This window comes from Ovis aries, chromosome 5 (assembly GCF_016772045.2).
Source record: "Ovis aries strain OAR_USU_Benz2616 breed Rambouillet chromosome 5, ARS-UI_Ramb_v3.0, whole genome shotgun sequence".
NCBI classification, from domain to species: domain Eukaryota; kingdom Metazoa; phylum Chordata; class Mammalia; order Artiodactyla; family Bovidae; genus Ovis; species Ovis aries.
Genome location: NC_056058.1, coordinates 58,682,711 through 58,826,889, shown reverse-complemented (window position 1 = coordinate 58,826,889; position 144,179 = coordinate 58,682,711). Strand labels below are relative to the sequence as shown.

The 144,179-nt window shown below is 44.0% G+C and overlaps 1 protein-coding gene, 1 long non-coding RNA gene and 1 pseudogene across 2 annotated transcripts in view; all 3 read right to left on the bottom strand.

The window, feature by feature from the left end:
• Window positions 1–52,648, bottom strand: part of LOC132659829 (uncharacterized) — a 59,454-nt gene extending 6,806 nt beyond the window's left edge. Inside the window, exons 1-3 of the long non-coding RNA XR_009600701.1 lie at window positions 51,765–52,648; window positions 31,103–34,010; window positions 1–20,326 (exon numbers count right to left, since the gene is read on the bottom strand). The exon at window positions 1–20,326 is cut by the window's left edge and continues 6,806 nt beyond it. This is a non-coding gene — a long non-coding RNA (uncharacterized LOC132659829). The remainder of the gene's footprint in view (window positions 20,327–31,102; window positions 34,011–51,764) is intronic.
• Window positions 52,649–69,477: 16,829 nt separating this feature from the next.
• Window positions 69,478–124,791, bottom strand: ARHGEF37 (Rho guanine nucleotide exchange factor 37). Its single transcript, XM_004008962.4, has 13 exons — window positions 124,670–124,791; window positions 105,799–105,995; window positions 104,167–104,290; window positions 99,364–99,511; window positions 90,742–90,941; window positions 89,468–89,598; window positions 86,832–86,936; window positions 84,830–84,940; window positions 83,848–84,177; window positions 80,094–80,222; window positions 77,132–77,327; window positions 75,499–75,656; window positions 69,478–72,415 (listed from the first exon to the last, which is right to left on the bottom strand). The coding sequence occupies exons 2-13, from the start codon at window positions 105,982–105,984 to the stop codon at window positions 72,206–72,208; spliced, it is 2,028 nt and encodes a 675-aa protein (XP_004009011.3). The 5' UTR covers window positions 105,985–105,995; window positions 124,670–124,791; the 3' UTR covers window positions 69,478–72,205.
• LOC121819722 (small ribosomal subunit protein eS6-like) lies at window positions 118,704–119,519 on the bottom strand (annotated as a pseudogene).
• Window positions 124,792–144,179: the final 19,388 nt, after the last annotated feature.

Genomic DNA, 144,179 nt, shown 5'->3' with positions numbered 1-144,179 from the left:
TGACAATGTCACTTCACTTCTAGCTCAATTTCTCTACCAACCAGCCAGACACAGTAAGGACAGCTTCAATTCATCCAACAGTTCCCATTATTTTCAATTTCACAAGCAGTACATGTTCCTTAAAGAAAATGTAAAGCATGAATAATCAGAAAGGAAAAATAAATTCCTTAATCTCACCATTCTGACACAAACAGATGTTTTTCTATTTTAATCAAAATGGGACTGCAATTGCACATTCCCTCCTGCACCCAATTATTTTCTTCAACAATACACTGCAAACATCTTTCCATTTCATTACACTTTCCTCCACGTTAGGATACTCAGATGTGACTGGATACCCACGGGTATTCTCCAACTGAGGCCAGTCTCGGTATTTCATTTCACCCTTCAAAATTACATCCAATCCCAAAAGAACCAGCAGGCACTGCATATTTCACTGAAGACTTTGTGGGCCATGGAAAAGAGAGTTGCATTGCTCACCATCCAGCAAGCACTCTCAAACACCCCACTTGGTAGCTCCATTCTCTCTGTAGTCTGACTTTGCTATTCCCCCAACACAGTCTCTCAAAAACCACCACTAGCCCTTCTGGTCTACTTGTATATGCCACGTAGCAAAACAATAGTAAAGGGGCATTCCTCAAGGATGGCCCTGGGAAATTAATTTGACAGTATTATTTATTCATTCATACCAAACACCTTTATATGATGGACAATGTTTTGGGTGCTGAGGGAATTTTCATTCAAGAAGAGGAAAAAAATCTTGTTTCTCATGGGACCTATTATTTTTCAACATTTACACTGCTAAAGAAGAGAGTCTCATAATGTATTTCAAAAGTCAACTCTTTTTGGACTTCAGTGTTATTTCCCGTTCTCCACCTCCTGGTGGTAAACAGTGCCAAAGCGAACATTGCTGAGGCATAGACTCCAGTTTTTTAATTTTTAAAGATCTTTATCTTGTTTTAGTTATAAGAATCTACAGAGGCTTTACTGAAAAGGAAGGTAAGGGCCAAGAGAAAACAAGTCATTTCCCCAGGGTTACATGTTTGGTTATTTGGTGGCAGATTAAACAAACAAACATGAATTCACAACAGTATGAGTCAGATCACAGTGAGTCCTCTCCCCTTGAGCAGCTGGGAGAGGTAGCTGATGTTTACAGAGCACCTACCATAAGCATGACCCCATCACATGTGTGCCAAGTTATTTCAGTCATGTCTGACTCTTTGTGACTCTATGGACTATAGCCCACTAGGTCCCTCTGTCCATGGAATTCTCCAGGCAAGAATACTGGAATGGGCTGCCATGCCCTCCTACAGGGGATCTTCCCGACCCAGGGATCAAACCCATATCTCTTACATCTCCTGTACTGACAGTTGGGTTCTTTACCACCAGCACCACCTGGGAAACCCCAACCTCAACATATACATCTCATTTAATCTTCCTTAAGCTATCAGCCCCATTCCACAGAAGGGCGATGGACAACAAGTGACAGCCAAGTCTTGGACCCAAGCAGGTCTGATACCAAAGCCTGCACTCTGAAGTACTCCTCACTTGGCCTCGCTGCTATGTGTGTCCAATTCCAATCCCAGTAAACTTGTCTTTGAATCTTAAAAAGTGCACAGGAATCTGCTAGTGCTTCTGGCAGATGCCTTTTATAGGCAGGCCAGTCGTCATTAGTCTACATGCTGTTTAGCATCATAATATCTTAAGGATTTTATACATTTTTTTCTTTTTTCTTTTTTTTTACTTTATTTTACTTTACAGTACTGTATTGGTTTTGCCATACATTGACATGAATCGACCACAGGTGTATACAAGCTCCCAATCCTGAATCCCCCTCCCAGCTCCCACCCCATATCATCTCTCTGGATCATCTCCATGCACCAGCCCCAAGCATCCTGTATCCTGTATCAAACATAGACTGGCACTTTGTTTCTTACATGATAGTATACATGTTTTAATGCCATTCTCCCAAATCATCCCACCCTCTCCCTCTCCCTCAGTATACATTATTTTCATTTCCCTGGCAGTTCAATGGTTAAGACTCTGCACGTCCAAGGTGGGGGGCACGGGATCAAGCCTTGACTGGGGAACTAAGATCACACATGCCACATGGCCAAAAAATAAAAAAGTAAAAATAAACACATAAAATAATACATTTTAAAAATCACTCTGTAACAATTTTACATTTTACAGTCTCACATGCCACCATCTCAATTGATCCTTACAACAAATGCTCATTCTCCAAGGCCCAACCAGGCATCTACTTCTCCAGGAAACACTTTTTAATTGCCTCTAGTTGAGAAGTCTCCCCTCTTCAGCCTTACAGGGCACCAGACTGTGATTCTTTCAGGCTGTGTTTATTCTCTGTCCCTGAGAATGGTGACCAAGGCTTTTTCACCCCGAATGTCAGGCAATATGCCTGGTTCACTCTGTAAAAAGTTTGTGAGCACCACTGCTTACACTTGGTTCCTAGGAAGAAAATGAGGATTAGAAATCAGGGTTCTTCACTCCAATTCCTCACTGTAAGATTTTTCCTACTACATTTGCTTTAAGCTCAGACAGTTCAAGTCACTAGAGCCCTGTCTGGTGTTAATGATGCTAAAAATGAGCAGATGAGTGGATAGATGGGAGGAAGGAAGAAAGAAAGGATGGATGGATGGATGGATAGATGGACAGACAGCAGGATGAATGGTTGAATGAAAGAAGAAAGAAAGGATAACTGGATGGATAGATTAAATGAAGGAAAGAAAAAATACAGATACATGATTGGATAGAAAAATGATAATGCAAGTTTGCAACAGTTAGAACTGGACATGGAACAACAGACTGGTTCCAAATAGGAAAAGGAGTACGTCAAGGCTATATATTGTCACCCTGCTTATTTAACTTATATACAGAGTACATCATGAGAAACGCTGGGCTAGAAGAAACACAAGCTGGAATCAAGATTGCTGGGAGAAATATCAAGAACCTCAGATATGCAGATGACACCACCCTTATGGCAGAAAGTGAAGAGGAACTCAAAAGCTTCTTGATGAAAGTGAAAGAGGAGAGTGAAAAAGTTGGCTTAAAGTTCAACATTCAGAAAACGAAGATTATGGCATCCGGTCCCATCACTTCATGGGAAATAGATGGGGAAACAGTGGAAACAGGGTCAGACTTTATTTTTGGGGGGCTCCAAAATCACTGCAGATGGTGATTGCAGCCATGAAATTAAAAGACGCTTACTCCTTGGAAGAAAAGTTATGACCAACCTATATAGTATATTCAAAAGCAGAGACATTACTTTGCCGACTAAGGTCCGTCTAGTCAAGGCTATGGTTTTCCAGCAGTCATGTATGGATGTGAGCGTTGGACTGTGAAGAAGGCTGAGCGCTGAAGAATCGATGCTTTTGAACTGTGGTGTTGGAGAAGACTCTTGAGAGTCCCTTGGACTGCAAGGAGATCCAACCAGTCCATTCTGAAGGAGATCAGCCCTGGGATTTCTTTGGAAGGAATGATGCTAAAGCTGAAACTCCAGTACTTTGGCCACCTCATGCGAAGAGTTGACTCATTGGAAAAGACTCTGATGCTGGGAGGGATTGGGGGCAGGAGGAGAAGGGGATGACAGAGGATGAGATGGCTGGATGGCATCACGGACTCGATGGACCTGAGTCTGAGTGAACTCCAGGAGATGGTGATGGACAGGGAGGCCTGGCGTGCTGCAATTCCTGGGGTCGCAAAGAGTCGGACACGACTGAGCGACTGAACTGAACTGAACTGAACAGAAGTTTGGGAGGAGAAAAAAGGGGAGAAAGAAAAATGGCAGGAGAATGAAGAAAGAGGAAACAGGAGAAAGTAGGGATGGAAGAATAGAAGGTGGGAAGGAGAGAGGAGGAAGGGAACTGCGACTTGGTTGAATAGGAGATTCAGGACTGATTTATTTAGAACCTTGCTCGAAATCACACACCCCTCAGATGATCAAGCATAGAAGACCTTCTCCACTGAGATTTTGCATTCCAGCCAATAACCAATATTTCACATGCTGGATTAACCAAGAGCTCAGAGAAGTGAAAAGTTTATTCTTACAATCAAGAATTAAGTTCATCTAGACAGTCAAACAGGATACTCAGGACTCCAAGGCTAAATCTCTAAAGGACAATAAAATCAATCTTTAAAGAAGCATTTGCTTTCTAATCTATAGAAGAGACAAAGTTATAGGAGGCACAGAAGGTCAGTAAGGAAACAGAAGTCTTTCAATAAGCCAGGTAGACCTAATAAATACTTTGTTATAAACCAACTAGACCTAATAAACACCCATTTGAGTTAAGCAAACAGGATCAATTTTTGTTAAACTTATGTGCTTGGCCTTAGGGACTTTCCCTCCCTGATGCTCTTGAAATGCCTGTACTAGGGCTTCTGAGACTCTTTCTGAGAGAGGAAAACACACTGGGGTGATCACGGTCCAGCCTAGAGCTGCTGCTCAGACCTGGACCATCTGTTTCCTGAATCCCTCTGGGTTTCCCCACCCCTGGGACACAACCTTGGTTGCAAAAGCCCAGAACTGATCAGGCAGTAAGTTCAAATGGAGACTGACTGTCACCAATTTGCAGCTACTGCCTCAGAGGGATGGTTGAGGTGGGGTGGGGCAAAGAAGAGGTCCCCACTATCCTGGAGGCTGTGCAGATGGTAGGGGCCCAGCTCCAGCTCCTGGGCCAGAGGGCCCCCACTGCCCCGAAACAAGCCTTAAGACACAGGAAGCCCTGCCCTGGGTTCTGGGGACACAGAGATGAACCAGATGTGGGACTGCCTTTTCAGAGCTTCTAGACTATTTGGGGAGATGAAGCCAACAAACACTACAGAGTAGTGTGAAAAGTGGCCAGAGCCATGTGAGGGTGTGATGGGGAGGGTCTGTGGGATCTCCAAGGAAAAGGAATTCTTTCTAGCTGGGACTGGGAAAGGGAGTGTCCTAGAGATGGAGACTTGGAGCTAGAACTGGGCCTTAAATGTTTGGAAGGATTTTACCAAGCTAACAGAATAGCAAGAGCAAGGGCACCTGGTCCACAGGCCCATAGCAGAGAATGGATACATGTATATGTATGGCTGAGCACCTTTGCTGTCCACCTGAAACTATCACAACATTGTTAATCGGCTATACTCCAATATAAAATTTGAAAACTTTTTTAAAAGGTCCATAGCAAATTTGGGTGCCAGGAACTTTCCAGAAGGGCTGCAGTGGATGGTGAGTGAGGTGGGAGGAGGGAGATGGGGCTGGCGGGGCAGGAGAACGGAAGTCCAGCATGCCTTACTCAAGAGCTTGGCTTAGGGTGAAGTATGGGAAGACTTTGCAAGCTTTTGAGCAGATATCATCTGCATATATATAATCTCTGTGTTTCCTTTACACACTGGCTTGATGACCAAACTCCTCTGGAGGGCTTGGTAAAATGCAGATCCCCAGACCCAAATGCAGGCAATTTTGATCTAGTCTTTCTGAGAAGTGGGGCTATGGAGAAGGACAAGCATGGTTTTGATTAGTCCCTCAGATCAGAGCTCAGCCTCATGTCTTTCCAAGTCCTCTGTTTATGTTGTGTTAAAAACCTCTAGCCTTCAGTTGTATCAGGAATTGGGGCGGTAGATAAGCAAAGCATGGGGATATTTCCTATGGTGTGATGTGTGGGAGAATCAACAGAGCAATGTCTCCTATCCCAGTGACATCAACCCCAATGAACCTGGCCCAACACTCAGAGCTGCGATCAACCCCTCTAACCCCACACAGCCTCATGGGTGTTGGAGGCAGGCAGCCTGGCCAAACGGCACGAACTTTGGCCTAGTGTTGTTATCACTTTTCCTGAGAAACTCAAAAGTGGCCAAGCAATTCAAAGGTCTGTTATGACCAAGAGGACAAAAGTCAGCTCCAACCATTAGCCATTAATTACTCCTCACCACACCTTGGATGAGATCCTTGTCTCAGTTTTACAGACAGCCTTAGGGTTATTCTAACAGATAGGATGCCAAGATGTCTTACCATACTCCCAGGTAGGCTTGTTCAGAGAGAGAAGGCTTCTAAACTCACAACCACTGAAGTTGTGAGTGCTCAGGTTGGAAGGGGTGCTCAAGGTCTTGACCAGCAAAGGAAAGATTTACACTTAAAACCAAGATCTCCATAACAACAAAATAGTAATTATGTGAGGTGAAGGATATGTTAATTGTGGTATTGTGGTGACATTTCACAATAATTACATGTATCAAGTCATCACATTGTACATGTTAAATTTATGTACATGTTGTTATATGTACATCATGTTATATGTCAATCCTGTGTCAATAAAGCTGGTAATCAATAGTAAATCAAACCAAGATTCTTCCTCTCCTGGCTATAACAATCAATATCAAAAATTTTTTAAAAGCTCTAGATTCTTTGTTTCAGCTATTCCATTTCAGGAGTCTCTCTCAAGGAGTTAATCTTCAGCACAGACAAGCCTTCAGACACAGAGGTGTTCATTGTAGAACTGTTCATGAGAGCCAAAAAACCAGATCAACCATGTCTATGCTGGCTGTAGGTGAATTGTTAACATTTATTGCATTGAGCTGTTGGCAAAGCATTTCACTAGCATTACCTTGCTGGATCCTAGCAGGAACCCTGTAAGGTAAATACTGATATTTAGCCCATTTTGTAGATAAGGAAACTGGGGCACAGAGAGGGTAAGTAACGTACCCAAGGTAACATAGCTAATACCACAGCAGAGCCAGGATATACAGTAACATGAAAAAAATACTTCTTTTGAAATGGGTTTTATTAAACAGGGTCAAAATTGATATATGGAATGATTACAGCTATATAAAATAATAATAATGACTCAGACAGTTATTCCTAAAGACTTCAAAGAAATACTCCAAAATGTCACAGTGATTGCCTTTAAGTATTGGGTGTGCAAATGTTTTGTGGCTTTAGCAGGGGTCGGGGGGTGTCTACTTTTTCCTATTTGACACAGTTGTTTATTTTTATAGTGCAGGGGAGAAAATGAATTTCCTGTTTGTTTTGAAATAGAAATTTAGAAGTGATAATGCAAAGAGGATAGTCCCAAATTGAGCGATTTTAGGCAATGGGGGGTTATCCAGGAGTAATAAGGACCTTGCTGCATCAACTGCCAGAGGACCTTGGAAGTTTCTGACCAGTTCACTTTGATCTGACCTAGCATCACCTCAGAGGTGTGCACAGAACAACAGAGCAGAAAAGTCACGACCAGGAAAGACTCAGAAAACAAATCTCAGAACAAAATTTCTCAACTGTCAGTCCCAGACCATGGCGCAGACCAGGGAGGTTTTCCAACAAGTCTGGAGACAGGGAGTCTGGAGGCGTCTTTGTTTTCCTTTCCCCTCTGCAGGGTGGGGACTGGCAGCCAAACACCGAGTTCTCCCCACTGTCACCATACAGGGGGACAGGGAGGGTGGTCCCAGAGCTGGCTCACTCCTTCATCTCCATCAGTTTCCCCCAATACCTGCATATTCCCTTCTTTAAAATGGACAGTTTAAAAATGGACAATTAATGTTTGCTCAACCTAACAAAGCATGAATAAAAAATTCTTTGGAAAACATTGTTTTTATTTGACTATAGCATACTATTTGTTCTTTAGTCACTAAGTCATGTTTGAGCCTTTGTGACCTCATGGACATGGGATTTCCCAGGCAAGAACACTGGAGTGGGTTGCCATTTCCTTCTCCAGAGGTCTTTCTGACCCAGGGATCTAACCCACCTCTCCTGCATTGCAGGCGGATTCTTTACCACTGAGCCACCAGGGAAGCCCATAGCATACTATTAGCATACTGTCAAAGTAAAAATCTTGTGCTTATTGGACAAACATACCTTCCAAAGAACCCCCACGTTCCTCCTAGAGAGGAATCTGGAAGCTCCTTGCTCTCTGCTGTGCCCTAATTCTACCAGTGAGTGCCAAGGGTTAAGGAGACCTAAGATGGAGACTGGTGAACAGTTTGCCAGGCAGGAAAGGCCATCTGAGGGCAGCGGGAAAGGCCAGACCCAGGGTCTGAGCCAAGGAGGCTGCAGAGAGTGGGGCCAGAGGGAAGTGTCCAAGGGCTGCTCGGAGGTCAAGGTCAGGTCAGCACTGCTTCATCAGCAGCTTGAAACTGGCAGCTTTATGTTGAAAAACTCAGTTAATTACAGACATTTTCCAACATGGAATAATAGATATCATTCTAGAAAATTCAGAGGAAAAAAAAGGAAAAGGGATGTTAAAAAATAAATGACCCTTTCTCTGATGTCTTTGTTTTACTGAAAAATATTTTATTGTAAGTGTATTTTCCCTTTGAAAGTAATCTAGGAGTAGTCTGTGTATACTTTAAAGATTTCTGTGTTGTTTGAAAATTTTTTAAAATATCTGTCTAATTTATGTTAAGTAATACCTGTTAATTTAGTACATATAAAATAGGGCAGAAACTAACGAGTGTTTTTTAACCTAAATATTTTTTTTATTCTATGTTTCAGAAACTTTGTTTTTATGACACAAAGCAGGTATGCAGGAAAAAACCTATATATCTTTGAAAGTCCAGCTACCACATTCAAAATGTACAGAGAGCAATTGTTATTGCTGTTGTTAGTTACTAAGTCGTGTCCAACTCTTTTCTGACCCCATGGACTGTACCCTGCCAGGCTCTCCTCTGTCCGTGGGATATCCACTCCAGGCAAGAATACTGAGTGGGTTGCCATTTCCTTCTCCAGGGGATCTTCCTGACCCAGGGATCAAACCTGCATCTCCTGTACTGGCAGGTGGATTCTCTACCAATAAGCCACCAGGGAAGCCCCAGCTACAGTTAATAACACTGTATTGTATAACCAACAAGGACCTACTGTATAGTATAAGGATCTATACTCAATATCTTGTAATAACCTATAATGGAAAAGAATCTAATATATAACATATTATATGTGTATTTGAAGATATATATAATGTATACAACTGAACCTCTTTGTTGTACACCTGAAAGTAACACCACATTGTAAATTAACTATCATATATTTCAATAAAAAACATTAAAAATAATTCTATATTGCATATTTGAAAGTTGCTAAGAGTGTAGAACCTAGAAGTTCTCAGGACAAGAGAAAAATATTTGTACTATGTATGGTAATGGATGTTAACTAAACTTACTGTGGTGATTACTTCACATTATACACAAATATAAAATCATTATGCTATACACCTGAAATTAATATTATATGTCAATTACATCCCAGTGAAAAATGTTTAGTTTTGTTGAACTTCAATTTATTTTTTCTTTTGTTGCTTGTACTCAAGGTCATGAACACTTACCCCCATGATTTCTTTTTTAGGAGTTTCATAGTTTTAACTCTTATATTTAGATCTTTTTTCCAATTTGAATTAACTTTTGTATATGCTGTGAGGGAGTGGTCCAACTTCATCCTTTGCATGTAGACGTCCAGTTGTCCCAGCATCATTTGCTGAAGAGATTGTTCTTTCCCTCATTGAATGGTCTTAGTACCCTTGTTGAAAACCAACTGAAGATGTATAGATTTATTTCTGGACTCTCAATTCAATTCCATTTATCTAAATGTAGGTAATATTTATGCCAATAACATTGTTTTGATTACTGCCGCTTTGTGGTAAATTTTGAAATCAAGAAGGGTAAGTCTTCATACTTGTTTTTCTTTTCAAGATTGTTTCGGCTTCTTGGAATTCCTTGAAATTTCATATGAACTTCAGAATCAGCTTTTCCACTTCTAAAAACAGAATTTGTGGGATTTGAATTTTTTTTTAGGGATTTCATTGTATCTGTAGATTGCTTTAGGGAGTACTATCATCTTAACAACATTATGTCTTCAATCCACAAACATAGATGTCCATTTATTTAGACTTCCTTTAATTTCTTTCAGCAATATTTTGTAGTTTTATTATACAAGTCTTGCATCTTTGTGGTTAAACTTATTCCTACATATTTTATTCTTTTTTGGTACTACTGCACACAATTTTTTTACAATTATTTTTATTATGGTAAAATACATGTAAACTTATCACCTCATACGTTTAACTGTACAGTTTAGTGGTATTAAATACATTCATAATGTTGTGATACTATCATCACCATCCAATTCCAGAACTCTTTTCATCTTATAAAACTGAAACTATATATTCATTAAATCATAATGCCTCATTCTCCCCTTCCCCACAGCCCCTGGCAGCCACTATCCTGCTTTATAACTGTATAATTTTGATTACTCTAGTTCAGTTCAGTTCAGTCACTCAGTTGTGTCCAACTCTTTGCGACCCCGTGAATTGCAGCATGCCAGGCCTTCCTGTCCATCACCAACTCCCGGAATTCACTCAAACTCATGTCCATCAAGTCGATGATGCCATCCAGCCATCTCATCCTCTCCTTCTCCTCCTTCTCCTCCTGCCCCCAATCCCTCCCAGCATCAGAGTCTTTTCCAATGAGTCAACTCTTCGCATGAGGTGGCCAAAGTATTGGAGTTTCAGCTTTAGCGTCAGTCCTTCCAATGAACACCCAGGACTGATCTCCTTTAGGATGGACTGTTTCTCCTTGCAGTCCAAGGGACTCTCAAGAGTGTGGTGTTCTCCAACACCACAGTTCAAAAGCATCAATTCTTCAGCGCTTAGCTTTCTTCATAGTCCAAATCTCACATCCATACATGACTACTGGAAAAACCATAGCCTTGACTAGACGGACCTTGGTTGACAAAGTAATGTCTCTGCTTTTGAATATGCTATCTAGGTTGGTTATAACTTTTCTTCCAAGGAGTAAGCGTCTTTTAAATTCATGGCTGCAGTCACCATCTGCAATGATTTTGGAGCCCCCCAAAAATAAAGTCTGACACTGTTTCCCCATCTATTTCCCATGAAGTGATGGGACCAGATGCCATGATCTTCATTTTCTGAATGTTGAGCTTTAAGACAACTTTTTCACTCTCCTCTTTCACTTTCATCAAGAGGCTTTTAGCTCCTCTTTACTTTCTGCCCTAAGGGTGGTGTTATCTGCATATCTGAGATTATTGATATTTCTCCCAGCAATCTTGATTCCAGTTTGTGCTTCTTCCAGCCCAGCGTTTCTCATGATGTACTCTGCATATAAGTTAAACAAGCAGGTGACAATATACAGCCTTGACATACTCCTTTTCCTATTTGGAACCAGCCTATTGTTCCATGTCCAGTTCTAACTGCTGCTTCCTGATCTGCATACAGGTTTCTCAAGAGGCAGGTCAGGTGGTCTGGTATTCCCATCTCTTTCAGAATTTTCCAGTTTATTGTGATTCACACAGTCAAAGGCTTTGGCATAGTCAATAAAGCAGAAATAGATGTTTTTCTGGAATGCTCTTGCTTTTTCCATGATCCAGCGGATGTTGGCAATTTGATCTCTGGTTCCTCTGCCTTTTCTAAAACCAGCTTGAACATCTGGAAGTTCACGGTTCATGTACTGCTGAAGCCTGGCTTGGAGGATTTTGAGCATTCCTTTACTAGCATGTGATTACTCTAAGTGACTCATATAAGCAGAATCACACAGTATTTGGTTACTGGCTTATTTCATTTGAGCTTCCCTAGTGGCTCAGATGGTAAAGCATCTGCCTGCAATGTAGAAGACCTGGGTTCAATCCCTGGGAAGGTAAGATCCACTGGAGAAGGGAATGGTTACCCACTCCAGTATTCTTGTGTGGAGAATTCCATGGACAGAGGAGACTAGTAGAGAGTCCATGGGGTCCCAAAGTGTCGGACACTACTGGGCAACTAACCAACACTTTCACTAATTTCATTTAGTGGCATGTCCTTCAGGTTGTTGCATATGTCAGAATTTCTTTCCTTTTCAAGACTAAATAATATCCCTTTTGCTTATCCATTTATCTGTCAACAGACACTTGGGCTGCAGTCATGTGTTATCTGTTGTGAATAATGCTGCTATGAACATGGGTGTACAAATATTTCTTGGAGACCTTGTTTTCAATTCTTTGGGGTATATATCCAAAAGTGAGATTGCTAGATCATATAATAATAGTTCTCTTTTTAACTGTTTAAGGAACTGTCAAACTGTTATCCGTAGTGGCTGCACCATTTTATGTTTCCATCAACAATACACAAACTTCATAATTTCTCTAACACAATTTATTGAATCAAAAAATTTTTAACTTAACATTTGGACCTCTTTTCATGTTAGTGGTATAGAGGACTACCTTATCACTTATGGCACATTATGGATATATAATATGTTTCAATAATCCCTTAATACTGGCTATCTTTTTAAAGCGCTAACGAATGTTGCAAATTGTCCTCCAAAAATCTCAGAACTCTGAACAGCAGTGGGTGAGGAGCCTGTTCCTTACACAAGATCCAGATGATTTTTCCCCAGTGTCACTTCCAGAGGAGCAGAATGGGGACCTTCACATACTCCTTCGCAAGGCAGAAGCCTTGAACACATCAGAAACAGTACCATTCAACAGAAAGGTCTTCCTCTAGACCTAGAAGGGCCCTCAGCACATCTTTATTACAATTTTTATTGTAAAGACAATTTGTCTGGTTTTTGTTTTCATGTTACTTCCTCTAGACTGTAAGCTGCGTGTGGCATGGGACTGTGTCTGGCTTGTTCACTGTGAGTGCCAACGTCTTGCACAGTGCCTGGCACAGGGAAGGTGTCAGAAAAGGTTACTTATTATTAGGATGGGGTAGAACACAGATTACCACAAGCTGAAATTCCCTGAGAACAGGAACGGTGACTATCACTGACTTTCGTGCCTCCGAGGCTGCCACAGCCTCTGGCACAGGGTGGCAAGTTCAGGGGGTATTTGTCAAATGAATAAAAGAAAGTGCCTGGCTCTAGAGTGTCAATGGTAATAGAAGATCTGAAGATTTCCTAACCCAGCATTGTCTGTGCACTCTGCACCCTCTTACTTTTATTTGAATGTTTGTACTGGATTTCTGTCTTTATGGTCCCTTGGTTTCTATGCCTCAGCACAACAGCCATATTTCTGCTGCCAAACAGACAAGCATGGGACATCACCTGTCAGCAGTTCTGAAGTTCCATCTCGCACTCTCAAATGATTTTTCAGTGGTGAGGACCAGGGCGGGAATTTCCCCATGTGTGCCCAGCCCTGGCCCATCTGTGTCCCCTTTGCTTGGATGATGTTCTGCGGGCTGGAGTCAGCATGAAAGCTATTTTTGACTAAGTGGCTACCTAATCTTACATAACCCTCAGCGATTCAGGCCAAGGTCATTCGGCTTAGTACATGAAAGACACATCACAGAGAGTGATTCCCCCTTCCCCAGAACCCCTCCAGAGCTTGGGAGCTGCGAGGGTAGTGCTAGTGGTCCTAGGTCTTCATTGAGAAGCCCAGATAGGACTTCCTGAGCACAGCCCAACTTTGCTAACAATCCAGGGGAAATTTTCCCCAATAACTGGCTTCCTGGTCTCCTTGGCACGTGTGTGGAGTTATAGAACTCAGGATGCAGGAAGTTTGAATACTCCCTCCCCCCCACCTCCCAGTTCCTTCCCTAATGTGGGGATGCCTGAGCTGAAGACAGTTGAGAGGCCCCACGAGTGGGGAAGATCTTTGTCTCACCTAGGGGAGAAGGGATAAATTCACATCCACATTTTCAATTTGTGCTATTGGAAGAGAGATAGAACAACAACATTCAAAGTCCTCCGGAATCTAATCCCAAACAGCTTTTCTATCTCATCAGCAAACCCTTAGCCAGAAGCCTGACCTGTCATAGATGCTCCCTAAATGCTTAGCGAGTGGAATTCACTGGCTGCTCCCTGAGACTTCGTGCTACACCCAATCCCCTGCCTTCTGCAGGTCCTACTGGTGGACTCCGCACTTTGCATGTGCTGTTTCCTTCACCTCATAAGCCCTTTGCTGCATGCTCCACCTTCCTGGCCCAGCACAAAGCCCAGTGCCTCCATACCACCTTCAAGATCTTTTACACAGAATGTGTTGTTCTTTGGTCTATATTTTCCTAGCTTGCCATGGACACTTCTCTTTTAAGCTTCCTATAGCTGGTCAGACATTCATCTGTTTCTTCTGCCAGACTGTGAGCTCCTTGAGGGCAGGGTCTGGTCCTTAGTCATCATGGCATCTCCAGCACATATCGCTGGCTGGCACCCACTGGGCTTCCTGTAAATATTCATTTGTTGGTTGGATGGATGACTGGAGATGTGAATGAGGTCTGCAGTTCACAGAATTCTTTGTTTTTCAAATCCCCATGAGCTGGCTGAAGGAGAGAGCCATAAATGACAACATCCCAAGTCAATGTTCTGCACTCACAGAAAAAATGATAACTTCTCTCTTTTCAAAAAATTAAACATCACAGACGATTGGTGTCCACTGTAGAAAACACAGCACAACTGCAAGAAAATCACTTTTAACATTTTAGAATATCTTTTCAGACATTTTTACTCCTATGTTTTTACAGAAATGGGGCCTCACTGTGCTTACCGTTTTGTTATCCATTTCCATCACCAATAGGTAGAGGATCACTGAGACTGCTGGTCCAGTTCCCTTTCCTGGGAATGATGTTTTTCATTTAATTCAGGAGCTTTCATTATGTCAAAGAGACCCCTCCTCAGTCTTAGCGGATTGGTCCAGAGGCAAGTCTTGATCCAGCTGGGCCAGTCACAGTGCCTAGCTGCCTTGCCCACAATTGATTGGCTGTGATTTGAGCACTTGACCTAAGGTAGCCAATATAGTCTTTGCTTGGGATTCCTGGATTGAAGGTTAGAAACAGCTTCAGGCAGACTCTTGCGTTCCAAACCTTGCTCCCTGCATCTTGTCTGTAGTGAGAAAGTCAGTCTTGTACACAGGGAAAAGCAAACCTGGCAGATGAAGAGTGAGTCCTGGAGCTGAAACTGGATTCCATTGCTTAAGATCTGGCTACACTGTGGTCCTTCCCAAATCTTGAATGCTCAACTCTCCTTTGGATTCCATGGGCCAACAAATCCTCCCTGTGCCTTTCCCATTTTGAGATGGATTTCTATCACTTTCCATTTTTTCACTGTGATAAGTAATGCTATAGTAAACATCTTCATAAATTCATCTTGCTTCCATGCATTATTTTATCAAAATGAGTTCCTCAAGGTGGAATTGCTATAGCAAAATGTTTTCATATTTGTTAAGGCTTTGTGGCACAGCTTTTGAGTCTCTTGACATTTTCTGACCATTGCTTCTTCCAATGACACTGTCCACACCATCATTGGACGCCTTCATGGGATTATATTATCTTGGACTGAGTTGGTCCCAGTGAGTTTGACCTTCAATGCTCATTACAGGGGTGTGGAGGAGGGGGAGAAGGGGTATCCAAGTTTTGGCTCCAATCTGCCTATAAACCATATCCAAGTACTCTGCTGAAAAAGTAGGTGTGGAGTCAGTCAGGGGCTGGAGCAGTTTCAGAGGATTTTGTAAAGAGAAGGACAAGTCCCTGAGGGCACAGTGGACACCTGAGGTGTAGACAAAAGAATGTCCAGCTTCAAAGTCACTGGTTGGGTCCCAAGGGTTTATTCCAGAAGGCCAGGGAAGAACATGGCTGTGAGGATGTCTGGCATCCAATGTCAGGGGGCAGGGCACAGTCCTCAGTCTGGGAGGTCATGGAAGACATCTGTCAGCAGTCCCTGTGCTGACTTCTGGGCTCAAGAGCCAGGTACTCAAGCAGACAGGACCCAAGGCCAGGCTAAATGGCCTGTGCTGAAAACTCTTCCCTGAGTGCAATGGGAGCTTTAGAGGGGACAGCAGGGCAAGATGTGAGTCATTTCCCTCAGGGGGAAGCAGGGACAGGTTGAATGAAGAAGTAACAGAGTGCGTTTCTGCCCCTAGGGCCTGTCCCAGTGGCCCACGCTGGTGGAAACCTTCTCTGCCCATTACAGAGGGGCTTCCAACCCCTGAACTCAGTCCCCTGCAGTGTGAGCCAAATCCAGGACCTCAACCAGTCCTCTCGCTTTGGCTGATGCCCTTGTGTGTCACCCAGGCTCCCGGCCCAGAGCCTCCTCTCTGAGTGGATAAATATAGCATGTTCACGGAACAGCACACGCCTGAGTACATCCCTACTTTCCACATAAAGAAACAACATTCCCCCCCTCGCCCCACCCCCACCTTGCCTCCCATACAGACAGGAATCTTTGTCTTGAAATCAAATGGAATGAGATAATGGAACTGAAAGTGCTTTAAAAGGAAAGAGGACTAGAATGGGGGCTTTCAGTTTTGTTTTGTTATTTTTTTTCCTCTTAAGCAGCAGATTCTTTTTCAAATAAAATCTTACTGTACATCCATTTATCCATCTGCTCCCATGATGCAGGCTTTGGGGATATCTCACATTTCACATGTCCAAAACTACTATCCTCTCTAAATCTGCTCTTCCCCTACCTTCTCATCTTCGTTCTGGTACTTCTTCTCACCCACGTGTTCATGCTGGAAGCTGGGGTGGGGGGCAGCCACGATGCCCCACACACTCTCACAAGCTGCCAGTCCCTCCCTATCATCACCCCTCCTGTGGGCTCTTCCCCAACATGTCCCCAATCCATTCTGAGCTTGCCATCCCTCTGCCATCCCTCTGGACCAACCACTACTTGCCTGGATTCTGGAACAGCTCTACCTTGTCTCCCTCAGACTGCAATGCCCACTTTCTAGTCCAGCCTTCATTGCTCATTACGGGGGTGTGGAGGAGGGGGAGAAGGGGTATCCAAGTTTTGGCCCCAATTTGCCCATAAACCATATCCAAGTACTCTGCTGAAAAAAGTAGGTGTGGAGTCAGTCAGGGGCTGGAGCAGTTTCAGAGGATTTTGTAAAGAGAAGGACAAGTCCCTGAGGGCACAGTGGACACCTGAGGTGTGAACAAAAGAATGTCCAGCTTCAGGATCACTGGTTGGGTCTCAAGGGTTTATTCCAGAAGGCCAGGGAAGAACATGGCTGTGAGGCTGTCTGGCATCCAATGTCAGGGGGCAGGACATACTCACATACTGGCCATAATGGAATATACAGAGAATCATGCATAAATTATAACCGTTAAGTTTGATGAATTTGCCTAAACTGTACACACCTGTGCAGCCAACACCCAGCTCAAGAAACAGAACGTCACCTGTACCCTAGAAGACAGCATATGCACCCCCCCTTCAGTTTAGTTCAGTTCAGTTGCTTAGTCACATCCGACTCTTTGAGACCCCATGGACTGCAGCACGCCAGGCCTCCCTGTCCATCACCAACTCTCAGAGTTCACTCAAACTCATATCCATTGAGTTGGTGATGCCATCCAGCCATCTCATCCTCTATCGTCCCCTTCTCCTCCTGCCTTCAATCTTTCCCAGCGTCAGGGTCTTTTCAAACGAGTCAGCTCTTTGCATCAGGTGGCGAAAGTATTGGAACTTCAGCTTCAACATCAGTCCTTCCAGTGAATATTCAGGACTGATTTCCTTCAGGATTAACTGGTTGGATCTCCTCACAGTCCAAGGGATTCTCAAGAGTCTTCTCCAACATCACAGTTCAAAAGCATCAATTCTTGGGCACTCAGCTTTCTTTATGATCCAACTCTCACATCCATACATGACTACTGGAAAAACCATAGCTTTGACTAGACAGAACTTTGTTGGCAAAGTAATGTCTCTGCTTTTGAATATGCTATCTAGGTTGGTCATAACTTTTCTACCAAGGAATAAGCGTCTTTTAATTTCATGGCTGCAATCACCATCTGCAGTGATTTTGGAGCCCCCCCCCCAAAATAAAGTCTGACACTGTTTCCCCATCTATTTGCCATGAAGTGATGGGACCAGATGCCATGATCTTAGTCTTCTGAACGTTGAGCTTGAAGCCAGCTTTTTCACGCTCCTCTTTCACTTTCATCAAGAGGCTTTTGAGTTCCTCTTCACTTTCTGCCATAAGGGTGGTGTCATCTGCATATGTGAGGTTCTTGATATTTCTCCCAGCAATCTTGATTCCAGCTTGTGCTTCATCCAGCCTTCATGATGTACTCTGTATATAAGTTAAATAAGCAGGGTGACAATATACAGCCTTGACATACTCCTTTTCCTATTTGGAACCAGTCTGTTGTTCCATGTCCAGTTCTAACTGTTGCTTCCTGACCTGCATACAGGTTTCTCAAGAGGCAGGTCAGGTGGTCTGGTATTCCCATCTCTTTCAGATTTTTTTTCCCACAGTTTATTGTGATTCACACAGTCAAAGGCTTTGGCATAGCCAATAAAGAAGAAATAGATGTTTTTCTGGCAATCTCTTGCTTTTTCAATGATCCAATGGATGTTGGCAATTTGATCTCTGGTTCCTCTGCCTTTTCTAAATCCAGCTTGAACATCTGGAAGTTCACAGTTCACATACTGTTGAAGCTTGGCTTGCAGAATTTTGAGCATTACTTTGCTAGTGTGTGAGATGAGTGCAATTGTGCAGTAGTTTGAGCATTCTTTGGCATTGCCTTTCTTTGGGATTGGAATGAAAACTGACCTTTTCCAGTCCCATGGCCACTGCTGAGTTTTCCAAATTTGCTGGCATATTGAGTGCAGCACTTTCACAACATCATCTTTTAGGATTTGAAATAGCTCAACTGGAATTCCATCACCTCCACTAGCTTTGTTTGTAGTGATGCTTCCTAAGGCCCACTTGACTTCACGTTCCAGAATGTCTGGCTCTAGGTGAGTGATCACACCATCATGATTATATCAGTCGTGGTGCCCTGCCCTAGTCACCCCCATTACTCTAGCAGGACAATTACCATCCTTATTTCTAATATCATAGATTCACTTTGCCCCTTTTTGAACTTTATATACAAGAATCAATACAATGTGTATTTTATACCACTGTGTTTGAGCGATCCAGCCTCACTGCTCTCATATAGTTACAGTTTGCTCATGTTCGTTGCTGTATAGTATTCCATTGCCTAAATTATCATTATTTGTTCAGTCAAGCACTGAGAGACGTTTGAGTGGTTTATAGTTTGAGACTTTCACAAAGTGATGCTGTCAATATTTTTGTCTTCGATGTATGTCAGTATGTATTTGTGTTGGGTATCTACTTAGGAGTAGAATTGCCTCATCATAGATTGTATGTATGTTCAAAGAGTGATATCTTTACAGCATAAGCAGATGGCAGCATTCCTTCACTTAAACCCTCCATGGCTTCCCAATGGGTTTAGAATAATGTCCTGACTTTTTATGTCAACTCACTTGGGCTTTGCATGCTCTGCCGCCCGCTCACTTCTGCCTCCCTGCCTCAAACCCTGCTCTTATACAAGGTGTTTTTCCACCAGACAGATGTTCTAGTCCGTTCTTTCACCTTGCCAAGCTTCTTCCTCTGCCAAAGGGCCAACTTGCTTGATGTGCTACAGTTTCCAACTGGTCCGTTCTTACTCATTCTTTATGTTGCTGGTCAGATAGAATATCCTCAGAAAGGCCTCTCCTGATTCGCTAACGTAACTGAGCAATCACTGTTATTGTTTCTCGTTGCCCAGCTCATAATTACCCAGAATTGAATGTGAAATTGTCTCATTGTTAATGACTGCCCCACCCAGCAGACTAGGCAACAAGGGACTGGGACTTTCATGTTCAATGTTAGATCCTCAACACCTGGCACCAGATAGGAACATAGTAAGGGGTCAATAAGTAGCAGGACTATTGGGACTTCCCTGGTGGTCCAGTGGCTAAGGCTCAGTGCTTCCAGTGCAGGGGGCCTGGGTTCAGGCTCTGATGAGGGAACTGGATCCCACATGCAGTAACTAAGGGTTCACGTGCTGCAATGAACACCGAAGATCCCACGTGCAGCAGCTAAGACTCAGCACAGCCAAATAAATAACTATTTTAGAATTAAAAATAAATAGACAGGAGCTTCCTCGCTGGCTCAGTGGTAAAGAATCCACCTGCCAATGCAGGAAACATTGGTCTGATCCCTGATCTGGGAAGACCCTACATGCCTTGGAACAACTAAGCTCATGAACCTCAGTATTGAGCCTGTGCTCTAGAGCCTGGGAGCCACAGCTACTGAGCCCATGTGCTGCAACTGCTGAAGCTCATGCACCCTAGAGCCCAGGCTCCGTAAGTGAGGCCACCGCAGTGAGAAGCCCATGCACTGCAACTAGGGAGGAGCCCCCGCTCTCCATAACTGGAGAAAAGCACATGCAGCAACAAAGCCCCGGGACAGCCAAAAATAAAAATTAATAAATAAATTTTTTTAAATAAATAAATAAATAATAGCAACACTCTTACCTGCTCTGTAGAACTGAGGCCTGGTAGTCACACAGGGACCAGGGTACAAATCTTGGCTCCACTACTCTCTACTGTTGTACTGTTAGGCAAGTTACCTAGGTTCCCTGGGCCTCCATTTTCTCCTCTGGAAAACAGGCATAATCCTGTAGCTTGAGAATGTATGTGAGTACATCACCTAACACAGTGTCAGCCACGTGGTGCTAATGAAACAGCGGCTTTCTATGCACCAGCTCTTTGAAGTCTCACCACAATCCCAGAGGCAGGAACTATTTTAAATCCCCATCTCATAGATGAGGAAACTGAGAAACTAAGGCCCAGGGAGGTTAAATACTTTGTCTAATCATTCTGGCTCCAGGCCCTAAACCCTTCTTCATGACAGTGTGGGTGGTAGCATGTGAAAGATAATAAAAACAGAGGAGAGGGGCAGAGGTGAGCTCCAAATAGCCAACCCCACTCACTCCCACCCCTTTGACATCCATTCATCCCTATGAAACCCAAAGGTTAGGACCATAGCATGGAAACCACTGAGTTACACAAACATCCGTGATTATTAAGAGCTATGAAGGAAAAAATAGAAAGATCTGATTACAGAAAAAAATTCAAAGTTCTATATAACAAAAGACATCACAAAGAAGGTCAAAAGAGAAATGAGCTTGTGGGAGAAAATATCTAAACTTCATACAGCAAAGGTTTACTCTGCCTGTTATGAACATATTCCTGCAAATAAACTGGAAAAATACAAATGATCCAATGGAAAAATAGGCAAAGAATATGAACAGAAGAGGAAATGACAGTGGTCAACAAACAATGTGTAAGCAGAGAAATGAAAATTAAATAATGAGTTCCTGCTTGTCTCCTAATATTAGCAAAAATGAAAAATATTGGTAACATTCATGCTAATGACAGCGTAAGAAAACTAACACTGCAATACCCATCATTCAGCTGTAAAAATATTGGAACTTTTAGGAAACATTTTCTAAAATATTATGAGACAAGTAATATGCAACAACTTTCAGAAATTAAAGCAATAATAGATGGTGATATAAATAGATACAAGAATAGTCATTTCAACATTTCTGTAATAACAAGAACCTAGAAACACCTCAACTGCATCAATGAAGTTATATATTACATAGCTATTAAGTGAGATAGATCCATATGTGCCAACTTAAAATTATCTCTAAAATGAATAAAGTAAAAAAGAATGTCAAGGAATAATATCTATGGCTTTAGTCTGTTTCACAAAAAATGAAAATAAACATAACCAAATCACCCCAAACACTTCTTAAAGCAGTTACTCAGTGCTCTGTGGTGACTTAAATGGGAAGGAAATCCAAGGAAGAGAGGATATATGTAGACATGTAGCTGATTCACTTTGACGGACAGCAGAAATTAACGCAGTATTACAAATCACCTATACTCCAATTTAAAAAAAAATAAGCGCAGAAAAAAGTAGGAAAATAAAATTTCTAATTACAGTTTGTCAAAGGAATCAGACTGGAGAGTTTTTGGCTTAAGACATATCTTTAAGTTTAAATTGTTGCAATGAGCATAAATTTTATTAAAAATTAATTAATAAGCCCTGCTCATTAATAATGACCCAAGAAATACCGCCTGCCTGTCTATTCTTATAAAATCTTTCCTGATTTAACATTTACTTTGCTTCAATTCCTACAAATAAGCTGCTGGATTGGAGAGAAGGTGTTAATTGTCTCTGAACAACTTCCTCTGAATAACCTTTTGGCTTGCTCTGCTGCCCAGCCTCTCAGGAAAAAGAAACCTGATATCATTATTATTCTAAAAAGAAATCTATGTTCTGAACATACAGTACATGCATGCAGTAGAAAATTCAAAATGAACAAAAGAATATATAGTAAAAAATGAGTCTTTTTCTCTCCCTAGTACCCAGCCACCCAGTTCTACACCATTTTCTTACGTATCTTTTCAGAGATATTCTAGGCGTATTCCAGCACGAACATGTATACAGTCTGTTTTTTAGAACACTAATGCTGTACATAATGTCTATATACATGGATACATTTTGTATCCATTCATCCATCCATCAGTCTATCTGCCCATCCACCATTCATCCAATTGCATCCACTGACATCGGTGACCACTCAGTCTGTGCCAGGCACTAGGTTAGAAGCTGGAGATAAAGTGATGAAAAGATAAGGTCCTTGCTTTCACCCAGCTGGCCTTCTGTAAAAGTAACAAATTATGTAGAAGACGACAAAGAATAAAAGAAAACTAACATATTTCAGACAATGAAACATGCCTTGGAGAGACTCATTCTCAGTTAAGAGAGGACAGAAGGAGGAGAGCTAAAAAGGAGAGGGGAGGGAAAAACAGGGCTTATTATAGGTGGATGGCCAGAGAAGATCTCCTTTGTGAGGTGACATTCAAGTTAAGAACTGAGCAACAAGAAGGAGCAAATGTTGCTGGCTTCCCTGCTCGATGACTTTAGAACGAGCGATTCCACGAGCAGAGTTTCAGCCTAATCTGAGTGGTGATGAGGGTGGGCTCTGAAGACCTGATGGCATTCACTTGAACCCCAGCTCTGCCACTGAAAGCCAGGGGAACCTTGGGCAAAATGCTTAAGCTCTCTGTGCCTTAGTTTCCTCACCTGTAATACAAGGTCATATAAAAATAGTACCAGCTTTAAGCTGGATCACAGTGAAAATTAAGCAGGTTAAGCAATGTGGGCTGCCCAGGCTGGCACAAAGAAAGTGATCAAAATATGATAAACTTTTAAAAAATTATGTTAGGTATAGTTCCCAGATGAAAAGTCAAAAGCATGCTCTATAAAAGAAGAAAGTGATAAAAGTTTTTATCAAAATTAGAAATATTTGCTCTATAAAAGACATTGTTAAGAGAATAAACAAAGAAGTTGTGACCTGGGAGAAAATATTTGCAAATCACCTGTTGGACAGAAGGCTTATATCCAGAATATACAAAGAGCTCTCAAAACTTAGTAAGAAAATGATCCAATTAAGAAATGGACCAAAGGCTTGACCAGACACTCCACCAAAGAGGATGCATTATGCAAAAACGCATGAAAAGACATTTAACAGCATTAGCCTTTCTGAAAATGCAAAATAAAACCATGATGAGATACCACTACACACCTATTCGAACGGCTTAAGAAGAAACTGACAGGATTTCCCTGGTAGTCCGGTAAGTAAGACTCTGTGCTCCCAATAAAGGGGGCCTGGATTCGATCCCTACTCAGGGAACTAGATCCCACATACCACAACAAAAGAGCCTGCAAGCTGCAACTAAGACCCAGGTGCAGCCAAATGAAAAAATAAATAGTTGTTGTTTTAAGAATCTGACAATACCAAAATTAACAACAACAAAAAAGAATCTGACAATACCATGTGCTGACAAGATACAGAGAAACTACAATGCTTATGTATTGGTGGTGGGAGTCCACTCTGGGAAAGAGTTTGGCAGTTTCTTATAAAGTTAAGCCTTTACTTTACATATGCTCATTCCTACGTGATTACCCTAGAGAAATGAAAACTTTTGTTCACATACAGACCTATACACAAATAGCAGCTCTATTCATAATCCTCAAAAACTAGGAGTAACCCAAACATCCTTTAAGGGGTGAACAGATAAATATACTGTGGTAAGTCCATACTACTAGAAAGCTAAAAAAAAAAAAAGTACAAACTCCTGATACATGCAGCAGCTGAATGAACAGGAAAGGAGCCAGTCTCACACGGTTACGTACTACGTGATCCCTTTCATATGACATTCTTGAAAAGACAAAGCCACAGCAATGGAGAGCAGATCAGTGTTGTCAGGGGCAGGTGTGGGGAGGAATGTGACTACAGAGGGACAACTCAAGGGGTCTGGGGCTGATGGGACTTACCTGCATCCTGATCACGCTGATGGTTACACAAACTGCATGCACGTCAAAACTCATACAAATATACAAGTCAATTTCATCACACGTTAATTTTTTAAATAAGAAAAATAAAAAACGATTAATGATACTGTCATTCTAACTCAGTCACTCACTTTCAATCTCTCCTCCCTCCTTTCTTCTCATTTTCTGTAGCCAGAAACTTCTTCAGGAAGAGGCACTTCTGCCCTCTAAATATTTTAAGACATCCTTAATAACTTGGGCTTCCCCCTGGTGGCTCAGGTGGTAAAGAATCCGCCTGCAATGCAGAAGACCCAGGTTTGATCCCTGGGTTGGGTAGATCCCCTGGAGAAGGAAATGGCAACCCACTCCAGTATTCTTGCCTGCAGAATCCCATGGACAGAGGAGTCTGCCGGTCTGCAGCCCATGGGGTGGCAAAGAGTTGGACACAAGCAAGCCACTAACGAGAACTTCACTGTGTTTCTCTGCATACAAAGGTAACACATTTTTGTTGGAAAGAAAAGAAAAAGGAAGGGAGAGAGGGAGGGAGTCAGGAAGAATTAAATCATTACAGAAATGTATGACATAGAAAGTAAAAGGCATCAGGAATCCTGCCCTCCGGAATTAACCCCTGGGAGGAGCTTCTGCCAGAACCATTTCAAAGTGATTTTATACGGTTGTTTCCTTACAAGGTTCAGAACCCATATGGTGGGATTTCATTTGATTGATTGTTCAGGGAAACATGGAAGGGCCCTGGGGAGAATGACCTTGAAAGGTCAACATCCAGTCCATTCTCATACCAAGTCAAACCTTTTCACAGCTGGATGAAGTCTAGCGTGATCTAGTTCATTAAAGGTCATCCAGTCCCTTCCTGTCCCTCTCTGCTGTGACCCCTACAAGACTCCATGTCTCTCACGGCAGCCTGCTCCCCTCACCTTGAGCTCTCCCTCTGTGCCCTGACTGCCTCTTCCCTCTCACCCAGCTCCATTTGCAATCACTGTTTGATAAGTCAGCGTGCAACAAATCACTATCTGTTCCTTCCTCCCTTCCTTCAAAGATACTTGCTGAGCGCATGATATGTGTACAGTGCTGAGGCAAAAGGATACCTCAGGAACAAGATCCACACAATTACCACCCTCCCAGAGCCTCCATTCTAGTCAGAGAGACGGCAGCTAATCACAAAATGATTCTAACACATATTCAATAAGACCTGTGCTAAAGCCTGGAAAATGCAATTCCAGCCAGGGCAGGCTTCCCTGAGGAAGGGCAGTTAACTGAGACCTGCAGGAGAAGCAGAAGTTGGCCCGGTTCACAGCAGAGGGAAGGAAATTGCCAATGCAAAAACCCAAGAGGTCAGGGTGACTCCCATGCACCTTGGGGACCAGCAGGTGCTGGGGTCACAGCAGTGGACAGGGCACAGTGATTGCTCTCCAGGGAAATGTTTTGGGGACATTTGCCACTGGCTTTGTGGCCTTCCTTGATCTTTCCTTCCCTTAAAGTCCTGCATCTGAAACAGAACGTTCCCTGTAGGGCTTAGGGCATGGGATTTGGAATCGGGTCTAGGCTCCATCACTCCCTACACATGGACAAACAAGCAACAGCTTACTCTCTGTGAGAGTAAGCTCATTTTCCCCCACCTGTAAAATGTGTATGAAGCTGTAACATGGGAGGACTTAATGAGATAACCCACACAAAGTCACATAAAGTCATGATCACAGTGCTTAGTACCTAGGTTCATAGTGGCTAGTGTTATCATTATATTATTAGAGGCCCTGGCTTCTCTGGTGATTCAGATGGTAAAGACTCCCTCTGCAATGCAAGAAACCCAGGTTTGACCCCTGGCTGGAGAAGCTCCCCTGGAGAAGAGAATAGCCAGCAATCCAAATATTCTTGCCTGGAGAATTCCACTGACAGAGGAGCCTGGGGGGCTACAGTCCGTGGGGTCACAAAGAATCAGACATGACTGAGCACAAACGCTTTCACTTTTCATTAGAGGCCCCATGGTGCCTGACCTTGAAGGTGCAGTCTACATAGTCTAACTCTATTCAACTCTATATAGTCAAATATAGAGTTCATACAGAGCCAGGGAGGGGCTCCCAGCCTCTGGATTCCTACAGAACCAAAGTCCAAGTAATGATCCCTTTGGAATGAAATTCTGTGAATCCATCAAGCAAGTTTTGGGAGTGGACTTGCATTTGGCTGGAGAGTAGAGGACAGGCAAGACCCAGAAATGTTCCTTAGATGACAAATGTGTGCCACCAGTTGACATCAACCCACCCCCTTCTCCTCCTGCCCTGAAGGCTGACCTCTCATCCAAAGGATTCCAACAATGCCACTGGTAATGAGAGCCCCAAGAAGTCCTCTCTGGGCCGAGGAGTCACGGGTTCTGCCTTCCCAGAAAAGCACCTTTGCTCCAGCAGGAGCATGCCTTTGGACTGATAAAGACTCGCCGTGTCCAGTTATGGGTAGGAATATTGCAAGGGGGTGAAGCTATTTTTTGCCACATGCTCTATCTCTCCAGCAGGCATAGTGACATTGCTTGGGATCCAAATATTCTCAGCTGTAGAAGGTCACGGAGCTGAAGGCTAGAAGGTCTGGACTTCAGATAGCCAGGTTGGGGGTGGGCGATTATTTGCATCACTGGTTGGAGGGTCCTAGGACCTTGAGCTGTCATCCTTCCATTCTCTGGCCCAGCCCCAATCACTGCCCACAGGACTTCTGTTGAACCGATTCCCCTGGGCCCAGAGTCTAGTGGCAACTGTTTATTTTTAGCCTGTGATTCCCTGAGAATGCGGGTGGGCCCCTTGGAGCAGGGGGGAGGGAGCAGGGAGGAGAAAGAGTAACTTCAGGGCCTGGAGGGCCAGGGAAGACACAGCCCAGTCCAAGCCCTTAGCTCAGCTCTGTGACCGGCAGTCCTCTCTTGGTCCACCCCAGCTGAGGATCAGGTTGGACTTATGCCCCCGTGTTCCCCTTTTTCTCTTCCCTGAAGGCCCTAGAGACTGTGAGCTTTCCGTTCCTTTTTATAGTCACGCTCCCACACTGCAAGCCCTTGGTCCTTTGGGGTTCCCTTGCTCAACCCCAGTGGGTGTGATCCAAGACTCCTCAACACCTCCCTTCCTCCTGCCTCTGAAGAGAGGTCTCAGGCCCATCTCCTTGGGCCAGCCTGGCATCAGAATCAGTGCTTAATAAATATGGGTAGACTGAAGGATGGGTTTCAGGGCTCCTCCATACAAGCAAAGGCCTGAGTAATAGAAAAACAAATAAGGGGAAGTTATAGGGGTTAGAAACTTACAAAACCCTTAAGTCATTGTCTCTGGCTCTAGTTCCTTTCTCCTTTCTGAGAAGTTCCCTGGAGCCCCTGGGCCCCATCTTTGTCTTGAAACCTAGAGGGAAATGCATCTACCCCTTCTTCCTCTTCACTCTACCTTCAGTCATCCCTGACAAAAGGGAAACTCTTGTGAGCTGACCTCAATCCTGGCACACACTTGCCCTGAGACCCAGGGCAAGAGGCCCTGCCCCCTGCAAGAAACTATAAAGCACTCTTGTGGGACTGTTGTGAGAACTAGTGAGGGTATGTGTGAAACAGCTGGCGTGTAGTTGGTGCTTAATAAATGGTGATTGTTGTTGTATTATCATTAAATAAATGGTGCAGGACACCAAGCCTTTTTTTAAAAAATATCTTCTTTCATGGTATACCTGATCATTCTTCTTTATAGAGTACATTAATATTTTATAAGGCACTTTCACATCCATTAGCTCTTCTGATCCCCCTACAACCCCATGAAAAGGGCCAAGTTATTATTCCATGATTATTATTCCCATTATACAGATAAAACCACTCTCATTCCAGAAAACACAGATGACATCATCGCATTGTCAGTGCCTAATGCAGAGCCTGGCGCAGAGTAGGTTCTCAAAACAAAACAAAGCAAAATCCTTCTGAAGGAATGGCCTATAGAATGTAACCCTATAGGCCATTTGCCTTTCCTCATCTGTAAAATGGGGACTCATGCTGAAGGATAACACAGGAAATTCAAAGTCAATGATTCAGGGACTTCCCTGGTGGTCTAGTGGCCAAGACTCTGCATTCCCATTGCAGGGGTTCTAGGTTCCATCCCTGGTTGGGGAACTAGATTCTGCCTGCCACAAAGATGATCAGAGATCCCACATGCTGCAGCTAAAGACCCAGCGCAGCCAAATAAATAAAAAAATAAATATTTTAAAACAAAACAAAGTCTAGGCTTCAGCTCCCAAGCAGGGCTTGGTCTTTTTAACAGGCAGAAGGGAGTGAGGGATGTGTGGCACGTCTCTCCCAGAGGAGATACTCACTTTTTTAGTTTTGGGAGAATAATTGAGAAGCACCTCGAACAGGGAGATGGTTATAGCTCATTCCTGGGAGAGCATCAGAACAGATTCCCCATGTCCCTGTGTCCTGGGACTTCAGTTTCTCCAGCTGGAAGCTGAATTTTAGAAAGGAGATGGGCCTATGTGCCTATAATCATGGGGAGCAATTATCAGAGGAAGTAGGAAGGATTCTGGGGTAGAAATTAAAATTTCCTCTAACATTGACACCATGGGGAAAAAAGTCTGCCACATTTGGAAGAGATGGGGTGAGGTGGATGAAAACATAGGAGAGAACTTACATATGCAACATTTTAGGTCAAAAATCATTTTGCTAATTTGGGGACCTAAAAATGTATTATGCATAAGTTACTTTTTGCTGCAAAGGATCACAATCAGTATATTACATTTCAAAGTATAATCTTTGTGGTCAGGCAATAATTATAAACCTGTGGCTTATTTTTAATTTATTTAATTAAAAAAATAAATGGATATATAGCTGTTAAATTCTAGGGGATCTCTTCAGTTTGCCCACTGAGGAGAAGCAGAAGTCACTCACACTGAATTTCAAGAAAGCCTCTAATGTGTGGGAGCTTATGGTTTAAAAGAGACCACACAACTTTAAGAAAATTACCAAGACTGTGTAGGAAGAGAAAAACTCAACTCACTGATGACATCACAAGTCTCTTGGAACTGACCTCATCACCATGTGTATATTTTATTTTCTAGTTACTGCAAATCACATTTTTCTTCCCTCAGAATAATTAACAATGCTTTTAGATTCTTGAAATTGGAAATAAAGCTGATGTTTATTGAGCATCTACTATGTAGTAGATAATGTTGTGATGACTTTCCATGCATTAATTCATTTAATCCTTATCACAGCCCTGTGACAGAGGCACTATGATTATCCCCATTTTATAGATGAGAGAAGAAAGTTCAAGGAAGCAAAGTAACTTGTCTTAAGGTCCCATTGCTACCAAGTGGTGGAACAAAGATTTGAACCTAGGTTGGGAGCAAAGTGGCAAATAGATCAGCATGAACATTAGGCCCCAGTCAGCCCTCTTCATTCAATCAAGTTACCTCCTCGCAGTGAACTTGGGCAAACTACCCACCTCTAGCTTCACCATCACATGTAACCACGTGAACACTCTTCTCCCCAGATCCTACCCCAACAGGAACATTTGCGATTTAGAGAGCTGAGGAAAACATACCAATGTTCTTTAAATACTGCCTTTTAATTTTTTTTAAACTCAGAGCAATTTTTAACTCTTTAAATCTTTGTCTTAAAAGGATTATTTCTTTAATCCCTTTTACGAGGTCACATGCGGGCTTAGTTGCTCAGTCATTTGTGACCCCATGGACTACAGGCTCATCTGTCCATGAGGACTCTCCAGGCAAGAATACTGGAGTAGGTTGCCATGCCTTCCTCCCAACCCAGGAATCAAACCCAGTCTCCCACATTGCAGACAGATTCTTTACTGTCTGAGCCACCAGGGAAGCCCTCATGAAGTCGCAAGGATGAGAAAAAGCCTATTTCTAATTCCCTCCCAGCTCCCGACTTCTGTCATGCTCTCATTAATCTGTGTGAGGAAGCAGAAAGTAGGATCCCATTTCTAGTCCTTCGTCCCTCTAACACTTACTGATGGAGCGCTAGCCCCTATCCAAGGTGGGGAAGAACACGGATGGCTCTGCCCTCACCCAGTGAAAACTGGCAGTAAGCAAGGGCACAGAGAGATGGACTAAGTTACAGGGACCGTGTCTGTGCTGTGAAGGAAATATCCTGTGGTTTGGCCTGGCAACATCAGTGCCCAGTCAAGTTCACAGTCAACACCAGGGGATGGGTGGGGGCACGCCCACCACCAAAACTGAAAGTCTCTAAGAGGAAGCCCCAAGCGAGGGGGCACAGACTTCCCTGTCTTGCAACACCAGCAATTTCTGGGTCCCAGAGGAGCCGTTTCCCCTCGTTGACCCACACCCGGGTCACCCTGCCCTCAGTGCCCGAGGACGGCCCAGAGACCACGCCAGATGCAGCTTTCCCTTCAAAACCTCCCTGTGGCTCAAGTTTCAGACATCCCTTCAGGATGGCAAAGTCTACCTGATAGTCTTTGGACAACTAATCCTAAGTGTTTTATTTGGGGGATTTTTTTTTTCCAGATTAGTTTCTTTGAAGAGCCGAAAAGGTCCCTGAAATAAAATGGCATTTAATCGCAGCTCATGCCTCTAACTCCTACCTTCCAGACGAGACCCAGTGGGAGGAACAGGGCGGAGGTCACCACCTTTTCTGAGCCTGATAAGAGGACTGTCCTGAGAGCCAGCCCCCATTGGCTGGCACCGCGGAGTCCTGCAACATTTTTCCTCTGCAAGATGTGATGTCAAGCAACCCACACGACACCTGGGAGGGGGAGGACAGAGGCTCTCATCCCCATTTTCAGGAGCAGAGCAGGTCATTTGCTGACACCTGATTTCATGGTTCTAAACCCAGCACTCTTTTTACCATCACAGTGTTTCCCGACCTCCATCACTCAAGTCCTTCCTCTGACTTTTGCCAAATCCCTATATCACCTGTATACCCTGATTAATACATTTCTCAAAGCTGCCTGCTTTTCCCCTTTGGCTTAAATGCCTTTGTTTGAAAACAAAGCTTGCTATCACTGTTCTAATTGGAAATCTGGTTTCACTTACCGTAAATGGAAGGCAGCCATAAATACAAATGCAAGGAAATGTCAGCAAACCCCAGCTAGACTCTGTGGCCGGCTGAAGGCTCTGAGCCCGAGATCTGCTCTCTGTTTGTAAAACAGGGAGGGCAGAAGTGTCAGAGGTGTTAAAGACAGGCTAGCTCCCAACTGAGGCTTTCTCCTGGAAGGATGAGGGAGAATTGAGAAAGTGATGAACTTTCTCACCATGTGAGCCAACAGACACTAGGCCGTGCCTATCTTGAACGCTGGCCACTGGGAGCACTTGTCTCGCCCCTGGGAAAGCCTGTGGTGCAGCACCCCTTCGTGGGAGAAGAGAAGTGGCTCCCTTGCCTTGGCGCCCCTCAGTTTGTTTCCCCCGAGCGCCACCCCCAGCCACCCTGACCTGTCTGGGAGGCCATCTTTGCAAATCCTTTCATCTCTCTGCCTCCTCAGTGTGAGCTCTGTCCTAGGCCCCATCCCTGCCTACTGTGTCCCAGCACAAAGTCTCTTCTTTCACCCATACCCTCGCCAGGGGCCAGAGCTTGGCAGGAGTGCTGCAACCCCTTTCGAAACACTTCCTTTTGCTTCCCAGACTCTCCACTTCAATGTGCCTGCCAAGCCAGCCTAGGGGCCTTTCTAAAGCTTGGCCAGACCTGCTGTGCTACTTCCCTGCTAAAAGCCACTCTGTGTCTCCCACTACCCTCAGGATCAGGTCCTTCCTCCCTTACTCACTCCTCCCCTCTTCCCTCCCCCAGTTTTAGGAATTCACCATGTTGGACTTCTTCATTTCCTTACCAGTCTCTTCTTTGACTTGGGAATTTCATAAACAACATTCCCTCTGCTTCACCCACACATTCTTCCCATCTCCGATTCAACGTCACTCTCTCAAGGCAGCTGCTCCTGGTCTCCCTCCAGGCAGACCCCGCCCCTTTGATGACCCGTGTTTCTCCCCTGGCTCCCATGAGCTCATACTCTATCGGAATCACCTGTGTCTGTTTGCCTCCCTAGCCCAGAGTCTAGCAAAGGTTCTGAACCATGTGAAGCTGTATAAATGCTTGTTGATTGAATAGAAGGTTATTATTAATTCCCTGCACCTGTCAATCCCCACTCCCACTTTCTCTGCCCTGCCTTTGTCTTCACCTAAGTTCCCCTTCTCCCAGCCTTGATATTCCAGGTCAATTCCCACCTCCCAGGAAGCCACCCTTACTGCTCTAGCCCAGACAAAATTTGCCTACTATAGAACCCTTAGCATTTCCTTTGTTGAATGAATGAATGAGACATATTATAAAAAGGAGCAGTTTGAGAAATGGATGTCATTTAAAACTCACACTCATGGGAATGACTTCTGTTTTTTAAAAGGGAAGGCATAATTTCTATCAGTGGGAGAATAAATTTCTAATGATTTCATTGGAGAGGCTGGTGGGAGACAGAGGCAACAGAGACAACAGGCTCAAATCACAAAGCCTTTTTTGGTTTTTCTTTGCAGTAAAGGTGAATTCTAAGAAGAAAGTCTCGCTCAAAATGTTACTTGGTTTTTTGGAAATAAATAACAATTTGCACATGGTACAAAATTCATGGACGTGAACTTGGGCAAACTCTGGGAGATGGTGAGGGACGAGAAAGCCTGGTGTGCTGCAGTCCATTGGGTCTCAAACAGTCAGATACTACTTGGCGACTGAACAACAACAATAACAAAATTTAAAAAGCAGGTGGCCTTTCCTTAGCATTCCACGTTAATGAATTTGAATGTTCGAGGAGATCAGCATACATAGAGGTAGAGAATCCACTGTTCCTAATGACACAATGATAGAAACTGTACTCCTAGGGGAGCCCCAACAGGTGGAAAAGTGGACTCTAAGGGCAAGGGACCAAGAATGCAAATGTGGTTCTAGGGTCTGTGAATGGGGGTGGCCAGAGAGGAGATCTCAGGGTGGGTGGCCTAAGGGCCTTCAGGCCCAGGGCTGGCCAGCGGTTAAGTCACCCTTGCTGCCTTATCGGCTACCAGACCTTCGGCCCTCAGATCCCTGGAGGGACAGTTCAGGGGGCAAACAAGAAAAGATGGGTCCAATCACCCTGAAATCAAACAGGCTCAGAGAGAGCAGGAACCCAGGAAAGACAACTACCCTGGGGACTTGCGGAAAGCTTAGGAGGGCATCAGCCTTCCCACTAGGGAGGAATAGGGCTCCAGTCAATGGTTATTTTATCTCAAAGGACACATGACCTCAGCTCACACTGGAGTTATAAGCAGCCTTACTTTATATTATTATCTTTCTTGTTTATTGACACCAGGATCTCTGAGGCCAGGGAATGGGTCTCTTTTCCTCTGGTTTCAAGCCCCACTCCCCTGGCCAATAAGAGTGAGCCCAGCACTGAATCCATTTTTGTGGCCACCTGTGACATTCTCATTGAGAGAGGACTGTGATTGTAATTCATATCAACCCCCAAACATACACACACACAGCACCTGGAAACAGCACAGGGGAGGGCAGAGGCACTGCTGGGCTGCCAGGAGCCCTGGGCCCTAGCCTGGCCCCTAGCCTGGCCCCCACTACCCGTGTGCCACTTTGGGCAGTCTCAGGGCAAAGCCCAGGACTAATCAGCTCTTGTTGTTCACACCCTCCAATCAACAGCTCAAGGAAACACAAAGCCATTCTTACGGCTGCTGTTCTGGCTGGACTGTAGGAAGGGCAAATAAGGCCATTTCTAAAGAATTCCCAACCTGTTCAGATATGAAGGTTATAACAACCAGTGATTGGCATGAGCAGGGAAGTCCAGGAAAAGCCAGATTGCCAGGGTTCTTTGTAACTGCTTCTGCGGCTGTACTGATCAGGAACCAGCTCCAAGTCAAACATGTGTACAAAGAGGACGCTCGAACCGCTTCTCTCAGCCCAGGCCCGGCCGTCTTGCTGCCTCCACTGGAGAGATAAGAAAGCAAAGACTAGGAAAGTTAACACAGTCATGTGAACATCAACAGGGTAGTCAAGAATTAACTCCATTAGGCCAATACTCATTCCAGACTTCTGAAAGACTCTAGGTGACTGAATTTCTGCCAAACTGAGGTTGTCATTACTTTCCAGGGACAAACATTCTCCAAGTGATGTCAGCATTATAATAATAGTGTGTGAAGGTTGGGGGCTTATGGGCAGATGAGCTAGCCATCAGCTTGGGGTTCTAAATTCTTGACATGGCTCAATTCAAAGTTTTGGTTTTAATTATTTTGAAGTGAGCCAGAATGTTCATGGCATGCACTGGTGTCATTTTGTTGTGCCCAATTTAAATCATAGTTCCAGGAGGCCGGTGTCCTGGAAATATGAACAATAAGTAAGCCCAGCCTGCTGCCCAGAGGCTACATTTCAACATTGCTTTGTTGTTGTCACATGTCATATACCCTGGAGTTCTCAGGAGGTTATATTAAAAAAAAAACAAAAAACAAACTTTTGACTTTTTATAAAATGTGGTTTCTTGAAAAATAAGCCAAAATGTCTTGGTGATAGAACGGAGGATTAAAAAAAGTAAATATTCTTATTGTTTCTTAAGCCAGAAAGCAGAAGTTTTGGCTAAATTCAGAATAGGAGATTAGAACCAGTGGAAGTTCAGATCCTAAAACTGACAAATTCACCTTTTTCTCTAAACAGTAATTTTAAAAAAAAAAAGCAGTTTATAAAACCATTTCAAGTGATCAGTGGCAATAGCAACAGCAACAAAAAAACAACTCTTTGATGAGCAAAAGAAGAAACTTCTGAGAAGTTGAAAAGCATTTAATGTGTAGCATGGCAATGTAACCCTTCCCACAGAAGGCTCTGCACCCCAGAACTGTCCTGTCTTGTTTAAATGGAAGATCAAAGACTTCCCTAGTGGTACAGTGGATGGGAATCCATCTGCCAGTGCAGAGGACACAGGTTTGATCCCTGGTCCGGGAGGATTCCACATACTGAGGAGCACTAAGCCCATGCACCACAAGCACTGAGTCCTGAGAGTCCTGGGGCCTGTGAGCCACAACTACTGAAGTCCGTGCGCCCATAGCCCCTGTTCCACAACAAGAGGAGTCACCACGATGAGAAGCCCTCACACCACACAAACAGTAGTCCCTGCTCCCCGCAACTAGAGAAAGCTCAAGCAGCAACATATGTTTAATTATCAAAGTAAATAAATAAAAACAGAGGAGAACTAATCTTCCACGCACACACACACACACAAAAACATGTAACCCTTGTTGGAAATGGGATTCTACAGGAAGGCAATGACCCAAGCAAAGTTTTCCAAACACACAGGTTTAGGGCTCATGAAGGTCTCCAGGTCTTAGTCTGGAGAAGACTGGAAGCCACTGGGGAGTCTTGCCTCACCATCAACTTGCTCATTCTTCCATTTTACCCCCACTCCCAACCCATTTCAATCAGGATGTCACAGTGGCATGTCATCTAGTGGTTGAAATGATCACTGCAAGTAACTGCCTCAGGCTTCCCATTTCGATTTCATTACACCTTATTTATTTATTTAACGGATCGTTATGGGGTGCCAAATGCTGAGACTATAATAGAGAATACAGACATGGGCTTTCCTTCAGGAACCTTATAGTCTCCTGAGGGATCAGACACATAAAATAAAATATGAAGATAGGATCATGATATATGATAGGGAGCTACAGAACACTGAGGATGGGACACCTAAATCAGATCTACCTCCCAAAGGAAGTATCATCAACACTGGGACCTAAAGAATGAGTAGGAATTCATTAAACAAAAGAGGAGAAGGGAAGAGCCTTCCAGGCAGAGGGAACAATTCGCCTAAAACCCAAGTGTCAAGAGTTCAGTTTCAGTTCAGTAGCTCAGTCGTGTCCGACTCTTTGCGACCCCAGGAATTGCAGCACACCAGGCCTCCCTGTCCATCACCAACTCCCGGAGTTCACTCAAACTCATGTTCATAGAGTCGCTGATGCCATCCAGCCATCTCATCCTCCATCGACCCCTTCTCCTCCTGCCCCCAATCCCTCCCAGCATCAGAGTCTTTTCCAATGAGTCAACTCTTCGCATGAGGGGACCAAAGTATTGGAGTTTCAGCCTCAGCATCAGTCCTTCCAATGAACAACCAGCACTGATCTCCTTTAGGATGGACTGGTTGGATCTCCTTGCAGTCCAAGGGACTCTCAAGAGTCTTCTCCAACACCACAGTTCAAAAGCATCAATTCTTCAGCACTCAGCTTTCTTCACAGTCCAACTCTCACATCCATACATGACCACTGGAAAAACCATAGCCTTGACTAGATGGACATTTGTTGGCAAAGTAATGTCTCTGCTTTTGAATATGCTATCTAGGTTGGTCATAACGTTCCTTCCAAGGAGTAAGCCTCTTTTAATTTCATGACTGCAATCACCATCTGCAGTGATTTTGGAGCCCCCCAAAATAAAGTCTGAAACTGTTTCCACTGTTTCCCCATGAAGTGATAGGACCAGATGCCATGATCTTCATTTTCTGAATATTGAGCTTTAAGCCAACTTTTTCACTCCCCTCTTTCACTTTCATCAAGAGGCTTTTTAGCTCCTCTTCACTTTCTGCCATAAGGGTGGTGTCATCTGCATATCTGAGGTTATTGATATTTCTCCTGGCAATCTTGATTCCAGCTTGTGCTTCTTCCAGCCCAGCGTGGTTGCCATTTCCTTCTCCAATGCATTAAAGTGAAAAGTGAAAGTGAAGTCGCTCAGTCATTTCCGACTCTTAGCGACCCCATGGACTGCAGCCCACCAGGCTTCTCCATCCATGGGATTTTCCAGGCAAGAGTACTGGAGTGGGATGCCATTGCCTTCTCCACCTCATGATGTACTCTGCGTATAAGTTAAATAAGCAGGGTGACAATATACAGCATGGATGTACTCCTTTTCCTATTTGGAACCAGTCTGTTGTTCCATGTCCAGTTCTAACTGTTGCTTCCTGACCTGCATACAGGTTTCTCAAGAAGCAGGTCAGGTGGTCTGGTATTCCCATCTCTTTCAGAATTTTCCACAGCTTATTGTGATCCACACAAAGACTTTGGCATAGTCAATAAAGCAGAAGTAGATGTTTTTCTGGAACTCTCTTCCTTTTTCCAGATCCAGGAGATGTTGGCAATTTGATCTCTGGTTCCTCTGCCTTTTCTAAAACCAGCTTGAACATCTGGAAGTTCACAGTTCATACACTCTTGAAGCCTGACTTGGAGAATTTTTAGCATTACTTTGCTAGCATGTGAGATGAGTGCAGTTGTGCGGTAGTTTGAACATTCTTGGCTTGCCTTTCTTTGGGATTGGAATGAAAACACTTTTCCAGTCCTGTGGCCACTGCTGAGTTTTCCAAATTTGCTGGCATATTGAGTGCAGTGCTTTCACAGCATCATCTTTTAGGATTTGAAATAGCTCACCTGGAATTCCACTAGCTTTGTTTGAAGCTTCCTAAGGCCCACTTGACTTCGCATTCCAGGATGTCTGGCTTTAGGTGACTAATCACACCATCATGGTTATCTGGGTCATGAAGATCTTTTTTGTATAGTTCTTCTGTGTGTTCTTGCCACCTCTTCTTAATATTTTCTGCTTCTGTTAGGTCCATACCATTTCTGTCCTTTATTGAGCCCATCTTTACATGAAATGTTACCTTGGTATCTCCAATCTTCTTGAAGAGATCTCTATTTCCCATTCTATTGTTTTCCTCTCTTTCTTTGCACTGATCACTGAGGAAGGCTTTCTTGTCTCTCTTTGCTGTTCTTTGGAACTCTGCATTCAAATAGGTAGATCTTTCCTTTTCTCCTTTGCCTTTTACTTCTCTTCTTTTCACAGCTATTTGTAAGGCCTCCTCAGACAGCCATTTTGCCTTTTTGCATTTGTTTTTCTTGGGGATGGTCTTGATCCCTATCTCCTGTACAATGTCATGAACCTCCATCCATAGTTCTTCAGGCACTCTGTCTATCAGATCTAATCCCTTGAATCTATTTGTCACTTCCACTGTACAATCATAAGGGATTTGATTTAGGTCATACCTGAATGGTTTAATGGTTTTCCCTACCTTCTTTAATTTAAGTCTGAATTTGGCAATAAGGTGTTCATGATCTGAGCCACAGTCAGCTTCTGGTCTTGTTTTTGCTGACTGTATAGAGCTTCTCCATCTTTGGCTACAAAGACTATAATCAATCTGATTTTGGTATTGACCATCTGGTGATGTCCATGTATAGAGTCTTCTCTTGTGTTGTTGGAAGAGGGTGTTTGCTATGACCAGTACGTTCTCTTGGCAAAACTCTATTAGCCCTTGCCCTGCTTCATTCTGTATACTCCAAGGCCAAATTTGCCTGTTACTCCAGGTATTTCTTGACTTCCTACTTTTGCATTCAAGTCCCCTATAATGAAACACCCATCTTTTGGGGGTGTTAGTTCTAGAAGATCTTGTAGGTCTTCATAGAACCATTCAACTTCAGCTCCTTCAGCATTACTGGTGGGGCATAGACTTGGATTACTGTGATATTGAATGGTTTGCCTTGGAAACGAACAGAGATCATTCTGTCGTTTTTGAGATTGCATCTAAGTACTGCATTTTGGACTCTTCTGTTGACTATAATGGCTACTCCATTTCTTCTAAGGGATTCTTGCCCATGATAGTAGCTATAATGGTCATCTGAGTTAAATTCACCCATTCCAGTCCATTTTAGTTGCCTGATTCCTAATGTGTTGATGTTCACCCTTGCCATCTCTTGTTTGACCACTTCCAATTTGCCTTGATTCATGGACCTAACATTCCAGGTTCCTATGCAATATTGCTCTTTATAGCATCGGACCTTGCTTCCATCCCCAGTCACATCCACAACTGGATGTTGTTTTTGCTTTGGCCCCATCTCTTCATTCTTTCTGGAGTTATTTCTCCAGTGATCTCCAGTAGCATATTGGGTGCCTACAAAGCTGGGGATTTCATCTTTCAGTGTCCTATCTTTTTGCCTTTTCATACTGTTCATGGGGTTCTCAAGGCAAGAATACTGAAGTGGTTTGCCATTCCCTTCTCCAGTGGACCACGTTTTGTCTGAACTCTCCACCATGACCCATCCATCTTGGGTGGCCCTACATGGCATGGCTCATAGTTTCATTGAGTTAGACAAGGCTGTAGTCCATGTGATCAGACTGGTTAGTTTTCTGTGATTGTGGTTTTCATGCTTTCTGCCCTCTGATGGAGAAGGATAAGAGGCTTATGGAAGCTTCTTGATGGGAGAGACTGACTAAGGGGGAAACTAGGTCTTGCTCTGATGGGTGGGGCCATGCTCAGTAAATCTTTAATCCAGTTTTCTGTTGTGTTCCCTCCCTGTTATTTGACCTGAGGCCAAACTATGGTGGAGGGAATGAAGATAATGGCAACCTCCTTCAAAGGGTTCCATGCAAGCACCGCTGCACGCAGCGCCCCCAGCCTGCAGCAGGCCACCGCCAACCCGCGCCTCCACCGGAGACTCCTGCCCTCACCCTAACCCCTCGTCTCAACCCCAAAGAGTGCCGTGAGGTTATTCTTTACTTTTTTTTCTTCCCAGGCATGAGTTGCTCATCTCACATGACCTTGAGGTCTCTTTTCCTTCTGTCAGCAAAGAAGTTTGTTTTGCATTGTAATCATTCTTAAGCCAGGGAAGAACTTCAGATCCTGCACAAATAGCTCTGGGAATGCCAAACTCCTTTCTAAGCACAAAGTCCTTGATGAGGAATCATGGCCACTCTGAGGGTGAGGTCCTGGGAAACTGTGCATCTGCAGCCTCTGGGCATTTGCCGAAGAGGTAGCTTCCCAGATCCCTCCTCAGGCCTGCTCAGTCCTCACTCGGAAGAGGCCGGCCGTGGAATGGTCACCGGTACCCCATGTGACCCACTTCCCTACCTATTCAGGTAGGAAGCACAGGTACAGGGATCAAGTGCACAAACCTTGGGGTTAGTTCCCTCCATGGTTCAGTCTCAGTTCTGCCTCAACCTGCAAGTGGCTCAGCTGTTTGACCTTAGGCCAACAACTTCATCTCCCCAAACACTGCATCCTCTTCTTCAAAAGGAGAATAAAAATCACAAAACCTACCTGATAGAGTTATGGAGAGAAGTAGATGAGGTTGTAGATACATGTAATTCACTTGGCGCAGGGGCTGGCATACAAGAAGCACTCAGTAAAGATTAAAGAACAAAGACGGTCATGTCTTAGACCCCATTTCAGTCATAACTGAGCAAAGGGCTTAAGGCAGCAGGCTTGGATAATCAGGAACTGGAATCTAGGATTAAACACACCCAGAGGAGTGGGCTGGTGCTGAGAACAAAGCAAGGGCCTCATCGCATCAGACATGTGACTCTGAGAGGAGGGTGAGAGCCAGCAGTCCAGATGGGTAGTCCTCCTCTGGGCAGCTGAGAAAGGGCTAAGACAGGGGCCCAAGTGCACAGCAAACAGGGTAGAAATGAAATCTCTATGGAATAGCCAGAGAATCTGATAGTCTGATAGGAGGTTTGGCTCTGCCATTTCTGAGTAGGAGTCACAATTCTTGCCACTACAAACCAGCATAAGCTCATTTAACCTTGGGGTAGCTGAATCTAGTTTAAACAAAGTCATCAACCAGTCTCCAGTTCTCAGCTCTACTTCCTTCTATGTTAGCTTTGTTGTCAAGCAGGCTTGCTCTTTAGGGTTTCCCAGGTAGCACAGTGGTAGAGAATCCACCTGCCAATGCAGGAGATCCAAGAGACACGAGTTTGATATCTGGGTTGGGAAGATTGCCTGCAGTAGGAAGTGGCAACCCACTCCAGTATTCTTCCCTGGAGAATCTTATGGACAGAGGAGCCTGGCAGGCTACAGTCCATGGAGCCGCAAGGAGCCAGAGAAGACTGAACTCATGAGCATCTTAGGCTTGCTCTTTATCTTCACTAAAAGTCAACCAGCAGTTCCAAATGTATCTCTGCATGCAACTCCAGCAGAGAGACAACACCTCTTCTGCCATAATTCCAGCAAAAATCAAGGGTGACATTCATTAGCTTGACCTGGGTCACATGCCCATCTCTGAACCAATCGCCATAAGTAGGAAAAAGGAGTATTCTGATTGGCCAAGCATGAATCATACATTCAATCTGGAACCCAAACTACTGATACATGAACTGAACATAAAGAAGGATTCCCTAAAAAAAAAAACAGGGGCCTTGATTCTGGCAGAAGGTGTCAACCTAAAAACAAAACCATGAAAGTTTAGTTCAGAGACAAGGTATTTAATTAGGGCCAAAGAACTGCAATTCAGAATACACAGATTTAGATAGAAAAAAAATTGGTGTCCTCATGATAGGAAAGGGTCTCACGATGTTTATGGGGAAAAAGAGAGGGAGATGAGGTAAGCTGTTTTTTAAGAAGAGCTCACTGGTGCAAGTCAAGGTAATTCATCTGGTGAAGTGTTCATTGATAAAAGATGAGGTAAATCCAGATTTGTATTAATACTTCGCTGGTCAGGTGAAGCAGTCACTAGGTGAAAGTTCACTGATGGGTCGTTTCAACAGGACATTCTGGTTTTTCTGCTGATTTGGAATGTTGGTGGTTTTGTCCAGTTCAGAAGTACAGAAAACAGGACATGAAAGGCAGTTCCTCTGGAATGACTGCTTCAGCTTTATTTTATATGGCTCCAACTCATGTCATCTTTCAGAGAGGAATGAGGACAAGAGGTGACCTTGTTTTGTCCCTGTGTGAGACATCCCAGTGGCCAGATGTCCCTGGAACTAAGGTACTTGGTCCCCTGAGCATCTGTCCAGTTCTGCAGCAGCCCCGGCAGCTTGGTCCTCGGGCAGAGGATTCCAGCAGTGCTGGACAGCAGGTGGGAAGAGTCTCTCCCCCCAGAGAGCTGTGACACCGCAGATGGCACTTGCTGAGAAAGCAGTGCTGGGGAGAATCAGGCACAGCTGGTTTGCACAAGCCCCCAGCTAGATCCCCCTAGCGTCCTTTAGGAGAGTCTGTAAAGGACAAAAAATGGGGGATCTTATTGGGGGAGGGAAGTGGGGAGATGCTAAAATGCCTCTAGCACTCCAGAAAGCTAGGACTTCTCAACCACAGTGCCCAAAGCCCCCGGGTTGCTGGCAGCCTTGGACTGGGAGGGCATTAGGGACGGTGCTCCTGCTCAGACACTCTTGCTCTTCTCACTCCCTTCTTCCCCAGCTATCCTCCGCCCATACCCCAGTACCTTATGAACTACGCAGGCCTGTGAGGGCACTCTTTCTCTCCTGACACTCGTCTCCTGGGCCCTTGTATTCATTAGGCGGCTCAGCACCCATTATGGGCCACATTCTGCACCAACTGCTGCAGAGAGTCCCTAGATATAGCCCACAACTTCTAGGAACACACAGTTCTAGAAAGTGTGCATTCTTTACTTTTAATTGCACAACTAACATGACTCCTGACTTGACTCTTGACTCCACTTTCCTCAGCCACTTGTCTCCACTCTCCGCAGCCAGTCACTCCCTCCGAGAAGCCTCAGTTATACATTTGATGTTTATATGTTGAAACATTTTTCTGCCTATGTACATCATAATATGTTCACTTGTAGAAGCATAAGCTAAGCCAGAAGTTAGTTTTTTTTGTTTTGGTGACTGTTGAAAATTAGGTTCAGGGATGTCCCTGGTGGTCCAGTGGCTAAGACTCCACACTCCCAATGCAGGGGACCTGGGTTCAATCCCTGGTCAGGGAACTAGATTCCACACGCCACATCTAAGAGTTTGCATGCTGCAACTAAAATCCCCCACAAAACGAAGCTCAAAGACCCCAAGCGTCACAGCTAAAAGAAAAAAGGCTTTGGCGAAGCCAAAGAAATAAATATTAGGGGGGAGAAAAGGGTTAAAAGGGTTTACCATGAGAAGTCTCCCTCCAACCCCATCCCCCAGCCAGGGATGAGCAATTCCCTTTCAGAGCAGCCAGCCAGGTCATTGGTTTCCAGTGCTTCCTTCCAAATAAGCTAGGCCGGAAGTTGACAAATCTTGTCTGGAAAGGACCAGTTCAGTTCAGTTCAGTCGCTCAGTCGTGTCTGATTCTTTGCAACCCCATGAATCGCAGCACGCCAGGCCTCCCTGTCCATCACCATCTCCTGGACCAGATGATAAATATTTTAGGTTTGGTGAGCTTATGGTCTCTGTCATAACTACCCAACTCTGCCAGTGTATTGAGAAAACAACCATAGACAATACACTAATTCATGAGCACGGCCATGTGCCAATCAAGCTTTGCTTGTGAACATTGAAACTTGAATTTCATATCTTTTTTGTGTATGGTGAAATAATATTCTTCTTTTGATTGTTTTTCAACTGTTGAAAAATCTAAACATCATTCTTAGCTGGGCTGTACCAAGGTAGGCAGCAGGCTGGATTTGGCCTGTGGACTATAGTTTGCTAACCCTGGTCTATTCACACAAAAAAACACCAGTACCCGTAAACATTCTTTCTCCTCTTTTTTCCGTAAGGGGACATGCTATACACACTGTTCCGTACACTGATTTTCTCACTTGGTGATACATCATTTTTTAAAAAACAATTTTATTTATTCGTTTTTCGGCTGCTGGGCCTTTGTTGCTGTGAGGGCTCCTCTCTAGTTACAGTCCATAGTCTCATTGCAGTGGCTTCTCTTTCTGTGGAGCACAGGCTCAGCAGCTATGGCATGTGGGACCTTCCCGTATCAGGGGTCAAACCCATGGCTCCTGCACTGGCAGGCAGATTCTTTACCACTGCACTAAAGAGAAGTCCCATTATGCATCTTAAAGATCATGCCATGTCAGTGCATATGAAAGTGAAGGTGAAGTCGCTCAGTCGTGTCCGACTCTTTGCGACCATATGGACTACAGCCTACTAGGCTCCTCCATCCATGGGATTTTCCAAGCAAGAGTACTGGAGCGGGTTGCCATTTCCTTTACCTTTGGCATAGTATTACATTTTGTTCCATGGTGGTACATTTACAGTAATTTACTTATTGATGCATATTTAGGTTGTTTTCTTTTGCTATTTTAGACAAAATTTCATTGAAAAAATTTGTATTTATTTGTATGTGTGGGCATTTTGAGCTTTATTGAGATACAATCCACACATCATACAACTCATCCGTTTTAAGCGTACAAGTAAATGGCTTTTAGTATATTTACAGAGCTGTGCACACAGCAGTGCATTCAATTTTAGAACCTTGCCATTACCCCCAAATAAATCCCTTACTCTTTAGCTGTCATCCCCTACAAAGTCCTAGGCAACCACTTAGCTACTTTCTGTCTCTCTGGATTTGCCTATTTGGACTATTTATATGGAATCATAAAATATTGATCTTTTGCAACTTAGCACAAAGTTTTCAAGGTTAATCCATGTTTTAGCATGTTATTGGTATTTCATTGCTATTTATGGCAGAATAATATTCTATTGTATGGCTATACCATATTTTACTTATCCATTCATCAGCTTTCGAGTATCTCAATTGTTTCCACTTTGGGACTATTATGAATAATGATTCTATGAACATTTGTGTACACATTTTTTTGTGAACATTTGCTTCCATTTGGGCCTCCCAGGTAGTGCTAGTGGTAAAAAACCACCTGCCAATGCAGGAGATGCTAGAGACATGGGTTCGATCCCTGGGTCAGGAAGATCCCCTGGAGAAGGAAATGGCAACCCACTCCAGGACACGTGCCTGGAAAATTCCATGGACAGAGGAGCCTGGTGGGCTGCCGTCCATAGGAGCACCATTTTATATTCCTACCAGCAGCACCTGAAGATTTCAATTTCTCCACAGTCTTGCCAACACTTTCCATTATCTGTCTTTTTTATTATAGCCATCCCAGTGGATATGAAGCAGTATCTCATTGTATTGCATACATTTTTTGAAGCCAAGTATATTGTTCTGAGATTTTAAAAATGTATTTCTATATCTTGGGCTTTCACACACACACACACACACACACACACACACACACATATACATGTAGATCTTCTTTCTGGTTGTTAAATGCTAGGTAGTATGCCAGAGAAAAACTGGAGCCCAGTTCAGTCATTCCCTCCTGATGGCTATCTAGGCTGTTTCCAACTTTTTATCAGTACAAACAGCATAGCGATGCACATTCTTGTTTACATCCTTGTGCAGAGAGTAAGCATTTCCTGAGGACAGTCTTTGAAGTGGAATTGCTGGATGAAGAAGTATGCACATGTGAATTTTTTTAAATGTTACAAACTATCCTCTGGAAAAACTCTACCAATTAGCCTTCTACCAATAGTGTATGAGAGTGTTCGTTTCACTACACCCATGCCAGCCCTGGATATTACCCCTTTCATGGTGCTGCATCTAGTTTTAATTTGCATTTCCCTCATCAATGTGAGGTTGACTACAAGGCCATATCCCAGCTGTGGTTCTCCTCCTCTTTGGCACCAGAGTGCTGCCCGTTCATCTCTGTCTTCCATACTGCCAGCCCAGAGGTGAATGCAGCACCTACTGATAAATGCTGGAGTCAGGCACTGTGACTTTCGCAGTCCTATCTGACAAAAATGTGTTCTGAGACCATACAAAATTTTACAGTGTTTTGGTTCTCCAAGATTTCATTGCAGATGTTAGAGCTTCTATCTGAGCTGTGCTGTCTTCTAAGCCTTAAAGAAATCAGGAATCCTTGACTCCTGGTCTAGAGTGCAATTTTTTAGTGAACAGCAGAACAACTTGAATACCTGGTCAGGCTGGAACACGGGAGTATTTCAAAACAGGTCCTAGGATCCTGAGGAACAAGAAAACTCTTTGGCTAGAAACCTCCTGATACCATCATTCAAATGGAATGCAAAAAAACCTTAGGGGTCATTTAAAGCTATCTTCTTTGTACAAATCAGGAGACCTAGGCCCCAGCTAGAGAAGTGATTTGCTGCAGGTCACATAACTAGTCAAGAACAGAGCTGTGAGTGCAGCCGAGATTCTGATTCCAGGCCAGGGCTCTTTCCTCAAAACACGTGGAGTCAGAGAATTCACATCTAAACCCCTTCCAAAGCTCCTCTGCTCCTAATTGGAGAGTATGACCTTTCTCAAAGCAGCACAGAGTGGGGATTAAGGGCCCTGTTTTTTGAACCAGACAGTTATAGATATAAATCCCAGCACAGCCACCAAGGTCTAGTAACTTTGCTCTTTGATCCTTAGTGTCTTCTTCTTTAACAGTTAATACTACTTACTTCAAGGATTATATTTGTAGTTATTATTATCTATCTTACAGGACTATATCAGATTTTGTTTTTCCGTCTCTCAGTTATGTCTGACTCTACAGACTGCAGCATGCCAGGCTTCCCTGCCCTTCTCCAACTCCCAGAGGTTGCTCAAACTCATGTCCATAGTGTCAGTGATGTCATCCAACCATCTCATCCTCTGTCGTCCCCTTCTCCTACCTTCAATCTTTCCCAGCTTTTTCTAATGAGTCAGCTCTTTGCATCACGTGGCCAAAGTATTGGCGCTTCAGCTTCAGCATCAGTCCTTCCAATGAATATTCAGGACTAATTTCCTTTAGGATTGACTAGTTTGATCTCCTTGCAGTCCAAGGGACTCTCAAGAGTCTTCTCCAATACCACAACTCAAAAGCATCATTTCTTCGACACTCAGCTTTCTTTATGATCCAACTCTCACATCCCTACATGACTTCTGGAAAAACCAAAGCTTTGACTAGACAGACCTTTGTTGGCAAAGTAATGTCTTAGCTTTTTAATAAACTGTCTAGGTTGGTCATAGCTTTTCTTCCAAGGAGCAAGCATCTTTTAATTTCATGGCTGCAGTCACCATCTGCAGTGATTTTGGAGCCCTCCAAAATAAAGTCTGTCACTGTTTCCATTGTTTCCCCATCTATTTGCCATGGAGTGATGTGACCGGATGCCATGATCTTAATTTTTTGAATGTTGAGTTTTAAGCCAGCTTTTTCATTCTCCTCTTTCACCTTCATCAAGAAGCTCTTTAGTTCTTCTTCACTTTCTGCCATAAGGGTGGTGTCATCTGCATATCTGAGGTTATTGATATTTCTCCCAGCAATCTTAATTCCAGCTTGTGCTTCCTCCAGCCCAGCATTTTGCATGATGTACTCTGCATATAAGTTAAATAAGCAGGGTGACAATATACAGCCTTGATGTACTCCTTTCCAAATTTGGAACCAATCCATTGTTCCATGTCCGGTTCTAACTATTGCTTCTTGACTTACATACAGGTTTCTCAGGAGGCAAGTAAGGTGGTCTGGTATTCCCATCTCTTTAATAATTTTCCACAGCTTGCTGTGATCCACACAGTCAAAGGCTTTGGCATAGTCGATAAAGCAGAAGTAGATGTTTTTTCTGGAATTATCTTGCCTTTTCTATGATCCAGCGGATGTTGGCAATTTGATCTCTGGTTCCTTTGCCTTTTCTAAATCCAGTTTGAACATCTGGAAGTTCTCGGCTCACATACTGTTGAAGAATTTTGACTTGGAGAATTTTGGCTTGGAGAATTTTGAGCATTACTTTGCTAGCATGTGAAATGAGTGCAATTTAAATGAGCCTAATTCAGTAAGCACTCATTAAACTGTGCCTTTAATTTTCCCCCTCTAACTGCCTCTTCTCTTGGGTGATTTGGCTATGAGGATATAAAGATTAATTTATCATAGCATAAGGAATTCCTGGTTCAGACTGCAGGAAGTTGGGTGGATCATGTGTCCCCCACTTTGTTATTTCATCTGGGTTGGCTTGAGTTGCCACCCCCCTAGTCATTCTTTTATTAAACCAACATTCACAGCAGAGGGACTGTCCACATCCTTGTTTATCTCCACTGTATAAATTAGAAAGAGCTGAGAACAGTGGTTTGGTTTGGTTTTGATCTCAGTGGTTCTGTCAACCTTCACTGCCGTTAGAATCATTTGGGAGCATTACAAAAACACCAGAGATGGACCCCATTCCTTCACTTACCCCTTATCCTGATCAGATTGGGAGTAGGACCCAGGAGGCTTAAAAGTTCCCCTGATGATTCTTACTGAAGTCAGGCTGGAGAGCTACTGTTCTACATGAGTGCTTCTCAACTTTACCATCCATCTGAGTCACCTATAGAGCTGGGCCCCTTCCAGTCAGTAGGTCTGGAGTGGAGTCTATGAATTTGCAGTTCTTACAAGTTTCCACGTAATGTGGATGCTACCAATCTGGGGAACAGTGCTCTTCATTTTTTGTTAATTCTTTGTTCATTTTTGGCTGTGCTCGGTCTTCACTGCTGCAAGGGCTTTCCTCTGGTTGTGGTGAGCAGGGGCTGCTCTTCGTTGCAGAGCATGGGCTTCTCATTGCAGCGGCTCTTGTTATAGAGCGCTGGCTCTAGTGTGTGCAGGCTTTGGTAGATGTGGCCCACGGGCTCAGTAGTTGTGGTTCTCGGGCTCTAGAGCACACGTCCAATAGTTGTGTGGTGCACAAGCTCAGTTGCTCCACAGCATGTCTGATTTTCCCAGACCAGGGACTGAACCCATGTCTCCTGCATTGGCGAGTGGATTCTTCACCACGGAGCCACCAGGGAGGCCCTGGGGAACGCTCTTCAATAACCGCTGATCTAGATGAACCTGAGTGGACCTTTGGGTTTCTTTTCTTCCCAGCATCATTTTCCACTTTGGTAAGAGCTCGTGACTTGCCTTTAGTGAACTACCCATCCTCATATCTTAGGCCATAGATGTAAGTGGCCTCCCAACTTTGGAGGTAAGAACATGACCAAGCCTGGCCAGTAAACAGACTCTACACCCTGGCTCCAGTGAGTGATTGGTTCAGCAATGGGCATGTCACTTAACAGTCAAGTGAGAATCAGCCCTGGTACTTTTGCTGGAACTCTTGGGATGAAGTGCTAAGCTGGTAAGATGGACGCCTAGGGCTGCTTGGGAAGAACCTGCCCAAGGATGAAGCAGGCAAAGGAGAGCAGAAGAGCCGAGAAGAGACCAAGTCCTGGATGATAACCTTCTTATCTCCTGGATCCAGCCAAGCCTGAATTCAGACCTAAATATTTCAGTTATCTGGGTCAATAAATTCCCTTTTGGTACATCACAGGGAATATAACCAATATTTTATAATAACTTTCAGTGGAGTATAATATATAAAAATATCAAATCACTATGTTGTGTATCTGAAATGAATATAACATTGTAAATCAACTACATTTCAATAAATAAATTCTCTTTTTAGCTTAGGCCAGTTTGAGGTGTGTTTTTTCATGTGCAGTTCAAGAAGTGCTGGGAATTACATGGTGGTCCAGTGGTTAGGAGTCTGTGCTTTCACTGCCAAGGGCCTGGTTTTGATGCCTGGTTGGGGAACTAAGATCCAAAAGCCATGCCACTTAGCCAAAAAAACAAAAAAAAGTGCTGCCTACATGGAATATCTAAAGTGCCTTCCTACCCAGAGACTGGATGGGACTCCAGGTTCTATCCTGGTTGCTGCTCCTGCTAGGCAATGATCTTCCAAAAGCCCCCAGAACGGAGCAGCAGAGCTCCTAGAGGTCATCTAGTGCCACTCTCCTCCTTGTTTCTGTGGGGAGACCTGAGGCACAAGGAGGGGTGAGGTCATGTCCTGAGTCATGCACACAACAAAGCTGAAAGGATATCAGATCTTGGCTCTGTCAATAAATCCACCCAAACCAGTGGGTGATAACAGCCACCACTTCGATGCCCAAACACTGACAAGTCTCCTTCTCAAGGACACCCACACAGGGACTGAGGCTCCCTCCTTCAGCATGAGAAGCAGCGTTACTGTGTCTCAGTTTCTCTAATTGCAATTGAACAAACACAGAGGTAAATTCTATTGTTCTTAATAAAGTGGAGTTTATGGAAATAGGGAAAAATTTTTTCAGGGGACAAATATGAGCAAAAAGAGGAAAATAAAACCCCCAGTAGTCTCACCACTTGGCTAACATTGACAACATTTGGGGAGCGTGTTCCTTTGTGTTTGTTTGCTTTATCTATAAAGATTTACATCAGGTAAGGTGGAGACTGGCCCTGAGAGACCCAAACTACCTTCAATCAGGAATGAATTGGGGTGAGTCTTAGAAGTGAAAGAGGAGGAGATTTCTTCCAGTCTTGGGGGTTGTATCAGATAGGGTTCTTTGTGTAAGCACCAGAAATGAGAGAGGAGGGGATTCTTTTGGAAGACCAATGAGAGCTTACATAATTGATAAAAGACTAGAAGAGCACACTTGGGTCAGCAGGAGTTAAGGAAACTCTGAGGGTCAAGAAGAAGAAAGTAGGAAAACCATCAGTCACTTGATAGGGACATAGGTCAGGATGCTATCAGTGATCCACAATGGCTATTGCCACAAAGAGAATGACCAGAAACCATTCCTCTGTCCTTGCCAGAGTCAGAGTCCTGAGGAAAGACCATTTGGGACCACATGTTCCCCACTAGTTCATCCAGGTAGAAAGAGGAGGGACCTGATCTCTTTGACTTCAACTGGAGGAGGCCAGCAGCAGAAGGAAGGATTCAAGAAGTACTGCTCCCTCAAAATAGTCAGGGACGGACAATTTTCCTTAATGAAAGGAGGGTGCCCTTAGGAGGGGGTGGTGTACAGCTTCAAACCAAGAGTTACCCACTAGAGAGCTAGAGGGGGCAAGAGCTTCGAGGTTGCTGCTTCTAGGACCAGTTTATCACTGATGCTGCAAATCAGTCCCAAGCCACTACCCCAGCACACTGTTGGCGTACCTGGGAAATAGAGCAACCATGTTTGAGTGTAGGTAGAAATAAAGAGCCACAACATTGGGTGTCCAGGCTATAGGTCATGGAGTGTGTGCAAGAAAAGTTTCTTCCTTTTCCCAAATCCCCGTGGGAAGCACCTGCAGGACCAGCGAGATGGAATTTGCCTCCATCAATGAAGTGGTTTCCTTAGAGGGCAGGGGCTGTACCTGGCGCTGGGTATTGTTGACTGTGTGTCTCCAGGCTCTGGAGATGTGTTAGAGGAGCACTGACTGTAGGCAACCCAGCCGCCCGGTTTTAACAGTGTCCCCATGTGGCAGAATTCAGCAACTGCAGGATACACAACCGTCAGGCTTCCAGGTTTTTCTCCTTCAGGAGATGACAACGAGAACTGCCCCTTTGGACTAAGTAACTGCTCTGAGAGTTATCCTGGAAGGGAGGACCCCATGCTGGGGAGAGTCATTCTCAGAAGAGAAGAGATGGGAACTCAAGTCATTCAATTTTAGTAATAAAAATCACATGACATAGCATCCTCTTCCACAAAACCCAATTCACCAAGATCCTTCTGGTACTGATATCCTACTGGCTACAATCTATCCAGCTCTCCTTGAATCTGTCTCACAGTTTTCCATCATACATAACCATGGGGATAGCATGCATCTGCTTGTCCATTGTCTTGCTCAAGTTCAGACATATGTGCTAACTTGCTTCAGTCATGTCCAACTCTTTGCAACCCCATGGACAATAGCCTGCCAGGCTCCTCTGTCTATGGCATTCTCCAGGCAAGAATACTGGAGTGGGTTGCCATTTCCTTCCCCAGGGGATTTTCCCAACCCAGGAATCAAACCTGCATCTCGTATGTCTCCTGCATTGGCAGGCAGGTTCTTTACCACTAGTGACACCTGAGAAACCTATGTTGCTATCATTTCCTTGTCAAAGAGGGACTTAAGGGGCTTACTGAAGGGAAGTGAAGGTACTGAATCCCTGACATTCAATGTCCCCTTTATTTCTGTGGGTGGTTTGTTGGAGACTCACATTGTACTGGAAGTTTGGAGTCTTGATCCTCGTTTCGAGTTTGACCATTAACTTGCTGTGTGATCCTGAGCAAGTTGCTGGAGCTTTCTGAACTCTACATCCTTCCTCAAGCAAGTAGCTTCCACATTGCCCACTTCAGGGGCTGTTCATTGGTTTGAAAGAAGTTAACGTTGCAGAAACCTAGAAAAGACAAAACAAATAATTATTAACAACAAGTAATATGGGGAGATTATCTGCTGCAGTACTGGCTTTTCTGTGTCTGCAGAGCTAAGGAAACAGGAAATAGGGTTTTGGTTCAGAAAAACAGCTGTTAAGGGATATTTCTGTGTGTTGGTGTACATGCGTTTGAATCTCTCTCTGATTCATATTTCTCTCCGGGTGTTCCTCTGTCTCTCTATCTCTCCCCTTCCCCTACTCCTTCTGGACCTTTTCCCAGTCTTACCCTGGCCAGAGCTGAAGTGTTATCATGAGTGATAGTCCCCTTAAATCAGGTCTGTCCTGCCCTAATGGTTGCAGTAGGCAATATCAGGCCAAGTCAAAACAGTCTCTGGGCTTTTCTGGCTCCAGACTTGAAAGACAGAGCTTTTCAGTCTCTTGCAAGTCCTAGGACCTCAGTGGCAGATCAGGGCCAAGGGACTCCAGGCTGCTATACTAGGCTCCTGGGGATTGGGGTGAAGAGACAGGAGGGGGAGGGGAATTCGCCAGCACTTGGAGACTGACAGCTTCAGGCCAACGCAGGCAGCACTGATGTCACCAGCTCAGCCCTGCCTCTTGCCCACCCACTGGCCTCTGCCTGCTTTCTGCCTCTAGAGCCTCTGGGATCAAGACAAACCTGGGTGCAAATCCTGACTTCCCCCACCTACTCAGTGTGTAACCTTGGGCAAGTCATCATTAACTTGATGAACTGGGTTTCTTTGTCTGGAAAATGAAGATGAAAAGAGGTAGGGTGTAAGGACCAGGTTGAACAACAGTATAGCATAGAGCAGGAGTCAGCCAGTCATGGGCAGCCTACGAAATCTGGCGCACTCTCTATTTTTGTATGACCCTGCAAGCTAAGAATTTGTGTTTGTGTGTGCCCAGTCATTTCAGCAGTGTCCTACTCTTTGTGACCCTGTGAACTATAGCCCTCCAGGCTCCTTTGTCCATGGGATTATCCAGGTAAGAATACTGGAGTGGGTTGCCATGGTTTCTAAATGACTGGGGGGAGTGGGACAAAAGAAAACGTAATATTTCCTGACATTGAACATGATATGAAATTCAAACTTCAGTGTCTCTAAAGAAAGTTTTATTGGCACACAGTCACACCCATTTATTTATGAGCTGTCTAGGACAACAGAACTGAGTCATTGGAACAGGGACTGTATGTGATACTCAATACCTAAAGTACTATCTGGCCCTTTACAGAAGAAGTGTGCCTACCCTTGGCACAGGTTAAAGAGTACAAACCACCTGGGTTCAAATTTCTGTTCTGTCACTTCCTAATTTTGTAACTCTGGGAAGGTCACTTAATTCATATGTGCACAACTTTTTCTTCTGTAAAATGCAACTAACAAGTGTGATTAGAGGTTGTTTTCAGGATGAAATGAGTTAATATTTGTAAAGCACGAGGACCAATGTCTACATGCAGTAATATGTAAGCAAACAAACAAGATCATGTGTTTTGGATTTGGTTGGAAGGAAAATCAGAAACAATGGTGGCTTTATTCTTGATATCGTCCTGGGCAACCGTTTTTTTGGGTCAGAAACCTCAATGAAGAGGTGAGACAGTAGAATGCATGGACGGTATGGTTGGGAGTGACTGGGGGAGGATGGAATTGGACTCCTAGAGACCCTGTCAGGAACAAATGTATGGACTATACAGATAACAATTTGGAGGGCAAAAGCCATGTGTGGCTGATTACAGAGATACTAATGTGTGTTTTGTCATTTTATTTCTGTGAGGGGGTGGTTTTGCTGCTATTGAATATTAAAAAGAATGAGAGCTAGTTTCTTATCTCCTCCTTGATCACCTCACCTCTTCAAGAGCACAAGACTTTTGATTAATGTAGTCTTAAAAAGAAATTGAATGGTGGAGGCAGTTCTGCCAAGGTGGGAGAGGGTTTGGAAGACTTGAGGTGACTGAGGAGACATGACCTGGTAGCCGCACATATAATATCCATTTTAATACAAAGCAAAATGTGCTACACCAAAGTGAGTACAATGTCAGGCCACATTAATAGAAGTAGATATGGTAGAAAGAGGGAAGTTATGTCTTTCCACCTACTCTGGGCAGCCCATTTCCTACCCTGGGCAATTTAAGAGAGATTAGAATAGATGGGAATCCACCTGCCAAAGCAGGAGACACTGGTTCGATCCCTGGTCCGGGAAGATTCCACATGTCACGAGGCAACTAAGGCTGTGCACCACAGATACTGAGCTCATGCTCTAGGGCCCTTGAGCCACAACTACTGAGCCCGAGTGCCGCCACTACTAAAGCCCGTGTGCCTGGAGCCAGTGCTCCAGCGCTCCACAACAAGGGAAGCCACCACAATGCAAAGACCGTGCGCCGCGGCAAAGAGTAGCCCCTACTCACCACTGGAGAAACCTTGCGTGCAGCAATGGGAGAAGACGCAGCACAGCCGAAAATAAATAAATGAATAAATTTTTAAAAGAGCTGTCTACATTTGCTGTTATCCCCCACCTTCTTGTCAGCTGCACTGGGCTCCTCCCCACCCTCATCATTCCTGGTGCATAGGAGCCGTTGGTAAATGCCAGTGGCTCCCATCTTCCAAACATTCTCAGTTATGCGGAACTCACCCACTCTTTCCTGTGGAAGGCGGGCCTGGAGGATGAATCCCACTGCAGATCAAGAATTCTACTTTATCAGCAGCTACAAAGACATTAACCTGATCCCCGGGCGCAGGGGTGGCAGGGGCGGGGGGTGGGGGGGGCGGGGGGGGGGGGGGGGGTTGGTCAAAGTTTAGCTTGTTTTGGCAACTCTCTGGCCTCAGGAACTCCTGAGCTCCCTAGTGGTCTCAGAGCCTGAGTGGCCCACCTCAAAGTCTTCAGTGGCCTCTGCCATGTGTCTGTAGCCTGATTTCCCAGCTTTATCTCCCATTACTCCCCTCTATACTTGCATGACTCAGCCAAAGGAGAGCACAGTTCAGCTTTTTCAAAAGCACATGCTATATTAGTTGCTTTTTGGTTGCGAGGGGCAGAACGCCAGCTCAGACTGGGTTGACCAAGAAAGGAAGATTCATTGGCTCATGTGACCAAGATGTACAGAGCTGTCTGGCATCAGGCCCAGTTGGATCCAGCACCTTAAGATCTCTCTATCTCATTCTCTCGGCTCAGTGTGAGCTTTATTTGCATACCAACTTTCCCTTAGGAAGTTGTAAAATGGTTACTGAAAGCTCCAGGCTCAAATCTGGAACTCAACAACCCTAGTATAAATAGAATTTCACTCCCCCAAGAGTTTAAGCTCAAGGCTCAGGAAGTGGCTCTCAGAAAACAGACTGGGGTTATTGTCCATTCCAAATCAAGTCCTGTGGCAAAAGGCATTGAACAGTGACTGAACAGGCTCAAGTCACATGTCCCAGGATGCAAGGGAAGAGACCCTGTTAACAGTTGGGAGTGGACTTCCCTCAGATGGTAAAGCATCTTCCTGCAATGAGGGAGACCTGGGTTCGATCCCTGGGTCAGGAAAATCCCCTGGAGAAGGAAATGGCAACCTACTCTAGTACTCTTGCCTGGAGAAGTCCATGGACTGAGGAGCCTGGTAGGCTACAGTCCATGGGGTTGCAAAGAGTCAGACATGACTGAGTGACTTCACTTTCACTTTTCCAATACAAGGATTACAGGTTCAATCCCTGGTCAGGGAGCAATGTTCCCACATACCTCTCAGCCAAAAAAAAAAAAAAAAGAAAAGAGTTAGGGGTACAGTGAGAGTCAGTGTTGCTTACACACATGATCTGAGAGTGGGAAAAGGTGACCCTTAGAGACAGTGTGCATTCTGTGCTTCAGAGAAGGGGAAATGGGTGATGGGCACGCAGTGACACAGGCCCACAACCCACATGCTGTACCACTCCTCCCGGCAACCTAGTGAGCTAGCATTAGTCTGACAGAGAGCAAGGGAAGTAAAGCCAGGAGAAGCACCTCTGGATGTTGGCGGGAAAGTCCTGTGTTTCTTTAGGACACCTTGCTAGCTATGGGAGGGGAATGGAGGGGAGGATGAGGAAGCCATGGGGAGGACTTTGAAATCTGAAAGTCGACCTTCCTGCAAAGACCATGACTAATGAAAAGAAGGATGCCTCTGGAGCCTGGGCCCAGAATCAGGGAGGAAAATCCAGGGAATTGGGGAGGAATTGTGGAGCAGATACTACCCAACACACTTCCACCTCTTCCATCCTTCTTGAAGAGCCCTCTACTGTTCAGGTGTCCACTCAGCCCAGACTCACAGTGCATTGTGATTGGTCCAAGCTTATCACAATGCCCCTCCCTACTTGCCAACAACTGAACTAAGTCTGAATGTGTGATGTAATTCTGACCAATGACCAATGGCTTTTCAGAACCAGTTTCTTTACAGACAAAAAGAAACACATAGGAAGACTCAGACCATCTCCCTGTGCTGGACATTGTCATGTTTGGAAGTGCAGCAGCTATCTTGTAGCCAAGGAGAGTCAGACTGAAGGCCTTGTGACTCCTGAAGAAGACAGACAAGAAAAAGTGAAAGAACCTGAACCTTTGCTTATGACACTGAGCCCCCAAATTAATCAGTCCTGGAATCATCCTACTGTGGGCTTCTTAGAGTGTAGTATAATACATCATCCTTGTTGCTCAGGCCCATCACATTGGAGTCCTCTCTTACTGTGGCCACAAGACACTAGGTGACTCAGATAGGCTCTGCTTATTGAAAGAGCTTCTGAAGAGAGAGGACATTTCCAACACTGGGTGTGGAGGCTCTAAGCATGTTGCACAGCCCCTCTGGAACACGTAGAGTAGTAGAAAAAGGATGTACTTCAGAGACTCCTATGCCTAGATCTGTCGCTTACTAGCTGTGTGCCCTTGAATACATTCATTCACCACGTCTCTAGGCCTCAGTGTTCTCATCTGTAAAACAGGAAGAATAACCTGTACTTCATCAAGCTGTTGTGAGGGTCAAGACCATGTACCGAGTTCTGACATATAATTATAATGGCCACATATGGAAGGATCACTTTTGAATGTACATCATTGGACAAGGATCTCAATGATGTCCACACATGATTGATAAAGTAGCGACCCTTTATCAGAACCTCCTCAGAAGCTTCTTAAAGAATCCAGATTCCTGGACTCCATCAATGGGAATCAAGAGTCAATAGATCTGAGGTGGGGTCTGTGTATTAGTCTGGACTCTTTCAGTCACAAATTGCAAAAACCCAACTCAAAGTGACTAAAGCAAAAGCAAAAAAAAAAAAAAAGAAGGAGAAAGAAAACAAAAAAAGAAAAGAGTAATTTACTGGCTTAGTTTAGTTTATTGACTATGCCAAAGCCTTTGACTGTGTGGATCACAATAAACTGTGGAAAATCTGAAAGAGATGGGTATACCAGACCATCTAACCTGCCTCTTGAGAAATCTGTATGCAGGTCAGGAAGTAACAGTTAGAACTGGACATGGAACAACAGACTGGTTCCAAATAGGAAAAGGAGTACATCAAGGCTGTATATTGTCACCCTGCTTATTTAACTTATATGCAGAGTACATCATGAGAAAGGCTGGGCTGGAAGAAACACAAGCTGGAATCAAGATTGCTGGGAGAAATATCAATAATGTCAGATATGCAGATGACACCACCCTTATGGCAGAAAGTGAAGAGGAGCTAAAAGCCTCTTGATGAAAGTGGAAGAGGAGAGTGAAAAAGTTGGCTTCAAGCTCAACGTTCAGAAAACGAAGATCATGGCATCTGGTCCCATCACTTCATGGGAAATAGATGGGAAACAGTAGAAACAGTGTCAGACTGTATTTTGGGGGGCTCCAAAATCACTTTAGATTGTGACTGCAGCCATGAAATTAAAAGACACTTACTCCTTGGAAGAAAAGTTATGACCAACCTAGGTAGCATATTCAAAAGCAGAGACATTATTTTGCCGACTAAGGTCCGTCTAGTCAAGACTATGGTTTTTCCTGTGGTCATGTATGGATGTGAGAGTTGGACTGTGAAGAAGGCTGAGCACCGAAGAATTGATGCTTTTGAACTGTGGTGTTGGAGAAGACTCTTGAAAGAGTCCCTTGGACTGCAAGAAGATCCAACCAGACCATTCTGAAGGAGATCAACCCTGGGATTTCTTTGGAAGGACTGATGCTAAAGCTGAAGCTCCAGTACTTTGTCCCCCTCATGCGAAGAGTTGACTCATTGGAAAAGACTCATGCTGGGAGAGATTGGGGGCAGGAGGAGAAGGGGTCGACGGAGGATGAGATGGCTGGATGGTATCACTGACTCGATGGATGTGAGTCTGAGTGAACTCCAGCAGATGGTGATGGACAGGGAGGCCTGGTGTGCTGCGATTCATGGGGTCACCAAGAGTCGGACACGACTGAGCGACTGAACCTAACTGAATTTATTGGCTCATGCATTTGAATAGCCCAGAGGAGTAAACTTCTGGAGTAAACTAGCTGGATCTAGGCGCTCATAACATGCTATGAGCTCTCTCTCTCTCTTTTGTCATTCCTTGTCACAATTTACCTCTGTGTTGATTTCATTGTTAGCCAGCAGTTCCAGTCTGACAGCTACCAGCCTCTGAAAAAGAGAGCACCTTTTCCCCTACAGCTCTGCCAAAATCCTGCAGCTGCCCATTCCAGCCTAGTTTAGACCCCTAGGCAGATTACTCTGTGACTGGCCCAGCCTGGGTAACATGCTCACCCCTGGAGATCACCCAAACTCTGTGGGGCTATGTGAGGCAACCATAGCTCTCTAAAATAGGGGCTCTTTTCAGAAGAATAGGAAATGGGTGTTGAGCAGATGAACACGCTACAGATCTCACAATCTTTTTCACCAAGTCGCCTGGTTGATTCTGATGCACAGGCAGGTTTGGGAATGACTGCTGGACAGATCACTGGTTTTAGGACTCACTAGAGCCATGGACGGCATGAAGGCAGGAGGAGAAGGGGATGACAGAGGACGAGATGGTTGGATGGCATCACTGATTCAATGGACATGAGTTTGAGCAAACTCTGGGAAATAGTGAAGAACTGGACAGCCTGGCGTGCTGCAGTCCGCGGGGTCAGAAAGAGTCAGACACAACTGAGCAGCTGAACAACAGAGCCACGGAATCCCTCTCTTACTAGAAAATCTTAAACAGAAGCAAATAAACAAAATAGACCCCAAAGTGGTCCTTTGGGGTGGAAAAGTGTCCTGGTGGAAGGACAGGTTTGGGGGCCTTCTATCATTTCCCAAGCAGCCCCTAAAGCCCCCTAAAAGCTCCCTGCTTTCATTTTTTGCTGAGGTCCCTTTCGCTCTTATTCTCCAGTCCTGCATTTGGTGCAGTGGACCGGATGGGGTGGGGTGAAATCTCAAAGAGCTCACCTAATGCTGTCCCCGCTTCCAGCCCCCACCCGAGCCTCGGCAGTCAGTGCCAGAGGAGTAAATAGGGCCAGGAGGGGCCAGCGGCTGACTTAGGAGGTGCGTCAGACATGCCACATCGGATGCTTCTAGCTTTGAAAGCCCATCCTGGCCCGAGGCCAGATGGCTTCCAGGGCTCTGCAGAGCGCTGGGCCCTGGGGCTGCGTGGGCGTTGATGACCTGCCTGTCTGCCGGTGACAGAGGGGATGGCAGCAGCACTGTGTCCACAGTGGCAGGAGGAGACGCTGCAGGGACACACTGGCTGGGGAGACGTGGCGGGGGGTGAAGTCAATTTCACACTTTATTAGTCAGTCTGGGGCCAACTGAGGCCATCCTGAAACTGGGCTGAGGCACCGATTGTCCCTCCTCCCTTAGCCAGCAAGAAAGGCCTTTATCGCCTGAAACTCTTCTTGTTGAAGGAGCAGTATTTTCTTTTCTCCTCAAAACCCCACAGCATTCAAACAAGGAGCTGGAATCCCTTTTGTTCTGCAAGAGACCAAGGCAGAGGGGTGAACAAATCCAGTGTGTGTGTGTGTGTGTGTGTGTGGGTGGGTGTGAGAGAGAGAGAGAGAGGAGAGAGAGATGTGAGGCAGGGGATGTTGAACCATGTTGTTTGTTTATTCATGCAGTCATCCATTATCTATTCAACAGATTTGCATTGAGAGCCTACTATGGGCCAGCAAACTGAGGCCAGTACAATGAAACATAGAAGGGAACCCTCATTCATTACCCAGATTTCACTGAACACCAACCAGGTACCTGACCCCAGGCCAAGCTCTGGGGATGCAGTGTGAATAGGCAGACATAGCCCTGCCCTCTTGGAGCAAAGGAGAGGCCCTCAGGTAAAAGGCAATTTCAATAGATAGGGATAAGGACCCAATGCTACTGCTACTGCTAAGTCACTTCAGTCTGTGCGACTCTGTGCAACCCCATAGACGGAAGCCCACCAGGCTCCCCCGTCCCTGGGATTCTCCAGGCAAGAACACTGGAGTGGGTTGCCATTCCCTTCTCCAGTGCATGAAAGTGAAAAGTGAAAGTGAAGTCGCTCAGTCGTGTCCGACCCTCAGCGACCCCATGGACTGCAGCCTTCCAGGCTCCTCCGTCCATGGGATTTTCCAGGCAAGAGTGCTGCAGTGGAGTGCCATTGCCTTCTCCGAGGACCCAATAGAGGCCTACAAAGGAAGAGCACTTGAACCAAGAAAGGAAGGCTTCCTGGAAGAACTGACGTGCCACTGAGATTTGAAAGATGATTTGGTAGGAGGAGAGGGAAATGGGAAAGGGTGTACCACCCAGGTGAAGGAGTGAGTGCAAAGGGGACCAGAGAGAGCAATGTAGATTGAACTCAGCCAGAGCACAGAGTTCAAGGAGGAGAAGGAATGAGCAGGGGCCAGACCATGAAGCTGACTCTGGTGGTGGCTTTGTGAAGGAGGTCCCAGCCTGGGGGTTTGCTAGCAGTGGGGATTGTCAGAAGTGGGTGTCTTTGGGAGGTCTGAGGGACATCATGCTCTGGAGGGGGCATTCTCTACAGAGATCAGAGTTTGAGTACAGGGGACAAAGACTGCACTGGCAGTCAGATGAAGCCAAGTTCAGAACCTGTTCCTAACACCTGTGACCTTCAGCAAGTACCTGTGCCTCCTTCATAAAATGGGACTCCATACCCATCTAATGAGATATGGTGCATGAAAAGGCAAGTACACAGGGTATCTGTAACGGACATGAAGGAGCTTATGAAGAGAATGGGAAGAACTCAGAAGTCAATCCACACAAAGACATCTCAATGCAAGCCTGTCTGCTTTCTGCCTTCTTCAAAGCAATCACAGATCCAATGTTCTTTCTTTATAAACCAGGGTTGAGCTCCTAGCTCTGGACCTCTCTCTGTGGCTTTTCTTATAGCTTCAGTTTCCTTGTCTGTAAAATGGGGATGACAATATCAACTTAGTAGGCTGTTGTGGGAATGGCCTGAAAAGATGTATGTAAGTTGCTTAGCACAATGCTTGGTACATAGTAGGTGCTGAATAAACAGTCATTAGGGTTCTCATTAATATTCTTCATTCTTATCATCACTCACACAGGAACCATGAGGACTTCCTTTGTACCAGATCCTATGTTGGGCATCAGAGATGAGCTGAAAATAATAAAGATGTCTGTAAATATTTATTAAATGCTTATCTGATCTAATGACTTATTATGTGTGTGTGTAGAGACATTAATTAATTAAGTCCCCATATCACCCCTATGCTGTAGCTACTATTACTGTCAATACCATTTTACAGAAGGGGAAACTGAGCTCAGGGTAATTGGGGAACTTTTCCCAAAGTCACACCATGGGTGAGGAAAGTTGGATTTGAGCCTGTCTAGTTTGGCTCCTGAATCCACACATGATGCCAACTTGCCCCTTGAGGGTCAGCAGTCCAGTGAGCCACTCAGAGCCCCCTTGATTATGAGTGACAGCTGCTCCACGTAGTGGTCCAGCTCTGCCTGGATTTGAAGCCCAGAGTCTGCGTGAACATGAGCACATTATTTAACTTCTCTGTTCCTCTGTAGAGCAAGCGACAGTAACACCCTCATAGAACCGTGTGAGGTGACAGCCTAAAAGAGATAGTGCCTCTAAAGAGCTTGGCCCAGTGCCTGGCGCACACAAGTGCTCGAGAATGTTGGCTGTTATTTTGAAGCGAAAGGGGAACTTATGGGTACCTGTAAACAAACAAGCGACAGAAAAGATGGAGTGGCCCTGACTCTGGGTGGGTCACTGTGAGACACGAACCCCATCAGAGGGTGCCTACTGATCTACCTGTGACTTTTGTCTTTCTCGCTCACTCATTCTCTATTGCTGTCCTGTTCTGTCTTTGTCTGTCTCTCTCCCTCTCCCCCACCCTCTCTCCTGTCTCATTTTCTCCCTTATCTTCACATACCGGTTTCATTCTGTTGGGACCATATTCCCAAGATGTGGGACCATGAGTCTCAAGCAGGGTTGCCAGTTAAATTCAGGGCACCTAGTTAAATCTGAATTTCAGATAAACTATGAATAATTTTTTTAGTACAAGCATGCTCCATTTGGGACATACCAAAGACTATTTGGATTTAGGACTAAATAAGATGGATAAAAGGGCCTCCCAGGTACCTCAGAGGTAAAGAATCTGCTACCAATGCAAGAAACATAGGAGATGTGGGTTCAGTCCCTGGGTCAAGAAGATCCCCTGGAGAAGGAAATGGCAACCCACTCCACCATTCTTGTCTGAACAATCCTATGGACAGAGGAGCCTGGCGGGCCACTGTTCATGGAGTCAGACATGACTGAGCAACTGAGCATGCACACATGCAAGATGGATAAAATCCTTACCTTTGGGAAGCTTCCTTTCTAATGAGGAAAGCAAGCAACAAACAGATAAACAAGAAAAAAAGAGAGAGGGGCACGAACTATTATGACAGGAAGACAGGGTGATGAATAGTGAGTGTTGGGGTCAGGGTGCAGAAGGTTGGAGACTACCCAGATGGAGTGGTCAGTGAAGGCATTGCTGAGAAGCTGACCTGTGTGGCAAGAAGCCAGCAAAGGGCAGATCTAGGACAAGAGTGTCCCAGGGAAGGAAAAGGCCAGTGCAGAGTCCCTGAGTCAGAAAGGAGCTTAGAGTAATTGAGGAATAGAAGGAAGAAAGCAAGTGTTGGCCGAATTACAGTGATCAAGGTGGAGGGTGGTACGTGATGCCATGGGAGGGAGGCAGGGTCCGTTATGCAGGCCCGGTTAGGTCTGAGTAAGGAGTCTGGGTCTCGTTCGAATTTAAGCACAGGCGTGACGTTCTCTAATTTAGTTTTCCGAAGGATCACTTCGTTCTGTGGAGAGTGGGTGAGGGGAAAACACAGGGGTGGGGATCGAGAGAGTGTCAGGGGGCTCCTTCAGGAGCTCGGGCGGGACAGGAGGGGTGGAGGGAGTGGAGAGGGGAAAAGTGGACCAGCTGGGAAGGTTCTGGAAGTAAAGTTGACAGGCCTTGCTGAAGGACTGAATATAGAGGGCTGAGAGGAAGAGAGGAAGTGGAATGAATCCTGGGGTTTTGGCATGAACAACGGAGAGAAGACTGCAGGAAGAGTGTTTCTGGGCTCATGGTGGCAGATTAGGTATTTGTTGGCACTGTCCCTTACAGGCGCCTAGGGAAGTGTGACAGGCTCTTAGGAGAGAAAGAGATACAATTCAAATTCCATAGTCAATTTTATTAAACATAATATATCACGTGCATATTGTAATACACGAAGAAAGACAAAAGGCACGTGCGAAAAGTGCCTTTTCACAAAACTGAAAAGCAAATCTGGACCAAGTGCTTTTGGTGGAAAATCCCACGGACAGAGGAGCCTGGCAGGCTACAGTCCCATGGGGTCGCAAAGAGTCAGACACGACTGAGCGATTTCACTTTGTGCTTTTTCAGGTGGGGATGGGGACACATGACTCCTAAGGGGAAGTGCCATGCCTTGGAATCTCTGGCTTGGGAGGGGGCGTGGGGGGCGGGGTAGTGTAAAGGGGAAGAAGGTAGATGTTAAGATTTTTCCAGTTGTGTACATGCCTCTGCCTCATGTCAGAGGGGTGGGAGAAGGGTGAAAAAGAATTGGAGAAAAAAACATTTAGAAACATGGCAGGGAACAAACATCAGGAGAAAGAATATCCACAAAGGCGTATCAGCAAGGCTATCTCCACTGCTCTGCCTGGGCTCTGAGGGAGCTTCCTGACAGGGTGAAGTAATCCAAGATGGCGAGCTCTAATCACCACGGAGTATCCGAGGACATGGTCACGTTATGTTCCCAGGGGGACAACCTTTGGCCTCTTAAGACATCCACTTGCTTTCAGTTGGGAAAGCGCCTACGCAGTGAAGGGGTATTTTTTAGAGCCTGAGGTGGTGAAGGGTCAGAAACACAGATGTTAGAGCAAAGGCTGAATGTACTCAGAGCGTCAGCCCAGAGAAGACTCGGGTGGGGGTCACGGTGGGCAAACCTGGGGAAGAATCCTTTGGAGGGGGTGGGAGCCAGAAAAACTGGCGGTGTCTTTGAGGAGCATTCAAGCAGCGTTCCTACGTCACAGACACAGGGCTAACGCCTCCATGACACAGTGCTAACGCCTCCGTGAAAGATCCCGTCTCGACATTCCAACAGCCCTTTGAGGTAGGACTGTTTCCTGGCTTACCCACAAAGAGGAAAGTGAGGTTTTAGGGAGATGAAGTAACTTGTTCGATGAGGTCACACAGCTGGTAGGTGTGGAGTCGGGATTTGAATTTGGATGCTTTGCAGTGGGAAGTCTGGGCTCCTGACCCCCACAGCCTCTTCATCCCATACCCTCTCCATCCCAGCCCCTCACCTACAGGCAACCCATCTTGTTCCTTAGGTTCAATCCTGTCCTCAGATAGGAGAGTTTCCAGCAGCTCTGGCCCCTAGGGCTCCAAATGAAGTTCCTCGTGCCCAGTGCTGAATCCTGCCTCCTGCCAGTTTCTGATTTTAGTGGACCTGATTGCTAAGTCCCCAGGGCCTAGTACTTGAACTTCAACCCAAAGACTGGTACCCACTCTCTGACCTGGCCTTGATATCTTTCCTGTCTGAACATGAGGTGATACTTGTCCTTAAGTGCCCCATTGCAGTTCTGGACACCTACTATCTGTCCCCATATCTCTGGGGCGTGTGTCCTGGGATCACAGTGATCTCCCAACCTCACAACTTGTCACCTGACTTGACCCTCTTCCTGGCCCTGGCAGCTGGGACTATGTTGCCAGCCCCAGCCCCGCTCCAGGGGAGAGGCCTGGGTTTCACTGCAAACTAGACACCAGCCTATTCCATGAAATGCCTATAGAATAAGGTCCACAGAGGCTGGTTGCTGTTGAGATTTGTAGGGGTTATTTTTTTGTTTTTATTTTTCTTTAGCTTGCAGATCTTGAGAGCTTCCTATGTGCCAGCACTGGATTAATCAGGTAAAGTGGATTCCCTCACATCACCCTCAAACAGCCCTCTGAGATATGAACAGAAGCTGCGGTGATTGCTATTACTGCACTGGCCTTTTCCCAGACCAGAGACTCTGCTGATGTGCCCAGAATCACTGAGACCCCAGAATCAAGACAAGCAGGCTCTTCCCTGGCCAGAAGCCCCACCTCCAGTTCCTATCTCACTGCCCCTCCCGAGCCTGGGCCAGACTCGAGGCCCTATGGCTAGAAGGAGGTGATCCCCTCCTCCCGCATGCAGCCTGGCTCTGCTCTCACACAGTGATCTGTGGGTCTCCTCTGGGTCTGCTTCTCCGGACCCTGTAGGAACAGCTTCAGCTGCCCCAAACAAGGGTTGATCTGCAGATTCTCACAGCCACTGACCCCGAGCCTGACCCACTCAGCTGCTGTCTACAGCTGAACACTCTTTCAAGAGCTCTGGGTGGGGAGGGCCCGACTGTTCCCTGACCCAGGGAAGGTGTAGCAGACTTGGTGATGCTCCCAGTCTCCTCTGAAGGCTGGGCAGCCCAAGGGGCAGAGGCATCTGGAGCTCCAGCTCCACTATCCACCACCTCCCTGTTCCCTTAGCCACTAAGCCACATAAGAGTCACTGTCCAGTCAGAAAGAGAACCACTCTATGACTTGTGAACAGAGAGACATGGGGAGGGAGTTACACAGGTTAAAGAAGACCCTGGAAGCACCACAGGGATTAACAATAGCAAAAAGACACTCTAGTCTCTAGGTTGGAGGAACGCAGGGAAGCGGCAGTGTTACTAATGCCGGTATCTGACGCTATCTGACAGAAACTGGAAGCACAGCCAGGCCTTCCCAAGGCCAAGAGGCAAGGAACCTGGAACCATGGAGGAGACCAGCCAAGGCAGAGATACAGCCTGAAACTGAGAGAGGGAGAAATATCTAGAGTTCTCCTCTCCTCCTTCCTGCCAGTGTCTCCCACTGGCCAAACATACCAGAAAATCAGAGGTCAGAGGAGCTTGGGAAATGTAGTTCTCTCTAGTACACAGCAGAGCTGGTCAGGGAATGAATGTGAGAGTGAGCAAGCAAATGACTAACCTCTGGAAATGAGAGCTGCTCAGAAGGGGTGGATGCAACTCCTACACCCGCTCTGGCCTCAATTTTTCTGAGGCTCAAGGCTGTTCCAAACCTTCAGCCACTGAACTCCCTTCCTACGCATAGGCCTCAAGGCTGCCCAGACCCCTGATGCATGGGTCCAAGGCAGGGAACCCAGAACCACCACCCTGAGGTGCCTGGAAGCATGGGAGCTGCCTGAGTCCTAACGGAACAGCACTCACTAGTGCTCCTGAGCTCAGCATAAATCAGAGCCCGCAAGGACAAATCTAATCTCCCCCTCTCTTTGTTCCTGAATCTGCTACTGGAACCTCCAGCAAGGAGCTTTGGTCCCCAAAGCTGCTGGGTCTCCTGGGAACACCCTGAGAAGATGCTTCTGGATGCAAAGGGCCCTAAGCCTATGAGCAGAGTCCTGCTTCAGTGCGCCTGCATGCCTGATTATCGCCTGAATCCCTGAATCGCTGCCTGACTTGTCCTGAGGCAGTGAACTGCAGAAAGTCCTATCACTGGGGAGAGGCAGGAGAATCTAGGACACTCCTGCCCATGACTGAGATTGTCCTGGATGGGAATGCTGCCCACCCTGACCCAGATGCAGCAGCAGGGATCCAGACCAGGGGAAGTCCCAAGAATCCCTTTGGGGTGTAACAGCAGCCTCTGAGGGAAAGGCTGGAACTAGTTTCCACGAGGCCCTCACAAGCCAGGGGGGCTTCATCTACATAAGGGAGTGGCCAGGCCTTGTCACCAGCCCCTATACTGAGAGAAAGACAGGCCCTGCAAACCTTCCTCCAAATGTCATGTCATCTCCCCTCACGTCCCCATAATAATGATAAGTATGTTTATTGAGTGCTAATGAGTCAGGTCCTGGCTCATTTATTCCTCAAAAGAACCTTGTGAAACAGGTCCTATGGAGATCCTCATGGATGGTCAGAAAATATGGCTCACAACCTAACAGAAGTTTGATGACAACAATAGTCACAATAGCATAAAAGAGAACGGTGCTCCCCAGAGATCCAAGGAAGGAAAATTAATGTCTGATGAAGTAGTGAGTGAAGTGGAGACACACGTAGGGCTTTCACAGGACATAGACATGAAGCTAATTCTTCAGAGGAGATTCTCCACCAGGGCAGCCAACCCACACTCTGGCAGAAGATGTACTAGGGGGGGATCTTCTGTGACCTGCACAATCTCCACACAGAAGAGTTCACATCAAAAAACAAAACAAAACCCTGGTATTTGATTTCTCTCAAAAAATCAGAATGCCTGGCACCACTTGGCCCTCATTCTGATGTGGCAACACTGACCGAAGCCGAGCAGCTGTAAGCTCCTGCAGCTGGAGTGTGTTCCTGCTGGTCCATAACAGCCCCTGCCACTCCCTAGGGTCTTTCACCTGGCCCTTCCTCCCATCTGCACCACCTGCCTGGCAGCCTCTGTATTCAATTTGACTGGGGGCTCTTCCAGGCCCAATCTCAGCTGATAGAGCCCTGCTGCCACCTAGTGGTCCAAGTTCACAAGTTCCCTCACTACACAGCAGTGACGCTCCCGTTGTGATCAACCACCGTTCACAAGCGTTTCCTTCAATCCTCTCACTTGCCCTGCGAGAAGAGGAATTGCACACACTTTACAGAAGAGAAAAACATCTGGGACACTCCAGCCCATGTCTTGGATTGCCCTCAATGGGAAAGGTGCCCACCCTGACTCAGAAAAAGGAAGTTCAAAAATTACTGATAAGAAAAACAGAAGACCAAGGGGCAGGCTGGGGACCCTCATCAAGCTTGTTCACATGCACAAACTTGTAGTAGATAAGTTTGCTACTTGCCTGTGGCCAGGTAGGCCCTTACCCTTGTAAGGCCTACACATGTTAAGGCCAAGTGCTAGACACTTACACCACGATGCTGCTTTCCAGGGCCTGAGAAGTCTTCCCTTTCCCCTTCCCCAATCCTGTGTGCTTAGTCACTTAGTTGTGTCCGACTCTTTGAGACCCTATAGACTGTAACCTGCCAGGATCCTCTGTCCATGGAATTCTCCAGGCAAGAACACTGGCATGGGTAGCCATGCCCTTCTCCAGGGGATCTTCCAACCCAGGAATCGAACCCAGGTCTCCCCACATTGCAGGCAGATTCTTTACCACTGAGGTACCGGGGAAGCCTGGTGGCTCAGTCAGCTCCCCAATCCTACCTATCCACAAACCCAGCACCAGCCCCACTTCCTCCAGAAAGCCTCCCTGATCCCCTCAGCATCCCCAAAGCTCCTCCTTGTCTGAACATCTAGAAGCCTGGGCCATAACAACTTCTGGGGCTGACAGCATTCTGCCCTGTGGTACCAGGTAACTGCTTGATGCTCATATGTCCTTTATAGCTGGATGGGAGATACTTGGAGGCAGGCTTTGGTGTCCCAATCCCATCTGGGTGTTACCTGAGCAATGTGTATTGAACATCTATAACTTGAGGCATGTGACAGATGCTTAGGGAGATCCAGGGATGAACTAGAACTTGCATCCTAAACCACAATCCCGGGTGTCACTCTTCTGCTTGAAACCCTTTAGTGCCCCCTGACTGCCTTCACAATAAACCCCAAAGCTCCTTACCATGCACAGCTCACTAAGCCATCTCCCACCGCACCCACCACCCCTACACACAGCATGTGTTTCAGCCTTACAGCATTTCAGTTCCCAGATGAGCCATGCTTGCTCTTATCTCTGCCTTTGCACATGCCCTCCCTCCCACCTTCATCTATTCCATTTCCCATCAGCTTGGATATCACTTCTTTCAGGAAGCCCTCCTGAGCCACCAAGTCTAAGTCAGCGGCTGGCCTCCCCCTGGGCTCTGGTGGCACCTGTTATCTAAGCTGTTATCAACAACTAACACGGTGTGTAACTGTTGCCTTGCCTGCCTCCTTCATCAGTATAAGCTTTGGGAGGGCAGGGCCCCGATCTTAGACTTCTCACTGCATCCCCAACAGCCAAGGCCAACTCCTGGAGACACTGAAGATATGCAGTAGACACTCATTAAATGAACACATGAATAAATGAGGTGCCATTTTTATATACAGCAAGTGTCTAGTGAGCAAAGGTCCAATGGTTAGAGTCACACAAATTTCAGCAACATATCATCTTTAAGACCTTTATTCCCAGTAGTTGACATCAGTTATTCACCAAGCTAGAACTCAGCACATTAACCAAGAATTTGCTCATCTTTTTGAGCACGGAGATATTGTTGTAATCTGGTTCCCATGTCTAAAACTAGGTTGGAGCCCAAAAGGTTAAACTCCATTGCAGGGAGCAAGAGGCACCCTCATGAATCAGTCTTCAACTCTTGGAAGTGTTGTTCTAGTCATAGGCAAATACCTTTGCGAGTCTAATATGTGATGGCCCAGCATTGAAATAAATAAGACAGTGCAACGGTTCTAGGCATCTGGAGGGGAAAGGTACGTTACACCGAGTCCTCTGGAGAAAATTCAGGCCATTCTCCATATTCTCAGTTGTGCATTTCCTTACCCTTCAGTGACTTTTAATCTCATTCCCTGGTATGAAAAACCACAACCCATGTGTTACTGAACACATTTTTATTTTCCTTTCGTGAGATAGACTTGGTACCAAGTATATTTCAGTTTTCTCCCTTCTGCCTACAAGAACATCCAGTTTTGTTCAGGTCCCTTTTAATGGCACTTAATAAATATACATTCTAGGACCTGAAAGAACAGGCTGTCCTGTTTCAAACCTCCTCTCACGCTGCCTGTTTAAAGCATCTCAGCAAGTACAAAGTTCAGATGGGGCACATCCTAGGTTAGAGCCTGTGACCATTTCTGACCCCAGGTCTATCTCGACCAGCACTGTGTCCAGGGCAGAGATCTCCAACCCTGGCCACACACTGGAAGTACTTGAGGAGCTCTCTGATTTCCTGAGGCTGGGCCACACTCCAGACAAATTGCATCAGCATCTCTGAGTGGGAACCTCGCTTCAGTCATAGTTGAAAGCTGCCCCAGTGCCAACAGTAGGCTCTCAAAAGTACTGTAGAACCACACTGGTTCTACCACAGCTGCATTTCCTATTTTATTACCTGTTCTCCTGTGCTACTTGTTTGCATCAGAAAGCTGAGCAGGGAAGAGAAAGGAAAATGAGTCGTGAGCATCTTAGAGTCAATTTTGTGCTGGGTGAAAGGTTGTGGGGACTGAGTTTCTCCTGCATTATGTATGCAGCCTTCATGCTTTCACAAGCCCAGAGGAGGTAAGTTACAGACTGTCTGACACGGACATGTATAAACTTATTAAAGGCTCTCCAAAAACCAGAGCTAACAATTTTAGGCACTACAGTTATAATACAGAGGTATTCTTGGAATTAAGTCTAAACTGCCACCTGTTTTTACACATAATCTAATGTGGATTTGTTCTGAAATTTGTCATTTGTTTTAAAAGGTACACTGAATCACCTTTTCTCTCTCCTGTGAATCTTACAACTTATCTAAGCCCAAAGCAACAACTTAGAAATGATGATCCACAGCTGCTGCACCCAAATTTGCCCTGGTAGTCAGTCTCCCTTGAATAGGAACTCTTTTGAGAGACTTCAATTTCTAGGTTCTAGAAAGGGATGACAATTAATGTGATCTCACCAAGTTCAAAAGTTTGGTTACCTAGAATGCAGCAATGGGAGGGATCCTGGGCTTAAAGGAAAGGATGGCACACTGATTATTAATGTTGGTCATGGCCATGGGCATGGACAGTGGCCAGTTGATGCCTGGGGCCATCCTGAGACCACTTCCTGCACAACCTGCAGTTTTACATTTATGTCACACTTCATGATTCACAAGGAACTTCCACAACTTTGGCATCTCCTCATTCTCATCACAAGCCTGAGTTAGGTCTTAATAGATGTGAAAACCGAGGTTGTGCTCTATGTCTGAGGTTCCACAGCCAACTGACATCACCTCCACTGTAGCCTCCAGGCCCTCAGCACCCTCCTGAAACCACTGGGGGTTCCCCTGGCTCCCCTTCTTCCAGAAATAGGCAACTAAGTCATTACCCACCCACCAGGTCTTTAGTTACCTGCTTCACAGTTTCCTCTGTGATTTGCATGGCCCTTTGTCCCCTAGTCCAGAGAACACAGCAGCAGTGTACAACTGCTGCCAACCTAATACATACCTCAACTGTACAACTTCACACACCCCACCTAACACACCCTCAAAAACCCCTCTCCTCTGGAGCAGCCTCTGCATTTGCCTACACACATTCCAGAATTGTGACTTGCTCACACCCATTCCAGGCCCAGCCAAAAGACTCCTGGGAACCTTTCTACTGCCCTGACAAGCCCTCGTTCCCTGCTAGAGAGGGCTCCTGTGTGTTCACTGCCTGAGGTAATTCAGCTCCCACTTTAGAGAAATAAAAGCCGACTGGTCAGCTATGGTGTCTCTATATCACAGAAAGGAAGTGAGCTGCCAGGCCAGGCAGTTCTGGACTCTCTAGGGGCCCTCCATGCAACCACACAGCACACAGGTAATGCTCATCTAGGTGACCCACTCCCGTGGACAGGCTGGGGCAGGAGCACAGGTAAGACTGGCCACAAGCAAGTCCTGGCGCATCAGCTGGGACCTGCCATCCAGGGTGCTGTGACTCAGGTTGGAACGCCCTCTCCAGGCAGATATAATAAGCTGCCCTGGTTGGGGCCTTTCGTGCCCACCCACACCAGGCGTTCCGCAAGGCTCATCTTCTGGTTACCTTCTCCGTGCCCTTCACCCCACCCTGACCTGATCTCCTCATTCACCCCCACCTTCTCTTTGCTTCTTTTCCTTCCCAGGGTCACAGCCTCCAACCCTCCTGGAACATGGACTTCAAGGAGGGCACCCTAAGAAGGCAAACTCCAGCCCCACGGAGCTGGACTTGGGGCCCTGGCCAGGAAGCTGGAAGGCACGTAGCCCCTCTGTCCGTTTACTTCAACAAGGCTCCATTCTGGGTTCCCCTTCTTGTCGTGGGCCTCCAGCACAGTCACCCGCTGGCCTGCCTGCAGACTCACTTCATGGCTGCTTCTGGCCACAAAGGGGTACACGGCCACCACCTGAAAGACATGGGGAATGATACAGAAGTGGTCAGGGTGAGAGGACGGACAAACCCAACCCAGAGAAGCTGTTTCCCCTCTTCTCTGCCACCCGACTCAGTGGCTGGGCAGTCACTGCCTCCCAAATGCGTCCTTTGTCCAAAGATGTCAGCTACTTCCACTCTGCTAATACCTACTGGATGGCAGGCTCTTTGCCTGGTTTTTATTTTCACAGTTCTATAATTCTATTTCCTCCTTTTTTCAGATAAGAAAATTGAAACTCAGAGACGTCAAGGAACTAATTCAAAATCACATAGCAGTGGAGCTGACCTGTCTGACCTCAGGAGGGGTGCTCTCAGCCCACTGCTGCTATCCTACTGAGCAGAAGACTCAGAGTCCCTTCCTCACTACCCTTCTCAGATCCAAGGGTGTCATCGGTCCAGACCAATTTCCCAGCTTGGTGTAGAGACAGGAGGGATGACTAGACAACTTTATTACTTTTTAGGTAAAGGATCCCCCAAAAAAGACAATAATGGAGGGGAGAGCACTTAGGATAATATTTTACCTCCTTGGGCCTCAGTTTCATCATCTGTAACATGGAAGTATGATATTCTTCCCTCCAGGTAATTGTGGGAACTTAATGAATGAATGCCTGTGCCTGGTACATAGTAACGGCTCAACAAATGCAGGCTGCTTTGACTTCCCTGGTGGCTCAGATGGTAAAAGCATCGGCCTACAAAGCGGGAGATCCAGGTTTGATCCCTGGGTTGGGAAGACCCTCTGGAGAAGGAAATGGCAACCCACTCCAGTATTCTTGCCTGGAAAATCCCATGGACGGAGGAGCCTGGGCAGGCTACAGTCCGTGGGGTTGCAAAAAGTCGGACACGACTGAGCAACTTCACAACAACTATTATTATTATTATTTTGGCCATTCCATGCAGCTTGAGGGATCTCAGTTCCCTGACGAGAGATGGAACCCAGGCCTCATGAGTGAAAGTGCCGAGTTCTAACTACTGGATGACCAGGGAATTCCCTGCTTTGGTTGTTTCTATCATGACTTTTATTTTTTTTGACTGTGCTGGGTCTTTGTTGCTGTGGCTTTCTCTAGTTGCTCTGCTCCTCTAGTTGTGGGGTGTGGACTTCTCATGGAGGTGGCTTCTCTTGTTGCAGGGCACCGTCTCTAGGATGTGCAGGCTTCAGTGGTTGTGGCGCCCAAGCTCCAGAGCACAGGCCCAAAGGTTGTGGTGCATGGGCTCAGTTACCTCACGGCATGCGGCATCTTCCCGGATCGGGGGTCAGACCCGTGTCTCCTGCATTGGCAGGAGGATTCTTTACCACTGAGCCACTAGGGAAGCCCCTACCATGACTTTTATTACTATGGGCCAGGAACAGTCAGAGGCAACAAGGGACTGGAATGACCCTATGTGAGTCCCACTGAGCAGACCCACAAACAAAGAGGAAGCAGCTCATGTCTCTGGGCTGATGGACAGCTGAGCTCTCCATATGAGCCCCTAGGTAGGGGTTCTGGGGACACCATCCACATTGGCTGGCGATGGTGCTGAGTTGGGTGGCCAGCCTCCCTTGTGGGTCCTTTGCCAATGGGTGGGTGTGTCCAGCTGGAGGCAACCCTGATGTAGCAAATCTAGCTAATTCTCCTGGCACTGGCCTGAGAACCTTCTCAAAACGTGCCAGAGCTGTACATCACAGCTTCCACAGGCTTCTATGCAGCCCTCCCTCAGCCCACTCCAGGCTCCCCGGCTATTCACTGCAAGCCTCTGGGCCCCTGCCCCTGGGCCTGGGTCCTTTCTGCTGCTCATTCATCACCTGTGAAGTTCCTCCTCCATAACCGTGCGTGCTGCCTCCATTTACTGACGCTCCCATGTGCCAGCAGCTAACTACCTCAATCAACCCTCATAGCGACTCCACTGACCTTCCCCCTAGGATTTGGCTCTGCAAAGCCTTCCCATCACTTTTTGCTTTGAGATATAATTCACATACATACACTCCACCCTTTCAAAGTGTACAATTCAGTAGTTTTTAGTATGTTCTCAAGGTTGTGCCATCACCATCACTATCTAATTCCAGAACATCTTCATCATCCCAAAAAGAGGCCCTACTCCCCTTGCCCTGAGCCCCTGACAACCACTGGTCTACTTTCTGTCCCAACGTAACTGTCTATCCTACACATTCTGAATAGAGAATCACAAGTTACATGGTCTTCTGTATCCAGCTACGTGTGGTAGCATGTATCAGAACGTCATACTTTCTCTTGGCTGAATAATATTTGAAATTGCATGGATATGCCAGATTTTGTTTATTCTTTCATCAGTTGATAGACATAGGTTGTTTCCACTTAGGGGCTGATATGAATAATGCTGCGATGAACATGCATGTACAAGTTTCCCATGGCTTTTTATGAGAAAGACCAACACCCTTGCCAAGGCCACAGGCCCCAATGGCTGGCCCCACCGCCCCTTTTCAACAGCACCTCACTGCCTCTACCTTGCTGGCTCCCCTCAGTTCCTTACTGACCATGTCCTCCCCAGCCCTGGGCCTTTGCATTTGCTGGGTATGTTTTCAGGGAAGCTCTTCCCATTCACACCCCTTTATCCAATTACTTCCTATTCATCCTTCAAATCTGAGCAAAAGCATGATTCTTTTCAGAAAAACCTTCCCTAATCCTCTCCCTCACTTAAGGCTCTGGCTCCTATCACTAATAGAACTTTAAGATCATTTATATAATTATTTTATTAATCACTGTTTCCCCCACCTCCTAGATTGTAAATTTGAGGAAGTCAAGGGCCAAGGTTGACCTCTGCTCATCACTGTATCTCTCATCTAACACAGTGCCTGGCGTATACTGAATAATTAATGCATGACAATGAATGAATGAAATAATCCCACTTGCTGTGCTTTCTGGAGAGTAAAGGATTAGCTCTCTGCTCTTGACATGGCAGGGATGAGAGTCTGCTTTCTCCAGGTACACGGAAACTGGTGTGGCCACTGACCAAGGCCCTGGCCCCTCCACAGGGTAGTAACTCCTCCTGACCAGATGAAAATCAAAGTCCCGCTCCAGATGGCCCCCACCCCTCTTCTAGGCTCACCTGGGTCACAGTTGGGACAGAGGGGACCGGGGCCGAGGTGGGCTCTGGTGTCTGATGTTGGGAGTCTTTGTGAGGCCTCGCCTGCCCTCTGAGCTCCTCCTCAGTGGGGACCACATGGTACACCTCCAGTTTTCCAGCTGGCACGTACCCTCGATGTCCTGCAGGACATACAGAACGTTATCTGGATGTGGATCACCCTTTTCAGTGGTAGAGGAAGTCACCGCCATTCATGAATGCGACTGTGTCCAATACAGCTTCTCAGCACTACAGTGGACCTTGAAAAGTCATCTCAGAACCTCACAAAACCACTCACCCTACCCTGCGTGCACTCTTTCTAGCTTCCGCTTGTTTACCCCAGTGACAGGGAGCCCATTGCCCACCGAGGCAACCCAGTTCATTTGGAACAGCTCTGGAGAGACAAAAAGTTCTTCCTTGGACTGGAATGAAAACTGTTTTCCTGGTGCTGGCACCTCTGGTCCCTTGTCCAAGCAAGGCTAATCCTCCCTGCAGGACTGTCTTCCCAGGAGGCAGAAATTGCCTTTCCCTTCCCCAAGTGCCCCCAGTCCCTTCTTGTAACAGCTACCCCAGGGGTGTTCTGGCTGCAGTTAATGTGAATGGCCGTCACCTTCTGAGAGCTTGCCTCGTGCTGAACCGCACTGGACCACCTCAAGGTCAGTATTGTTATTTTCATTTTACTGCTGAATCAACGGGGATCAGAGAGGCTCCATAACTCCTCTGGGATCATGCAGTTAGTAAAGTGCTGAGTTGGGATCCAAACCTGGCCTTCTTGACTCCAGGGGCCTTGTTTTAATCTTCATTTAGCTCAAGTTTTTCAACTTGAGTCCAGAGTTTCCCCTTTTATGATTTTTGCCAGATCTGTACCATCTTAATTTTTTAATAAACTCACTTTTTAAAACAGTGTTGTACTATACATTGATAACAATGAATAAAATCATGGGTTTCTGTACTAATTATATTTTTTCTAATATACATTAAAATACTGAATTAAAATAAAGTATCTGAAGTGGGGAAAAACTGTCTGCAGATCCCCTCCCAAAAGTCCTGTGTAACCGTCATCTGTGGATCGCATGTCCCCCTGTGGAAGACACTGGAGATGCTGGGGCATCTCGTCCTGGGTTCATGGTGCCCCTTGTTTCCTGCCCTGCTGCCTCCTGGAACCCCCATGTCTGAGCAGCACACCCAGGGACCTGACCAGAGCAGAGGGAGCAGGATAACATCAACTTCATTCTTGATGTCAGACTTCTGTCCCCACAGTTGGGATCCAAGTGTTCCTTCTCCACGTATTGCCATTCTTCAAGGTGATCCACAGAACTGCGTCTACACCAGTGACTTGTGAGGTCCCCAAGGCAGAGTCCTCGTGAGTCCTTGCCTTCCTTACACATAGTAGGTGCTTGATACGGATGTTGCAACATAAGACAACTTCTCTTTTTGGCATCTCATACACCACACTAAGCTGACTATATCCCCAAGCCCTCCATGTTCACCTGTGTTCATTCCCATCCTGGATCTGCATAGCCAGACCCCACCCACAAGAGCACCCGTGTCTCCCCACTGGCTCTCGTTGGGTGGTTTTCCCAAAGGGCGGGGAAGTGCCCCCTGAAGTCCCACGTACCTCCAGTGTCCACCAGCCATCGGCTGCTGTTGCCTTTGGTGTCCTTGTTTTGAAGGAGGGCTACGATGTGGCCCCGCGGCAGGGTCAGGTCCAGAGTCCCAGCCCCGCTGATGTTGCTGGTCACCTGGTACAGCTTTCCCGGGCCATACCTGCTCAGGAGTGCCTGCACCTGGCGTTCAGCCCCTGGAAGGAGTGGCTGGGAGAGGGAGAGAGACAGACACCAGTGCTGGAGCTGGAGGGTTAAAGCTAACACCAGTGCTGGCCGACATGTGGACAGCCAGGAATCCTGGGCCAAGTCCACCTCTGCTCCCCATAGACCCATCCCAGTCAGGGCAACAGCCTCCTCAATAACAAATGGATGGATCAGATGAGAAACACATGCTGTTCGTATCCAAAGGCATTTCAGAAGAAATGAATTCAGAAGAAAGGCATTTTAGAAGAAGCTTCTAAAATCCTTCTCTGGTGTAAATTTCTTGGGATTTCTAACATCCTAAGTCAGTTTCTGAATCTCCCAGTTACAGAACTCCAGGACTGGGCCCTTAATTCTGACCATAGTATTAAGCTAAGCTGTCCCACAGGAAAATGCCTTACACACATCTTCCAGCACCAATGAGCAAGACTACGAGTGTCATGTCAGCATCACCCCTTACTCACCTGGGATCTTAAATAGCCAGCACAGGGCTGACACACGTAGACCCCTCACACACGGGTGAACAAAGGAAATTCAGTGTTTTGTTCCATGGGTTTTGAGTCCACAAGCCTTTATTGAGCCCCCTCCCATTTACAAGGTATGGTAAGCCTTGTGAGTGACAACAGAGTTTTTCCTTAATGGAAATTGACATCTAGCTAAGGAGAATGATTCAGTGCACTTTCAGAGCATCTAGAAATTTGGCACTGTCTTTGTTTTTTCATTCACTGCTTCCAACTAAAGTATTAACAAGAAGGGACTTCAGGAGGTTGTCCCCTTTTGTAAAACAAAGAAACTAAAAATATTGAATATAGATTTATTATATATTCTCTATATATAGATATATATGGGTGGACATATATTCACTATATTCTATATGCTATTTCCAGATGGAGAGGTGCTAGGTGTAGGGAAGTAGGCAGAGATGCCCTTCAGGCATGAACTCTGCCATCTCCCTTACTTCCAACAGGTTCCTGAATCAGGATCAAGAACCAGGAGAATCCCAGGTTTCTACACAGTCCCTCAAACAAAAGTGTAGAGACAGAGTAGCTCTTTTTCAGAATGGTGGTGTTAACGCAAGTATAGGGTAACAAAGGTTTGTCTTCTTTCTCAAGTCTCTGCCCCTCTGTGTGAAGAACAGCAGCACCCCCTGGAGGCACTGGGGAGGCCTGCAAAGATTACACTGGTACTCTCATGTCCTGGGGGGTGACCCCATTCCTCTGGGATATGTACTTGTAGCCAAATGAGTCAGGAATTTATAGGAAGGTGTGTGTCTATGTATCTGTGTGTGTCTTGCAGGGGTACATGAGAGGAGAGATGGGGAAGCTGGGGGTGGGGCTGGGGTCATGGCAGTCCCTTCTCTTCCTACCAATTTGCAACACACCAGGACTATGATGTTCCCATTTCTTTCTATTTTTATGTATCGTCTCTTCTTTTTCCTGCAATCACCATGGCTTGATTTTCCAATAAGAAAAAATGTTATTTTGTCTTAAGTAGAAAAAGATAGACGTTTCCATAGCTCATCTGAGTGGCCGCTCTGTTCTTGATTTCCTTCACCCTTCCTTCCCTTGGGTCGCAGAGCCCATGTAACAGCCCCAGTGAGTCCTCTGCTGGGCGTCTCAGGGTGGGCAATGAAGTGGGGACAGCTCACTCCCAGGAGGAGGCCACCCCACCTGAAGTGCACATACCCCTCTGAGGCTCTTTGATGTCCTCTACATTCTGGTCAAGTGCAAAGGCCACCTGTCTCTGCCCAGTTCTTTTGGGCTCCTTTAATGTTCTCCCATGTCTCTTGGGCCTCCTTCTCCCTTTGGGGGAACCTTGGACCTGTCTCCTGACCCTCACTTCACATCTCACATGTGACTGAATATAGTTTCAGTTTTCTCAAACCCAGGTTTCATCATACTGAGAGCACCTTTGCCCTTCAGCTACATCAGTTACTAAAACATGCATAATATTTTATATATTCTTTTAAAATTTTTTTAAGTTTATATATCTTTTCAAAATTATTAGGCTGATTTTACTCTTTTTTATGGTTTTGTCTTTTGTTTAATTGGAAGATAATTGCTTGATAATATTGTATGGATTTTTGCCATACAACAATGTGTATCAGCTGTAAGTATACATATATGCCCTCTCTCTTGCATCTCCCTCCCACCCCGCCCATCCTACTCCATTATTTTATATATTCTTGAAGAATTCTTCAAGTGGACTACAAGTTACCCTTTCCTTATATTTTAGAGGAAAATCATTTTACCCCCAAAAAAAGCTTTTGGCTAGCCAAAGTTCTGTTAACCACAATGCAGCTGAAACACTTGTCTTTTGCAATTAAAAATTACATAGCAAAAAGAAAATCTGAATTACTTCTAGTTCAAACATTTTATTTGTCCTGAATACTCATATTTGAAGCAAGTGCTATGGGAAAGTGATGAGGAAACAAGGTTAATTTTGCTGAAAAATCTGAAGAAGTTGCAGGTTTCAGGGTGTTAATGCCACTTGTCTATTGTGATGTCATTAAGAGCAAAATGTTTAGGTTATCTTCTTAACTTGCTTTTATACTTATCAACCATGAAGAGAATGTGTGTGTGTGTGAGAGAGAGAGATTTCCACCCCACCGCCACCCCCAGGTCACAGAAAAGAGAGAGGGAAAGGCAACGTGTTTCTGGGGTAACAGGGAACAACTGGGAAGACAAAAGGGGAAGGAAACGGGGAGCTGACTTCACCCCACTGGCAGGTGAAGGACTGGATAGTCTTTGAGGGGGAAGGAGGGACACTTACTTGTGTGGTGGGAGGTGGCAGCACTTTTTCAAAGTTCTCTTGAAAGGCGTGAAGCTGGTGACTGGTCTGGCCTAGTGCATCCTCCACCAGCTTCCTGAAGGCCGGCTCAGACAGGTGGTGGTGGGGGAGCTGAGGGGCACAGACACTGTCATCAGAGCCCTCCTTGGCAGAGAGGAGACCTGACAGCCACACTCCAGCCCCAGCTGTGTTAGGATGGGCCTTTATGTCTTTGTCTTGGTTTGGCCTGGGTACTGCCCCACCGTCCTTTAAGAAAGCATCCCTCTATGGGGGTCCAGGAGTATTGTCCCTCCTGGTGCCTGGCCACAAGACTAGCAGTCACAGCATCCCTTTTCTTATCTACCATGATTGGTCAAGGAGTGGACAATGGACTAGAGCAAGGCCAATCGGAATCTGGAATCTTCCCATCAGATTTAGTACATGAAGGCTGAGAATGACAGGCTGATTCTTCTTTTAGATCCTGAGATGTTAAGGTAAACACTTGAGAGCCACTCTCTCCCACCTTGCAGAAAATGCCTGCTTGACAATAAAGTCAGCCCAGAGAGGGAAACAGCCAGGAGATGCAGTGAAAGCCAGAGCCTCAACAACATTGTCTGTTGTCTCTCTCAGTTACACAATTGTATAATATGTTCTTTATGCCTAAGCTGGTTTGGAGCCCAGGGAGTTTCTGAATAATGCTTCATCCTGGGAATGTGGCCCTGCTGGGCAACTCCTGCATTTTCATCAGACAGTCTAGAAGTGACCAAGGCCCCACAGCTAACAGAGACATGTGCTCTTGCTGGTCACCAAAACCACCAGGGCCTTTCCTCTGCCCCCAGGATGCAGAGAGATTGAGGTTCTACCATGTGAGCCTTTCCCAGGTTCCAGAAGACTGTCCAGGAGAATGGGACATGGGACACAGACAGAAAGCTGTATTCAATCATTAACAGGCCCTAAGATTCTATATTACAAGATCAATCAAGAAATGCCCTCTTCCTGGGACTTCCATGGTGGTGGTCCAATGGTTAAGACTCAGTGCTCCCAATACAGGGGACACAAGTCCAATCTCTGGTTGGGGAACCCAATGCCACATAGCACAGTCAAAAAAAGAAAAAAAGGAATGCCTTCTTTCTGCTCTTATGAAGTTGACCTCCCTACTACGTATCCTAGAATACTCCCCAGCCCTGCATAGCCCAGTGTAAACACAAGAGGGTCTGGCTGCCCTAGATAGAAGAGACTAGAAGGTGAGAAGAGAATGAGAAGATTATCTGATCAGATTTACCCTCTGCCTTCAGGAAAGAGAAAAGCTTCTTTTTGCAGATGGTTTGGGCTTAATTCAAAAACAGTGTCTGAGGACAGAACTCTGTACTAAATGCTGTGAGGGCCAAAAAGAAGAGAAGCTTAATGAGGGGAAACAGCTCCATCCATCACCCCAGCAGGATGCAGGCTCTGATAAGCGCTTAGGAGAAGCACATCCTGAGGGCTGCTGGAGTAGAGGATGGGGAGATGAGTTCTCCCTGCTGGAGAAAGAGGATTCTGAGAGCTTCGTGGAGAGATTCATTTGTCCCTTATTTGTGGAGGTCACTGTGTCAGGCACTGTGAAAAGTATGGGGGAGTCGGGGAAGGACATTCCAGGCTGAAGAAGGAGTCAGTGCAAAGTGGCTGTGATCATACTCAGAAGTGGTGGGAGGCTACAGCTGCAGAGTGAGACTATGAGCTGGGAAGGTAGTGGTAAGAGTTCAGTTCAGCTCAGCTCAGTTGCTCAGTCATGTCCGACTCTTTGTGACCCCATGGACTGCAGCACGCAAGGATTCCCTGTCCATCACCAACTCATGGAGCTTGCTCAAACCTGTCCATTGAGTTGGTGATGCCATCCAACCATCTCATCCTCTGTCATCCCCTTCTCCTGCTACCTGCAATCTTTCCCAGCATCAGGGTCTTTTCCAGTGAGTCAGTTCTTTGCATCAGGTGGCCAAAGTATTGGAGTTTCAGCTTCAGCATCAGTCCTTCCAACAAATATTCAGGGTTGATTTCCTTTAGGATGGACTGGTTCGATCTCTTTGCAGTCCAAGGGACTCTCAAGAGTCTTCTCCAACACCACAGTTCAAAAGCATCAATTCTTGGGCACTCAGCTTTCTTTATAGTCCAACTCTCACATCCATACATGACTACTGGAAAAACCATAGCCTTCACTAGACAGACCTTTGTCGGCAAAGTAATGTCTCTGCTTTTTAATATGCTGTCTATGTTGGTCATAGTTTTTCTTCCAAGGAGCAAGCGTCTTTTAATTTCATCTTTTAATTAATGGCTGCAGTCACCATCTGCACTGATTTTGGAGCCCAAGAAAATAAAGTCTGTCCCTGTTTCCATTGTTTCCCCATCTATTTGCCATGAAGTGATGGAACAATGATGCCATGATCTTAGTTTTCTGAATGTTGAGTTTTAAGCCAACTTTTTCACTCTCTTTCCCTTTCATCAAAAGGCTCCTCAGTTCCTCTTCACTTTCTGCCATAAGGGTGGTGTCATCTGCATATCTGAGGTTATTGATATTTCTCCTGGAAGTCTTGATTCCAGCTTGTGCTTCATCCAGTCCAGCATTTCACATGATGTATTCTGCATATAAGTTAAATAAGCAGGCTGACAATATATAGCCTTTACATACTCCTTTCCCAATTTGGAACCAGTCCATTGTTCCATGTTCGACTTGAACTGTTGTTGCTTCTTGACAGATTTCTCAGGAGGCAGGTAAGGTTGTCTGGTATTCCCATCTCTTTAAGAATTTTCCACAGTTTGTTGTGATCCACACAGTCAAAGTGGTATCACACAGTGATAAGGGTGGGGGGTGGAAAATTTCAATGGGATTTTTATGCAATAAACTGGATGGAGAAAGCTGAGCTGGGGCACGTGAGGCACAGGAAGCACCATGTGGAACAAGCAACACTGACATTTCTGCAGAGCTTAGACCCACAGGCCACCTAGCTCTGATGTTGATATCAGAGAGAGACTGAAGAACAGTTGAGTGTTCTTTCCTATACCAACCCATCTTCAAAATTCTAAAATCAAAGTTTACACTTGGAAATGTGTTTAAGCCTCTCTGTGCCCTATTTATGCTTTCAGAGATGGCTGTTTTTAACAGGGTGTTGAGCATTGTGGTTCAGGCTCTAGAGTTCACCTGCCAGGATTTAAATTTAGCCATGAGCTATACGGCTTGGGCAAGCTGCTTAACATCTGTGGTCCCGGCTTCCTTTTGAAATGAGAGTAATAACACTACCTACTCTGTGGGGTTATAGTGAGGATTGAGACAATATATGGAAAGTGTTTCAAACGCAGTGCACAGTAAAGGCTCACAGGGAGGCAGCTGCTAGAAGTAGTAGCAGGGGCAGGAACACCAGCTTAAAGCATTTACTCCTGACTAATATAGAAAGGGCCCTGTCTCTTGTCACCTGTTTCTAATACACTCCAGGCAATGGCCCTAAGGCCTCTTATTTTCCCAGGCGAGCCTCCTGTGTTTCTGAGTCCCAGAGCCTGCAAGCGGCCTAGAGTCCTTACTACCCTTGCTTCCACGGTCTGACTCTATTAAAGGAGGTAGAACAGGCATGTGAGAGATCCAGAAGGTCCCCATGGCCTCCTCCTGAGCACCTGGTAGCCTGTTTGGGAGGCCCAACTTCACTCCACCTCAGCCCCTTTAAACAACCCGCTGAAGGGCTGAGGAAGCCCATCCAATTTACCAGACTCACCCCAGTCCCAGAGGCCTTACCTGGGCCAAGCTGTCCTCTGCCCTCTGCAGCACTTGCTTTGCAAGGTCCCTCTGGAGAGTCACAAATGCGCACAGAATCTGGCTGAGCCACCGCATGGCCAGCTGGTTAAACTGTGGGAGTTCAGCCACTAGCAGGGAGTTGAGTGCCTGATACGTGTGCCGCGCTGCCTCCTCCTCGTAGGTCATGCTGCCCACCTCCAACAGCTTCTCTTCCACCCTCTCAAAGTCCAGTAATTTGTCCAGACGCTTCTTGATCAGGTTCTGAGGGCCTGCCAAGGCTTTGGCCAGGCTGCACAATGGCTGCCACACCTGCGCTTCCAGTTGCTGCTTCTGTGGGGAGAGGTGAGCTTGGGAGTTGAAGAAAGAAGTGGCAGCGGGTGGCCACAGGAAGAAGGAGCTTTGGAGAGAGGCTCCAGTGCCACTCTTACTGAACAGCTGTGACCTCTAGCATGATATTTAACCTTTCAGGGCCTCAAGGTACCCATCTGAGAAATGGGGACAATGCATGTAACAAGCTTAGCAGAGTGCACAGAATAAGTATTCAATATATGTCATTTCCTAATATGGTTACTATGCAGAGATGTTGAAAAAATTTTGTATAGGATGGTGATCAAAACCATAGTCCTTGGGGCTAAGATCCTAGCTTGCCATTGATCATCTAAATAACCTGGGAAGTCACCCTCTCTGAGCCTCATCTCCAGAATGGAGTTATTAACAGTATTTACTCTGTAGGCTATGTTGTGAGGATTAAATGAGTAAAGAATGTAAAGACTTTAGCACAGTGCCAGGCAGCTAACATGGCTCAACTAAACATTAGCTGGCCCTATTTTTATCAGGAAAAGGCACTAATAATAACCTTCACCCTGCTGACTACCCAGGACAGTTATGGATGTAACCATTGAGGAAAGGGCCTCACTTCTAAATATTATTCTTATAGACTCTGCCACCTGCCTGGAAAAAAGAAGGGAGAAGTTCTACTCACAAACTCTGGGAAGGCCTGGAGCTGCAGGTCTCTTGCCAGGTAACAGTACTGTACCACAGGCCCCCCGGGGATTTCCAGATTGTAGTCCTGGGGCCGGAAGCGGAGGAAAGCCTAGATGGGGGGCAAAGGAGAGCCAATCACAGCCCACTGAGACCATCTCACACCTGAAAGCCCTTCCATGATATCCTGGAAAAGGTTGCCCAGGCTCTCTGCACACCCTCCAAGTGTCTGCACACAGCTAATCTATCCTTGCACAACTCAGGTGATTAGAATCTTCTTTCTCTAAGCCCACATCTTTCTCCCTATTCTAGTGTTGCCTCCAATACATACACTTCTCATCACCTTTATGAATTTTTTTTTCTGCCATGTCTGCTCCTCATGTTCTAATAATACTTTTCCTTAAATCAACCTAGCATCCCTATTTAAATCAGTGCATTAAAACAAACCAAAAACAACAACAAAAAACACCTTATGGGGAATTCCCTGGCATTCTAGTGGTTAGGAGTCCGTGCTTTCAGTGCCGAGGGCCTGGGTTCAGTCCTTGGTCAGGAAACTAAGATCCCACAAGCTGCATGGCATGGCCAAAAAAAAAAAAAAAACCACCCACCTTATGATACTTCCATAAAGGAAAAGCCAGTAATAATTGCCATAAATAAGCACGTTAGAAATAACTGCTATAAAAACAGCGCTATTAAATTCTGTCTGGGTGTCATGGCCAGCTGAAGGCTTCCAGCCTGAGACTGGTTCTGCTGGTTTATTTACACGCCAGCAATAGAGGCTTTTCCTGGACTCTGAGGATTAAAAGAGAGAGTCAGTTTCTTGCTATGGGATTTCATGTCAACACTATATCTGTCATGTAAATCCTGCATTCAGGGCAACGCAGCCTTAATGCTTTTAAGTATCTGTTCTTCTCTGCAAAGCCAGACGTGTCTGTTGGGGGCTTCTGGTTTCTCTCTCTCAAGGCCCCTCCATTCTTTCCCTGAAGGCCTTCCCCTTCTCACTCACTGTGCTGTTATCTTTCTGTGTGGGCTGGGGCAAGATGGAGCAGGAATAAGCAGGGGTGTGCCCCACACACAAAAGCATAGAGCTACAACCTCTCTCCTTGTACACACTTCCAATAATGCCACCCCAAATCCTATTATCCAAAGAGCCTGTTCTCATCTGACTGAACTGGTCTGTGCAAATGGATGTGACTGAGAACAAAACCATGCAAAAGGGACAGAGTGGATGGAATGAGTCAGCAGCGATGACAAGAACGAAGTGGGAATTTGGGCACAAGGAAAGTAATGTGCTGGTTGGGGATGCAAACTGGTGTCCCTGTGCACTAAATCTGGCTTGCAAAAATGTATTTTGTTGGGCCCACATAACATTTAGATTCTTATTTAATTAGACGCTCACATGGGCACATCATGAGATTTCACCTAAAGGTCTCAATCTTCAGTTTTCTTCTTCCTTAAAATCAGAAGAACTGGCAGCATTGGGTCCACACTCCCATGCAGCAACAACTCCCGTGAGACAGGACATTTAATTTTATTTTATTCATTTATGCATTTATTCAGTCATTCAAACTCCAAATATTACTACATATTGAACTCTACCATAAAGTCTCATAAATAGACAATAGGCCTATACACCTACACACTTCAGTCAATAATATTACCTGCCTGGTTCCTTTGAGCACCTGTTTGTTACTCCTGCTCTAGAGCCGGTCTGGCAGGGTACTTCCAGATGATTCTGCTTCCAGTGAATTTGACTCTGCCCAGTGGGAACCCCAGTCCCTGAACACTCAATGAACTCAGAAGTTGCCCCAGCCAGATAACCTCTAGAATAAGGAGTGCTTGCCCATGGCCCTTCTCTGGCCTCCAACCAGCAACTGTTATGATCTCTCCCAATTGGTTCCTGAAGCTAGTGCCTTTGTCAGGAGCTTGTTCCAGGCCCTACGTACCTGCCCAGGTATCCCAGCCCCACTCCCCACTCCCATTATTTACCACAGGGCCCTCACCTCCAAATTATCCAGGTAAGCAGCCACGTTGCTCTTCAGCTCAGTCACACACAGCGACACCCAGTGGAACTTCTCTTCTAAGTCATCAAATTCCTTGTCTTCCGTCTGAGAGTAAAGTTACGCTTATGAGGGCCGAGAACATCCACATGGGGGCAGTGTACACCTCTGTCCCAAGTCCTTGCTGGGAACCCCACACACACACCTTTCCACAGACCCGGACATCAGAGCCATTCCTCCAGTCCCCAAACTGAGTGGGATGGTTAGAGACAGTGAGTGCAGCTTAGTGGTTTTGTATTCAGACCATGAAATCAGACACATGAGCCCTGGTTCACTTGCTTCCTGTCTGTGTGAACTCAGGCAATTGTTTTGCCCTCTTGGAGCCTGTTTCTGCATCTGCAACATGGGGATATGAACATTTACTTCACTGTATGGAACCACTAATGCCTGGTTCAGAGTAAGTACTCAGTCAACCTAAGTTTCTACGAGTAGCTATTTAAGGCTGGTTCCTTGCCCAGGCCCAGACATAAGTTTTCCTATCTGCATCAAGAGGCTTTGCTGGTGGCTCAGAGGTAAAGAATCTGCCTGCAGGGCAGGAGACACAGGAGATTCAGGTTTGATTCCTGGGTCAGGAAGATCCCCTGGAAAAGGAAATGGCAACCCATTCTATTATTCTTGCCTGGAGAATCCCACTGACAGAGAAGCCTGGTGGGCTACAGTCCATGAGGTTGAAAAGACACAACTGAGTGACTGAAAACACACACACACCTGTATCAAGAGGCCCCGGAGAAAGAGCAGCACAAGGCACAGAGGAGAAACCCCACCCTGGCTATTCAGAATCAAGTGGAGGAACTTTCCTAACTTCCAGTGCAGGGGTGTGGCTTTGATTCCTGGTTAGGAAGCATCACTATGAACAAAGCTAGTGGAGGTGATGGAATTCCAGCTGAGCTATTTCAAATCCTGAAAGATGATGCGGTGAAAGTGCTGCTCTCAATATGCCAGTAAATTTGGAAAACTCAGCAGTGGCCATAGGACTGGAAAAGGTCAGTTTTCATTCCAATCCCAAGGAAAGGCAATGCCAAAGAATGTTCAAACTACCACACAATTGCACTCATCTCACAGGCTAGCAAAGTAACGCTCAAAATTCTCCAAGCCAGGCTTCAACAGTACATGAAGTGTGAACTTCCAGATGTTCAAGCCAGATTTAGAAAAGGCAGAGGAACCAGAGATCAAATTGCCAACATCTGCTGGATCATGGAAAAAGCAAGAGAGCTCCAGAAAAACATCTACTTCTGCTTTATTGACTACGCCAAAGCCTTCAACTGTGTGGATCATAACAAACTGTGGAAAATTCTTATAGAGAAAGGAATACCAGACCACTTGACCTGCCTCCTGAGTAATCTGTATGTAGGTAAAGAAGCAACAGTTAGAACTGGACATGGAACAACAGACTGGTTCCAAATAGGAAAAGGAGTATGTCAAGGCTGTATATTGTCACCCTGCTTATTTAACTTATATGCAGAGTACATCATGAGAAATGCTGGGATGGATGAAGCACAAGCTAGAATCAAGACTGTCGGGAGAAATATCAATAACCTCAGATATGCAGATGACACCACCCTTACGGCAGAAAGTGAAGAGGAACTAAAGAGCTCTCAAAGAGAAAGAGGAGAGTGAAAAAGTTGGCTTAAAACTCAACATTCAGAAAACTAAGATCATGGCATCTGGTCCCATCACTTCATGGCAAATAGATGGGGAAACAATGGAAACAGGGACAGACTATTTTTGGGGCTCCAAAATCACGGCAGATGGTGATTACAGTCAGGAAATTAAAAGATGCTTACTCTTTGCAAGAAAAGTTATGACCAACATAGACAGCATATTAAAAAGCAGAGACATTATTTTGCCAACAAAAGTCCATCTAGTCAAAGCTATGATGTTTCCAGTAGTCATGTATGGATGTGAGAATTGGACTATAAAGAAAGCTGAGCACCGAAGAATTTATGCTTTTGAACTGTGTGGTGTTGGAGAAGACTCTTAAGAGTCCCTTGAACTGTAAGGAGATCCAACCAGTCCATCCTAAAGGAGATCAGTCCTGGGTGTTCATTGGAAGGACTGATGTTGAAGCTGAAACTCCAATACTTTGGCCACCTGATGCAAAGAACTGACTCATTTGAAAAGACCCTGATGCTGCGAAGGATTGAAAGTGGGAGGAGAAAAGGATGACAGAGGATGAGATGGTTGGATAGCATCACTGACTCAATGGACGTGAGTTTAAGTAAACTCCAGAATTTGGTGATGGACAGGAAGGCCTGGTGTGCTGCAGTCCATGCAGTTGCAGAGTCAGACACAACTGAGCAGGAAGCTAAGATCCCACATGCCTTGTGGCCAAAACGCCAGGACATAAAACAGAAGCAATATTGAAATAAATTCAAAGACTTTAAAAATGGTCCACAGCAAAAAATCTATAAAGAACCAGCAAACTTTAAACAAAAGAATCAAGTGAGGGTGCCTACTCTGCCCCTTCCTGGCCTCAGTCTCCTCATCTCTGAAAGCAGTCTAAGACTCCGCCTCACCACTGCACCGTCTTGCCCCTTGGGATGGCTGGCATGCAACCCTTCCTCCAGTCCATTGCTCACCCTGGGAACGAGCCCCGCCTCCTGCTTCAGCAGCTGGCTCAGCCGGGTGGTCTTCTTGGAGAGGGTGTGTGTATTGATGCGAGCCAGTCGCTCCCGGAGGCTCAGCGGCTCCACCTTGGTGTACTTGGAGGCTGCACCAACAGAGGAAAAGGAAGGCACAGGGACCAGAGCTGACCCGGGAAAGTAAGAGACCCTGACATCCCAGCTGGGCACCTCTTAGGCCCTCTTCTCAAACGTCAGGGCCACACGCATTAGAATGGCAAATCTTGGAGGTAAAACACAGGGCTCAGAGTCCTCACTGCCTGAAGAAGTTCATACCAGCTTGATTTCTTGCGCTTCAGTTTCCTCATCTGTAAATGAGGCCAACCACTTCCCAGGATTGCTGGGAGATCACATAAGTTGATGGAAATGAAGCAAATGACTGAAGTTCTCATTTTACCCAACTGTGAAATGAGACTAACAGTGCCAACCTCAGGACTATCGTAAGGATCAAACAAAATAAGTGAAAAAAACAAGTCATAGCTACCTCTTAGTAAAGATTAGCTAAATTATCATTACTATACTGTCTTAGTTTTGTAAGTTTTTCCTCTACCTAGGACACTGTGACACTCTGCAGACCTTTCTGTTTTAGCAACTTGAGAGGCAACAGTCTCCCCATTTTCTCCTCCTACCCTCATCCCTGATACATACACAGCTCTTTGCCTCCCAGTATTCATTTCTCCTTAGTGTAGCAGCCATGTGGTTTGGATAAGAATGATTTCACTTTAGTTCAGGGAGTGGTTGCTGACTGTTATAAGCCAATTCACACAATCCTCACTCCTCTACCACAGTGACAGGTTCAAAGAGAGGCTTACAACCCAGGCATAAGCCAAACAGTTCATGGCATACCCCTAACCATGGCAATTGGTTCAAATAAATCCTACTAGAATAAAGTTTCAATTTAGTGTTTACAGCTAAGTGGAGAAAGGGTCCATGTTCTCCCGGAAGGTGTAGTGTTCAGACTTGAGTCTTAGGACAGCAATAGCCACTTATTGTTATGAGGGAGGCCAGTTTGAAGAGGCAAGTGACACATAGTGAAGGTCAGAGACAAGAGAATTATAGGGAAATGACACCAGCTCCCAGATTAAATCCTACTTAAAGCCCACGTTACCTCTGGACTTGTAGGTTACATAAGTGACTGTCTTCCCTTTACTAGTGAAGCCAGTTTGAGGTGAGTTTTTTGTTAACTAGAAGCATTCTCACTAATGTATCACCTAAATGCCCCAAGTCCTTACCCACTTCTTTGCGCCTCTTGTACTCATTGATGTTGGTGACCACATCTTGGAGGGCAGAGGTAGCCCTCTGAAGGACAGCATAGGCACTGGCATCAGGGAGTGTGTTTTCCAGAATTTTCTGCAGCAGCAATGGGTATTTGGTAATCCTCTGCAGAGGAATTACCAGCAAGAAACTGAGGCCTGAAGGTCCAGCTTGCGGCCTGAGGGAGAAGGCTGGTGTTAAGTAGGTCAAGTCCACCCTTGGGGGCACCAAAGGGCCTGGGGTCTAGTCCTAGCTCTGCTATTTAACACTCTGTGTGATCTCAGGCAAGTCGCCCTCCTTCGGGAGTCCTCAATTTCCTCATTGGGTACTACTAGTCCTCACTTTACCCTTTTCTGGACCTCGGTTCCCCATATGTACTAAATCCGAAGGTCAGTTCTCTGTCCTCAGTTTATTCTGTCTCTCAATAGCAGACACAGCAGACCATTCCCTATTTCTCAAAACACTTGCTTCAAAAATTTTGGCCCCAGAGATGCCCTTTGTCCTGTTTCTCTCACTCCATGGGCCACTTTCCTGGCTTCTCTCCAATGCTGGAGTGCCCTGGGGCCTCCTCTCTCCACTCACTCTCTTCCTGAGCTCCTTTAGTCCTACGGCTTTAAACACAAGGCAAACCCAGATCTCCACTTCTTACTTCTGCCCAGAGCTCCAGACTCACATGGTCAACTAGCCTACTTGAGATCTCCACTTGGGTATGTCTCAAGCACAACTCCATCTGCTGGACACGCACATGGTATTTCATTTTAAAAAATGGTCCTGCTGCTTCAAAAAAGAAGCGCTTTTAAAATCACAAGAACTTGGGAAATCCCTGGTGGGTGGTTTGATGGTTAGGATTCAGTGCTTCCACTGTGGTAGGCCCAGGTTTAATCCCCAGTGAAGGAACTAAGATCTTACAAGCCTTGGGGCACAGGCCCCTCCAAACTTTTTTTTTTTAATCATAGGAATTTAATGTTTAGAGAGGCATGTAAAGTATTTAAGGGTAAAAACTCATAGTATCTGTAATTTCCTTTAAAATACTTAGTATAAAGCTAGATGCAGCAAACAGAAGGCATTTATACTTGCTCATTTCAGGTGATGGGTGTGTGTGTTCATTACATTATTCTATTTTTCTATAGGGTTGAAAATTTTAATTTGAAAAAGGAAAATACAAAACACAGGAACTAATAGTGTCAAGGTCCCTTACAGATGTATCATTTGATGCATAAATGATTATTTCCAGCCCCCTTCCTGATGATGTCTGGAATTTGCAGAAAGAGTGCCCAAGTCAATGGCATCTGGGACAAGGCTCCAACAGTCTTTCTTTGATCATGACCAGTAGCCCTCAGACCCACCTTCTGAGAAACAAACATCAATGTCTAAGCATGCCTCCTTCACGAAGACTCACAAATACCTCTCATGACTATTATCTGGCCTCCTCTCTACAGTACCTTTGCCTCTTGCTCTTCTTCCTATGGAAAAAACCTCCAGACCAAATGTCCAGGAAAGATCAGCCATAAGGCCTAGAACAGACAGAACAGGTAGGAACTACCCCCTCCCTCCCATTAACTGCAGGAGTTGGAATGCAGGGGTTGAACTACCTGTCAGGTTATGCCTGTGCTGACCATCTGCTCTCACCAAGGGTTTCCTAGCGCCTGGCTGACTGTGGGCAGGAGAGGTGGAAACAGTGGTCAGATATTTGCAAAACTCTGTCCTCTGGGCTTACTTTTGATAGGAAAAGGACAACTGCCTCATGGGGACAACTATTGCCTCACAAATCAGAGACGACAGAGAGCAGGGAGCCTTCAAAGAGATGATTACATCTCTTCTCCACAATCATCAAGAACTACAGAATTACAGCAACCTCTTTCTTTATAGCCTTCCTAAAGTAATTTGGAAAAAGTTCTTTATGTAGCCTATCAGATGGGCAATAAAAATTAAAAGACTTGGGACTTCCCTAGTAGTTTAGTGGTTAAGACTCTGTGTTCCCAATGCAAGGGGTATGGGTGCAATCCTGACTGAAGAACTAAGATCTCCCATGCCACATGGTGTGGCCAAAAAAAAAAAAAAAATTGAAAGACTCACCCAGAGTTGTATGAATATGGGGAAACCAGTCCTCTTACATTCTCTTGGTGAGAGTATCAGTAGGTGGGATCTTTTTAGAGAGTAATTTAGCAATTTGTGAAATATACAATTCCCTCAATCCTACTACAGAAATCTACCCACAGAAATATTAATTCAAGTGAGCATGGGTAAAGGTTGAAGTTATTCAGCAACTCTGTGACAGTAACATTTGGGAAACAACTCAAATATCCATCAACAGGGGATGAGTTGACTATAAGCTGCCCTGGAAAAGAACCCTATGTAGCCATTAAAGAAGAACATGGTTTAAAAAAAAAAAAAAGGAACTTGGTAAAATAATTCATGGCTATGGTTAAGTGAAAAAACAAGTCCTAGAATGTAGAGTGCTGCTGCCGCTGCTAAGTTGCTTCAGTTGTGTCCGACTCTGTGCGATCCCGTAGACGGCAGCCCACCAGGCTCCCCCGTCCCTGGGATTCTCTAGGCAAGAACACTGGAGTGGAGTGCCATTTCCTTCTTCAATGCATGAAAGTGAAAAGTGAAAGTGAAGTCGCTCAGTTGTGTCTGACTCTTAGCGACCCCATGGACTGCAGCCTAACAGGCTCCACCATCCATGGGATTTTCCAGGCAAGAGTGCTGCAGTGGGGTGCCATTGCCTCCTCCAGAATGTAGAGCAGGAGTCTCTTAAAAATTCATTAATTCATTCATTCTATTTATCTATCTATCCATCCAACATCTAGATTTTCCCATGGAAAGTCTATTTCTTACCTGTCTGTAAATACACAGAATCAAATTTGGATGAACATGTTAACTACTAGGGGGAGGCATGGGAAACAGGAAACCAAGGGGGAATGGACTTATACTTTTTACTTAACATAATCTGTGTATTGTTCGAAATTTCCTTTTTTCAATAAGTATGTTACTTTCATACTTAAACAAAAAACCGCCAATAAAGGAAAACAGATTATGTGTCTTCTCCCAACACTCTGCCTAAGTTGTTGTGGAACTCCGGGTGCTTTGTGTTAGACTGATCTACCTCTCCTCCTCCCTGAAAGCTGTACCATTAGACTGGTCTCCCTAAAGCAAAGCTTCCTGTGGCTGCAAGGACAAGCCTCTGATTCCACTGGCCACCAGGTGGGAAGCGCTGCCTTAAGAGCTGCTGCTGCTGCTGCTGCTAGGTCACTTCAGTCGTGTCCGACTCTGTGCGACCCCACAGATGGCAGCCCACCGGCCTCCTCTGTCCATGGGATTTTCCAGGCAAGAGTACTGGAGCGGGGTGCAATTGCCTTCTCCGGCCTTAAGAGCTAGGATAAACTAAACACCTCACCAACTCACCCACCCAAATAAAAAGTGGGAGGCAGCATATATTTTGGAATCACAAAGATCTATTAAAATAGTGCCATTTATCATCTCTGGATATCCAGCTGGTATGATCCTAGTCAGCCAGGTTCCAGAAAGAGCCCCATGATCATTAGCACAGAAAGCCGGGATGACTGTTTCAGGAGGGAGGTGATTAATAGTTCTAGAGCAGCATACATAGTAGGAGCCCCTTAAAATTCATTCTATCTACCCATCCATCCATCCACCCACCATCCAATGTCTATACTTTCCCGTAGGAAGTCTATTTTCTGTCTTCCTGGAAATACACAGAGTAAAATTGGGATGACTGAAAGGATGTCCTTCCTGCTGCAACATTAGACCAGAGGATTTCATTGAGGGCAATCTTAAAACTGCAGGCTCTGGGGTGCTGCAGGCATTTAGTGGACAGGGTCCCAGGGAAGCAGAATATCCTTCAAGGACAGTCTTGCATTATGGAGAATTGTTCTACGCTTCATATGCCCCTCTCAACATTCAGAGACTGAATGAATGCCTTGAAATGGACTACAATTTCAAGAACTGAGATATTTTTGTGACATCTGGACTTCCAGTCACATATCTTCACACTGGGAATTACTATGGTACTACCTTTTGTAAATACGACACAGGCCATCTGTAAGAATATCATTCCTCATTTTCTCTGCCTCCCAGTATATAATATTATCCCTACTTCAATTATGTTGTTTCCTTCTTTCTCTTACCATACACAAGGAAGTCAAGTTTGTGTCATTCCAGGGTACACATATTATCTGCTCTTTTGGTTTTCTGTACTCTGTGTACAGAATGGCTTCTGATTCTTTTTCACTTTTAACCATGTGATTGCTAGTGTAGTGGTGCCCAAGCAATTTGCATACATCACATTATACATATTATATATTACATATGTAATACATATTACATTATTAAAAGTTATTTTCCTTTTATTTCTCTTTTAATTATAGCTAAGCCATTATGTTTATTTTTTTCAATTATGTATATGGGCAGGAGAATTTTTTTCAGAATGTAACTCAGGATAATAAATTTGTTATAACAACAAAGGAAAATATAAGCAAGGTGAAAAGACAGCCTTCTGAATGGGAGAAAATAATAGCAAATGAAGCAACTGACAAACAACTAATCTCAAAAATATACAAGCAACTTATGCAGCTCAATTCCAGAAAAATAAATGACCCAATCAAAAAATGGGCCAAAGAACTAAATAGACATTTCTCCAAAGAAGACATATGGATGGCTAACAAACACATGAAAAGATGCTCAACATCACTCATTATTAGAGAAATGCAAATCAAAACCACAATGAGGTACCACTTCACACCAGTCAGAATGTCTGCGATCCAAAAATCTGCAAGCAATAAATGCTGGAGAGGTTGTGGAGAAAGGGGAACCCTCCTACACTGTTGGCGGGAATGCAAACTAGTACAGCCACTTTGGAGAACAGTGTGGAGATTCCTTAAAAAATTGCAAATAGAACTACCTTATGACCCAGCAATCCCACCGCTGGGCATACACACCGAGGAAACCAAAATTGAAAGAGACACATGTACCCCAATGTTCATCGCAGCACTGTTTATAATAGCCAGGACATGGAAACAACCTAGATGTCCATCAGCAGATGAATGGATAAGAAAGCTGTGGTACATATACACAATGGAGTATTACTCAGCCATTAAAAAGAATTCATTTGAATCAGTTCTGATGAGATGGATGAAACTGGAGCCGATTATACAGAGTGAAGTAAGCCAGAAAGGAAAACATCAATACAGTATACTAACACATATATATGGAATTTAGAAAGATGGCAATGACGACCTTGTATGCAAGACAGCAAAAGAGACACAGATGTGTATAACGGACTTTTGGACTCTGAGGGAGAAGGAGAGGGTGGGATGATTTGGGAGAATGGCATTGTAACATGTATACTATCATGTAAGAATCAAATCGCCAGTCTATGTCTGACGCAGGATACAGCATGCTTGGGGCTGGTACATGGTGATGACCCAGAGAGATGTTATGGGGAGGGAGGTGGGAGGGGGGTTCATGTTTGGGAAAGCATATACACCCGTGCTGGATTCATGTCAATGTATAGCAAAACCTATACAGTATTGTAAAGTAAAATAAAGTAAAAATAAAAATAAAAATAAAATAAATAAAAAGTATTAAAAATAAATAAATTTGTTATAAAAAGGGAGCACTGGGACTGAAGGAGCAGAGAACCACAGTGTGGTCTCAGGGAAGCATAATCCCTTCCTAACCAAGATAACCACCATAGCTATGGTATTACTAGGGAATTACTGAGTATTACCTGTATGCAGTGAGTCTACATCCCCATGAGCTGTTGCTTTTACTCCCACTCTACATATAGGGAAACTAGGTTCTGAGACACTAAATGGCTCCTGCCAAGGTGAATAAAGAGCAGAGAGCTCAATTCATTGCCAGGCTGCCTGGCGCCAAAGCCCATGAGAAATGTCTGGCCCAGTTGGGAAAGACCGGAGTGCAGAAGATGTGACAAAGAGCAGCCTCTGTGCCAACTAGGGCCCCCCACACAGTGCTTCCAACATGTCTGAACTAGATGCCAATATTTAACACTGCGGAGACTTACATCAAAGCTTCTGGTTTCTCTTGAAAGATCAGAGGATCTGGCCACAGTGGAATCATATTTCTACACAGCAACTGAGGTAGGTGGTTTACCAAAAAATGGCTGCAATTACTTTACTCTCTGTATCTATACCCTTTGAATATGACCTTGAAGCTTCTCCCACCAAGAAGTGGGGACTATTTTTCCACCTCCCAAGCCTGGCACAGTATGCCAGTTCTAAGCCAAGATCTCAAAAGGCAGAGCTGAGTCAGCTCGTGTGTCCCACGTTCATAGGAAAGTCTAGCCAACATCAGCAAAACTGACCTATGGTTGATCACAGACATGTGAGGGAGTTCAGCCAGGACTAGAAAAATCATTTACTGAGTCCAGCTAAATGGCTAACATGCACAAATGTGACCTTGAGAAATATTTGCTTTAAACAAATTTTGCAAATGATTTCTATTTTAAACCACTATATTTGGGGTGATATGCTATAGCAAAAGCTACTTGATATAACAGTGATCAGCTGAGGCTGGGCTGCAGCTGCACGCTATACAGGGACTGCTGGCTCTGATTTGCCACAGTCTCCATTACTCCCTTTTGTCTCACAGCTGGCATCCTGCTTCCCTCATTTCTGTTGCTTGCCTCACTTCTGTAGAAATGTATTTAGTGACCCTTACAAAAGCCTAAGTTTGTAAGATCCATGAAGGGATCAAAGGAATCAAAGAAAATGAAAGTAGGCTTTTTTGAAGGCTGGGAGGGGCTAGGACATGGCTACTTCAAAAGAAGGCTTCAGGGGGCACAGGGGTTAAGGATATGATAAGGGAGAGAAGAAAGAGAGGTAGCAGGTGGCTCCACATGAGATATTGCTAGCTTTAAAGACCAAAATCTATACTCTCTTGGGTGTAAACAGGAAATGCCTAAGTAAGATGAAATAACAATGATAACCTCTGTTCCTCCTACACTATTCTGATTTCCAGAAGATGGCCTTCATCTGTCTTCACTTGGTAAGCTTGGGGAAGATATAAGCTTTTTTTTTTTTTTTTGACCATGCAGCATCTTAATTCTCCAACCAGGGATTGAACCTGTGCCCTATGCACTGGGAACACGAAGTCTTAACCACCAGACCGCCAAGGAAGTCCTAATGTAAGTCTTTTTAAATATATGATGATGCACTTTACTCATAAGAAGATAAATACAAAATGAAACATTGAGATGCCATTTTTCACCTATCTCAGTGGTAAAAACTCTGAAGTTTCACAATGTACTCTGCTGGTGAGGCTGAGGGGAAACACCCTTACATTTGTTCATGGGAATATCAACTGGTATTACCTTTACAGTGAGAAATTTTGCAATAGTATCAAAATTATTAACATATACTTCCTTTAATCTAGCAATTTCACATCTGGAAATTTAACTTATAGCTACTTTTATTTGCACCTTAGTAAAATAACATATGTTCGTGAATAATCACATAGCTTTATCTATAATGCTACAAAGAATAGAAACAAACCAATATCCATCAATAGAGAGCAGTTAAATAAACTGTGGAACAACCACATGGTAGAAAAATACATAGCCATCCAAAGGGTCATACGTATATGTATTGAATCGGAAAGACCTCCAAGATATAAGTGAAAAAAATTATAAACTTTTATAAGAAGATGGGAAAATAAGAGTATATTTAGATTTACTTGTATAGGTATACAGGAACTCTACAAAGATCCACAAGGAATTTAAAAGTGGTTACCTTGACTTTGCAGGTAGTTGCAACAGTTGGATGGATGAAGGGACAGGGTGGGGGAGATCTTTCACTTTCACTGTTTAAATTCAGATGTTTTAAAGCTTTTAAACTGTGTTAAGTGCTACCTGTTCAAAATTTTAATTTAAAAAATTTATTCTCTACGTATCTCTACCCCGAGCTCCCACTCACTGGTGCCAGCTCTGGGCTGCGAGGCCTCCCAAGGCAGTTCTGATCCTTTTCTGTGGGGCAGGACTCCAGGCATCTGTAGAGAAGTCTCCTCAGGTGGTGCAAGCCTGCTTCCTGCCACTGCTGCTTACAGCACATGGTTCCTACCATCTCACTGCCCTCCCTGTGGTGCGCACAAGTGATGTTCACCAAATGTTTCTGTTTTTCCACCTCTGAACACATGGCTGGAAGGCATGCCCTGGCCTCCTGGTACTGGATGAAGTCAGGTGATTAGTTCTGTACTCTGAATTATGAGAAGCAATGGATGTGACTTCTGGCCTGGAACATTTAGTAACCAGTGTGAGACCCTCCAGAGTTCTTTGTTCCTTGCCAAGTCACCGGCCATGTTCCAGACAGTGGCTGGTGTCAGCTTGAATTCCAGAGTGAGCATGACACTGGGTAGAGCCCCAAGTTAACCCATATTGGAGCATAAGGAAGGTGGAAACCTCATTGGCTGAAACCACTAAAAGAGTTGGGCGTTGTTTGTCTCTGCAACATAGCCTAGCCTAGCCTGACTAGGACACTCCTGAAACAGTGTGAGCAGCCCCAAGCTAGGGTGAGACTTTAACAGCCCCTGACCCCAGCATCCGTAGGGATCATTCTACTCACAGCACTGCCTCAATGATGCCCTGGATCTCCCGCTGCAGCTCTGGCTCCTTCCGGTAGGTCTCTACCAGCAGCAAGGCCTGTTCGTAGCTGGCACAGTACACCTTATAGACTTGCTCCAACTCCTCTTGGAATTCCAGGAATGTGTTACCTGACAGTGAAAAAGCAACAAGTTCTCAAAAGCGTTTCTGCATGTCCTCTTGCTTAGAACAGGGAGGCTGTGAGCGACACAGCTAAGCACTTTAGCTCTGACGTAAGACTGCCTGGCTTAACCAGCATTGTAACCTTGGGCAAGTCACCTCATCTTCCTCAGCTCCCATGTTTTCATCTCACTTTCAAAAGGCTGCTGTAGGATTAAGTGACACAATGATAAACAGTATCTATAATTACAGTAATAATACTGATAATTGTCACATTTGGACGATGCTTTATAGTTTACAAAACACATTCATGTTATACCTTTATAATTACCATGTATGGTAAGTACAATTCCAAACCCTGTTTACAAAGACATTCTACAGCACAGCATGGATAGTCACAAATGTGGGCTTTGAAGTCAGAGAGAAGTAAAGCCAGATCTCCAGCCAACCCTTTCCCAGTAGTACAGTCTAGGGTGAGTATCTGATCCCTCTGACCCTCCATATTTTCATCTATAGATGGGAATACAGATAGTACTCACCTCCAAGTGTTCACTGGAATGATTAATTTTAAAAATGTATATAAAGCACCTGATACAAACTTCATTTCTCAAAAACTTACCAACTACTTTTGTGCTGACTGTGTATGAGGCACTCTTCTAAGTTCTTTGAATGAAATAATGACCCTGCCTCATGGGGCTGATATTCTCATGGGGAAGACAGACAATAATATATTTATTTATATATTACATATGCAAGGCGATCCAACCAGTCTATCCTAAAGGAGATCCATCCTGGGTGTTCATTGGAAGGACTGATGTTGAAGCTGAAACGCCAATACTTTGGCCACCTGATGTGCAGAGCTGACTCATTTGAAAAGACCCTGATGCTGGGAAAGATTGCGGGCAGGAGGAGAAGGGGATGACTGAGAATGAGATGGTTGGACGGCATCACCGACTCAATGGACATGAGTTTGGGTAAACTCTGGGAGTTGGTGATGGACAGGGAGGCCTGGTGTGCTGCGGTTCATGGGGTCGCAAAGAGTCGGACACGACTGAGCAACTGAACTAAACTGATGCCAGGTAGTGATGAGTACCACAGATTTAAACAAAGCCAGATAAAGAGTTAGAGGTGTCACTGTGGTCAAGAATCTGCCTGCCAATGCAGGACACACAAGAGACATGGGTTCGATCCCTGGGTTGGGAAGATCCCTTGGAGTAGGAAATGGCAACCCACTCCAGTTTATTCTTGCCTGGAAAATTCCATGGGATAGAGGAGACTGGCAGGCTACAGTCCATGAAGTCGCAAAGAGTCAGACATGACTAAGCAACTAAGCACATACACACAGGAGATCTATTTAGGAAAGACCTCCATAAAGATGCGGATGTTCATCATAGTGCAAAAGAATCCATCCATCCCTGAGAAAGTCTGAGGGAAGAGCAGTGCCAGGCTTACGGAAGGATAAACACAAAGGCCTTCAGGCAAGTGAATGCTTGGACATGCAGATGACACAAGAAGGCAGGTATGGCTGGAACACAGTGAGCAAGGGCACAAAGTAGAGAAAATAAACAGAAAACTGAAGCCAGATTATGTAGGGCCTTGAAGTAAGTAAATATGGTGTAGTAAGGTGTTCAGGCTTTATTCTAATGGTGGCAGGAAGCAACTAGGTTTTGAGCAGGGGTGACAATGATCTAGTTTTTGTTTTAAAAGGATCACGCTCATGCTCAATTTCAATAGCACTTACCCTAAAGTTACAACAATACAAGAAAGACTGGCCGTCCCCTGCACACGAATGACATGCCAAGTTGTGACATTCTACATCAAAAAAAAAAAAAACCCAGAAACTTATGAGATTAGTTACTTACTGGGGAGACAGAATGGGATGGAAAGAACAGGGAATGGGATAGGACAGTAGGGATGAGAGGGGAACAATGCTTTACTGAATATACCTTCTTATACAGCTCTGATCTTGGAACCATGGTAATATTTTACATACTCCCAAAATAAATATACAGCTAAGGCCAACCAGGATGTGGAAGGAGAACCCCAAATAAAATACAAGCAATAAGGAATGAACCTAATTCTATTACAAATGAATAACATAATCACACTGAAGGGTGTATGAAAAAATTAACATAAGTATTTTTCACAAAGGTACAGGCTAGAATTTTTGATTAAAATATAACATAACCAAAAAAAAAAAAAACCACTCTAAGTGACTACTAACTTCGAACAAATAAGTAAATACACTGTAGATAATGGCAACCATTTCTACCTGTCACAGAAAGATGCTGCAAATAAGAAAAGCTGAAAGATCAGAATGAACCCTGAGATACTGGACTGGAATTGGAGGTCTTAGTAGGAACTCATGGTTTTATGTATTTTAAATATATAAATATAGATGAGCTTCCCTGGTGGCTCAGTGGTAAAGAATCCAACTGCCATTGCAGGAGGTGCGGGTGTGATCCCTGAGTCGGGAAGATCCCCTGGAGAAGGAAGGAAATGGCAACACACTCCAGTATTCTTGCCTGGGAAATCCCATGGACAGAGGAGCCTGGCAGGCTATAGTCTATGGAGTCGCAAAAATTTGGACATGACTTGGCAACTAAACAACAACATAGATGGATAGATATAGAAAGAAATGTAGATATGTGTACATGCATGTGTTGGTTTATATACATATATTTCCTAAATATCAGCTAAGAGGGCCTAGAAGCAATGACATCCCAGGACAATGTCAAGCAACGACATTGAAAGGACACAGGTGTCAACTTGAAAGAGCTCCTATGGCCAAAGCTGATAAAATTTGAGCAAGAAAATGAATAATAATAGTACTGGATTCTGATTCATGGAATAAACCAAATATCCATGAGTTTATACTTAAAAATCTATACTATAACCTTTAAAAATTATGAACCAGTGCCACAACTACTGAAGCCCACACGTCTAGAGCCCATGCTCTACAATAAAAGAAACCACTGCAATGAGAAGCCTGAGCATAACTAGACAGTAGCCACCAATCACCTCAACTGGAGAAGGCCTGCGTAAAGCAATGATGATCAAACACAGCCATAAATACAATAAATAAATAATAAAAATTGTGAATCACTATGCTGTATAATTAAAACATATAACACTATAAATCAACTATACCTAAAAATTTGACAACTAAAAATAACTTTTAAAAAATGAATGGAAGGGACATTTCTTGCTTATAGAATAAGAATTAATAAATGTAGGTGGAAAGGGGAATTGGGGGCAGGCCAAAGCCTTTGACTGTGTGGATCACAATAAACTGTGGAAAATTCTGAAAGAGATGGGAATACCAAACCACCTGACCTGCCTCTTGAGAAACCTATATGCAGGTCTGGAAGCAACAGTTAGAACTGGACATGGAACAACAGACTGGTTCCAAATAGGAAAAGGAGTACATCAAGGCTGTATACTGTCACCCTGTTTGTTTAACTTATATGCAGAGTACATAATGAGAAATGCTGGGCTGGAAGAAACACAAGCTGGAATCAAGATTGTTGGGAGAAATATCAGATATGCAGATGACACCACCCTTATGACAGAAAGTGAAGAGGAACTAAAAAGCCTCTTGATGAAAGTGAAAGAGGAGAGTGAAAAAGTTGGCTTAAAGCTCAACATTCAGAAAACGAAGATCATGGCATCTGGTCCCATCACTTCATGGGAAATAGATGGGGAAACAGTATCAGACTTTATTCTGGGGGGCTCCAAAATCACTGCAGATGGTGACTGCAGCCATGAAATTAAAAGACGCTTACTCCTTGGAAGGAAAGTTATGACCAACCTAGATAGCATATTCAAAAGCAGAGACATTATTTTGCCAACAAAGGTCCGTCTAGTCAAGGCTATGGCTTTTCCAGTAGTCATGTATGGATGTGAGAGTTGGACTGTGAAAAAAGCTGAGTGCCGAAGAATTGATACTTTTGAACTGTGGTGTTGGAGAAGACTCTTGAGAGTCCCTTGGACTGCAAGAAGATCCAACCAGTCCATTCTAAAGGAGATCAGTCCTGGGTGTTCTTTGGAAAGACTGATGCTGAAGCTGAAACTCCAGTACTTTGGCCACCTCATGCAAAGAGTTGACTCATTGGAAAAGACTCTGATTCTGGGAGGGACTGGGGGCAGGAGGAGAAGGGGACGACCGAGGATGAGATGGCTGGATGGCATCACCAACTCCATGGACTTGAGTCTGAGTGAACTCTGGGAGTTGGTGATGGACAGGGAGGCCTGGCGTGCTGCAATTCATGGGGTCGCAAAGAGTCGGAAACGACTGAGTGACTGAACTAAACTGATCTGAAAACAGTTAATGGCACACTGCAGGTGATCACTAAGCACCTACTGAGTGAATGACTGTGAAAAAACCCTGGGATAGAGTCTCAGCCACACCACTAACTAATTATGTGTCCATCAGTAGGTCCTCTTTGTCTTGAGGCCTCAGTCTCTTCATCTATAGTGATGGGGTTGGGCTGGATATCATTTGAGAGTTCTGCCAGCTCTGACATGCTGTATTTCAGGGACTCCCAAAACAGCCTCTCATTGAGCTGCATCTCCCTGGAATGCTGGGGAATGTACAGCAATGACCACATGCCTAGAACAATTCCACAGGAATCTCAGGCTGCCAACTGCCTGGTTTTTTGCTCACCGATCAGCTGCACTTGTTCCTCTTCCCTGGAGGCTGTCTCCTGCAGATCATGAAGCAGTCTGCTGTTCACCTTGATGATGTCATCAATGTTTGAGAACAGGACATCCAGATCTCCCTGCGGCAGCTAAAAGGAACAAAGACTCCATGGAAGGTCGGTCAGGAGTTCCGTAAAAGTGATTTTTTGGTAGGTTTCGGACAGTAGTCCAGAATAGTCACACCATCGGAGTTCCGTCTCTCTTGGGAAGACCGTTCCAGAGGAATGTTTGAAAAGACTTTGAAATTTTATAAGTTAGGTATTTTTATTACTCTAAGAGATGAGAGGAAGAGATGGAGTACTCAGCATGAAAGGAAAGCTGAACTGCGTTATCCTAGGTCTGCTGCCAACTATAATTTTTCTTCTCTCATTTCCCCAGCTGCCATATAAATGTGGGAAGTTGGACTTCTTTCCAGCTCTGACACACTTGGCACCTACCACTATTACCTTTAGATATATTCTGAACTCCAGCCCCTATGAACTAAACTACACCATTGTTAAAAGGATGCAGGATATTTACATATGTTGACTGTGCTCAGCTGCTTCAGTCATGTCCGATTCTTTGCAACTCTATGGACTGTATCCTGCCAGGCTCTTTTGTCCATAGGATTTTTTAGACAGGAATACTGGAGTGGGTTGCCATGCCCTCCTCCAGGGGATCTTCCTAACCCAGGGACTGAACCCACATCTCCTGTGTCTCCTGCACTGCAGGCAGATTCTTTACTGCTGAGCTGCCAGGGAAGCCCTATATAGAATATATATAAAGACAGAAGCCCTGGATGCGCAATCAAGTGGGAGAAGCTAACTGTAGAAAAATATCTAGAGTCTGCTTTATTTTTGCTAAAATAAGTAACAATCTATATTTGTTTGTTTAATGCCTCCAGAGGAAAAATCCCAATTTCGGAGGGTAAAATAAGGGAGGATTTTCATCTACATTATCTGCTTATTTCATTTATTCAATAAATACTAATTGGAGTCCATTATTTATATGTCAAGAACTGGAATACACTGAACTATTAATAAACAGCCTTTTCCCTTATGGACCTTACATGCTAGAGGATGGTTGAAACTTTAGAAAGAGAGCCTGTGTTATTTTTGAAACTGGGGCAAAAAAAGATGTAAAAAATGAATACTAAACTAGAAACCCATGTAATGATTACTTTTTCATGTTCAGTTCAGTTCAGTCGCTCAGTCGTGTCCGAATGTTGAGCTTTAAGCTTTAAGCTTTTTCACTTTCCACTTTCACTTACCACCCTCTAAATGAGACAATTACAAATAGGTCACTTAAAACAATCTGTTCTAAACTTAATAAAGGGCTATCTTATCCATTAGCTCATTTAATTCTCTGAGGTGATTCTTCTCTGCTCATTTAGCAGAAGAATATACTAAGACTGAGCAACTAACACTTTTTATACTAAGGCTCCAAGGTGTCAAAAGCCTTGCTGAAGGTTGCAGGGCCAGTAGTAGAAGTACCATGACTTTACATTCACCACTTTCCCCTCCATCAAGCCTGCCCCAGGAACAGATGTGAGGTCTCAGAAGCCGGGACCCATGTCTGCCTTTCTAAAGACAGGCCGAGTGTGGCCCCACCCAGGTACCTGCTGCAGGCGGCTCCTAATGTCAGAGGCACAGAGCTGGAGCACGTGCAAGTAGGAGACCTCGGTGTCGAGGAGCTCCCTGACGGCCAGCCTCTGCTGGAGCAGGGATCTGTCCTCAGAGAGTCGGTCATCCCCACCTGGAGCACCAGTTCTAGAGGACAGCGCATCGTCCCCATGACTCGTCATGTCAGCAGGTTCTGGAAAGACAGACACATCCAGATTCACTTCTGGGAGCTCTACTGGCACATGCTGCCTTTAGTCCAGAGACAACTATTCACCGAGTGGCCTAAAAACATCTTTAGCTGCCTACAGAGTCAAAATGAACTATTTACTAGTATCTGAACAAATCTTAAAAGGTAGAACGCAGCTCAGATAATTGTTGACATTTTTAATTCATCTCCCAGGATTCAGACAATGTGCTTACTTGGCTTTTTCTTCCTTTCCCCACCCCCAGCTCTCAACCCAGATTTCTTTATCTGGTTCACTGACTCTCTCTCACCCTCTTTCTCCCAACGGTTCCCTCATTTTCACCTGCCACTACCCCATTCAGGCCACACTACCTATCACCTTGACTATTTCTACAGCCTCCAGAATCATTTTTTCAAATCCAAGCCCCTCTCCCACCTGCTGCCACCCACACCCATTCATCTTGGATATGCTTCCAGTTTAAACTTCCTGAAACAAAGCTTGTGATCTGGTATCCTCTGCCTCTGGGCTCATTTTTCCTCTTCCCTGACACTCCAGCGAAAGAAAGTCACGTGCTTTTCTCCATTCCTGCATAGTCATTTCCTGCCTCTGTGCTTTTGCACCTGCTGTGACCCCTCCCATGCCTCTAGGCTCTTGCATCCATCTCTAAGGCCTTTCCTGATCCTCCCAGCCAGATGTTCTTTTCTCTTCCATCTCTAAGTTTAAAAAGTACAAATGGCAATACTATGGACAAGAAAAATCTCCCTACTACAAAACACCTAGAAATGCAAGATCAGCTTTAACAAACTTCCTTTTCCCTGGATGGCAAGTATTACAAGAAAGTAAAGGAAATCAGTAGGGATCCCCAACCAGAGGGAATGGAAAACCAGAGCAGGAACAACTAAGCTGATGCTGCTGTAGTCAAAGTGGACAGGGTGGGCAAAGAAGAGAGCACTGCCCAGCTCACTGATTCAGAGACTTGGGCATTAGTGCCCACGGAGAATCAGGAAACAAGCTCCTTTCCTCAAGCACGCTAGAGAAATGGGGGAGTAGAAAAGAAATGCCCCCCTACCTACACAGAAAATGACAAAGATGTTTCTTCATCTTGATTTGGGTCCTGAATAAAGGAAAAGTCCTTTCTGAAAACTCGTAACAGGCCTGCTTTCACTGGATCGCAGGTTCAAATGTATACTACACATGTGTTCCAAGGAACTCAATGCTGAGAAATATGCCACAACAAAAAAGCAGTCTTGAACTAATGCTAGTATTAATATCCACAGAAAAAATAAAATGTCTCCAGGAGGACACATTCTTAATCTAGGCTACATGGTACTCCAAGAGATAACCCTGTCCTGAAGATGAGCTTAAAATCCAAAATTATAAGAACTCCAGTGTAATGAGCATCATCAGAGACAGCAAGAGCAGGATTAGATCCCCAGAACATCAGACAATCAAACTGTTGGACAGAAACTATAAAACAAGCAGGAGAAGAAAAGACATACAAAAAATAAAGACCTGTACGATTTTTTAAAGCACCAAGCAGAACTTACAGATGTTAAAAATTTAGTCTTTGAAATTAAAAACTAAATGGACACTTTAAATATTTAGGAAAGAGAAATAGGAAAGGAGCAGATAGATATGAAGAAATTATACAGACTGCTAAAAAGAAAGTGAAAATCATGCAAAATACGAAAGAGAATTAAGGAATCTGGATACTGAAATAAGGTCATGTACCAACTCTGTGTTCCAGAGGACAAGAATAAAGAGAGTGAGAAGAGGCAATATATGAAGAAATGAGACTAATAACTGTCCAGAATTTATAAAAGATATTATTGCTTAGATCTAGGAAGTACAAGTCCCAAGCAGGATAAGTTTTTTTAAAAAATCAAATCTAAACACACTAGGAGGAAATTTCAGAATCCTGAAGACCTGGAGAATTTACCTTATAGTTTCCTTGTCAGGAAACTGTTTGACCAAAATAAAGAAATAAATCACACACAAAAAGACACTAGATACAGGAAACTGGTAACCTGATATGTGAGAGGCCAAGGAAATTCCCAAGATAGATAAAAGGAAATCCTAAGTTTGACTGTTGGTGACAGACAGCAGTCTGGGCTAGATACTAGAATGTCTTGAGGACAAATTTACTGAAACAGCAGAGAATAGGGTCCTTATTTAGGCAATTACACAGACAATACATGTGAAACTAAGAAATAAACCAACAAACAAAAAAAATTGTTATAACAATTTTTATAACAAGATTGTGTAGAAAAGGTAAAAGTAATTATGCGTCACTACCTGATTCAACTATAAATAGATTCTACACAGGTAATAATGCAAGTGATCTAATTCATATTATGTACTGAGAGGACAGGGTGTGGGAGAAGGCGTCAAAAAGAGCTAACACCTAATCCTCCATAGTGGAAATCAAAGAACAATGCCTAAATTGTGCTGCTCAAGAAGGAATAGCAGATGTGTGCAATCAGCTAAAATCAGCAGAAGGAACTGCCTGGTAGTGCCTGGAGAAGAGAAGAGGACAGGGTGCTTTTTATAACAAATACTGTACAACAGAATTATCTGTTTTTCCTTCTCATCACAAATGTAGAACTATCCATCTCTTTAAATTATATGCTTTCATAGCTTTGAAGGGGCTTCCCAGGTGATGCTAGTGGAAAGGAATCCGTCTGCCAATGCAGGAGACAAAAGTGATGTGGGTTAGATCGCTGGGTTTGCAAGAGCTGCTATAGTAGGAAACGACATCACACACACACACAATGCTGTGAAGTGAACTAAAAATTAAATAATGAAGGACAGAGTGGTATGCACCTAACAGAAGAAGGAAAGTTATGACCAACCTAGGCAGCGTATTAAAAAGCAGAGACGAAAAAAAATAATTAATTAAAAATTAAAAGCAGAGACGTTACTTTGCCAACAAAGGTCCGTCTAGTCAAAGCTATGGTTTTTCCAGTAATCATGTATGGATATGAGAGTTGGACTATAAAGAAAGCTGAGCGCTGAAGAATTGATGCTTTTGAACTGTGGTGTTGGAAAAGACTCTTGAGAGTCCCTTGGACTGCAAGGAGATCCAACCAGTCCATCCTAAAGGAGTTCAGCCCTGAATATTCATTGGAAGGACTGATGCTGAAGTTGAAACTCCAATACTTTGGCCACCTGATGCAAAGAACTGACTCACTGGAAAAGACCCTAATGCTGGGAAAGATTGAAGGCAGGAGGAGAAGGGGATGACAGAGGATGAGATAGTTGTTGGATGCCATCTCTGACTCAATGGACATGAGTTTGAGTAAGCTCTGGGAGTTGGTGATAGACAGGGAAGCCTGGCATGCTGCAGTCCACGGGGTTGCAAAGAGTCAGACACGACTGAGCAACTGAACTGAACTAAACTGAATAATTAAATGTAAGAAAAAGTGAGAATTTCTCAATTTTGCTGGAGATCAATATTCCAAAATAAATTCTATTTCTGTGCAAACCAACAACAATTTTCAAGAGTTCATTTAAGGAAAAATAGCACAATAAGAATAAAAAGATTCAATAATAACGTGTTATTTATTCCTTCCTAAATATCTTAATTTAACAAAAGATGGGGAATTCCCTGACGTCCTAGTGCTTAGGATTCCAGGTTTTCACTAACATGGCCTGAATTCAGTCCTCGGTTGGAGAACTGAGATCTCAAAAGCCACACATACAATTTAAAAAAATAATAATAGGTGTATAAAATCTTTATGGAGAAAATGATAAAGCTTTATCTAAATATATTTAAGAACTAACTAGGAATTCCCTGGGGGTTCAGCAGCTAGGACTCTGAGCTTCCACTGCTGAGGGCCTGGGTTCAATCCTTGGTTAGGGAACTAAGATCCCACAAGCCATGCAGTGCAGCCAAAAAAAAAAAAAATCAAGCAAACAGAAACATAATGAGATACCATTCCATGTTGAAGAGATCAGCAAAATATGAAAATAAAACGTTGGTATGACACTGTATGAATGGGAAATCTCATATACTGATATGATGATAAAAATTGTTGCAACCACCCTAAAGAGCAACTTGGCAATATTTAGAAAAGTTGAAAATTCACACACTATCAGGCCAAGGAGTGCTACTCCTGGATATAGCTCCACCTCTGAGAAACTTCTCCATATACACACAAGAAATATAGATGGGAATGTTCACTGCAGTACTGATGAAATAACAAAAAATCAGAAAAAACATAAGTGTCTCAATGCAAGTGAATAAATAACTTGTGGTATAATCATATAATAGAATTCTGAACAGTTTAAAAAAAACTATAGATTCATGTATCAACATGGATATCCTCATAGATGTTGTAAACAGGAAAAATATATATATAAGCAAGTCCCAGAAGGATATACAGTGTATGTGTTAGTTGCTCAGTCATGTCTGACTCTTTGCAACCCTATGGACTATAGCCTGGCACTCCTCTGTATATGAGATTTCCCAGGCAAGAATATTGAAGTAAAAAAAAAAAAAAAAGAATACTGGAGTAGATTGCCATTCTCTTTTCCAGGGGACCTTCCTGACCCAGGAATCTAACCTGGGTCTCCTGCACTGTGGGCAGATTCTTCACCCTCTTTACCTGGGAAGCCAGTATGATACTATTTCTTAACAGTTTAAAATGTAAAAGGAAAAAAAAATTAAAAAGTTTTTAGAAGTTTAAAATATGTGAAATAATGCTAGATTTTGTTTAGGGACAAATACATGTAGCATAGGTATTAAATATTTTGTAGATGTAATTAGCAATGCTGTTGCTGCTGCTAAGTCGCTTCAGTTGTGTCCGACTCTGTGCAATCCCATAGATGGAAGCCAACCAGGCTCCCCTGTTCCTGGGATTCTCCAGGCAAGAGTACTGGAGTGGGTTGCCATTTCCTTCTCCAATGCATGAAAGTGAAAAGTGAAAGTGAAGTCACTCAGCCGTGTCCAACTCTTCGCGACCCCATGGACTTGCAGCCCACCAGGCTCCTCCACCCATGGGATTTTCCAGGCAAGAGTACTGGAGTGGGGTGTCATTGCCCTCTCCGGTAATTAGCAATAGAACCAGGTAATTGAGGAAATTTTCACATATTGAGGTATAGGGAACTCACTCTGGCTTATACATGATTTAACTTGATTTTCTGCTACCTAAAATGGGCTGTTTGTGACTTATCAGACATACACTGTCATATCTGCTTTAATTATTAAAGAAAATGGCACAGTGACCACAAGGAAAGAATGTCTATGTTAAGGACTAAATGTCTCCTTTTCTGGAATACCAATGTCGGTATGCCTTCGATGATAAGACTCCCTCCCCTGAGGTCATACTGACTTACTGTGAACATGCTGATCTGCTGGACTGTTTTCTTTAATAACTTATTTATTTCTTACTGTGCCGGGTCTTCACTGCAGGGGCATTTCTCTAGCTGTGGCAAGTGGGGGCTACTCTCTAGATGTAGTGCTCTGGCCTCTCACTGCAGTAGCTTGTCTTGTTGCAGAGCACGGGCCCTGGGGCACGTGGGCCTCACTAGTTGCGGTACCCAGGCTCTAAAGCACAAGCTCAGTAGTTACAGCGCACAGGCTTAGTTGCTCTGCAGCATGTGGGATCTTCCCGGATCAGGGATCAAACCTGTGTCTCCTGCACTGGCAGTTGGATTCCTTACCACTGAGCCACCAGGGAAGCCCCTGATCTGTTTTTTTCTGTTACCTTGAAACAGTATATTCCTGATCTCTTTGATGTTCTTTATTCTGACATAATAATGTAAAACTGTGCTGCAAACCATGCTTCTCTGCAGCAGTTCCTCGGAGTTATCTGAGGGGCTGTCTCCTAGGGTGAAGTCCTCAGTTTGGCTCAAATAAAACTTATTATTCCTATTATATTTTGTTGACTGATTTATTTCCATCAACACAGGATAAAAGTAACCTCTGGAAAGGGAGCTAGAGCAATAGAATTGGGAAGAGTATCAAAGAGGACTTAATAGTATCTGAGGGGCTTTTTAAGTTAAAGTTTTAATTTTGAGATAATCAGAGATTCACACACAGTTGTAAGAAATAATGCAGAGGTTCTATGTACCTTAAACCAACTTCACCAATGACATCATCAGGGAAAACTACAGTACATTGTGACACCAATATAGCCAAGATGCAGAACAGTTCCTTCTTAAGGATCCTTCCTTCATGTTGCCTTTTTAGCCACTTGGTTGCAGCCTCATCTCATCCTTAATACCCAGCAAATAAGAATCTGTTCTCCATTTCTGTACTCTCATCAGTTCAAGAATGTATGCAATGTTGATGTATAGCAAAATTATCACAATATTGTAAAGTAATTATCCTCCAATTAAAATAAATAAAATTTTTAAATAAACAAAAAATAAAGAATGTATGTAAGGAGTTCCCTGGTGATCTAGTAACCACTAGGAACTGGTGCTTTCACTGCCTGGTAGGAGTTTAATCCCTGGGTCCAGTTCCAGTTCCAGTTCAGTCACTCAGTCATGTCCGACTCTTTGCAACCCCATGAATCGCAGCACGCCAGGCCTCCCTGTCCATCACCAACTCCCGGAGTTCACTCAGACTCACGTCCATCGAGTCCGTGATGCCATCCAGCCATCTCATCCTCTGTCGTCCCCTTCTCCTCCTGCCCCCAGTCCCTCCCAGCATCAGAGTCCTTTCCAATGAGTCAACTCCTCGCATGAGGTGGCCAAAGTACTGGAGCTTCAGCTTCAGCATCATTCCTTCCAAAGAAATCCCAGGGCTGATTTCCTTCAGAATAGACTGGTTGGATCTCCTTGCAGTCCAAGGGACTCTCAAGAGTCTTCTCCAACACCACAGTTCAAAAGCATCAATTCTTCGGCCCTCAGCCTTCTTCACAGTCCAACTCTCACATCCATACATGACCACTGGATAAACCACAGCCTTGACTAGACGGACCTTAGTCGGCAAAGTAATGTCTCTGCTTCTGAATATACTATCTAGGTTGGTCATCACTTTCCTTCTGAGGAGTAAGCGTCTTTTAATTTCATGGCTGCAATCACCATCTGCAGTGATTTCGGAGCCCCAAAAATAAAGTCTGACACTGTTTCTACTGTTTCCCCATCTATTTCCCATGAAGTGATGGGACCGGATGCCATGATCTTCGTTTTCTGAATGTTGAGCTTTAAGTCAACTTTTTCGCTCTCCTCTTTCACTTTCATCAAGAGGCTTTTTAGTTCCTCTTCACTTTCTGCCATAAGGGTGGTGTCATCTGCATATCTGAGGTTATTGATATTTCTCCCAGCAATCTTGATTGCAGCTTGTGTTTCTTCCAGTCCAGTGTTTCCCATGAGGTACTCTGCATTTAAGTTAAATAAGCAGGGTGACAATATATAGCCTTGACGTACTCCTTTTTCTATTTGGAACCAGTCTGTTGTTCCATGTCCAGTTCTAACTATCGCTTCCTGACCTGCATACAGATTTCTCAAGAGGCAGGTCAGGTGGTCTGGTATTCCCATCTCTTTCAGAATTTTCCACAGTTTATTGTGATCCACACAGTCAAAGGCTTTGGCATAGTCAATAAAGCAGAAATAGATGTTTTCTGGAACTCTCTTGCTTTTTCAATGATCCAGCAGATGTTGGCAATTTGATCTCTGGTTCCTCTGCCTTTTCTAAATCCAGCTTGAACATCAGGGAATTTACGGTTCACGTATTGCTGAAGCCTGGCTTGGAGAATTTTGAGCATTACTTCACTAGCATGTGAGATGAGTGCAGTTGTGCAGTAGTTTGAGCATTCTTTGGCATTGCCTTTCTTGGGGATTGGAATGAAAACTGACCTTTTCCAGTCCTGTGGCCACTGCTGAGTTTTCCAAATTTACTGGCATATTGAGTGCAGCACTTTCACAGCCTCATCTTTCAGGATTTGAAATAGCTCAACTGGAATTCCATCACCTCTACTAGCTTTGTTCGTAGTGAGGCTTTCTAAGGCCCACTTAACTTCACATTCCAAGATGTCTGGCTCTAGATTAGTGATCACATCGTCATGATTATCTGGGTCATGAAGATCTTTTTTGTACAGTTCTTCTGTGTATTCTTGCCACCTCTTCTTAATATCTTCTGCTTCTGTTAGGTCCATACCATTTCCATCCTTTATCGAGCCCATCTTTGCATGAAATGTTCCCTTGGTATCTCTGATTTTCTTGAAGAGATCTCTAGTCTTTCCCATTCTGTTGTTTTCCTCTATTTCTTTGCATTGATCACTGAAGAAGGCTTTCTTATCTCTTCTTGCTATTCTTTGGAACTCTGCATTCAGATGCTTATATCTTTCCTTTTCCCCTTGGCTTTTCGCCTCTTTTCTTTTCACAGCTATCTGGAAGGCCTCTCCAGACAGCCATTTTGCTTTTTTGCATCTTTTCCTTGGGGATGGTCTTGATCCCTGTCTCCTGTACAATGTCACGAACCTCATTCCATAGTTCATCAGGCACTCTGTCTATCAGATCTAGACCCTTAAATCTGTTTCTCACTTCCACTGTATAATCATAAGGAATTTGATTTAGGTCATACCTGAATGGTCTAGCGGTTTTCTCTACTTTCTTCAATTTGAGTCTGAATTTGGTAATAAGGAGTTCATGATCTGAGCCACAGTCAGCTCCTGGTCTTATTTTTGTTGACTGTATAGAGCTTCTCCATATTTGGCTACAAAGAATATAATCAATCTGATTTTGGTGTTGACCATCTGGTGATGTCCATGTGTAGAGTCTTCTCTTGTGTTGTTGAAAAGGGTGTTTGCTATGACCAGTGCATTTTCTTAGCAAAACTCTATTAGTCTTTGCCCTGCTTCATTCCATATTCCAAGGCCAAATTTGCCTGTTACTCTAGGTGTTTCCTGACTTCCTACTTTTGCATTCCAGTCCCCTATAATGAAAAGGACATCTTTTTTGGGTGTTAGTTCTGAAAGGTCTTGTAGGTCTTCATAAAACCGTTCAACTTCAGTTTCTTCAGCGTTACTGGGGGAACTGAAATCCCACAAGCTGTGCAGTGTGGCCAAAATAAATAAATAAAATTTCATTAAAGAAAAGAATCTATATAAACCACACAGTATCTATATGTGAATTATATAATATATAACCTTTTGGGACTCACTTTATTCACTCAGCATAATTCCCTGGAGACTGATGTAAGCTGTTGTATGTTATTAATAGGTCCTTCCTTTTCACTGCTGAATATCTAAGATGTTCTATTAAAAAAAAAAAAAAACTAAAACAGATATGACAAAAACGCCAAAATTAAACAAAGCTAGGTAGTAAGAACATGGGCATTTGTTATTTTGTTCTCTGCTGTTTTCTGAACAGATGGAATAGTTCCTAATATTTAAAGTGGCATGCGTCCCATTCAGCCTTGTACTCAGGTTACCTAGGGCTGGCTATGCCTCATCTTCCTGTCTAGACACTAAGCTCTTAGAGACAAGATGAGCACCCATTTATTGTGTCTTCCTGTCTCACAACGCTGATACATATATAAATATGTATTTGCATACATGAATGCTCCTTTTCATGTATTAGTAGCAGAAGTTTCTGTCCTGACACTGACACATGGATTAGATAACTTATACAAGGTGCTTGGCAAGAGCAAGGTTGTTCAGAAGGCAGAAGGCCCAGAAAGAGCCTGGAACATACCTGTCTGATGCATAGCTCTAGTCCAGCTCCTGAATGCTGCCTGTGGCCCGCTGACCCGTCCCTGGCCTGAATCACTGACATTTATCACCCAGAGCATTGCTTCTCTAGAAAGATTCCGACAGGATTTCAGGAGAGCTATTAAGGCTACTCTGAACTGTTGCTAAATTAACAAAAGCCATAAGTAATACTTCACAGAGAACTGCTCAATATTTAAAATAGCACTTACAGTAACTGCAATCTAGACCTCCCACCAGGCCTGGGAAACTCTCTCAGAGCAACATTTTGTTGTTCTCTCAGTTTATATCCCATGTAATGGAAAGAAGCACATTTTTATTTCTTTAAAAATATTATATATTATTTGGCAATGAAAAGGAATGATGTACTAATGTGTGCTATAACTACAATAAATGAATCTTAAAGACATTATGCTAAATGAAAGAAGTTAGTCACAAAGGACCACATATTTGATTATTCTGTTTCTATGAAATGTCCAGAATAGGCAGATCTATAGACATGGAAAATGGATTAGTAGCTTACAGGGCTGAAAGGATAATGATTTGGAGTGTAGTTTGGCTGGATTTCTTCTGGGGATGGTGAAATGTTCTAAATTTATTAGTGGAGATGGTTGCACAACTCGGCAAATATACTAAAAATCATTGATTTGTATACTTTAAATGGGTGAATTATATGATGTGAATTATAACTCCATAAAGCTGTTACCTACCCCATCAAATTAGGAAACACTGGCAAGGATGTGGAGAAACTGCATCTCTCATACGTTGCTGATGGGATATAAAATGGTGCAGCTACTTTGGAAAATAGTTTGTCTGTTTCTTTAAAAACTAAAACATACACTTAATAGCAGTCGCACCCAGGGCATCTATTCCAGAGGATGAAAACTTACGCCTATACAAAAACCTGTCTACAAGTGCTTGAGGAAGTTTTATTTGCAAAAGCTAAGAACAAAACAATCAAAATGTTGCTTTAATAGGGGGATTTTATAGGTGGATAGCTTAAAAAAAAAAAAAAGGTGGTATATCCCGTATCACAGAATACTCAGAAATAAAAAGGGATAAACTACTGATAGACTGCAACAACTGGATGGTTCTTAAGGGTATCATGCTGCCTGAAAAGAACCAACCTGAAAAGCTTACTGTGTGATTTCATTTATAAAACATCTAAAATGATAGAGAGAACAGAGTAGAGATCAGCTGGTTAGGGATGTTGGTGAAGGGGAGGTGGGTGTGCCTATAAAGACTAGCACAGGGAGAATTTCCTGGTGATAGAATAGAGCTGTATTATTGGAGTAATGGTTACAGAAATCTACAGGTGACAAAAGGACATCTAAAATCAAACACATGAATTATATCAGAGCCAACTTCCTGGTTTTGACATTATGTTACATTGAAATAAGATGTAACCATTGGAGGAACCTGGTGAAGATATACTTAACCTCCATACTATCCTTGGAACTTCACTCTTGACCTATAATTATGTCAAAATAAAAAGTTAAATAAACAAGGTATTAGATAGCTTAAGTTATCCACTATCTTTGCAAATGCAGCTTAAAAGCCTGGGAGAGCAGGATGGGTGCCTCTGTTCTACTTCTTGGTCTGGTCTGATAAAGAGGCTTGTCCTGGAGAATACATGTGGGAAAATATGCCTTTCAATAGAGTCTAGTCTATGCTCAGTTCTGAGATCTCCTTGATGTCCTGTGATAGACAATTAAGAACTAAAGATAAAATCACTTCACCTACATGAAGTAAAGTGAAGTGAAAGTCGCTCAGTCATGCCTGACTCTTTGTCCATGGAATTCTCCAGTCCAGAATACTGGAGTGGGTAGCCTTTCCCTTCTCCAGTGGATCTTCCCAACACAGGAATCAAACTGAGGTCTTCAGCATTGTAGGCGGATTCTTTACCAATTGAGCTATGAGGGAAGCGCCAATCTAGCACACAGTAGGTACCAAAAGAAAAATGTTTGTTGAATGTTATGCAGTGACGGCATCTGAGTCTAGGATAGGATAACACAGTTAATTCTCTTCTCTTCTCTCCTCTGTACACACTGGCACAGAAAATTTGGGCATTCACACATTCATTCAACAAATATTTGGAGCAGCTATTTCCAAAAATCCTATTGTTAAGGATTTTTCTGGGTTATGAGGATACAAGTAAAGGGGGGAAAGGAGGTTCTACAATAAGGGTAGGGCATTTAAAATATCTGGTTATTTGTTCCAAGTTTCATTCCTCTAAAAGCAGAGGGACTGAGTAAATGGACATCTTGGTCATTTCCTCCTTTAAAGACAGAAGTACCAGGGGAAATGAGGGACTTCACTTGCGGTCCAGCAGTTGGACTCCAGGCTTTTATTGCAAGGGGCCCAGGTTCAATCCCTGGCCAGGGAACTAGATCCCACATGCCATAACTAAGTTCGCATGCTGCGACTAAGACCCAGCACAGCCAAATAAATAAATATTAAAACAAAACAAACCAAACAAGGGAAATGATACTCTGAACCTAATTCTGACCAGTCAGAAGTGAATGGAGAAATGGAAGTAAGCGGTCCCAGAAGAAAGTTCACCTTAAAAGTTCCTTCAGAAGGTAAGAATGTCACGGCAGGAAAAGATGACCATCCATCAGCCTTCCACCTCAAGTTATAGAGGGAGGTCAATTTAAACATTCAATGGGGGAAAAATAGATATAAAACCTCTAGGGATTAGGGCTCATGGGCAGACTGTCAAAGATGAAGTTAAACACCACACTAACAAAAGACTGTTGAAGAATAAAGGGAGGAAATACCTATAGAAATGAGAATGGCAACAAAGGGATCCTGGCTAACGAGCCTCGTTTATACAAGAGTCAGAGTGGAGGGTCCTGTACAAAGAACTTCCAAAACTCTAAAACCCAGAAGGATCTGGGATTGACAAGACTAATTCTGTAATGCCAAAGTTCTGCCCCTACTATGACTGCCAACTAAATTTTAACATTCATGTTCAGAAAAAGTAAAAACTAGGCACATTGTTTAATGACTTTGTTTTCCTCTTCTTAGCCCTAAAGAATAACTGCATGGGTCACTCTTTTTTTTTTTTTTTTTTGGTGTCTGGTCTGCTTTATTTGTCCCTCTCAGAACACCTCATTTTTGAGTGGACTCAGACTTGGAAGTAGAAGCTCTCAGGGAGGACAGCCTCCGTCTCTTGGCGATCTGCTCCTGCCGTTTTTCTTTGGCCTCCTTCATTCTCTTGGCCAAAAGTTTAGCATATTCTGCAGCCTCTTCTTTATTTTTCTTAGTACGCTGTTTCTTCAGAGCAATACGCCGGCGTTTGTGTTGCAGAACTCGGGGAGTCACGAGACGCTGAATCTTGGGTGCTTTAGTCCTAGGTTTCTTACCGTCTTTGTTTAGGGGCTTTCACACAACATATTGGCGGACATCATCTTCTTTAGAGAGACTGAAAAGTTTGCGGATTCTGCTCGCTCTTTTGGGACCCAGGCGACAAGGCACTGTAGTATCAGTGAGTCCGGGAATATCCTTCTCCCTTTTTTTCACGATGACCAAATTGAGAACACTCAGATTGGCATCCACAATGCAACCCCGCACAGATTTGCGCTTTCTCTCTCCAGTCCTCCTTGGTCTGTAACAGGAATGCCCCTTACTCAGAAGCAGGCGAACTCGGCCATGGGTCAAGACACCCTGCTTCATGGGGAAACCCTGCTTGTCGTTCCCGCCACTGATTCGGACCACATAACCCTTCCATTCTTCACCCAAGGCGTCAGCAGCAACTTCTGTGGCCATACGCTTCTCGTAGAAGGTACGAAGTTTTCGTTCATCGTCCACTTCAATGAGCTTCTGGCAGCCAGTGGCCGGGAAAGAGATGTTCAGCTTCATTCTGAAGCCGCATGGGTCACTCTTTTAAGATTAGGAGCCCAGACCCTGGAGCTAAAAAACCTGATTTCAAATTCTGATTCTGTGATCAATCAGCTGGCCTTCCTAGGATAACTATATAACCTTCTTTATAGGGTTGTTATAAGATTTCATAAGAATCCACGTAAAGTGTTTAGCAGAGTGCCTGTTAAAGCTTTCAATAACAGTAGCTGTTGTTTTTGTTACTAGGAAAGAGTAGAATGACCGTGGATCAAAGGAATGACGTCTAAGGACACTTGGCTGATCACACTGAAGCAGATGGTGAAAACACCTAATCATGATGATTATAATAAGTAATAAGAACTACATAGCAGAGTATGACTGACAATGCAGCTAATACCAATGAAACGGAGCTGTGAGATGGAGAGACCATGAGACTAAGCCCTGAAAGCATTGCTTAATCCAACCATGATGGAGAATGATTCCCTTTGGGTTTTTTTTTTTTTATATGAGCTAACACATTTTCATTCCCCACCCTACTTTGGCCTAAGCCACTCTGAGTTGGGTTTCTGCCACTCAAATAAAACAGACAGTCTATCAGCCCTTGGAAAGGGAAACAGAGATCACTTGGAGCCACCACAGGTTAACAGAAAAAAGACAAACAGGTCATGCCAGACTATCCTCATTCCTTTCATGAAAGTCGACTAGACCAGTAGAGCAAAGGAATACCATAAGCTAATGTAACTGGACTAGGAAGTTACTGCTGATCTCTGATGAAAGCCTTACAAATAAGGAATAAGATGAGATAATGGAATAAGATGTGGTGATGGTGGCTGGGGGAGAGGGGGAGGCAATAGGACAGTAATATGGACTAAAAACTGATAAAATACCCAATTCAAAGAGTATTGATCAGTGTCAACCTCTGCGATCTTCCTTGCTTTATTAAGGATATCTATTATTTCTTTTAGTGCTTCGCATCTCTGAGACCACCTGAATCTAAACCTCCACCACCTTTCTCCTGAATCAGTACAACAGCCTCCTGACCAATGCATAGCACCAGAGTGCAGTGGTCATTCTTTATGTTTTTCATAAAAGTGACTGCTTTACTTCTCTATTGAAACCAAGACAAGTCCTCTCTGACTCCCATCTCCCTTCCAAGGAACCACTCCCTTCCCCAGTAGATGCTCTAGATGCTCAATTAATTGAATTAATGAATGAATGACCTGGATGAACACTGGCAGAACAGTGATCAAATTGCCAGTGACACTGTTACAAGTGAAATTAGACACACAACTCTTAGAAACCACCACAAAGTTTGAGGTAAGATAGAAGAACTCCCCTTGAATTTTATATTGTAATTATATGATACATATGCTTTTTTTTTCTGGCTTTTTCCCTTCAGCAAAATTATTTTTACATCCATCCATGTTACTTTCTCCTGCAAGTAGTATAACATTATATAAATATACCATAGTTATCTATGCACTGAATAAAAAATTGGTTGCTTCTTGTTTCTCTATTACAATAAAGCTGGACATAGGAATGCAACATTTATTTTTCACTTTTTTTTTTTAGGAATGCAATGTTTAGATCACAAGATAGGTGTATTTTTTTTAATATTTATTTTATTTATTCAGCTGTGCCAGGTCTTAGTTGTGGCAGGTGGGATCTAGCTCCCTGACCAGGGACTGAACCCTGGCCCCCTGAATTAAAAGCATGGAGTCTTAGCCCCTGGACCACCAGGGAAGTCCTGATGTGTATTTTTAAAACATGTCATACTTTTTAAAAAGTGGTTGTACTATTTTATATTCCCACCAGCAGTGTATGAGTTCTATAACCTCAACAACACTTGGCGTAGCCAGTCTTTGCGTGAAGGGTTATCTGCTTGTGGTTTTAATGTTCATTTCCCTAATGATAAACGATCTTTAGCATCTTTCCAAGAGTTTATCTGCCATCAATATATTTTCTTTGGCCATCATGAATTTTTTGTTTGTTTAAATTGCAAAAGACTTCCCTGGTGGTCTAGTGGTTAAGACTCCGAGTTTCCATGGCAAGGGGTACAGGTTTGATCCCTGGATGGGGAAATAAAATCCCACACGCCATGCTACATGATCAAAAAAAAATTACAAAATAAGTTCTCATTCATTATATAACTAGACAAACAATACAGATGTATGTAGATAATTAATAGTCTCCACCTCCAACGCACACATAAGCAACCAGAGGTGCACTTACTAAGCATGCAAATTCTTTTGTTGTTGTATATTTCTTTTTTTTAAATTTTATTTTGTACTGGGGTACAGCTGATTAACAATGCTGTGATAGTTTCAGATGAACACCAAAGGGGCTCAGCCATGCATATACAAGTATCCATTCTCCCCCTGCCACACCCTTCCCATCCATGCTGCCACATAACATTGAGCAGAGTTTCATGAGCTATACAGTAGGTCCTCCTGGTTATCATCCATTTTAAATATAGCAGTGTGTACATGTCCATCCCAAATTCTCTAACTATCCCTTCCCCTCATTCTTCTCTGCAGCAACCGTAAGTCCTTTCTTTAAGAGGCATGCAAATTCTTGCTCAGCTCTTGACAACTGTGATTCAGTAGGTCACAGATGGGGCATTCTGACAAGCCCCTAGGTAATTCTGAGCAAGTGAGCTATAGTTTCTTGAGAAGGTCTGCTCTTACTCTTGTCCTCCTAAGGAATAGTTGAAGGAAGGAAGTCAATGAGTCTGAAGAGGCACATCCCTTCCATAAGGGTGAGTCCATGTACCCTGTGCAGAAGGTGTACATGGACTGCCTTCAAATAAGAAACTTTGTCTAAGTGGATGAGTATGTGTGTTCTGTTGTCCCATAAAGCACCAAGAGTTTGGAACCTAAAGATCAAATTAAAAAAAAAAAAAAAAAAACTTTCTAAGAGAGTTACTTTGAAACAAAATTAGGCAACAGAGCTAGCAAGGTAAGGAACTGACCAAATTAAGCAAGCTTGCAGAAAAAGGACTTCTCTGGGTTGAGAAATGACTGATTGAGGGTGAAGAAGAAAGTGGGCAAGACACAGTCCAGGCATACACATACACATTCTGTCTTTCCTTCTCTCTCCCTGAGGAAAAACTGCCCTTTATAAATACACAGTGAGGAATGTAACCACCATACAGGTAGTGTGTGTCTTAACACAAATTAAACAACAGCTATTTGCCCTAAGCCATACTTCCCTGCCTCTGTTTGCAAGGCCTAATATGGTAGAGAAAACAACACAGTATTTGGAAAGGGCTGTTCTTATTATAGATAAATTGCCCAGGCCCTGTCCTCATAATTTTGGATCCATAGATTTTAAAGAGTTTAAGCCTGTCAATAGGCTTTGGACAATCAAGCTCAGCAAAAGCCATTTTGCTTCAGTTACAGCACCCAAACAACCACCCTCCCTGATCAGTTAAATAAAAAGCCATTTATCTGTTCTAGAGCAGAATCAACCAAGGCACTGTTTTCCACAGCAAGCTACTGATCCAAGAGGGATCTGAGCCAACTGCTAAGTAACTCCTGTACCCTGGCAGAAACTCAGCTGAGCCTCCATCGGTGGGCAAGATGAGGGGGGAGATGCGCTTCCCATGTATGTTCTCCTCTTTTCTGATTTAAAAACAATGATACAGATGCTGGCTCCATTCAAAAGGGGTGTGTGAGGCCCAATAAACAGTCCTTGTTAAAATGTCTGCTGGTTTCTACCTTCAGCATTTGACCTTGGGTCAAATATTGAGTGTAGTACATTATTCTAAATTTGTTGTTTAGTTGTTAAGTCCTGTCTGATCTTTTGTGGCCCCATGGACTGTAGCCTGCCAAGCCCTTCTGTCCATGTGATCTCCCAGGCAAGAATACTGGTGTGGGTTACCATTTCCTTCTCCAGGGATCCTCCTGACCCAGGGATCAAACCTGTATCTCCTGCACTGCAGGCAGATTCTTTACCACTGAGCCAGCTACCAGGGAAGCATTATTCTAAATAGTGCACTCTTATTTAGGTTACCATCACTAAGGTATGTGCAGTCATTTGTCAGCCACTATAGGGCTGACTTTACATTTGCAAATTTTTAACTTTTAACTTTTGTTTTCTTTTACTTCCGGATACAGCCCATTTCCCCCCAGTTCATCACCCTTTCTTAAATGGCATGGCTTTGACTCACTGGGTTGTGTGCACCAGCCCTTTTATTGATCATCCACTACTGTCAGGCACTGGACTTAATATTCATCTGTAGTCTGACAACAATATAAAAGATGAAGCAATCTTTCCTCCAGTTTACAAAGAAAACAGGGCCTTGGAACAGGTAAACAGAGTGTGTGAGATCAGGCAGCTAGGGGCCTCAGGACGCTGTCTCAACTCAGAGCAGGAACACTCCTTCACCAGCTCCCTCCCTTTAAAGCAAATAAACTGCTCTGAAACAGTGCAGCCTGAGGGCCAGCCTTCAGTCATTCCTCACACCAGGAATGCTACATCCTGCTGTCAAATCTGAAACTATGTGCAAGGGTATACATGAAACCTGGGAAGGAGACTCAGATTTTTAAGGAGTCAGTGATCCCAAGAAGGTCACGAGCCACTGCCTGGGCAGGTGGTCAACTTACCCATCCTCTTAAGTTCATGGTGCTTGCTGTCCAGGGAGTACTGCAGGGAGCCAGAAGTTCCGGCTTCCAGTCCCAGCCTTAGCACTATTTCTCTGAGGGCTCTTGGCCCAGGCAGCTCACCTATGGACCACAGATTTCCGTTCTCTTTTCCCCGGTCTTGACTGCCTATTTATGACTATACTTTCCTTGTCAAGAATTTTTTTTAAACCATCGTTTGTATTATTCCTTTGTTTAACGTATATGGAGTCTCATTAAAAGTCCTCCCCAATTTTACACTGAAGCAGAGAGGGATAAACAGACATAAGGAAAAATAATTAGTTTTTACCAAGCCAGCTTACCTCTCTGGGCCTCAGTTTTCCACCTGTAAACTGACCGGATTGGGTCAGACGCATCAGATTGCTCGCATTCCCACTAGGCTCAAGACACAAAGCTAACTACCCAGCAACCCGCAACCCGGACCGGCGTAGTCGCTTGCGCGCTCCCCCACCTCCCTTTCAGGATCTCAGCAGCAGCTGTTTTCCCGAGAGCCTCCCTGGCCCTATCCTGCCGTCCCAATCGCCCAAGTGAACTCACCGCGCTCGCAAGGTGCCAGCTCCCCCGGGGAGCTCGGCTGCCCTGGGGACTGCGCAGCCAGGGTGGGAAAGGCGCAGTACTCCCAGACCCGCGCTGCGCTGGAGCCTGCGCGCACTGTTCCCACAGAAGGCCGGGCGGGCGCGGCTCTGCCCACTGCTTACGTGCGTGCGCCAGGAGGCGGCGGCCCTGGCTCCTGCCTTTGTTAATTGTCCATATGCAGGCAGGTTGCTTTCCGCTGGGTGCTCCCTAGAGCGGGCCCCAGCTGGGGCGACCGCAGCAGCAGCAGCCGTGCGCTGGCCCGCAGCCAGAAGGAAGCCATGTAAGTGGGTGTCGTCGGTGCGGCGCCTGGTGTTCCGCCCGCCCGCCGCTTCAGTTAAGGCACCTACCCCTCCCTCAGGCTAGGCAGCCTCAAAACAGGGACAAGCACTAAGGCCATCTGGTAGCAATATTGACCCCAAGATCACTGAATATCTGTGCTCTCACCCGAATCACCAAATTTTAGGGCTGGACCTTTATTTAATTCTCCGTGTTGGCTGCCCAGGACTTCTGGGTTCCTATCCTAGCTCTCCTGGGAGCCCTTTGCGCAAACAGATAAATCTGCCAGTTTCCTGAGACGGTAACAGGCAGGAAGACCAGGGGTCTCCAATCAGAGGAAATAGGCTGCAAGTGTCTTAAATTCTGTGTTGCTATGAGGACAACCGGTTCCACCTGACCTTAACTTTTCTCAATCCTTGAGCTAACCAATGCGTTTTTCTTATGGAAATGTTTTTCTTAAGCTACGTTAATGAAACTATGTATTTGCTTTGGAATTTGCCTTTCTTCAAAATGGTTCCACCTAAGACTAACTTTTGGCTGATAATAGCTCAACAAACCAGTATTCATATCAATTGTTTTAAGGCTGAGGGATGACGCACCTCGTGCCATCCTATCTCAAAACTGCATATTGTGGGAGAGGGGCCTGGTGAAACTCCGTCAGCCTTGAGGTGTCTCTCTCATCTGACTAATAGCTTTCTAACAGACATAAAACAGCTTGCTAAAACTAGCAGGTGGGGGCATTCTCCGTCCCGCTTCTGATGTCTGTGTCAGAAGCGTTCTCTGTCCCTTTTTTACTTTAATAAAACTCTGCTATACGAAAGCTCTTGAGTGATCAAGCCTGGTCCCTGGTCCTCAAGCTTAAATCTTCAGAGATCACAAATCCGACACGTTCACCGTAAGCTATCACTCCCTGCACCGCAGTTTCCTTGTCTGTGATTCATAGTAATGAGCGGGACACTGAATGCACCAAGTATTCAGCAGTCAACACCACAGACAAAGTCCCTGCCCTCTTGGGGTAAGCCGGCTGATGAACACACACTTGAAAGTGATCATTACATGAAAAGTACGGAAAGGTTCATGTCAGGGCAACTAAGTCTTGTTTATGGAGTCACGAAAGGACTAGATTAACTTTTCTAAATCCTCCGATTCTAATATTCATTCTTATTCTCATGTAAATTTTATCATTATTATTAATGATAGCACTAGTAATATTGCTTACTCAGTGCCAGGTACTATACTAAACATTTTATTTGTATTTCCTCATCTATCAGGTTCAAAACTTCTCTAAGAAAAAGGTATACTTTTATCATCCTCATTTAGAGAGAAAAATTGAAGCTAAAGAAAGTATAATAACTTGTCCACTATCACACAGGACCAGTACTCAAATTCAGACAGTCTGAGGCCTCAGGTTGCTTAAGCACTACTCTGCACCCACAAACATATGAAGATTAAAATGGTGTTGTGTCTTGGATGTGATGGATGAGAACAATAGAAGAGGAAGGGGTGGTTTTAGTCTGTAGAGGAGAAAAGCAAAGTTGAGAGCTTTCTTAAAGAGTTTTCCATGGATCAGACTTCACCTGTATGACCTTAGACATCACTAGCCTAGGGAACGCTATTAGGGAGACAAATTGCAAATATGTGAGGAAGAACTTATCTGCCAATCAGAGTGTTTAAAAAATGACATCAGTTGCATGGGGAGAGTGGGCCTCCTGCCACCGTTGAAAGTCAGAATTCAACCACAGGATTACTGGGGATGCTTCAAAGAAGAATACAAAAGTTAAAGACTAGTTTAGGTGATCTCTAGGTTTCCTTCCAATTCAGAAGGAAATCTGAAGAGAATTTGAGTCCTAGAGTGGTTAAGTGACTTTTTCAAAGTCACCCAGGGAGTGAAGACTTGATCCCCCAAACTAGTCTGACAGCTAGATCAGACTTCCAGTTTGTGAGTGAGGGTCTTATGAGTGCTCAGCACCTCACTTTATGCTCCTGTGTGTGTGTGAGAGAGACCACTTATCCCACTTGTCTGGGATCATCTGATTTACCTGTTTTACTTTCCATTACTAATATATGCCCTTCTTCCTTGCTTGTGTTGAATTTTCTGATTTAAGAGAGAAGTGTCAAACCTTCTGGACAGATTACTATAATATAGGGGTTCAAGAGGTAGTGGGGTTCCTGCTTCCCTGGATTACTATTTATTTGGTAATTTAAGGAAAAGGAGAGAAGCTGAATGGTATTTTTATTTGATTTTTTTAAAATTCTATTTTAGGACTCAGAGTTACCTTGAGTTAAATTTCTAATGCATTGGCACTAATTCCCCATCTTTCATCCTACTCACAAATATTCTGATGAGCAGAAATCTAGCTGTCAGATTCAGAAGAGGTATTCTTTTCTCAGAGCTTTTGAAAGCTACTTTGTTTTGACTGGACACCTCTAACAAAGGGATCCAATTGCCTTTTTGGATTCATTTCTAGAACATTTACAAAGAAATGGACATCACCTTATCCCCAGGGATACTAACTCAAAGATAAGGAGTTCCCTTCACTTCTACCCTCAACAGAGTGATAGATTTTATTTATTTATTTAAGAAAATATACTAACCTCATTCAAAAATTCAAAGTATACTGTCAGGGCGACAGCTTATTGATCTTTGGATTCTTGTGCCTGGCATATTGCCTTGTACGTAGTAGGCACTGAATAAGTGATTGTTGACTGGGTGAGTGAACGCGTATGAATTAAGTTTTAGGAGATAGAGGGAACTTCCTGTGGACCAGTGGTGAAGAATCTACACACTAAATGCACGGGACATGGTTCAATTCCTGGTCCGAGAAAATCCACATGCCATGAGGCAACTAAGCATATGAGCCACAACTACTGAGCCTATACTCTAAAGCCTGTCCTCCAAAAGAGAATCTACCACAAGCAGAGGCCCACTCACAGCAGTGAAGACTCAGTGTGGCCACGAATAAATTAATTAATTAAAATTTTAAAAAGAAGTCATGGGAGGTAGAGAATAGGTGGTTTATGGTGGGGCAGTAGATATTTTCCCTGAGGTGCATGGGCTTTTAAAAGGAACCAAGACAGAACTCCCAGACAAGTTGCATATTTGACCATGACTTTATCCAGAGATCTGTAGTAAAAGCAGCAGCCTCGGACTCTTTGGGTTTGAGCATTACCTAAAGACAATGTACTATCCAGAGTCTTTTGGCTGTATACAACAAAAACAAATATACTTTAAGTGAAGCAGAAAAGGAATTTACTTTTGGGTACTGGGGAGGTCAAAGAATCAATGGAAAGACTGATTCTTGAAAACCAAGCTAAGAATACAGGAGGCACCAAAGGAGGCTGGGTGACCAGATCCATAGAAGAAACCAGGCCATAGGGAGGATGCTGATGCTGGACACTGGCAATGCCCTGGGGATTGGGTGCCATAGCTGACCCAGCTGCCCTCGCTGTGTGATGCTGAACATTGCCACTACCAGAGTAAATTGCCACTACCAGTACACACTGCCTGCTTCTCTTGATTCCCATCTCCAGGATCACAATCCTGGAAGGATGGGCTACTCAGTGATGCTTGGCTCCCCAGTAGACAACAATCAGGGAGAGGTGAGACCAGAGCCTTTTGGCTTCCATGAGTGAGATGTGGGAGCCTGTCCCCAACTGTGGCATGTTCCCCAAACTTCTAGAGGCAATTTGGAGGCTGGACAGCCAGGAATGTGACACATGTCCACTATACAGTCTCCTAACATTTTGCAGCCAGAATGGAAAGAAGCAAAGGGTATAATCGCTACAAAATGCTTAATACAGCACCTGAACTGAACTCTCGAAACCATAAGAGGTGGCTGTCTCTTAGAATTTCAGTCTCCTATATATATATATTTAATTCTACAAAACTTACCACGCTAATTTCTACAGTAATAATAAAAATAGATGCTACTTGGACTTCCCTGGTGGTCCAGTGGTTAAGAATCCATCTTGCAATGCAGGGGACACAAGTTCAATCCCTGGTTTGGGAAGATCCCACATGCCACGGAGCAACTAAGCCCTTGGGCCACAACCGCTGAGCTGCCTAGACCTGTGCTCTCCAACAAGAGAAGCCACTGCAATGAGAAGTCAGTGCACTGCAACTAAAGAGTAGCCCCCACTTGCCACAACTAGAGAAAGCCCATACGCAGCAATAAAGATTCAGTGCAGCCAAATAAATAAAGTGGAAAAAAAAAAAGGTGCTACTTACTGAATGCTTAATACATGCTAGAAATTTTTCATGGATTATTTCTAATCCTGACATTCTATATGATAGATATTATTTGCATTTTACAGATGAGGAAACTGAAGCTCAGAGAGATAAAGTAACTTCACAGGTGATGAGCGCATAGCCAAGTCGACTCCTACTCCATACTTCTCTCATCTGGTTGCTTTCTCCAAAGATTCCCATCACCATTCTAAAAAAATTCTACTAAATCCAAATGCATGTTTCTTGAATCATTTCTTCTATCTTCTGAGATATTGTCAGAAAGACAAGTCAAGAAATGATTGGTTGCTGGGTCTTTAGCAGAATTAAACTTTTATCAAATAGCAGGTTAGTGTATTAACCTCATTACTAATATATAAAATATTTTATAATAAGAGTGTCTGCTTTATTGAGCCCTTATTGTAGGCCAGATAGATACTCTGCTCAAGACTCAAGTGAGCACTCAGTCATGTCCAACTCTTTGTGATGCTATGGACTGTGGCGCGCCAGGCTCCTCAGTCCATAGAATTTTCCAGGCAAGAATACTGGAATGGGTTGCTATGCTCTTTTCCAGGGGATCCTCCTGACCCAGGGATTGAACCCATGTCTCTTTCATGTCCTGCATTGGCAGGCAGGTTCTTTACCACTAGTACCACTTGGGAAGCCCAGATACTCTGCTAGTCAGCCCTAAAAGTATTAACCAACTTTTTTTTTCTTAACAAATGAGAAACCTGAGGTTTAGAGTGATTCAGCAACTTGCCAGAGGCCTTGCTGCTAGAAGTGGCAGAATTGGGACTGCAACCTCGGCAGTATGACTCCAAAGCTTGCATTTCGTCCAGTGTGTCATCCCCTCCCTGGGCCAGCTTGCTAATTTGTGCTGAGAAACACTACTCAGTACTTCTTCTGTTTCTCATCCTTCCTTGTTTCCAATGGCTTCCCTGTGGGTTCCTGGCTCTTTGCAGGTATAATAATCCTAAGGACAGAGCTCTTCTCTCTTACCTTCCAGTTTCCAGCTCCCTCTTCCGATGGGCAAGACCATAACTTCCCTACACAGACCCAGTCTTGAGCTCTGAAATAGTCCCATTCTTAATCTGTAGAAAAGAGTCCCTCTAAATCTACTTTGCTGGAGCTCTATAATTGATTATGTGCCTTAGTTCTAGCAATTGATTTTAATCCATTACCATCATGATTTGTTAGCCCAGTTTGGAGGAACATACTTTGCTTCTACTGTGTTCTGTATATTAGTCAGTACTTTTTTGGTTTGCGTATCAGAAATCCAATTCATCCACAAAGTATAATATCCATCAGAAGAAAAGACCATCTGTGCCTATGTGTCTCCTCAAGAGCTCTCCAGCAGACTTCGTCTATATCACTGACTAGGATAGAATGTCCGAAACTAACCATAACCTAAACCAATCACTGACTGGCTTATATGAATGAAAATTCAACATTGGGCCAGCTCCCTTCTGAAACATTAGTCATGTACCCTTGACAAAATTGGAGTCTTACTGGAAAAGACGAAAATTAAGAAGGAATGTTCTTGGGTAGGCTGCCAACAGTATATGCTGCAGGAGGGAGAGAGCAATTCTACAGGGAGCCTGGGGAGCCAAAGATAAGGTGATCCTTCCTGCTGAGTCTTTAAGGAGAACTCTTACCAAGCAGATAAAAATATAAAGCTATGCCAAGTAGAAAGGACTGCATGCAGGGCATAATAATATGCAACTACCTTGTGTTTTTCAGAAACTGCAATCACTTCATTGTAACTGGACTGAATGACACATATTCGGATGTGCAGTTACAGACAGAACTGGCAAGACAGGCAGGTACCAGATCATGCAAGGCATGTATGCCATGCTAAGGAATTATATTTCACCTGTAGGCAATGGAGGAGTCACTAAGGAATGGGAATAGCATGATATTACTAGAATTTTAGGGGACTTCCTTGGTGGCTAAGACTCTGCACTCCCAATTCAGGGGGCCTGGGTTTGATCCCTGATCAGGAAACTGGATTACACATGCCACAGCTAAGAATTCACATGCTCCAACTAAAGATCCTGCATGTCGCAAATAAGACCCATCACGGCCAAATGAATAAAAATTTAAAAATATATATATTTTTTAAAGAATTAAAGAAAAAAAGATTAGTAGCCTTCACTAAAGAAAAATCATCCTAGGGAAGGAACAGGCTTGGAACAAAGGTTTAGGGGCAAGTAATACAACCAGTTTGGAACTAGCTGACCCCTGTGGCTTAACCTAGTAAGGGTGTCCACTGGGAAGATGGATATAAGGTTCCAGAAAAGAGAAATTTGACTTAGCAGTATAGATTTGGAGGTCACTGGCATGTCTACTGTATAGGAAACTGCAAGAATGAATGAGGTCAAACTAGGAAAATAGGAAGGACATTAAAAAAAAAAAAAAGACTATGGACAAAGACCTGGTGAAAACAGCCAAGGGGCAGGCAGAGGAAAAGGAGCCAGCAAAAAAGACAGAAGGAGCAGTCAGATAAAGCTGGGAAGAGAGCTGGACTTTTATTAAACGTCCTTACAAACTACTTCCTTCAACTGCTGTGTTTCACCTGTGTTTCACACTGCCAAGTAAAACTACAGTTGAAATATCTGACCAGTACCATTTCAAACATTGCTTGAATTATTGGAGTATCAGATTTTTATTCATAGGTTTCTAATAGGAGGTCCCTTCAGTCAGGTCAAAGCAATGCTTTCCTGAAAACTGCTTGAGAAAGAAATCTAGGGAGAAAAGGAAACTCCCTCTCCTGCAGTATGTACTCATGGCCCTAGAGTACAGCCTCAAGTGCTTGCTGCCACGTATTTAAGAATCAGCAAGGGTAAGAGTATAACCACATTGCAAGAGTGTGAGTTGATAAAACCTATCGGACTCAGAAATCTCACTTCTATTAATTTACCCTAGAGAAATCCACACATAAGTGCACAAAGATATATGCATATAGTAGTGGTGTGTGACTTAAAAAAACTCAGATTGAAGACCCAGAAACCACTCAAAAACTATCAGTAGAAGATAGTTAAATAAATTCCAGCATGTCCACACCATGGAATAAACACAACCAATTAAAAGAACAAGGTCCATGTGGAGAAGTCATTGTTAACTGAAAAAGGGCAGGTTTCAGTCATAGGAAGAATATGTATATATGTAAATCTATATTATATATACATATATTCCATTCAAGAATTCAACAACTATTAATGAGGTAGGCACTGAACTGGGAATACATTAGTGAACAATACAGAAAGAGTTCCTGTCTCATTGAGCAAGTGTTCTAGTAAAGGAAGTAAGTCAATAAAAGAGTGTGTTTGTGTGTCAGTAGCTTAGTTGCGTCTGCCTCTTTGCAACCGCTTGGACTATAGCCCACAAGACTCCTCTGTCCATGGAATTCTCCAGGCAAGAATACTGGAGTGGGTTGCCATTTCCTTCTCCAGGGGATCTCCCCAACCCAGGGATTGAATCTAGGTCACCTGCATTGCAGGCAGATTCTTTACTATCTGAGCCACCAGGGATATATATTACACGCATGCTGAGTCACTTCAGTCGTGTCCAATTCTGTAACCCTATGGTTTGCAGCCTGCCAGGCTCCTCTGTCCTTGGAATTCTCCAGGCAAGAGTACTGGAGTAGGTTGCCATGCCCTCCTCCAGGGGATCTTCCCAACCCAGAGATTGAAACTGTGTCTCTTATGTCTCCACGTCTCTTGCATTGGCAGACAGGTTCTTTACCACTAGCAGCCATCGCCTGGTGGCTCAGATGGTAAAGAATCTGCCTGCAAAGCAGGAGACCCAGGTTCGATCTTTGGGTTGGGAAGATTCCCTGGAGGAGGAAATGAGATTCCTCCTCAAGAAGGAAAGAATCCAGTATTCTTGCCTGGAGAATTACACAGACAGAGGAGCCTGGCGGGTCGCAAAGAGTCAGACATGACTGAGCAATTAACACTTTCACACTTTCTTCCATATATACATGTATATATATATAATTTTAGAGACTAGTAAATGCTTGAAGGAAAATAAAGAGCAGAAAAGTAACTAGGTGTGGCAAGGGGGTATGTGTAAGGGTCTATTTTAAATAATTTGGTTATGAAAAGTGTTTCTAAGAAGAGAACATTTTAGCAGTGACCTGAATAAAGTGAAGGAATGCATTATAGAAAAAGAACCAGTAGGATGGGATGGAGGGGTGGAGGGATGACAATAGAGAAATTTATTTTAATGAATTAGCTCATGTGATTGTGAAAACTTGATAAATTCAAAATCTGCAGGGTAGGCCAGCAGATTGAGACCCAGGGAAGCATTGCAAAGAGTTCCAAAGCTGTCTTCTGTAACTCCTTCTTGCTTGGGAGATGTCAATCTTTTTTCTATGAAGACCTTCAAAGGACTGGATGCAGCCCACTCATACTATGGAGGGTATTTTGCTTTACTCAAAGTCCACCTACTTAAATGTTAATTTCATCCCCAAAAAACACCTTCACATAAACATCCAAAATAATGTTTGAGCAAATATCTGGGTACTATGGCCCAGCTGAGATAACACATAAAATTTATTATCACAAGTTCATCCCTTGTCAACTTGGCACATACATGCATCTCCTTAAACCATGCTGCTGCTGCTGCTGCTGCTGCTGCTAAGTCACTTCAGCCATGTCCAACTCTGTGTGACCCCATAGACGGCAGCCCACCAGGCTCCCCTGTCCCTGGGATTCTCCAGGCAAGAACACTGGAGTGGGGTGCCATTTCCTTCTCCAAAGCATGAAAGTGAAAAGGGAAAGTGAAGCCACTCAGTCGTGTCTGACTCTTAGTGACCCCAAGGACTACAGCCTACCACGCTCCTCCATCCATGGGATTTTCCAGGCAAGAGTGAGTACTGGAGTGGGTTGCCATTGCCTTCTCCCCTTAAACCATACTTATCTCCAAATAAAGACAATATCAAGGTCATACTTCCACCTACCATGATACATGTTGTATACAACTGAAAACATGTTAACTCTTTCCTCAGAGAGGAAGCAAAGTCCTTGTGTGATGTTTACTTTTCTTGATAATCTGTAACTGCTTTCTGCCATGTGAAAATATAAGTATGCCAACTTGGAAGAAGGCCTTCACCAGAAGCTGACCTTGCTGGAACCTGGATCTCAGACTTTCAGCCCCCAGATCTGTGAGAGCCTCCAGATCTATGGTATTTTGTTATAGCATCTCAAATTAAGACAAGGAAAAGAAAGTTTTTCAACCAGTGATGCAAGAATAACTGGTTATCCATACGAAAAAGATATATCTTTGTTTTCTTTTCTCTGTTATCCCCTTAACAGGTAATATAAGATGCACTGACTTTATATCATATGTGTTAGTCATTCAGTCGTGTCCATAGCATTCAAATATTAACAATGCTTGATCTTGTTCAGAAAGCACAATGTGTGTGTGTGTTCAGTCATGTCCGATTCTTTGTGACTCCACAGACTGTCGCCCACAGGCTCCTCTGTCCATGGGATTTCCCAGGCAGGAATACTGCAGTGGGTTGCCATTTCCTCCTCCAGGGGATCCTTCCAACCCAGGGATCAAACCCACTGAGTCATAGAGGAAGCCCCTGGTATTGTTCCTCAACTCCAGCCCTTTCCTGGGCATTTAACATTTGAATGCTCAGGTCCAACTAGCTGATTCTGGGCCATAGAAGCCAGCATATCCACAAGATGGCAGCATTGTCTAATTATTGAAAACCATAATCTGGTGTGGATACTTGAACATACCTTTCTGAGGCATATCTGTTAAGTGGATATCTGCTTTTATATCTTCACTTAATCTTGAAATAAACGAGTAGTTTCCTTCCCAGGATGTTTTACAGTTCTGAGATGCATGGGCTAGAGAAATAAAAAAAAGCAGATTCTTTAGAGTGAGAATAAAAATCTGAGTTCAAGTATAAAATGCACTCTTAAATCATTTAGTGCACTTAGGCAAGTTAACTAAAATCTCTGGGACTCAGTCACACCACCTAAAAATTTAAAATAATGAAATTTTTTCCCTAGAAAAACATTTTTTTTTTTTGGCAGAAGATAAGATGGGTAAGAAGACTGTATACAATGCTGTGTAAACATTGAAAGTAATTATTACCTTGGCATGGGAAAGTCAATCAGAGTAGGTGCCATCTAATAACTCAGTATCTTCAGGTTGATTAGAGGAAAGATTCTGAGACCTTAAGAATAGCCTGGAATATTTTATTTCTGTTTTCTATGACACATCTTAAATGCCTGTGTTGGCGACCTTGTCAGAAGGAATCAACTACATAAAGAATTCAGTTGGGGTAGTGTCATTGTTGTTACACTTGTCTTATTTTTGGTTTGGGCGATAACTGTTAAGTTCCTATTTCAGCTGACAGCCTGTCTTCCTCCACCAGAAAGGTTAGAACACCTCTGACTTGAATTGCCTAATAACAACCGCAGGGTACATTTGTACAAGGTTTATGCCTTAAACACAGTGGTTTTACATATCCCATTTCAACTAAGCAGAAGGTATGGTAACCAGTGACATAGCGTGGGCCAAGAAAATATAAGCTAAGAAGGTCAAGAATTTGAGATTCTAAGCAACAAAAGAAAATATTAAAAATACAAGTTTCATATAGGTTAGAAGGGTCTATCATTTCCCTAGCCTAGAAGACCACGGATAAGAAGCAGTCTTAGGAGCTCAGATCAGGTTCAGGGTCTGAGAGAAAGTAAAGAGGGTCTGGAAAGTATGATTGGGAACTAATATTTAAATACGTCAGTTGGCTTTAGAATATGAAAGAGGGAGAGGCAGAAGTAATTAACACTAGTGAGGTACAAGTATGCAGCGCTGTCAAGGAGGGATAACTGGAGGTAAATAATTGAGGTCAGGTAGCCAGGGTCATGGTGGAGAAGGCAATGGCACCCCACTCCAGTACTCTTGCCTGGAAAATCCCATGGACGGAGGAGCCTGGTAGGCTGCGGTCCATGGGGTCGCTAAGAGTCGGACACGACTGAAGCGACTTAGCAGCAGCAGCAGCAGCAGCCAGGGTCAATGAACCAGTTGTACAGCCAAAGACTATAGGATTTGAGCTGTCAGCTGGTTCACTGATCCTCGAGACTTAACATCAGACATGGAGGAGATGGGTGTCAGCCGTCAAAAGTGTAGTTCAGACACAGATGGAAGTCAGGACCCGGATCCTGCTTGAGCTCGTGACAGAATTCTGACACTGAGAGGTCAGTTGAGCTGAAGAAGGGCTGGGTCAATCAGCTGGAGGGGGATGATTTAAGTCAACTGTACATCCGCTGAGGTAGTGACTGCTAATATAGTCCTTATCCAGATCTAGAGCAGGCACCAGGGTCTGAACAGGACATGCTAAGTGTGAGAAAGAACAAGGATTACTATGGATCTTATGAGTTCACAAAAGCTAGAGCTGTTGGGTAAGTCAACAAACCTCTCCAGAGCTTCAGCTTTCTCAGACACAAGATGAACATGTTACTGAAAGCTCAGTCTCTCTGTATGGTGCCGAATCTAATCTTGGAGACAGCTTTGGGTGAAGTAAAAAAGGACAGCTTTATTGCTTTAGCAGGCAAAGGGAGCCACACTGAGATTCTGCCTCAAAAATCTATGTCTCAACCTGGGGAGGATATGATAAAGGTTTTATAACAATGGTTTAAAGGTGAGGTCTCTGACAAGATTAGGATGACAGTAGGGTTTGCACTCCCTTAATCTCATCTCAGGCGGTCCAGTCTCTAATGTTGATGAGATTCTCTGGTCCCTTTAATCTTGATTCAAATAGTTTCTTGGCGCTCCTCCCTTAATTGGCAACTGGTTTGAATCCGCACTTTGGAACTCAGGGAAGGTCATGGAATCTTGCCTATACAAAACAGGGGACAAAAGGTCCTTTGTGCCTGGAAGCTCCACAGGGCCTTCCTCAGTTTCAAATATAACAAGGGATGATTTACCTATCTCTAAAACTGGTCATGAAAAGTACAATTTAGCGTATGACAAATTACTTTATGAACTTTATGAGCCCTTTCTAGGGCTCTATAAATACACCTCGATTTCCTTTGCTTTGTGGATTAGGAGCCTACAATCCAGAGTTCTCCGCCTCCCCCCCCCCCCCCCCCCCCCCCCAGTCAGACCCTAGTCTCTGCTTACTGCAGAAAGTCTTGCAGTGGTGTCAGGCTTGGCCAAGATCAAATGAAGCAGCTGTTCCACTTTCTGTGATCAGTATCAGTGCTTCTTGGCATTAGCATGGAGAGATGAGAGTTAACAGGATGTGATCTTAGGACCTGTTCTCAAGAATGGCAACTCAAGCATCTTCTGAACTGAGCTTCACAAAGAAAAGTAGATTACTATAGTGAGTAATAATGAGTCATTGGGAGCAGGGTTTCATGCCCTTGTTAATGAACAATGCAAGGGAAAAGAAAAAAGGCTGAGAAAAGGGACAGAGCAACCTCAGAAACCCCAAAACGCTGAAGAAATTCTTACAAATAAAAGGTAGCTACACAAATATCCCCAAATGCCATGCATGACAGTTCGTGTCCAGGAATTAATAGTTTGTTATTAAAATAGAAATTGTAAAATATAATTTGATAGGTAAATACTGCTAGGTCAGATAGACTGACCAGAACAAGATAAATGGGGTGAAGTGGGGAACTCAAGGGGAACCTAGGCATTTCAACTTTTACAGTGCCCTTCAAGGCCTGGCCTTGGTAAGGTCTTTAACCTGTGCATTGAACATCAATGATTTGAATTTCCTGTCAGGACACATCTCTGGCATTCAATTATTACACTGCAGAATGTTCATTGCAGACAAATGAGTTAAAGCCTCAGGCATTATCTCAAAGTGACTCTGAGAGGGAAGGGTTGGGCTAGTGGAAACAGTCTCAAAGAGAATATGAAACAAATTTTCCTTGATTTTCACTGTTGAATTTCAACCTTGCCAAGAATAAGGCTGTGCTGAAGAGTTAAATCATTTTGTGCTTTCCCTGAAGAGAATCTAAGTGGGGATTTTTTTAGACTAAAAGGGACCTACAGAGGTCATTTAAGTAAGGCTCCTCCTCCACCTCCAGGGATAATTATTTAATTCTCTTTCTTAAATATTTCAAATAAAAGATATTTCCCAAACTCTTCTAATTTGGGGATCTCTTCTAGTTTCTAACTATCTATCCATTGCCATGTGTTTCACTGTTAGATAATTTTATTTTTCTGACAAATATTAAGGAAAACGGGTAAGGACCTGCCCATCAGGATGTTACATATTATCTGGATTTTAAGAAGCTATGACAGGAGACGAGCATGTTAATTTCTTTCTTCTACTTCAAAATACAGGAGTCAAATTTAGTAAATAGTACAACGTTTCTTAAACCTATAAAGAACTTTAGCATCTGACTTCTCTTTTTAGAAGGTACAACATCGAAGCCTCAGAAAACATTTAAGGTAGAATCAAAATAAGATTCAGTTCTTCTGAATACTTAGGTCAGATCAAGATACATTTCCTTAAACTATTTAACCCAGCCCTTCAAAAGCCAAATAAAAGGATATTCAATCTGGCTTCTCCTGTCCCAACCCAAATTACTTTTTAAAAATAAAGTAAGGGTCCACTACTCTAGTATTGTTTCCAGGATCTCTTCTTAAAGTTAGGAAAACTTCAGGATCCTGGCTACTCTGAAATGTAGATGGCAACATTTTACTCATAATAGGTGGCAAAGGAGGCATTTTCTTCCAAGGAAGCACAGTGAAATGCCTAACTTAGGCATTTCAAATGCTTCTGTACTAAAGTCTGGGTTAATCTCACTTTTGGAACAGTGACAGTTTAAGTTCTTCCCCATCGCTAAGACCTTGTATATTTATTTTTGTGAGAATAATTTTACGTCTGTGGGAATACCTAAGCTCATGCAAAATATGAGAGATTCAAATATATATGAGATCATTCTGGTTTTCATACTTGGTTTCTCCAGGCAAGAATACTGGAGTGGGTCGCCATGCCCTCCTCCAGGGGATCTTCCCAAAGCAGGGATGGAAGCCATGTCTCCCACATTACAGGTGGATTCTTCACTGTCTGAGCCACCATGGAAGCCCAACTCAAGCATTTATAATACCTCTGTACTAAAGTCTGCGTTAATCTCACTTTTGGAACAGTGACAATTTGAATTCTTCCCCATCTCTAAGACCTGCATATTCATTTTTGTGAGAATACACTTTTACATCTGTGGGAATACTTGAACTCATGCAAAATATTAGAGATTTGAATATATATGAGATTATCCTGTTTTTCATACTTAACTATATTCTTGATTTTGAGGATCCTTTGATTGCCATTATTTCTAAATTCAGTTCCATCACTTCATGGCAAATAGATGAGGAAAAGTGGAAACAAGGACAGATTTTATTTTCTTGGGCTCCAAAATCACCGCAGACAGTGATTGCAGCCACAAAATTAATAGTCGCTTGCTCCTTGGAAGAAAAGCTATGACAAACCTAGACAGGGTATTAGAAAGCAGAGACATCAATTTGCTGACAAAGTCCGGATAGTCAAAGCTATGGTGTTTCCAGTAGTCATGTATGGGGTTTCCCTGGTGGCTCAGATGGTAAAAAATCTGCCTGCATTTCAGGGGACCCAGGTTTGATCCCTGGGTCAGAAAGATCCCCTGGAGAAGGGAGTAGCAACCCACTCCAGGATTCTTGCCTGGGAAATCCCATGGACAGAAGAACCTGGCAGTCTACAGTCCACAGGATCATAAAGAGTCGGACACAACTGAGTGACTAACACACTCATATTTGGTTTTTCCAGTAGTCAGTACAGATGTGTGTTGGACCATAAAGAAGGCTGAGTGCCAAAGAATTGATGGTTTTCAAACTGTGGTGCTGGAGAAGACTCTTGAGAGTCCTTTGGACAGCAAGGAGATTAAACCAGTCACTCCCAAGGGAAATCAACCCTGAATATTCACTGGAGGAACTGATGCTGAAGCTCCGACACTTTGGCCACCTGATGCAAAGAGGCGACTCACTGGAAAAGACCCTGATGCTGGGAAAGATTGAGGGCTGGAGAAGGGGGCGACAGAGGATGAGACAGTTGAACAGCATCACCAACTCAATGGACATGAGTTTGGGTAAGCTCCAGGAGAGAGTGAAGGACAGGGAAACGTGGCGTGCTACAGTCCACAGGGTTGCAAAGAGTCGGATGCGACTTAGCCACTCTTACAGGAAACTAATTTGCCCCCTTCCTTCAAATGAATCTACATAGCTAAAGAAAGCAATTGCTTCACCAATTGGGAACAAATGTGTCCTGCTGGCTGTGTCCATAAAAGGGACATTTTCAGTCTTATGAGCACAGACTTGTAAACCACACATTTACAAAATTCTTGAGATTTTGAAATGGATGGGGAAGGGAGTAGGGAAGTTGTGTGTGTGTGTGTGTGTGTGTGTGTGTGTGTGTGTGTGTGTGTGAGATCTAATTAATAACAATGATTGGTCAGAAAAGATAATTTTACAACCTCTTTCAAGGACAAGGATTTAAACTTTTAAGGTAAATCTAAATAATGAAAAGATAGGATAGCCCACAAATACTTATTCATTACTTATTCATCACAAATGACAAAAACAGAATTAGGAGTTGTTGTTTATGATATAAGGGATTTTAATCCTTTAGCATTTCTAAAAACAAATTCTAACCAATTAATTCTGGATGTGGGCAAAGATTTAGCTATAGGAATATTCAATGAAATTTTTATACTAGCAAGATTTTGGAAATAACTAAAATACTCCATTAGGATTGGTAAATGCAGTTCTATCAATATGATACATATTTAATATGAGACACAAAAAATCATATTTTAGGGGACATAGGTATACCTGTGGCTGATTCATGTTGATGCATGGCAGAAACCTACACAATATTGTAAAGCAATTATACTCCAATTAAAAATTTTACAAAGTTCTTACAAAATCATATTTTGGAGGATATAGAGAAATATGTCTCCAACAAATCATTAAGTGAAAATCCCATCTCCAAACTGAATGTGCACTATGACTACTTGTTGCAATATTTTTAGAAATAAAATATACGTATGTACACGTTGTTGTTGTTGTTTAGTTGCTAAGTCGTGTCTGATTCTTTGCGACTCCACAGACTACATCACACCAGGCTTCCCTGTCCTTCACTACCTCCTGGAGTTTGCTCAAACTCATGTCTGTTGTGTTGATGACGCCATCCAACCATTTTATCCTCTGTTGCCCCCTTCTCCTCCTGCCCTCAATCTTTCCCAGCATCAAGGTCCCTTTCAATGAGTCAGCTCTTCACATCAGGTGGCCAAAGTATTGGAGCTTCAGCTTCAGTGTCAGTCCTTCTCAATGAATATTCAGGGCTGATTGCCTTCAGGATTGATAGGTTGATCTCCATGCAACCTAAGGGGCTCTTGAGTCTTCTCTAGCACCACAATTTGAAAGCATCAATTCTTCAGCAGTATACATGTGTATCAATAAATGTACACACATTCAAGATACATATAAAAAGACACAGAACACACATAGAAACAAATACTGGCCATTTATATACAGCAAATTAACATTTCATCATTATCTCTATAAGTTTTTCTTTTTTTCTGATTTATCTAAATTTTTCAAATAAATACTTGTCACTTTTATAAGGAAAAGAGAATTCAACATTTGATATGTGTAAAAGTTCATTGGGTAACATATATATGAAAGATACAAACTTTAGAATCTTGAAGCCATATGGGTCAAAAGCACAGATGTGTTCAAAGAATTAAGTTAATCTAAATAAATTTATGGTTAATAACACCATAAAAAGAAATGTTTGCAGAAAGTCTCAAAAGTGTTTGAAGTCGCTATCATAGATGCAGCTATACACTTTCACAAAAGCTTGTGAATAATGCAGAAGGGGAGAATAGGAACTAAGACCAGAAAGGAAGACAGAAATTGCTGCCATTGACAAAGACTAGAAAAAAGACTGAATAGATCCAATAAGACATTTCTAATGTTCTCAAGTGTCCAGTCACCTCATTAACTCCCTTATCTGATACTGATTATGCACAAAGCTCTGTAACAGTTAAACACCTGAAGCAGCATTTGACATATTCTAAGCCATTCTATTTTTCTACTTATTGGTACCAAACAACCCTAGAGATGGGCAGGTCGCCCCCTTTTTAAAAAATATTTGGCTGCACAGTAGTCTTAGTCATGGCATGCAGGATCTCTAGTTGTGGCATGTGGGATCTAGTTCTCTGACCAGGGATTGAATTTGGGCCCCCTGCATTAGGAGTACAGAGTCTTAGCTACTGGACCACCAGGAAGTCCTCGCCCTTATGTTTTTCTTTCTTACTGCAGCAATCTACACCTCTTCTGCTTATCTTTATCACTTTACTTAAAACATACTCTGGTTACCAGTGACCTTTCTTTGCATAAACATTGTGGTTTTAAAAAGTTTTCAATTTATTTGGACATCTCTCTGAAAACAGAAGTAAATCACCAGGGCATGATTGTCCCAATTCACCTTCTACCCTTTCAATTCTTTTCTTTCAGTTAGAGGTTGGGGTTCTAATCCTTCCTTTGCCACTAAGATCTGTACAGTTTGGGGCAAGCCACTTTATCCTAGTTGGGCACAACTAATATGTGTGAAAGCACTGTGTAGACTGCAAAACATTTAAAAGTATGACTATTGGGAATTAGCTGGTTGTCCAGTGGTTAGGACTTCATGCTTCCACTGTAGGAGGCACAGGTTTGATCCCTGGTCAGGGAACTAAGGTCCCACTCATGGCATGCGCAAACAAACAAACAAAAGATTATTGAAATAGGTGATCTCAAAAATTTCATTCAAGGTCTTAAATAAATTATGAAAACGTGAAAGTAATAAGTCACTTAGTGGTGTCTGACTCTTTGTGACCACATGGACAGTAGCCCACCAGGTTCTTCTGTCTATGAAATTCTCCGGGCAAGAATACTGGAGTGGGTTGCCATTCCCTTCTCCAGGGGATCTTCCCAACCCAGGGATTGAACCTGGGTCTCCTACATTGCAGGCAAATTCTTTACTGTCCAAGCCACCAGGGAAGCCCACTTTACACTATATTTTTGGTGAATTCAGTTGACCCAGGAGTTAGGAATTACATTTTGGCACATTGTAGAAGACTTCCTCCATTACACTAAAACTGTTACTGATTCAAAACAAAAGAATGATTTATTTGTAACTAAAATAGCACCCAAACAGGTAATCCTTCAATTACTGAGGCTGAAAGTTACCACAAACAACACTTTCATTTTATAAGAAGGCTGAATTTGTAGCCAACACCTAAAACTTCCATTTCTACATTAAAAACCCCAACTTTTGCCCTTCTTAACCTAATAAATTTAAATCTTAAGATTTTCTATTGAAATCACATCTGAAAAAAAAAAAAGGAATCACATCTGAAAAGGCTATAACCACTGGCAATATTTTAGTACATTTTGCTGGATAGTGTCAATGTTGGAATAGTGATTACAGAAGGCAGGCAACCAGTCAGGAGACACACCAAATATACACATAAAATAAGACTCTCCAGGTGAAAGGGCTTCTAAAAGTTATTTAGACTAGGGAGTCCCAGAGTATGGATTTCAAAAGCTTATAAAAGTTTTAAAAAGGGGGTGGGGTAAGGCAGACATAAAGTGTGAACATTTAGTTTTGCCAAACAAGGATATTAACGAAACAACCATCTACCATCAGGACCATTTTATAAAAGGGCATTTTAACAACACATACATAAGAAGGTAAAATCTCAGAAGCATAACTTGAAATTAGATAAATGGAAAAATGCATTATCCTGCTCTTTTCTAGGTATCTCATGAAAAACTTTGTTAGATTTGCCCCTGTCCACACAGAGACCTCTAGGAATCCCTAATTTAGTCCACTTCACACATACCTTTATACCCTAATCCACAGCTGAGCATTTGTGTCCTCACTACTGGGGGGGGGGGGGAATTTCTTTAAAT

What these genes read in the sequence shown, in the direction of transcription:
- ARHGEF37 (XM_004008962.4), bottom strand. Translation starts at nt 105,984, where the DNA reads ATGACGAGTCATGGGGACGATGCGCTGTCCTCTAGAACTGGTGCTCCA. An exon ending in CTTACCTGGATAATTTGGAG is followed by an intron (nt 84,941 to 86,831) that starts GTGAGGGCCCTG and finishes CCCCCCATCTAG; the next exon opens with GCTTTCCTCCGCTTCCGGCC. An exon ending in ATGGCTGGTGGACACTGGAG is followed by an intron (nt 75,657 to 77,131) that starts GTACGTGGGACT and finishes TATGTCCTGCAG; the next exon opens with GACATCGAGGGTACGTGCCA.